Raw genomic sequence first — 144,179 nt, forward strand, 5'->3', positions numbered from 1 at the left:
AGCGCAGCTGATACTCCGGTTCGGGTCTTTTGCTGTGCAGTGGTTATAGGCTCTGTGCACGGCAGGGGATCCGGTGCTGGTTTTTGTGCTCACAGTCTGTGAGGTCTGAGTGGGGCGTGGACAGCACCTGCTTTATAAGGCCTCTTTTCAGGGTAAGCAGATGGTGCTGAATCTTTGTTGGTTAGTCAGTTCATGAAAGTTAGCCAGTACTGTGTAGCTTTGTATTTGTTTGTTGCTTACTGCAAATAGGCCTGGGAATTTGGTATTACACTCTGCCAATCCAGACCTAGCAGTAAGACTGGAGTCAGTCGTTTAGCTTGCTGGGGTTCTGTTACTACTCTGTGAACTTAGCAAGTTTGCGGCTGTATCCTAAGACTTGCCTGTCTAATCCTGTCTCACTGTGCTAGGTGTCAGGGGTCAATTTAGTGGCAGTAAGCTAAAACCTGTGCACTGCAAGTGAGAATTAGGATTGTGGAGATTCTCCTTGTGTCTATCATTCCATCTCTGACCAAGGAGTTTACTGCCACACCCGTTGGTAACCCTTTAGGGTTTTGCTGTTGCCCTTAGCAACAGCATTTTGGGTTCTCTACGTATTAAAACACAACATCTTGCTTTTTCCATCTTAGCAGTTCTAATACAAGGGAGATACCCAGTTCCTTAGCCTCTGGGCTTCTCTGTTCACTTTGTGTGTATTTTGTTACCCTATCACCTTCTGTGTACGTTATGTCATATTCCCCAGTTTGTCTGTGAGTCCATCTGTTTTGCATAACAGTTCAAACACCAGTACATTCCTGCAGACACTGGAGTGCATAACAGTTCTGACACCAGTACTTTCCTGCTGGCACTGGTGTGCATAACATATTCAGCAGCCTAATACTCCTGTTGAAATTTTGTGGGAATATGGAGCATACCCCTCAAAATACGTTGCAACAGGTGGTCGATCAGGTGCAGGTCCTGACTTGACAATTTAATGATTTGTCCATTAAAATGCACACCTCCCAGGCTGCTGGCGGAGCTCCCGCAGCAGCAGCACCTGCAGGGGTTAAGGAGCCGAAAATAAATCTCCCGGATCGTTTTTCTGGAGATCGCTCGCAGTTCTTTTGTTTCAAGGAGAGCTGCAAGCTATACTTCCGGCTTAGGCCTCAGTCTTCTGGGTCGGAGATTCAGCGGGTGGGCATAGTGATTTCCTTGCTACAAGGAGACCCACAGGTCTGGGCATATGGGTTGCAGCCTGACTGTCTGTCGCTTAAAAGTGTTGATGCTTTTTTTACGGCACTGGGCATGTTGTATGATGACCCTGACAAGACGGCCTCAGCCGAGGCTCAGATTTCGATCCTTAAGCAAGGGCGAAGGCCAGTTGAGGTTTACTGTACGGAGTTTCGGAGGTTGGCCCATGATACCCAGTGGAATGACCCAGCCCTGAGACACCAGTACCGAAGAGGTCTTTCTAACCAGATAAAGGACCAACTGGTACAATATCCCTTGCCTGATAGCTTGGATCAGCTCATGCAGTTATCCATCCGGGTGGATAGACGGCTGAGAGAGCGTAGGCTTGAAAGGGAGACTGAGATTTCCTTCCTTCCCAAGGGAACCTAAGACTCTGAGGAATTTTCTGAGGAGCCTATGCAGATTGGGGCTACCCGCCTCTCTTCGCGTGAGAAGACGCGGAGGAGACAGCAGGGGTTGTGTTTGTACTGTGGGAATAAAGGTCATGTGGTAGTATCATGCCCAGAAAAGCCGGAAAACTTCAGGGCCTGAGGGTGATGGGAAATATCCTGTCAGGCCAGAAGTCAGAATTTCCCAAGAAGACTTTTATCATTCCGGTGACCTTGAAGATCCTCGGTCAAACTGTCAAGACTGAGGCCTTTGTGGACAGTGGGGCCGACGGGGTTTTTATGGACCGCCAATTCTCCTGAAACACTCTGTTCCCTTAGTACCCTTGGCATCGGAAATTGAGATTTGTGGGTTAAACGGGGAACCATTATCCCAAGGTAAAATTACCTCTTGCACTAGCCAGATTTCTTTGTTTATTGGAGCCACACACTCTGAAAAATTGTCCTTTTATGTGACTGTCTGTACTTTTGCCCCATTGGTGTTGGGGTTACCCTGGTTAAGGGCCCACAATCCTCAATTTGACTGGGTCTCTGGGGAGATTCTTAGTTGGGGTACTGATTGTTTCAGGAGTTGCTTGAGCCTTCCAGTCAGGCTCTCGCAGCTAAGTTTGCCAGGATTGCCAGGGTGTTATGCAGATTTTGCGGACGTGTTCTCCAAAAAAGTTGCAGAGGTACTACCTCCCCATCGCCCCTATGACTGTGCCATTGATTTGTTGCCAAATGCTAAGCTTCCCAAGAGCAGGTTGTACTCCCTGTCACGTCCTGAGACTCAGGCTATGGCAGAGTACATTCAGGAGAACTTGGCTAAGGGATTTATCAGACCTTCACAGTCTCCAGTTGGGTCGGGGTTCTTCTTCGTGGGTAAAAAGGACGGTTCGTTGCGACCCTGCATCGACTTCAGGGAATTGAACCGTATCACGATTAAAAACTCATACCCACTACCTCTCATTTCGGTCTTGTTTGACCAGCTTCGTACTGCCACCATTTTTTCTAAGATTGACCTACGCGGTGCGTACAATCTAATCCGAATAAGAGAGGGGGATGAATGGAAGACTGCCTTTAATACCCACTCAGGGCATTATGAATATTTGGTGATGCCTTTTGGGCTCTATAATGCCCCGGCAGTCTTCCAGGATTTCATGAATGATGTGCTCAGGGAATATTTGGATAGATTTTTAGTTGTATACTTAGATGACATCCTAATCTTCTCCCATTCCCTGGAGGAACATCGGAAGCATGTACGCTTAGTCCTCCAGAAACTCAGAGACCATCGGCTTGGGGCGAAGCTGGAGAAGTGCGAATTTGAAGTTCAGCAAATCGCATTTCTAGGATATATTATCTCCCCAGAAGGTTTCCAAATGGAGGGTTCCAAGGTACAGGCAGTCCTGGATTGGGTGCAGCCCACTAGTTTGAAGGCGCTTCAGCGTTTCCTTGGCTTTGCGAATTTTTATAGACGATTTATCGCTGGATTTTCGTCTATAGTGGCGCCCTTGGTGGCACTCACTAAGAAAGGGGCGGATGTTGCTCACTGGTCTTGTGAGGCTAAAGCGGCTTTTGCCCGTCTCAAAAGGGCATTTGTTTCGGCCAAGGTGCTGCGACACCCAGATCCAGAGCGTCCTTTTGTGGTGGAGGTGGATGCCTCTGAGATGGGTATTGGGGCAGTGCTTTCTCAGATGGGAGTGTCTGATAATCGCCTTCATCCCTGTGCTTACTTTTCCCGTAAATTTTCGCCTGCCGAGATGAATTATGACGTGGGTAACCGGGAATTGTTGGCTATTAAGGATGCACTCGAGGAGTGGAGACACTGGCTTGAGGGGGCTAAGTTTGTGGTCTCAATTCTCACTGACCATAAGAATCTGGCATATTTAGAGTCAGCGAAGCGTCTCAATGCCAGGCAGGCACGATGGGCTTTGTTTTTTGCTCGCTTTAATTTTTTGATAACATATCGCCCTGGGTCAAAAAACATCAAGGCTGATGCGCTCTCGCGGAGTTTTGCTCCAATCCAGGAGACCACCGAGGAGCCGTTGCCCATTGTTTCCCCATCATGTATTAAAGTGGGCATTACCCAGGACCTCTTATCATTAGTCCTTAGAGCACAGGAGCAGGCTCCTCCAGACCTTCCGGTAGGTCTTTTGTTTGTGCCTCCTAGGTTAAGACAGCGAGTGTTCCTGGAATTCCATGCCAAGAAGTCGGCAGGTCACCCGGGTATTGCCAGAACTTGGGAGTTGCTATCTAGGGCGGTGTGGTGGCCCTCGGTGGCTAAGGATGTGGATCAGTGGGTTCGGGCATGTGACATCTGTGCCCGAAATAAGACTCCTAGAGGGGTTCCTGTTGGCCCATTACATCCACTCTCTATCCCATCTAAGCCATGGACCCACATTTCAATGGATTTTGTGGTGGACTTGCCCAAATCCTCGGGGATGACAGCCATCTGGGTTGTCGTTGACAGGTTTTCGAAGATGGCGCACTTCGTTCCACTGGTTGGGCTGCCATCAGCCAGGCGCCTGTCTGAATTATTTATGCTGCATGTTGTGCGTCTCCACGGGTTGCCACTTGATGTGGTCTCTGACCGCGGATCCCAGTTTGTGGCCAAATTCTGGAGGGCATTTTGTTCCGATCTCCAGATTTCTGTCAGCTTGTCGTCAGGCTAATGGGCAGACTGAAAGGGTGAACCAGTCCTTGGAGCAGTTCCTCAGGTGTTATGTCTCCAAGTGTCAGACTGACTGGGTTGCTCATCTGTCAATGGCGGAGTTTGCCTATAACAACGCGGCTCACTCTGCTACAGGGATCTCTCCCTTCCTTTGTGTGTATGGGCATCATCCTAAGGCCAATTCTTTTGACCCCCTGGACTCCACGCCTGGTGGTTCCTCTGTGGTTTCGGTCCTTAGAGGTATTTGGCGGAAAGTGAAGAAAGCCCTTGTGTCTGTGTCATTAGTGACCAAAAGGGTTTTTGATAAGCGGAAAAGACCCTGCAGTTTCAAATTAGGAGACTTCGTCTGGTTGTCTACCAAGAATTTGAAGTTGAGACAGCCATCTCATAAGTTAGGGCCCCGGTTCATCGGCCCTTATAAGATCACCAGGGTTATCAATCCGGTGGCATTTCAGTTAGATCTGCCCCGTTCTTTGGGTATCAATAAAATATTTCATTGTTCCCTTTTAAAACGGGCGATTAGTAATCCTTCTTCCAGTGGAAGACCTTCCCCTCTTCTGATACGTGGCCAGAGGGAGTTTGTTGTTGAAAGGATTCTTGACTCCAAGGTGGTTCAGGGTCGGCTGTCATTTTTGGTGCACTGGAAGGGGTATGGCCCGGAGGAGCGGTCGTGGGTGCGCAGTTGTGATCTTCATGCCCCCAGACTGATACGCTCTTTCTTCTCGCAGTTCCCCGATAAACCCGGTGGTAGGGGTTCTTTGACCCCTCGTCAGAGGGGGGGTACTGTTAGGGTCTCCTACCCTGTGCTGCCACGTCATCATGGCAACCGGGAGACAAGTGCTAGTGGAGTAACCTGAGCGCAGCTGATACTCCGGTTCGGGTCTTTTGCTGTGCAGTGGTTATAGGCTCTGTGCACGGCAGGGGATCCGGTGCTGGTTTTTGTGCTCACAGTCTGTGAGGTCTGAGTGGGGCGTGGACAGCACCTGCTTTATAAGGCCTCTTTTCAGGGTAAGCAGATGCTGCTGAATCTTTGTTGGTTAGTCAGTTCATGAAAGTTAGCCAGTACTGTGTAGCTTTGTATTTGTTTGCTGCTTACTGCAAATAGGCCTGGGAATTTGGTATTACACTCTGCCAATCCAGACCTAGCAGTAAGACTGGAGTCAGTCGTTTAGCTTGCTGGGGTTCTGTTACTACTCTGTGAACTTAGCAAGTTTGCGGCTGTATTCTAAGACTTGCCTGTCTAATCCTGTCTCACTGTGCTAGGTGTCAGGGGTCAGTTTAGTGGCAGTAAGCTAAAACCTGTGCACTGCAAGTGAGAATTAGGATTGTGGAGATTCTCCTTGTGTCTATCATTCCATCTCTGACCAAGGAGTTTACTGCCACACCCGTTGGTAACCCTTTAGGGTTTTGCTGTTGCCCTTAGCAACAGCATTTCGGGTTCTCTACGTATTAAAACACAACATCTTGCTTTTTCCATCTTAGCAGTTCTAATACAAGGGAGATACCCAGTTCCTTAGCCTCTGGGCTTCTCTGTTCACTTTGTGTGTATTTTGTTACCCTATCACCTTCTGTGTACGTTGTGTCATATTCCCCAGTTTGTCTGTGAGTCCATCTGTTTTGCATAACAGTTCAAACACCAGTACATTCCTGCAGACACTGGAGTGCATAACAGTTCTGACACCAGTACTTTCCTGCTGGCACTGGTGTGCATAACAGTAGGGTAGGGTCTCCACACTTTTCCTGGATTCTGCGTTGGCAGACCACCGTCACAGCCACAGTCCTCGACAAGCTGAGACAGACATGGAAGAAATTCCTGCAGCCATGGAACCCAGGTCTTTCATGGTTTCTACCAGAAATCCTTCTGAATCCTGAATGTTAAGGAAAAACAATTCAACATCAGATTTATCCATAGTATCCAAACCTTCAAGTAACGTGTCTGACCACTTTACTATAGCTTTGGCAATCCAAGCACTGGCAATAGTGGGACATAGTATAGCCCCTGAAGCCGTGTACATGGATTTGAGCATATTATCAATTTTACAATCAGCCAGCTATTTTATGTCAGGTCCGGGTGTTTTTGTGAATCCGTTAACCTGGAACCAACCACAGGTGTAGGTGCTGGGGTATGAAGAAAACAGGGAGGACGAAGGATGTTCCGTTTCATATATTTATTAAAGTAACAATTCAGTAAGGGTTAAATAACTAGTTGTTAATCATCATTATACTGAAGTATTGCAGGAATGGCAGAAATAATATGCAAGAGAAAACTCAGAAATAAATGAAAGAAATGTTCATGGAAACATATGCAAAAACAAGCTGAAGAATAAATGTTGAATTGTCCAAATATAAACAAGCTTTGATGCTGAGCTGCAGATTGAGTTTAACTGGTTAATGCAGACATGGAGAATCAACTGTAAGAATTTGCAATGGAGCTTTAAGAGTTAACTGAGAGACTGTGATGAATTATCCTTGTAATGACAACATAGAAAATAAAAGTACTGAATTGGGTTACTTGCGGGTTCCGGAGATCACTGTGAAACTGTAGTAGATGGCAAGGTGATGAATGGGTTAAATGCAGAGTTGAACAAACGAACAGCTGAGGGAATTGGAATCCTCCAGACTTTGTATGAAAGGCAGACAGACAAGGTAACCTCATGCAGGATACTGGGAATCCAAGTATTTCCAATAGGTGTGCAATTGACTGATAGCACAATGGAGAGCCGGTGAATCTTTGGCAGTGAAGGCTGCAAACGGACCTCTGGGAACGGAGGCGATATCTGGACCACGGGAATCACACAGGAATGCACGGAGAGAGTTCAGAGCTAGAGCACAGCTTTGATACAACAAAGCACTGGCCCAGAGTGACATAATCCCAGCCTACTTAAAGGCAGCACAAGCACGGGATTGGCTTACACCTGCTCACAGGTGTTTTCACAAGTGCTCAGTATTAGCTATTTGGTCTCCAACATGGCCACCTCCTATACAGCAGACACACCGCAGTGCCTTAGGCCATTTGGTCCCCGCACTCACAGTTCCCAGACTCTGCATTACCTGTGCCATTGATCACGCCGTGTCCCCACACGGGCGCACAGCACCGCGAGCAACCGCACTGGCAACGGATGAACCCCAGAACCCGCAAAGGTGAGAGACCGGTTCGTGACAGTACCCCCTCTTCTACGGGTGGTCTCCGAACACCTTTGAACCTTGTCAGGATTTTTGGAGAAGTATTTCTGTACCAGTCTTGGAGCATGAACATCTTCAGAGAAAACCCAGGATCTCTCCTCCGGACCGTAACCCTTCCAGTCGACCAGAAACTGTAAACGTCCATATCGGGAACGTGAGTCCACAATCTCTTTAACTTCAAATTCCTCATTCTGCAAAGAGTGAACTTTAGGAGATTTGGACTGGGTAGTACGGAACTTATTGAGAATCAAAGGCTTCAGTAAAGATGTATGAAAGGCGTTAGGAATTCTCAAAGACGGTGGCAGCTTGACTTTGTATGACACAGGATTGAGTACCTTTACAATGGGAAATGGACCAATAAACCTGGGAGCAAATTTCTTAGAAGGAACTTTGAACTTGAGATTGCGCGTAGAAATCCAAACTTGGTCTCCCACTTTGTAATTCGGTACAGCTTTACGTTTTCTATCTGCAAAAGATTTATAACGAGCGGAAGTTTTGACCAAGGACTTACGTACACAACTCCAGATGCTAGATAGACGTTGAAGCTCTTGATCTGCCGCTGGGACCTCTAGGGCTGGCAATGGATGAAACTCTGGCACACGAGGATGAAAGCCGAAGTTAATATAAAAGGGCGTAGATTCTGAAGATGAATGGAAGAGATTATTATGAGCAAATTCTGCCAATGGAAGGTAGTCAACCCAGTCATCCTGTGAGGACGATATATATAGCCGGAGAAATGTTTCAAGGTCTTGGTTGACTCTCTCAGTTTGTCCATCTGTCTGAGGATGATATGCAGAAGAAAAGTTCAACTTGACATTTAAAGATGAACAAAGCGACCTCCAAAACTTGGCCACAAACTGTGTTCCCCGATCAGAGATAATTTCTCGAGGAAGGCCATGCAACTTGAAGATTTCAGAGATGAACAATCTGGCTAGTAAAGGGGCTGATGGTAACCCAGTTAATGAAATGAAATGTGCCATTTTCGAAAATCGATCCACTATCACCCAAATGGTATTTCGCCCTTTTGATGGAGGTAGATCGGTCACGAAATCCATTGAGATATGAGTCCATGGTTGTTTGGGTATGGATAGTGGATGTAGTAGACCTGGTGGAGAACTTCTTGGACTCTTATGTTGGGTACATTTAGGACATGCTGCTATAAACTCTTGGACATCGGCTTTGAGACGTGGCCACCAATAAGACTGTTGAATAAATTTGAGAGTCTTTAGAACCCCAGGATGACCCATGAAGGAAGAGGCGTGAGCCCAGGTAAGCAGCCGTTTTCGAAGACTTGTGGCGACAAAGGTCTTGCCAAGCGGAGGAACTGGAGAGGTTCGAGTCATTAAAAAGGACGTAGGATTCACAATGGCTTGATTCGTGGTAGCATCATTTAATTCAGAAGAAGCAAAGGACCGGGAAAGGGCATCTGCCTTTTTGTTCTGAGACCCTGGACGATAGGTGAGTTTGAAATCAAATCGTGAGAAGAAAAGCGCCCATCGAGCTTGTCGTGGATTCAGACACTGAGCTGACTGCAGATACAGAAGATTCTTATGATCAGTATAAACTGTAATGCGATGTTGAGCTCCTTCTAGAAGGTATCTCCACTCCTCAAATGCCAACTTGATGGCAAGTAACTCTTGCTCACCGATTGCATAATTACGTTCTGCCGGGAGGAACTTACGGGAGAAATATCCACAGGGATGGACCTTTTTATCTTCAAAGACTTGTGACAACACAGCTCCTACTGCTTCTGTAGATGCATCCACCTCTAGTAGAAAGGGACGACTCAAATCAGGCTGTCGAAGAATGGGGGCTGACACAAAGGCTTGCTTTAAATCAGAGAAGGCTTTGATTGCTTCAGAAGACCAGTTCGTAGGATTTGCTCCCTTGCGAGTTAGGGCTGTGATGGGAGCAGCTAATGTAGAATAATTCTTGATGAATCTCCTATAGAAATTCGCAAAGCCGAGAAATCGCTGAATCCCCTTGAGAGTTGAAGGAGTGGACCAATCTCGGATAGCTTGTACCTTACCTGGATCCATACATAGCTCTGATCCAGAAATGATGTAACCAAGGAACGGTATGGAAGATACTTCAAAAGTGCACTTCTCTAACTTACAATAAAGTTGATTTTTCCGCAGACGTGTCAGTACCTCTTTAACTTGGTGACGGTGAGACTTTAGATCCTTAGAGAATATTAGGATATCATCCAGGTACACTACTAGACACTTGTAGAGAAGATCACGAAAAAGTTCATTCACATAGCTTTGAAAAACTGCAGGTGCGTTACAAAGGCCAAAGGGCATTACGAGGTATTCGTAATGCCCATCCCGGGTATTAAAAGCGGTCTTCCACTCGTCCCCTGCACGGATGCGGATTAAATTGTAGGCCCCTCGGAGATCCAGTTTTGTAAACACAGTAGCTCCCTTTACCCGGTCAAATAATTCTGGAATTAAGGGTAATGGATACTTGTTTTTCACAGTGATCTCATTGAGTCCACGGTAATCTATGCATGGTCGTAACCCACCGTCCTTCTTCTTAACGAAAAAGAATCCGGCTCCTGCAGGTGAAGAAGATGGTCTGATAAATCCTTTGGTTAGATTTTCTTGTATATAATCAGACATAGCTTGCGTCTCTGGGATGGATAGCGGATAAATTCGTCCCCTAGGAGGTGTTTTACCCGGAACCAGGACAATTGGGCAGTCCCATTCGCGATGAGGAGGTAGAGAGTCTGCTGCTTGTTTACTGAAAACATCCGCAAAGGATTGATACACCGGAGGTAGGTCGGGAAGGCTGATTGACCGGAGAGGTACAATTGAGGCTAAACAGTCCTTGGTACAAGATTTACCCCATGAGAGGACTTCCATGGTTTGCCAATTAAGTTGAGGGTTATGTTTCTGCAGCCAAGGTAAACCAAGTATCACATCTTGAGAGGCTTTGGGAATCACGTAGAAGGAGAGGTATTCGGAATGGAGCACACCAACTTTCATCTTGAGACATACGGTTCGATGAGTAATTATACCATCTGGAATTCGACTTCCATCCACTGCTGTAACGGCAACTGCTGCTTCCAGAGGCATGGTTTGAACTTTAGACCGCATGACAAAGGCTGAGGAGATGAAGTTCTCGGCTGCCCCAGAATCTAGGAGAGCTGAAACTTTCACTGTAGAACTTGGAACTTCTAATTGAATAGACAAGGTCGGCTCTTTCCCAGAACGTGATTCTAGAGTAACTCCTAGCTTAACCTCTCTTGAATAAGCTAGGAGCGAGAGTTTCCCGGTCGGAGTTTGCAGAATTTAACTAAATGTTCAGAGGACCCACAGTACATGCAGAGGTTACCCTGTCGACGACGAAGTCGTTCCTCTTCTGTGAGGCGAGAGCGCCCAATCTGCATAGGTTCGTCTGTCGTTACCGGAGACTGTGACGAAGAATCTTGTCGAGGCCTAGGATGATAACGTGGACTGGATCGCTCTGCCCTGGATTTCTCTAAACATCGCTCCCTGTAGCGTAGGTCAAGTTTGTTACAGAGAGAAATCAATTCATCCAGTTTAGTCGGCACATCCCGGATAGTTAAATCGTCCTTGATTCTCTCAGAAAGTCCATTCCAAAACGCGGCGATCAGGGCCTCCTCATTCCAGTTTAACTCTGAAGACAACGTGCGAAACTGAACAATATATTGATTGACAGGACGTAAACCTTGACGTAGACGGAGAATCTCCAAAGAAGCTGAGGTGGTCCTGCCGGGTTCGTCAAAGATTCTCCGGAAAGAAGATACAAACTCTTTGTAATTAGAGAGGATAGGATCACCTCTCTCCCATAATGGTGATGCCCACTCCAGAGCCTGACCGGAGAGGAGGGCAATAATATATGCGACTTTAGAACGAGCTGATGGGAAACTGGCGGACATCAGTTCGAACTGGATCTCGCATTGATTCAGAAATCCCCTGCAAAGTTTTGGAGTTCCGTCAAACTTACTTGGAGAGGGTAACTGCAAGCGGGACGTAGGCAGCATCACAGGAGAAGCTGTAGTGGTAACTGGGACAACCGGAGTTGGAAGAATCTGGACTTGAGACGTTTTAATTGCTGTATGAAGAGTCTCTAAACGGTCTGCCATAGTTTGCATAAACTGCACTATTTGTGTCTGTATAGACTCCTGGTTTTCCAGACGGGAAAGGATATTTGACGTAGCACCGCCTCCTGCGAATTGGTCACTTGACGGATCCATGTGGCCAGTGCTTACTGTCAGGTCCGGGTGTTTTTGTGAATCCGTTAACCTGGAACCAACCACAGGTGTAGGTGCTGGGGTATGAAGAAAACAGGGAGGACGAAGGATGTTCCGTTTCATATATTTATTAAAGTAACAATTCAGTAAGGGTTAAATAACTAGTTGTTAATCATCATTATACTGAAGTATTGCAGGAATGGCAGAAATAATATGCAAGAGAAAACTCAGAAATAAATGAAAGAAATGTTCATGGAAACATATGCAAAAACAAGCTGAAGAATAAATGTTGAATTGTCCAAATATAAACAAGCTTTGATGCTGAGCTGCAGATTGAGTTTAACTGGTTAATGCAGACATGGAGAATCAACTGTAAGAATTTGCAATGGAGCTTTAAGAGTTAACTGAGAGACTGTGATGAATTATCCTTGTAATGACAACATAGAAAATAAAAGTACTGAATTGGGTTACTTGCGGGTTCCGGAGATCACTGTGAAACTGTAGTAGATGGCAAGGTGATGAATGGGTTAAATGCAGAGTTGAACAAACGAACAGCTGAGGGAATTGGAATCCTCCAGACTTTGTATGAAAGGCAGACAGACAAGGTAACCTCATGCAGGATACTGGGAATCCAAGTATTTCCAATAGGTGTGCAATTGACTGATAGCACAATGGAGAGCCGGTGAATCTTTGGCAGTGAAGGCTGCAAACGGACCTCTGGGAACGGAGGCGATATCTGGACCACGGGAATCACACAGGAATGCACGGAGAGAGTTCAGAGCTAGAGCACAGCTTTGATACAACAAAGCACTGGCCCAGAGTGACATAATCCCAGCCTACTTAAAGGCAGCACAAGCACGGGATTGGCTTACACCTGCTCACAGGTGTTTTCACAAGTGCTCAGTATTAGCTATTTGGTCTCCAACATGGCCACCTCCTATACAGCAGACACACCGCAGTGCCTTAGGCCATTTGGTCCCCGCACTCACAGTTCCCAGACTCTGCATTACCTGTGCCATTGATCACGCCGTGTCCCCACACGGGCGCACAGCACCGCGAGCAACCGCACTGGCAACGGATGAACCCCAGAACCCGCAAAGGTGAGAGACCGGTTCGTGACATTTTAAGGCGGAGGATCCTGGAACAGGTAAAAACTACCTTTTTTGAGAGTCAGGATAGACGTATCAACAATGGGCGAGTTTTCCAAATTTTTCCTATCCTCCACAGAGAAAGGAGGAGATGCCACATGGACCCTTTTAGGGATCTGGATTTTTTTTCTCAGAGTTTTCCCAAGCTTTTCCAAAAATAGCATTTAATTCTTTTGACGCAGGGAAGGTTAGCGAGGCTTTCGTATTTTCAGTGAAGTAAGCCTCCTCAACCTGCTCAGGTATTGATCAGCAATATTCAACATATCCCTGATAACCTCTATCATCAACTGCACCCCTTTAGCAAGGGATGCTGACCCATGCAACATCACCGTCCTCAGTGTCAGAATTGGTATCCGTGTCATCTTGCATAATCTGTGTAAGAGCACGTTTTTGGGAATATACAATGGGGGGCTCTGAGGTAACAGACCTGGGCCAGGCTGCCATAGAGCTCTGTAAAGCCTGAGTTGTAGACTCATTCTGTGCAACCCTATTAGAAATCTGAGAAACCATAGATTTGATAGAGGATAACCACTCAGGCTCCCTTGCTGGAATCTGTGCTAAAAGAGTGCAATCCTGAATACATGGAATGAGATAATCCTGAGAGGAAATATCCTCTGCAGCATATGACACAGACTCCCTGGACATAGCTTAATGGAGACCACAGACACTCCACACATACACAGGGGAGGGCAGACAGAGTTTAACCCCCAAGAATGGCAAGAGAGACACAGAGATTGGAGCCAACCCACACACAACGCTTTTTAGGTAAATGGAGACCACTACTGGTGCTTACTGGGCACCTTAACACGTTACACAGTCTGTATACAGATGCCCCCACCTTCTACAACCCACTGGTACCGTGAGAGATAGCTGGAGTTGTTCTGGAGGGACTTGCTCTTCACTGACAGCATTGTGCAGACAGGAAAAAGGCGATGAACGTTGCTGGGTCCGGTCTGAGAAGCTCCGCCCCCAAAATGGTGCTGTCTTCCCGCTCTTCAGAAGGTTATACTGGCCTGAGGAATTATGCTGGCAGCGATCCAGGGGCTGGAATGTCAGTGTAGGGTGTAGGTGCTGGCTCAGGGCACCCCTCACAGCGCCGCACTATGTTCTGCTGATCCCTGGAGCGCTGTTAATACTGCGCTCCATACCCTGTTGCCATCTTCACACCGCCCACCCCCCCCTCCGCTTGCTAGGAGGGTCGGTGACTCACTCGCCACCAATCTTCTGGCTCTGTAAGGGGTTGGCAACATGCTGCTGGGGTGAGCGATGCTGTGGCAGGGAAGATCGATACCCTCAGGAGCCCAGTGTCCTGTTAGCAGAGATAGTGGCTCAGACACTGCAGGGCAGACACTACCCCCCCCCCCCCCTTAGTCTATGAAGCAGGGAGGCTGTTGCCAGCAGCCTCCCTGTAAAATAATAAACTCTAAAATAATTTTTTTCTAAAGAAGCTCTGTAGAGCTCCCATAGCTGTGACCAGCTCCTCCAGGCACATTTTATAAAATGGGTCTGGTAGGAGGGGCATAGAGGGATGAGTCAGCCAACACTCTCAAACTCTTAAAGTGCCAATGGCTCCTAGTGGACCCGTCTATACCCCATGGTACTAATGTGGACCCCAGCATCCTCTAGGACGTAAGATAAATTATCTTATTGGGAAAGTTTAGCCCATTTACATTTGAAAGAGACAGCATTATTCTAAAGCGGCTATCAGCCATTTTGTATAATGGCAGCCATTCTAGAAGTATTTCAAGCTATTTTTTATAGGTTTGTAAGTAATGCTGACATTTATATGATATATGGATGAGACCCTTAGGCCTAGCAACCTGTATAAGAAATATGCCCTCCAACATAATGCTAATGGTCAAGGATCAGCTCAGATGCATATATGGGTTATTAGTTCTACCTACCCCTTTAAGAGTTTATTAAGTTCATTTCTATACTTGCATAAACAAAACTTATTGATAAAAGAAATATGGTAAGAAGCAGTAGCTTGTTAAAAAAATTATAACCTTTAAGGTCAAACAACTCCCTATATGTATATGGTAGCACATTAGCCTAATAAGCCTAAAAGAATTCACACCTGCAGATTAAAGGAGTTTTTTGGCAAGATTCCCAAATTTTGGCAAGATGCCCAGAAAAATTACCTTAAACCGTTTTAAAGGAATTTCAACAGTTTTAAATATAAAATCATCTTTATAACTGTTGTAAGCTTTTTATTTAATAACTAAAAGCACGTATAATGCTATCAAATAAGTTTCAACCCAATAAGTAGTTATGTGATTCTATGTCTCATAATTTGGTATTGATTAGAATGATTCATTGGAATAATAAATGAACATAGCCAGCTAGTATATGTAATTTCCTTAAATTAAGTACATAGATATTTCTGTGAGAAACTATTTTGTTAAGAGCAATATGATTTCTCCAGCTGTTTAGTCACAAGGCAATTTAGTTAACTCCCAGGCTAAGATAAAACTTTAATTGCATGATGAGAACATTAAAGTAGTATGTTTTGGAATGTCCAGGTGACAATGGAAAGAAGGCTTTCAAGATTAATGTCCAGATGGCGATAAGAAGGCCTTCTCATTAAATTAATGAGTAAACAGTGATAAGAATATATTCAGGAATGCTATAATTGGTTTCATTAAATAATTGTTTGTCTTTGCACACAGTGTACTTAGATTGGCTAACACACTGCCATACCTTTATTCCTTTGTTCATTTGTGTATAAATAAAGGCTCCTAGAGCAACGAGTCAGATCAGAAATGACCTGCTGAGCTTCTACATATCTCCTGTGTGTTGTCTCATTATTTATGGTCTCCAGCTGGCTGCTAAGTACAGAGCCATTGACTGACATATAAGGGTATTTAACGGACAACCGAAGGATATTGATATTCAGAGTCTATCTCCAACAGTTACATGGGGGCTTGTGACCTGGGTTCACTAATGCTCCTGCCAGCAGATGACGACACGGCTGATGCTCTTATACAACCACTGACAAAAACCCAGGTGAGTAATCTAAAGATTGATTTTTAACTTGATTGCTCTCTCAGTATACATTTACAAAAAAATGTTTTTCTCTTTCTCAATGGACATGTCAGTATTGTAAATGTTCATTATTATTATGGTATAATCTTAAGCCTGAACCAGAATATTGTGAAGTTAAGGGGATATTGCCACAAAGTGATTTCAGTTTTGTAGGGAACCACTGTCTAGATTGTCGTGCACACATTATAAGACATATAGTATATTGTAATTTAGACTTAAGGGTAAGATGGACTCAATAAAAATGGAGTTCGGGTATCATTGCCCTAAGTGCATGCTGGAATCAATAGAGAGGGGGCTCAGGTATGATTGCCCCAGGTGTACGGGACACATAATTTTTCAAACTCCAGGGGACTATATTCCAAGAATAGCAGGGGGGGGGGGGGGTATTCCAAGAATACCAGAGGCAACAGAATACATGATACGGGGATGAATCTATGTAGGATGAGGTACAGATTCCCAGAGTAATATAACAATAATCATAGGGACACACCTCAGCAGTCCAGAAGAAGCAGTCTATTATACAGGGCTCACTTGGGTAGCATTGGTGATTGATTTTCCACCATCACAAGGAGGAACAGGCAATGCCACAACACCAGTCATGGATTTGAGAAACTCTTTGGCCACAAGGGTAGAGGGGTTTATTCAGAGCCGCCTCCTGGACTATATATGGTTACAGCCCTTAAAGATGTCACATGGTGAACTGATCCTTCATGAGTTGGGTGCACATGTAGGAAAACTAGGGAGAGGCCTCCCCTGGGGATTTTCAGTGATAGGGAGGGGCAAAAGGCACATAATGATATTGGTGCGATTTTTAAAAGGGCAAACTTTCCAGAGGAAGGGACACTGGATCCTGACCAATGGAGAAGGCTTGAAGGAAATAACAAACACTGAATTAATAAAAAGGGTTTTTCTGACACTAAAAATTTGGCAAACTGTCTCAGGAAATTAAGGTTCAATACATTACCTGTATATATAGAAATAATAATGCCACAGGTCTTGGCAACATAATGCTCCTAGAAAAAAAACAGACTTTGCACATGCATTGATTTATTAGAGAGAAATGTCTAACCCTCTGTTATAATTTTTATATTACATGCACACTGCTGCAGGTTACAGGGAAACAGCAATGTGTACATGTAGTGGAAACTGCAGTTTTGCTGCCCCCTCATTTATAAGCTGAAAGGTTTTAATGTGGCTCAGGAAAGAGTTAAAGAAAAAGTATGTATAAATAATGCTTCTGCGTGAAAGAGCATACTGTAATATGTACACACATACAGATGTAAAATGTTTATGACTGTAAATTATATTAATGGGTAGTCACGCATACTTATGTAGATTTATATATTCCTATAAGTCATTTTAAATATAAGCAATGTGTATTCTAGTTTTGGTTTTAAAAAAAAAGTTCTCAGCTGTTAGGTATTTGGAGACAGTAGTATAGTGACTCATTACTACTGTACTTTGATCTTATTTGAAATACCTAAAGTTTCTGAAATACAGTTTTAATGAAGGGGAAAATGAATCCGATATTACAACCCCAGACATATTGATCAGGAACATTACACACCATGGTTTCAGTCTGATATGTTAAGAATTGTAAATTAAATTCCAGATATAAAGGAAAAATCCTGCTGTATATATATATATATATATATATATATATATGCAGAAAAAAGAACGGCACTGGAGACAGTGTACTATGTATTGGGCCTGAGGAAGGGGCAGATGCCCTGAAATGGCTGTTGCCTTTTGAATACAAGTTTCTTCTGCATATTGCTGTCTCCAGTGCCGTTCTTTTTTCTGGATCTATGTGAATTTCTTGTCCTGGCACGGAGCAAGTTGTGGACAGAGCTGAGGAGTGCCGACTGCTTTGCATGGCCACTAGCTTTCTCATGCACCCCTGTGTGGACTTTATTATCCTGAACCTGTCTCAGCTGTTCTTTAGCAATCATCTTTGAGCCAGTGCAATAGGTGACTAGTGTGCCTTTAAAAGCCATAAAGTCTGTGGCAGGTACACATTACATCTAGCAGGCAGATGATGCAGCAGTGTGGTAGTCAGGTTTTAAGACTCTGTGATAGTGTAGGACCTGCATGAAGGTGGGGTACCTTGAAAATCGGTATGCAGGCTTCCGTGCATTAGCCAATCCACCAACTAAACCCCCATCATTTATTTATTGAATTGTTGAGGATAAGTGAGTTTACTTTGGTGAGTGCTGGGTTCTCTGTTTGTATTTATTAGAGCAATGTGGTCATGGGCTACATGCACCCCGCCCTGTGAGTGGTAAGTACAGCTGTGTACCCCGCTTCTGTGGTGGAGAGTGCAGTGTTACATGCACCCCACCCTGTGAGTGGTAAGTGCATAGCTGTGCCCCGCTTCTGGTGTGGTGAGTGCTGTGGTTTTTCCTCTGTGTATATATATATATTTATTTTTTTATTTTCTTAAGCAAATGTCACAAGTATGTGGTATATACAGACCTTGCTGGATAGATTTAGAGCAAATTATTAGAACAGCAGTAGGCTCTGGAAAATATTCCCTTATGGAACAAATGGCTGCCCGAGATGCAGCTGGCGGTAGAGAAAGAAAATTGCAGACAGGCCAGCAGCAGACAAAAGATATACTAGAGCAAGTGGATCAAATCTCTTAGCAAGAGTACAGTGGAGATATTTCCAAATACAGGAAACCGCACCCGCAACACCAGATATTGTACAGAAAACAGACAATGTACGCCAGTACTAAGATAAACTTGTGGTTAGACAAGAGGATGAAGGATATCCAGTATGCGACACTGCAGGAGCCAGAATGTTAGAGACAAAGTTTTTTTACATGGTTTAAAGAATGAATTAAGATCTCAGCTTTTCCAGATACAGGTGCTGGAAGGAATAGAGGATGTGGAAAAGGAAAAGAATGACAAACGCATGTCTAAAACTCCTGCAGTGACTGTTCACTTGATACAGGGTACCCCAAAGGTATGGACCACAAGACCCAGGAGTGGATAAAAAGGAAAGCCACACCAAACAAGGAAACAAATGGATGCACAAGGTAATGACATGACTGGCAAATGTTTTTGGTGTAAGCTCCCAGGACATCAGAATCACTTTATTGCCAAGTATATCAGTGCACAATACACAAGGAATTTGTTTCCGATAGCCACCGCTCTCAGACAGTATACATACATAACAAGACCAAAACACACATGGGGAATAGCCGCCTGATAGGTACTTAGTTACATGTGCCAGGTTGAATTGTAGATCAAATGGGCTCTGCGCCCATCGAATTTATTAGGGTAGTTGGTTGGGGGAAAAAACTGTTCCTGACTGTGTCTGCCGCGGTACTCACTAGTTGTGAGCCATACCGCCTCCCTGATGGCAGCCTTCTGAACATGTTGTGAGCAGGGTGGGAGTGATCACCGATGATCCTTTCTACCCGCTTAGTAACCTTTGCCCGATATATATCCTCAATCGCCGTGAGATTTGTCGCTATGATTTTTTCCACTGCCCCCACTATTCGCTGTAGTCTGTTCCTGTCATGAGTTGAGGCTGAGCCAAACCACACTATTATCGAGGTGCAGATAATGGATTGGATAATAGCTGAGTAGAAGAGCACCAGGAGTTCCTGTAACAGTTTGAACTTCCTAAGTTGGTGTAAGAAGTACAGCCTCTGCTGGGCTTTCCCCACAATGCCATCGATCTTGGCCTTCCACTTCAGATCCCTAGCAATTGTGGAGCCTAAAAATCTAAAGGATTTGACTACCGCTACTGCGCTGCCCGCAACTGTTAGTGGGGGGAGTGTAGAGGGATGCTTCCTGAAGTCTATGATCATCTCAACCATCTTTGATCCATCATCAGAAGAAGGATTGCAGAAAATATCTTAGATTCACACAGAGACAACAGCAAACTTGTGACCAGCCAAATGTAAACCAACATGCACAAGATGACAGAGCATGAAGTTGCACAACCCGTGTGTCAGCGACAGTATCTGTGTATCCTGCGGCAACTGACATTTCAATAAAAGGTACCATTACAGTTACTTTACCCACAGGACAAGGACTTGATTGTTTAATAGACACAGGGGCATAAAGAACTGTTTTTGTGCACAACCAGATTCCTCCACATTTACTTACAAATCAGGCCATCAAAGCAACTGTTTTGAGAGGTCAAGCCCTACCCCTGCAAGAAAGTAAGATGATGCCCTTACTCATCAATAATGAAGCCACACCTGTACCAACGGCATTCCTGACCTCACCCACCTGTCCAGTCAACCTTTTGGGAGCGGACATCCTAGTCCTAATGCAAGCAACAATCCAGTACACCCCAAAAGGCATTAAGCATACCAGCAACATTCCAGCAAAGATACAACCTGAAATAGAAGCTGCTATACCAGTCTACCTCTCACAGGAAAAGAAAGATGAAGAGGAACAGCAACTCTCAGCATGGACATCATCAGTCCCTGATAGATTATGGTCCAAGGAAAAATGGATGTGGGCCTTCTTAAAGTACAGCCAGTACAACTGCAACTGAAAAAAGGAACAGTACCCCCTTACTACACATAAGGGTAAACAATACTGCTGGACACGACTGCCCTGTGGGGAAGGGGCACATCACCAAGTGATTTCACTGAAACCCCTGTCTACAATATTACAAGCATGGAGACCCCTCTATACAGTAAACATACAGCTGATACAGTATGTAGATGACCTGCTGATTGCCACCACCACTGAAAAAGGTGCCAAGAAGAGACAGTGTCCTTATTGAAGAGTCTGGAAGAACAAGACTGCAGAGCCTCAAAGGAGAAATTGCAGCTAGCAAAGCAAAAGGTAATCTTCCTAGGATACTCAAGGTACCCGATATCTAACAGAAGAGAGAAAGAAATTCATAAAGCAAGCTAAGATGCCAACTAGTGTCAAGCAAGTCAGATGATCATTCCTGGGCCTAGTGGGATACTACAGAGAATGGATACCTCTAGCACCTGTCTACATGCAAGCATTGTATGACAACACAGAAAGGAAGGGAGGGTCCACATCCTACATAGCAACAGATGAATGAAGCAATTGAACAATTGGAAGCAGCAGTTGCCTCATCTCTAGCCCTAGGACTACTTGACTGCAGATTATCTTTTACCTTGTATTGTCATGAAAAAGTAGGCCATGCACTGGGAGTCCTTAAATTAATGAACTAAAGCAAAGGCCAGTGGCCTACCACTCAAGCAAGCTTGACAACATTATTCAAGGAGCACCTACCTGCATCAGAGCAGTGGCAGCAGCAGTCCTAGAAGAGAACAAGAGCACAGGCATAGTGCTGAATCATGAGCTTATCATCCAGGTACTGCATGCAGGTACAGAGAAGCTTCAACAAGCAAGAACCAAACACCTGTCAACAGCGAGGCTGACCAAGTATGAAGTAGTACTGCTAAATGCAACAAATGTAATCATCAAAAGATGTACTACCCTCACCCCAGCAACCCTTTTACCAGCATTAATAAAGGTGTTGAATCTCAAGATTCAAAAAGGAGGGAGAAACAGATTATCTTCCCTATTGATGGATCAGCAAGAAGATGATGATGAGGGCCATGAAGGTGCTCCAGAAAAGGAAGATACAGACAGATCATCATGGACGCAGGACCAGAGGGCCAGTCCAGAGCAAGATGATAGTTCTACTAATCAAAATTTTTATTTTTCCCAGGTTTGTCTTTAATGGAACAAGAAACTCAACCTTTGCCACATGTTACAGATACAGCCCTACTCAATGCTCACCATGAGCTATATGTGGATGGTTCAAGATACTATGAGGATGGGATTCCTTATACAGGATATGCAGTAACTACTGTGGATTCAGGATCCTTACCATCCCAGCACAAGGTTATGGGCAAATATGGAAAAGCATAGACTTCAAGACAGTAAGTGGCAAAGATATACAACATGCATCACTGATGAGACACCGGTTCAGAGCTCTGTAAGGGCCACTAAAGTTGCAGTGATGATGATCCAGGCACACGCAATAAACGAAACTCCTGAAACAAGACGTAACAATCTGGCAAGATGCTGAAGCCAAGAGGGCAGCAAAATGCCCCCAGCAGAAAGGGCTAGCCTATACAGTAAAGTAACCATTCCAGCGCCAGACCAAAATGCCTGATTATGCTACACTGATTGAACTTCAGAACAAAGCAGGAGAGAATGAGAGAGTAGCCTGTGGATAAAGAAAGCAACCAAACAACCAGTGAATGTAGCAATCTACACTACACAGGCAGAAGAAACAAAGCCTCAAATGCCTGATCTACAGGATTTGAAGAAATTTCAGGAACAAGCAGGTCCTGAAGAAAAAGCAGCATGGAGGACACAGAAAAGAAAAAGAAATTGGCTTATCGAAATTAAAAGATAAGTTATACTTATGTGTTAAGTCAGCCATGGACTCACACACCTGGGAAAGGATCAAATGGGAAATTTAGTTAATGAAAGATGGATAGCTCCAGAATTTTATCCAGATGCAACCAAGTTTGTACTAGTCTGCTGGATATGTGGAAATGTCCAATCCAGGACAGAAGGCCAAGACAAGCCTTGGAGCAATCCCCAACAGTTGTTTTCCATTTTGAAGACTGCAAATTGACTATAAAAAGCTTCCAAAGATGCATTGGTAGACACAGACATTTTCAGTTATTGACCAATGGCGAAAGCTACAGCAAAATCAGTAGCTAGAGAATTAAGTTCAGAAGTTATTTGCAGATATGGAGTACCCTAAGTTACTGTATCAGATTAGTGAGTGTGTCACAGAAACCAGAAAGGGATGCTAAAGTGTTTATTTTTAGAACTGGTTAATAGTAGAACCATACTCAGTAAAACCACAGGTTATTCACCTTATGAAATCTTGTTTAATAGCATACCTACGATAGGATGTTATTATCCACAAGAGTTACAGCATAAATATGGTAATTTGACTGCATATGTTAAAAAAAGTCTTACTGAAGAAACGGACACCTCTGTATTCTCTAGTTTTTGCCTCTCTCCCAGAATCAGGAGCAGATCTGAATCCCCTCAGGCTTTTACCAGGAGATTGTATCTGAAAGGACACGTGAAAAAGTCACTTAAGCCCAGATTTGATGGTCCATATCAAGTGTTGCTGAACACTCTCACTTCTGTGAAAATTGAGAGGTAGAGAATTGGGTCCCACTGCAAACTTGCCCAAGTTAAGTTTGAACAATGAAATACACAAACATGCAGAGACAAATTGGGCCTAAACCAGACAGGCCACTATGGGGCATTATATTTTGAACTTCAGTATTTATTGCATGACATTATATACCCAGACAGATAGAATGTGTTGTACATTTATCACTAATGAAACAGATGATGCACAAGAAGTGGTTCAATGGCATGTCCAAGAAATAGAAAACTAAAAACATGCATATGCTAACAAAAACAATATCCCTGACATTCTAGAGGGCGACTGGGGATGGTTATCATGGCTAAATCCTACTAAGTGGTTTAGTGGAATCAAAGGATGGATTTTTGTAATTTTTATGTTTTTGTTAAAAATTGGTGGCTTAGCAATTATAATATATCCATGTTTTAAGATACTGCTTTGCTGTTTTTCAGTTTGCAAGAAACAAGTAAAGAAAGGTTTTGATACTTCCAAGTTTAAGGACTTACAGAAAAGTCTGTCAAGAAAGAGCCGTGAACAGTCTACTTTGATAGATATGAGTGAATGGTCATCAACCCACCGTCAGACAGAGTGAAAGTACCATCTTGCAGGGATATAGCCTTTAGAACCATCATAGCTAGACTGTCTGCTTAGTCTCATTAGGCAGAGAAATTGTAATGCCAGATATACTGTAATGTCAGAATATTATTAAAAGAAGAGACTGATGGAGACAGCATTATGCTAAAGCAGCTATCAGCCATTTTGTATAATGGCAGCCATTCTAGATGTATTTCAAGCTCATTTTTATAGGTTTATAAGTAATGCTGACATTTATATGATATATGCATGAGACCCTTAGGCCTAGCACCTATATAAGAAATATGCACTCCAACATATTGCCAATGGTCAAGGATCAGCTCAGATGCATACATGGGTTATTAATCCTACCTACCCCTTTAAGAGATTATTAAATTCATTTTTGTACTTGCATAAACAAAACTTATTGATAAGAGAAATATGGTAAGAAGCTGTAGCTTGTTAAAAAAATTATAAACTTTAAGGTCAAACAACTCCCTATATGTATATGGTAGCTCATTAGGCTAATAAGCCTAAAAGAATTCACAAGTTTTTTGGCAAGATTACCAGATATTGGCAAGACGCACAGAAAAATGAAATTAAACCGTTTTAAAGGAATTTGAAAAGTTTTAAATATAAAATCCTCTTTATAACTGTTGTAAGCTTTGTATTTAGTAACTAAAAGCACGTATAATGCTATCAAATAAGTTCAACCCAATAAGTAGTTATGTGATTCTGTCTAATAATTTGATTAGCATGATTTATTGCAATAATCAATGAACATAGCCAGCTAGTATATGTAAATTCCTTACATTAATTACATAGATATTTCTGTGAGAAACTATTTTGTTAAGAGCAATATGATTTCTCCAGCTGCAGTCATAAGGACATTTAGTTAACTCCCAGGCTAAGATAAAACTTTAATTGCATGACGAGAACATTAAAGGAGTATGTTTTGGAATGTACAGGTGACAATGGAGAGAAGGCTTTTAAGATTAATGTCCAGATGGCGATAAGAAGAAGGCCTTCTCATTAAATTAATGAGCGAACAGTGATAAGAATATATTCAGGAATGCTATAATTGGTTTAATTAAAAAATTGTTTATCTTTGCACACGGTGTACTTTGGTTGGCAAACACACTGCCATACCTTTATTCTTTTGTTCATTTGTGTATAAATAAAGGCTCCTAGAGCAACGAGTCAGATCAGAAATGACCTGCTGAGCTTCTACATATCTCCTGTGTGTTGTCTCATTATTTCTGGTCTCCAGCCGGCTGCTAAGTACAGAACCATTGACTGATGTTCAAGGGTATTGAACAGACAACCGAAGGACATTGATATACGGAATCTATTTCGAACAAATTGAAAGTGAAGACTCTAATGGGTTTATTTATGAAGATTAGTTGAGGATCATATGGAGAAGAGCGCTGAGAGACCAGGGGAAGGTGGGCGGCACATGGATACTAAAAATGACCAAATTGCAGTAGAATTGGAGGAGAACTGGAAGATTGCCAATGTGAGAGTGGAATAAGGGTGAAAAGAGCCATAACAGTAAAATTATGGCAAGGGAGAGGTATTGCCAAGGCTTTGATGCCTCATTGAATGACCAAAGCCACAAGGATCCCTGAGGAGAAAACCTAGCGCGAGGTCATGGGAGTGGCATGACACACCAGGGAATGTGTAAAAACCATACTAACAAGTAGGGATGATGAGTAAGTGGAGAGAGAGGAAAATCAAAAAGAAAATGAGGTAAGGAGGGAGCAGGAACAGCTGCTCTGAGAGGGGGAGGGGAAGCAAATGTACCAGATAAGGGCATAGGGCCTAGAATAAATAATACTGTAATAATAAAGAAAATATCTTCTGATCCCATAACCAAGAGCAAATAATATAGCATAACGAGATTTAGATTTAAAAAACAGTCACACATCATGGCAACAGTATAAGAAATAAATAATTGAGGCCAAAAAAAGGGTAAACTATTAACAATATGTTCGAAGGTCCTTGCACTCAGCATGTCCATTATCTTCAACTTCAATAGCCTATAACACAAACAAGAAGGGGAGGAGGCAATTATATAAATGAGAATACAACTACAGAGACTCCCACAGACAAGAGTGCAATTCTGGTGTTGAATGGTCTTCATCTGAAGGAGAAGGCCAATGTCCAATCAGATGGAATTATGTCTAAAACCACATGGGATCCATAATACAGACATGTTGCATCAGAGAAATTATTCAAAATCCAATATAGTGTTGTAAGTGGTACATAAGTACATAGGGCCAGTGTAGTTGCAGGACAGTTTAAACTTGGGACCACATATGAAAAGGAGGACCTGATTAGTAAATCTGAGGCAGGAGGTTGGAGTGAGTCTCAGAGGAGAACAGTCTCAAGATCGTAAGTATCACAGGATTCACAGGTTTCAGATCAGTCTTGGGACCCTTGGTACCAATTGAAGCAGAAGTGTAAGTGAAACTAAGAGACTTAATTAGTAGTCAGCTTATGGAGCAGTAATGAACTATAGCTGATACGTCTGTGGTAATCCCAACAACAAAGAGTGGCAATCTGGACTGATATCTGCAAAAGAATAACTGAAATACCAGCCAAGAGAGTCTGGAACTGAACGAACAGAAATTAAACCCCAGCCCCTGACATAGGAGCTAAAAGGGAACTCAGACAACACAACTGGAGAAACTCAGATGTGCATTGTACTAAACCTGCAGCCTAGAAACTCAGCTCAGAACCCATGTCAGGTATGAAGGCACTCGCGGTGAACAACCACAAGGGTCATATCACCCTGGAACTCACACCCTGATTCACAGGCCTGGAAGTGGAATCAGAATCCAAAACTCAGAAACTGAAAGCAGAGATTTGGGACCCTGGATAGACCCAGCCAGGTCAACCTGGAACCAGACTTGACACTCAGGAACAGCCCCAATGTAGTAAATCAACAGGAGAAACCAAACAGTATCGACATATGGATATAAGCCAGAGGGAAAGAGTGAGACTCCAGATATGCACTCACTGCTTGGGGACTTTCTGGAACAACTACAGCAAATGGAAATTGTGGGTGTAAGCCAGGATAGTAGCAGACTGCTGAGGACTCCAAACCTAGGATTACTTGTAGATAACAGGAGTCCACTCAGCAGGATACAGATGACAGATGCAAACTGTAGATGGTCAGATACAGAAGCACAATAGCAAAAATAGGAACAGTACAAGAATGGCTGAAACCTGGGGACCAGGAACTATTTCAAGAAGAACTTGCTGAGAATGTGCTGGTCTCCTGAAGGGATTTAAATAGGCATCAGTTGAAGTCCATAGGCTGTCATGATCATGTGAGCACTGCAGACAGAAAAATTCAAAGTGGGAGCACCCATGCAGCCAGCATTTTTTTACACATGTGCTGAGGATAACTGGGTTTATGCTGAGACACTAGGTATGTGTGAAGAACAATGATGTGGCAGCATCGAGTGTGGTAAGTGAGGCTAAGACCCCAATTCATGAAAGTAAGGATGTTCATTCCTTGTTCTAGACTTTTCTAAGATGGGAGAAGGACAATGAAAAGTGTGATCCCCAGCAATATAACATTTTTCTGTTACATAAATCATTTGTCACAGGAAGCAGATTCTTCTTGTAACCCCCAAGGGGTGCAAGCAGAAATCTGACAAAAAGTGCTGGCATGAGGCGGATTCCCAACAGAACAGCATTGTGCCAAGCAGTTATGTCAGAGAATGACCGTTCTACCAACAAAACACAGTTTAATACAGGAGAATGGGCATTCACCGACTTAACTTCATGCTGAATTGAATAGCTGTTCAATTTGCTTTCAATTGAATTGACCCCCTTGTGTGCAGCTTGAAATCAGGCCCCTATTTTCTTCAGTTTCACCAAATCATTATATACTGTACGTCAGCTCAACTGTACCATATGCCAAACATTTTTTAATGCTGAAATAATTATTTTGAAATGTCCGCTTCCAAATATTTTAGTCTGAGTCACTTTTGAAATAATGGACCTTGTGCTATATTTGCTTCCCGGTAGGTTGGACATGAACAATGAAAACACTCACCAGAACGCATAATGGGGCTAATTCCAAGTTGATCGCAGCAGAAAGTTTGTTAGCAGTTGGGCAAAACCATGTGCACTGCAGGGGAGGCAGATTTAACATGTGCAGAGAGTTATAGGCCCTACACACTGGCCGATTTTTTGAAAGATATGAACGATCTCGTTCATAAATGAACGAGAACTCATTCATATCTTTCAGTGTGGAGGCTACAGCAATGAACGATGCGCGGCCCCGCGCTCGTTCATCGCTGGTCCCCCGTCGGCTGTGCATGCAGGCCAATATGGACGATCTCGTCCATTTTTGCCTGCACTTCAATGGAGCCGCTTGACGGGAGGAGTAAAGAAACTTCACTCCCCACGTCACTGCCCCCACGCCGCCGGGTTGCTCGTTGGCCGTATCCGTCGTCGGGCATCTTCGGCGGCGGATCGGCTAGTGTGTAGGGCCCCTTAGATTTGGGTGTGGTGTGTTCAAACTGAAATCTAATTTGCAGTGTAAAAATAAAGCAGCCAGTATTTACCCTGCATAGAAACAAAATAACCCACCCAAATCTAACTCTTTCTGCACATGTTATATCTGCCTCCCCTGCAGTGCACATGGTTTTGCCCAACTGCTAACAAAATTCCTGCTGCGATCAACTTGGAATTACCCCCCATGTGCTTTACACTAAGGGATTAATTTATCAACAAGTGATAAAACTCGTTATGTATGATAAATGGTGGTCCTACCAATCAGCATTTTTAAAACACATGACTGATAGGAGCTGAACACATCACAGCTGGGAGCTGATTGGCTGGAGCGCTACTTATCATTCACAACAAGTTTTAACACTCAATAAATGGGCCCCATCATTTTTTCTTTAAAGCGGTGATCATTCATGGGTCTTATATGGGTGTCTGGTCTCTCTCTTCATTAGGGTTGGAGACATTGGCTCCACAAGAAGGGACAGAGCTGCCACTTACCAACACACATCAGATTTCAGAATATCACACATAGGGGGTTATTCAGGTTGCTAAGCGATGTGACCGCAAAAACCCCATTCCTGTTGCCAATGCGAACACGCAGGTCCCATCCTGCACGTGCATCACAAGCCAATGCGATCAGATTGGAAATGAATGTCTGACAGCAGGGGCATTCGCAGGGTGGGCGGGGGGCGGCAACAGAGCATTGCAGGGGAGGTGCAGGGAACATGGGGGCGGGGACATTTTTTGGGCGTTTGCATGACGTCACACACAGCCATTCCGATAAGAAAAATGATGGCTGGCTGCCTGCATATGCAGCCTAGCTTCGGTTGCAGGGGGTCGTTCACAGGTGCTGCAACCGCAATTAAATTGGGCAAGGTACCATCTCAGTGATGCTCCGCCCCAAGAGAGGGGTGGCGGGAAAGATTAACTTAACCACCTCCTTAGAACCACTCTGAACCCCATATATATATATATATATATATACAGTATATATATATATATATATATATATATATGCATTGTACATCTTACTACATATATATATATATATATATATATCTCCTATATAATAGCCCTGTGATTCTGTGCCTGGCCCTCTAACGCTGGGCGTGGCTAGGAGCTCTCATTGGGTTAGTGGCAGGTCTATCACACCCAGTCCACACCTGATTGGGTGAGAAATGCCCTCCCACACAGGTTACATCCAATGGGAGGCTCTGCCCTTTGCCTGCTGTGTTTTCACAGAGCAGGATTAGCAATGGGACTGATGGAGCTGCAGCTCCAGGCCCACACCCCAAAATAGTCCCCACTGCATCTGCAGCATCACACCCTCCAACAATTTACACATAAACACTGATACACATGTGAAAAGGGGGCGTAGCCACAGGTACAGCGCCGTGGCCACGCCCCTTTTCCTATACTTTCAATGGAAGCTTGGAGAGTCAAAAAACGGTAAAGACCATAAAAAAAGGGACTGTACCTGCCAGAAAGGTGCAGCTGGAGGGTGTGTCACTGCATCTGCAGCAAGCCTCTGCGCTGTAGATAGGGAACACATCCTTTTACTGCAGCGTCCTATGGGGGTCAATCCAAGTTGATTGCTAGCTGCATTCGTTTGCTGTGCAGCGATCAGGCAAAAACTCTGCACTTCTGCGCATGCAGCGCAATGCGCACGTGCGGCATACTATTACAACGAACAATGTAGTTTTACACAGGGTCTAGCGATACTTTTCAGTCGCACAGGCAGCCGCAGAGTGATTGACAGGAAGAGGGCGTTTCTGGGTGAAAACTGACCTTTTTCAGGGAGTGTTCGGAAAAACACAGGCGTGGCTGGGCGAATGCAGGGCGTGTTCATGACGTCAAATCAGGAACCGAATGATCTGAAGTGATCGCAAGCAACGAGTAGGTCTGAAGCTACTCTGAAACTGCACAAAATATTTTTGGACCCGCTCTCCGATCCCTTCGTTTGCACTTCTGCTAAGCTAAAATACACTCCCAGTGGGGGCGGCATACCGTTTGCACGTCTGCTAAAAACTGCTAGCGAACGATCAATTCGGAATGACCACCAATGTATTGCTGCCAGTCCACCTGCCCCCTCCGGCAGCAACAATCCCCACTCCCTAGCCGCCCCGCAGGTGGAACAAAAGCTGCTGCGGCCACCGGCATAGATGTGTATGAAAGCGGCGCAGCGGAAGACTTTCATAGGCCTCCCTGCACCGCCTCCGTTGCGTGTGATGTCACAGAAGTGCCTCCCCGCCACAGCCGTGCCCAGATCCCCAGAGGCCCTGACTCCACAACACAGCACCTGGGCTGTAGCGGATAGAGGGGGTGATATCGCGGAGGGTAATGTCTGGACGCTGAATCAATGTAAAAGGTGACAGTGCAGCACAGTACAGTGGGTGTGCAGTCAGGGCCGTTGCTAGAGTGTTCTGCGCCCCCCTGCAAACTATAAATTTTCACCCTCGTATACTTTACAAACGCACAGAGCACATAATGACCCCTGTAGTAGAGACACTTACACATGTAACCCCCCTGAACCAGTACCGCTTACACACGTCACGCCCCCCCCTGTATCAGTGCTGCTTACACACGTAACGCCCCCTGTACCAGTGCCGCTTACATACATAACGCCCCCTGTACCAGTGCCGCTTACATACATAACGCCCCCTGTACCAGTGCCGCTTACATACATAACGCCCCCTGTACCAGTGACGCTTACATACATAACGCCCCCTGTACCAGTGACGCTTACACACGTAATGCCCCCTGTACCAGTGACGCTTACACACGTAATGCCCCCTGTACCAGTACCGCTTACACACGTAATGGCCCCTGTACCAGTACCGCTTACACACGTAATGGCCCCTGTACCAGTACCGCTTACACACGTAATGGCCCCTGTACCAGTACCGCTTACACACATAACGCCCCCTGTACCAGTGACGCTTACACACATTATGCAGTCACACATACACACACACACACACACACACATATATATACAAACACACACACACTGCACAGCACTCTCACCTTTTATATTGATTCAGGCAGTCAGTCAGTTCTGCCAGCCAGTCTATTGTTATCACCAGTGTCCCAACGCGCCGCATTACAGGGAAGTAGACGCACTACATAAACTACAGCTCCCAGCAGCCCTTAGCGCCAAAGCATTCCACCCCTTAGGGCTGCTGGGAGCTGTAGTTTATTGAGTGCATCTTCTTCCCTGTAATGCGGCGCATTGGGACACCGGCGCAAACAATAGTGACTGGCTGCTGTGCGAGTCTCCGGGAGAGCCACTGCCAAAGGGAGGACAGCAGCTTAGCTGCTGACAGGAGAAGCATTACCCGCCGCCCCCCCACTCACAGTACCTCCAAACCCCATCCGCGACACCCTCACACTCCCCCTCCAGCACCCGCGATAGCTCCGGACCCCCTCCCCCACCCGCAGCGACCCCGCACCCGTACCTCCCGCCGCATCCACCCCTCCCCCACCTGGTGCAACCCAGCAACTGCTCCTCCCCCACCCAAAGTGGCTTTGGACCACCACCCGCAGCACCCACGCACTCTACCCCACCTGTGGCTCCACCACAACCGCCCCTCTCGTGGCACCCCAGGATCCCATCCGCCTCTTCCCCGCACCCCTACTTCCCCAACCAAAGCACCTACTAGGTGATTCACCAGGCCCTGTGTGCGCTGTTCACGCCGTTGCAAGGGACTACGACCCCTTAACAATTGAACGCCCTTGTCCGTGCAATATTTAACCACTCACACAATTATGATTGGATGTAATACTCCATATAATAAAAATATTCCACGCCACAAGGGTGTGCAAGGGTTAAGGGGGCGTAGCCCCTTACGACGGTGTGAAGAGCGCCCATAGGGCGCGATGAATCACCTAGTAATATATATATATATATATATATATATATATATGACAAGAGACCCAGCAAGGTCTGCTTTCTCTGGCTTACGTGGAGATTTAAAAGCTCTCCTGAAGAGGACCACACCAGTTATATACACACATCCCAGTGCAGGGAATCCAATGGATAATGTACTGGGAGAGGATTTTGAAAATGTGAAATCAAATGTTGAAATCCCATAGATAGTGAGCCTGATCCTTTGTTGTATGCTATGCCACTGCTGCAGTGCAACCACGCAATTTATTTGTGATTACGCTCACAGTGAGTATTCAATCGCAAGTGACTGACAGGAAGTGGCCATTTCGTGGGAGGTAATGGGGAGTAGTGGAAAAAACAACATCTTCAGCGTGTCAGTGCTTGTAGATTATAAAATCTACAGTAATTAATTTAACAGTCAACAGGTATAAGGTCAACATAGTCAAAAGGTTAAAGGTAGACAGTATATAATGCTGACCGGTACAAAGATGGACACAAAAATGTTGACTATTTTTTTGGGGGGGTTCTTTTTTTGTTTAACCATATGTGACCAACATTAGTAGAAACATTTCACTCGCCATGCTATGGGCTTACTACAGGTAATCATTTGTGACATGGATTGTGAATTAAGTAAAAGTAGAAAAAAAAACTGAAAACCCACCAAAAAAGGTTAACTATTGTCATGTTGACCCTTTGAACCCAGCAACCAGAGGCCTGTTGACCTATTAAGTGTTGACCTATCATCCCGATACCATCTTAGCCTCGGCCATTCTGAGTGACCACAGACCCATTGCTTTCTGAGTAGGGGGAGAATTGGGCAGATGACCGCTCTGGGAAGCGAATGGTTTGATAAGAAACATACATAATATGGGACTTTAGTCTCTACTGATTCCCTGATTTAATAACTGATAAAATAACTCACAATACATGACCGTTATCTTGTCAGGAAATTGCACCCAGCTACAGTCAGGTCCATAAATATTGGGACATAAAGACAATTCTTATATTTTGGCCTCTATACACCACCACAATGGATTTGAAATGAAACAAACAAGATGTGCTATAACTGCAGACTTTCTGTTTTAATTTGAGGGTATTTACATCCAAATCAGGAGAACGGTGAAGGAATTACAACCTGTACCTATACCTGTTACATGCCGCACTCTGCTCACCTGTGACTGGGAAGTTTACTGTAAGGGGAACCTCAAGATTCCAACACTCAATTTTGCACTCACCTTCCTCAGGCTACTGCTTCAATCATAAATCTCCTGCCCTGCTTTATGTCAAATCTTCCAGATTATTTAGATTATACCAGGGGTGACACTAAGGAGTTTGATTGCAAAAATAGTGATTTGCTGTAGCTGCTGAGGAGTCACTGCTGACAACTCTCATTATCCTCCCTTGTGGGAATCCCTGACAGGAGAGACAGCAGCACATGATCACACACAGCATGGTCCTCTTATCTGTACTGGTGTGTACTCATCCATAGTGTGCTGCTGCTGCTGCTGTTAGGGTAAGAATTGTTAGTAATCTTTCTGTAGTTAAACACATTTCTTTAATTAGAGTATCTGGTGTCAGTAATGATTCTGTTAATGCTGTAATGGTATGGAAAACAGCACATCCAATAAATATAGGTAGTGCCTACAAGATGCAGACAATACAAGGTTCACAGTAAAATAACATTTAATACACCAAAATCATAATTTAGGGATAAATTCACACATGGTTAACTTGCATTTGGAACTTAGCACAATATTCATGATAAATACAATATGCAATGAGTGAGAAGAAAAGAAATACCACAGTGAATATATATTTCAAACAAGAAACCCCGTATTGCAGACAACAATGTTAGTTTCAATATTTGCAAAACTTCCCAGAAGATATTGCTACTAATGTTATATAGAAATATCTCACAGCAACAAGCATTTAAGCAAAGACACGCCCTTTTATGCAGAGTATGACACGCCCCCTCGGTGGTACGGAGCAATTTGAGCTGCACATCCTACTGTAATATTCCTGATTCTAGTTTTCAAAAGTGGGCGAGTATGGATATACAGTACATACAGCAAAACACATATAAAAGGAGAAAGTCCAAATAAACCTACAGTTGTATAATCTGCCCCAAGGGACATTTGCATGGGAGAATGGACAGTTTATCAATTACACTGATTTCCAAAAACTTCAGAAAATTTGCTATTTAATACAGAGTAAACATTTTCCTCGGATTGGGAGAGCAGTGTATGCTAATATGGGGGAGCAAATCAGTGCAATCAGTGTGCGTCTTTTACCCTTTCTGGGTGGCTCCTCACATGCCAGTTTCAGCAGTAGTAATTTCAGCCTCTGCCTGGTTCATTCACTTAATGCAATGCGATTGCAGGACCTGTTCTGCACATGCCCAGAAGGGTACTGCACATGTGCCGGTTCCCCATCAGGAAACTGCACAGAGGATCGTGATTACACTCCTTACTGAATAACCACCTACACTGGCTAAGCTGTGCGGCAGGGGGATTGTTTTACTCCAAGTTATTCCTCATGAGGACAGGAGACAAAGAAAGACAGCAGCAAAGCAGGGAATACGAAGTATCATTCCTTCTACAGAGCAATCCCTGATTGGCAGGAAGACCCTGTGTTTATATTTCACAACAGCTATAAAATGGCATAAATAATCTATTTGCTGAGTAGTAATAATTAGAGATGAGCGGATTCGGTTTTACTCGGATTTACTCGGTTCTCAAAACGACATCTGATTGGCTATCCAAAACACGTGACATCCGTGAGCCAATAAGATGTCGTTTTGAAAACAAAGTAAATCAGAGTAAAACCGAATCCGCTCATCTCTAGTATTAATGATGATTCTTTGAGGTTTTTAATATTGTTTGCCAGATAGTTACAGACAGATTACATGATCACCTAAGTATCTCTCCTGGGTCTATCTTCTAAAATGTAGAAGAGGAATGTAAGAAATTATTATTATTGATGAAATCATTTTATTCAATGAGTGTTATGAGGACAACTGCTAGTAACATGTATGATTATTACAGAGATGGGGCCGGATGTAATGGCTGGTGAGACAGCTGGAGCTCCAAGACTCCGGCCCAACTCGTATGTTTTTTTCAAAGCAGAACATTTTTTACAAGGCAAAACCAATCTCAGAGCTCCAGCCGTCCTGCAAGCCATTACATCCGGCCAATTATTTCTACGTGGTCCTTCACTTTACATGCAGGACAGATCTGTCTGAGTTACATCACTGAGTACTATGGACCTGATTCAAAGCCAGATCTGCGTCCATCTCCTCACATGCTGGGGGCCGCCCAGCACAGGGCAAGGCTACCCGGTAGTTGTGATTGCGGATGCATGAAACTAAGGGTGGCCCCTGGCAGCGCAGCCTGAGTGCGCTGTCAGGCGGTCGGCCAACATTTTTTAAATTGGAGCAGCTGCATGTGACATCATGCAGCTGCACCGAAAACGGACACAGCATGCCTCCTGTTGGGGCCACCGCCAATACTGCGTTGCCACCCCAAAAACGGGAGCTGCTGTCAATCAACTTGCGGCCACATCCTTCCTGGATGCAGCCAAGAGAAGGGTCACACATGTGCACTGCGGCCAGTTCGTGTGCGCAGACCACCCAAATGCAACCACTGCATAGAGATGGACAGCTGCGTACGGGTCTGAATGACCCCCTCTGTAAAGGTTAGTTTGATGTATATTATTACTGTCATACCAGTTTCTTTTATTGTGAAGGAACTTTACTATTAGCCTGGTACCCAATGTGCACAACTTAGGACTTATTAATTACATGATGTGGAAAGCAAGCATGTGCTGTAACCCATAGCAACCAGATATAAGCTATTAGATGTCTAGTGCCAGCAAACAAACAACTGTTATAATTTGGTTGCTATGGGATACAGATGAGCAGTGTTTTATTTGCATCATTTTACTAAATAGTAATATAAAAGGTATTAGAGAAAGAAAACGGGGTGCCACGCCCTGCACCTAACTATAGCAGAGGACCCCAAATATACAGAGAGGCCTTGACGTGGCTTTGGGGCTTATTCATACATTTGTGCAAATATATGTAACCGAGATCTCTGAATTCTAATATTGTGTGGGATTTATATCTAGTTACTGCTATCATTCAGAGTGCTGGGGGAAAAAAATGCTTTTTTTCTTGCTTAGAAATACCCCTCACTTTCAAGCACCTGAATGATATCACTAAGCTAATTGAGCTTCTGCCACTATATGTGTAAAGTGTTATAATTTGGTTGCTATGGGATACAGACAACCAGTGTTTTACTTGCACCATTTTACTGAATAGTAATAGTAGTAATATAAAAGGTATTAGAGAAATAATACGGAGGTATAAGAGACCAGAGGAAAGACCTGTAGCGGGTATACTGTAGTTACTACAGTTTTTTTGAAAACCACAGATTTTCACTCCATTTGTGTGCTGGATTTAAATGGCTATAGAAAAACAAGCCTGAATTTACATGTATTATTACTGCCCTTTATCATCCAGCGATCATAGACAGTAAGAATCAGTGGCTTTGAAAAACTGATATTTAGTAAATATAACCCATATGGTGAAACAGAGCAGCATACATTGTTCCTGTAGAAATACCCAGTGCTCATAGCCCTGCTGGTCAGAGAAGGAATCCCAGTACTGAGAGGAGCTGCTGGAACTATGGGCCTAATTCAGACCTGATCGCTAGCAGGTGATTTTTGTATTGCTGCAATCAGATAGTCACCACCTATAGGGGAAGTGTATTTTAGCTGTGCAAGTGTGCAAATGTATGTGTAGCAGAACTGTACAAGCAGATTTTGTGCAGTGTCTGCTCCGCCCAGGCCTTACTCAGCTGCTGCGATCACTTCAGCCTGTTCAGGACCGGAACTTATGCCAGGAACCCTCCCTTCAAATGTTTGGGCATGCATGCATTTTTCCAGACACTCCCTGAAACGGTCAGTTGCCACCCACAAACTGCAGTGCGGTGCATACGCATGCCCAGTTTAGATTTTAACACCCGTTGGGTGAAAATGCACAGCAGCGATCAGGTCTGTATTACCCCTCATGTACTAGTCCCAGCACCTGCATGAGCAGAACAGCTGTATATTACAGAGCTCAGTAATGGCAGTCCCACGGTCATTGGCTATTGTTATACTGCAGCTCTAGTTCCTAACACAGAGACCTTTTCCAAGGGGAAAAGTACCTCCAGGTCCACTTGTCTGACCTCTCCTGTCTTTATCAAGAGTAATTTATATAAAACACTCATCACATTCAGAAAATAAATATTGGCTCCATTGCATTCATACAGTTGTGATAAGTTACATTACTTATGATACACAAGCTGCATTCAGGCCCTCAGAGTGACTCCGCATGTGATTACTGAGTGCTCTCTTACTAGTTAAACACTTGCTGCATTCAGAACATGTAAATGGTTTCTCTCCTGTGTGACTCCTCTGATGTATAACAAGATATGACTTATCGGAGAAACACTTGCTGCATTCAGAACATGTAAATGGTTTCTCTCCTGTGTGACTCCTCTGATGTTTAACAAGATTCGACTTCAGGGAAAAACACTTTCTACATTCAGTACATTCAAATGGTTTCTCTCCTGTGTGACTCCTCTGATGTATAACAAGATACGACTTATGGGAAAAACACTTGCTACATTCAGAACATGTAAATGGTTTCTCTCCTGTGTGACTCCTCTGATGTATAACAAAATACGACTTCTGGGAAAAACACTTCCTACATTCAGAACATTCAAATGGTTTCTTTCCTGTGTGAACTCTCTGATGCATAACAAGCTCTGACTTCTGGGAAAAACACTTCCTACATTCACAACATGTAAATGCTTTTTCTCCTGTGTGACTCCTCTGATGTATAACAAGATATGACTTCTGGGAAAAACACTTGCTACATTCAGAACATGCAAATGGTTTTTCTCCTGTGTGACTCCTCTGATGTATAACAAGATATGACTTCTGGGAAAAACACTTGCTACATTCAGAACATGTAAATGGTTTCTCTCCTGTGTGACTCCTCTGATGTATAACAAGATGTGATTTATAGGAAAAACACTTGCTACATTCAGAACATTCAAATGGTTTCTCTCCTGTGTGAACTCTCTGATGACTAACAAGATGCGACTTCCGGGAAAAACACTTGCTACATTCAGAACATGGAAATGGTTTCTCTCCTCTGTGATTCCTCTGATGTATGAGAAGAAGTGACTTCTGGGAAAAACACTTGCTACATTCAGAACATTCAAATGGTTTCTCTCCTGTGTGAACTCTCTGATGACTAACAAGATGTGACTTCCGGGAAAAACACTTGCTACATTCAGAACATGTAAATGGTTTTTCTCCTATGTGACTACTCTGATGCATAACAAGATGTGACTTCTGGGAAAAACACTTGCTGCACTCAGTACATTTAAATGCTTTTTCTCCTGTGTGACTCCTCTGATGTCTATTAAGATGTGACTTCTGGTAAAAACACTTGCTACATTCAGAACATGTAAATGTTTTTTCTCCTGTGTGACTCCTCTGATGTAGAATAAGAAGTGACTTATGGGAAAAACACTTGCTACATTCAGAACATGTAAATGGTTTTTCTCCTGTGTGACTCCTCTGATGTATAATAAGAAGTGACTTCCGGGAAAAACACTTGCTACATTCAGAACATGTAAATGGTTTTTCTCCTGTGTGACTCCCCTGATGTAGAATAAGAAGTGACTTATGGGAAAAACACTTGCTACATTCAGAACATGTAAATGGTTTTTCTCCTGTGTGACTCCTCTGATGTATAATAAGAAGTGACTTATGGGAAAAATACTTGTTGCACTCAGAACATGTAAATGGTTTCTCTCCTCTGTGACTCCTCTGATGTGTAATAAGAAGTGACTTCTGGTAAAAACATTTTCTACATTCAGAACATTCAAATGGTTTCTCTCCGGTGTGACTCCTCTGATGTATAACAAGACGTGACTTCCGGGAAAAACACTTGCTACATTCAGAACATGGAAATGGTTTCTCTCCTTTGTGATTCCTCTGATGTATAACAAGAGATGACTTATGGGAAAAACACTTGCTACATTCAGAACATTCAAATGGTTTCTCTCCTGTGTGAACTCTCTGATGCATAACAAGATATGACTTCTGGGAAAAACACTTGCTACATTCAGAACATGTAAATGGTTTTTCTCCTGTGTGACTCCTCTGATGTAACATAAGAAGTGACTTCCGGGAAAAACACTTGCTGCACTCAGAACATTTAAATGGTTTTTCTCCTGTGTGACTCCTTTGATGTCTATTAAGAAGTGACTTCCGGGAAAAACACTTGCTACATTCAGAACATTCAAATGGTTTCTCTCCTGTGTGACTCCTCTGATGTATAACAAGATGTGACATCCGGGAAAAACACTTACTACATTCAGAACATGTAAATGTTTTTTTTTCTGTGTGACTCCTCTGATGTATAAGAAGAAGTGACTTATGGGAAAAACACTTGCTACATTCAGAACATGTAAATGGTTTTTCTCCTGTGTGACTACTCTGATGTATAATAAGAAGTGACTTCCGAGAAAAACACTTGCTGCATTCAGAACATGTAAATGGTTTCTCTCCTGTGTGAATCCTCTGATGTATGAGAAGATGTGATTTACATGAAAAGCTTTTGTCACACTCAGAACACAGATGTGGTCTCTCTCCTGTGAGACTCATCATGTATTAGATATATACTTCTATCCAGAAAATGAAAATTGTTTTTTTTGAACCCTCCAGAGGCTTAAGAAGAAATTATATCTTTAGTTGGCTAGATCAGGAAACAAGGAGCCTTTCCACGTAGTCTCTTTCCGCAGCCTTTTCTTCTATTCTTAGTGGGACTCCAGCTCCTTAAGTTACCTCTAAAAAATAAATAAAAAAATAGTTATTTAATAGCCTGAAGATCACCCTTGTAAATCAGTTGCAGTGTTATATTGTATAAGGAACATGATGTATCGTTATGTATGTTGCCTAATTGCTGGGCTCCCATTTCCAGTCAGATGTGCAGTACAGAGACCACTTTCCTCCTGCCACAGATACAATATATATTATTTATTTTTTATTATTATCAGTTTCTTATATAGTGCAGTAAATTCTGTTGCGCTTTACAATTAGAAATAAGAATGATATAACAAAACTGGGTAATAAACAGACATAGAGGTAGGAAGGCCCTGCTTGCAAGCTTACAATCTATAGGGGTATAGGCATGGATACACAAGGATGGGTGCTGTCTATTGCATAGTTGTCCACCAGATTGCAAAGGTTCTTGGTGAGCTGTATGATATGGTCACACTGTTGAACCAGGGTCGGGAGGAAGGGCAAGTGAAGACATGTGTGGACTGTGCAGAGTGGATGCAATTTGACAGGAAAGTTTATGAAAGATGAGGGCGGTTCTAAAATTTGATACTGAAGAGGTAAGTTTTCAGTGAACGCTTGAAGGTTTGGATACTAGAGGAGAGTCTTACTGCGCATGGTAGGGCATTCCACAAAGTGGATGCAAACCCAAAGAAAGTCCTGCAATCGTGAGTGGGAGCAAGTAATGAATGTGGATGAGTGACGCAGATCTTGTGAAGAGCAAAGAGGTTGGGTTGGGAGATATTGTGAAATAAGAGAAGAGATGTACATTGGTGTAGTTTGGTTAGTGGCTTTGTATGCGAGTAAAAGTATTCTATATTGAATACGGTAGAATACAGGTAACCAATGGAGGGACTGACAGACTAGATCTGCAGATGATGAACATCTAGCAAGGAAGATTAGCCTTGCAGCTGCATTTAGAATGGATTTTAGTGGTGACTGTCTCATTTTGGGAAGACCAGTTAGGAGACTATTGCAATAATCAATGCGGGAGATGATGAGAGCATGGATTAGAGAGTTTTAGCAGTGTCTTGTGTAAGGTATGGTCGTATCTTGGATATGTTTTTTTAGATGCATGTAACATAATTTTGAGAAAGATTGAATGTGGGGAACAAAGGACAGATCGAAGTCAAGGAGGACACCTAGGCAGTGAGCTTGTGGGGTAGGGTTGATTGTTGAGTTTTCAACAGTGATAGAGATATCAGGTTGGTACCTACTATTGGCCAGTGGAAATATAATTAACTCTGTTTTTGAAATATTAAGTTTGAGGTGGTGAGATGTCATCCAAGATAAAATGGCAGAAATACATTCAGTGACACGGCCCAATACAGATAGAGACAAATCAGGGGAGGATAGGTAGATTTGAGTATCATCTGCATACAAAATGATACTGAAATCCAAAAGAGTTGATTAGTTTACTAAGAGTTGAGGTATAGATTGAGAAAAGCAGATTACCTAAGACTGAGCATTACGGTACTCCAACTGAAAGAGGTAGTGAAGGGGAGGTAGATTCAGAGAAGCAAACACTGAAGGAGCGATTAGATAGGTAGGATAGGAACAAAGAAAGGGCTGTGTCTTTAAGACCTAGGGATTGTAGTGTTTGTATGAGAAGAGAGTGGTCAACAGTGTCAAAGGTAGCAGATAGATCTAGAACAGGGCTGGCCAAACCAGTTCTCGAGATCTACCAACAGTTCATGTGTTCCAGTCCTCCTGGAGATCTATAGAATTGTCAGTTAGGAATGAATGCAGCACATCTTAATTAGTAATGACTACACCTGAGCACCAGCTAGGTGGTCTGGAAAATGTGAACTGTTAGTAGATCTTGAGGACTGGTTTGGCCAGCCCTGATCTAGAAGAATAAGAAGTGAGTAATGGCCTTTAGACTTTGTAGTGACCAAATCATTAACCACTTTAGTCAGTGCTGTGGAGTCAGTGGAGTGTTGGGAATAGAAGCCTGACTGAAGTGGGTCCAATAAGTTGTGTGAGTTAAGAAAGTGTGTGATTCGAGTGTAGGCAAGTCTCTCAAGTAGCTTAGAGAGACAAGGGAGCTGAGACATAAGGCGGTAGTTTGAGAGTGAGTTAGGGTCAGAATTTTGTTTTTTCAAAATGGGAGTAATCACTGTATGCTTGAACAGCGAAGTAAAAATATATAAAAATAAATCAAATTATAATAAAAATGGTGTCATCAAATTGGAATGAAATGACAGTTAGGCAGTATCCAGTTAGCTGCAGTATACCAATAACTTATCACAAATGCAATAATTTGGTATGCTATTAGCGTCGATAAGTTACTATTTTTTTTTTTTAAACAGTTTTCTTTATTCACACCAAGAGAGACTGAAAGATCAACAATACATGGCACAGAAACAAAAAAACAGTGGCATAATAAAATGTACATAACAGTCTTCAAGGTGTCCATTTTTCAATTATTTTATGAATAGTTAAACATTTAAGCAAAATTTTCTCCTCATATAAGGAGCGCATAGGTGGGGAAAATGGGAACATCAACAGGTAGCGGGAGGGGGGAGAGGGGGAACAGAGAGAGAGAAAAGAAAGAGAAAAAAGAGAAGAGATTGTACAACAAGTCCGTTCTATGCACCTGTGGGGGTACAACAGCTGGATTATCCACTATAGTTATAAACACTACTTATGGGATAGGCATACCTGTATAATATGTAGTAATGCAGGGGTAATCAGGTACTAAGAATGCATGGCGGCGTCCGGAGGAAGGGTCCAAGCGTGTCCCACTCGAGGGTCGATGAGACACGGTCAGAGGCCAGGTTTGAATCTTATATTGAGAGGGGCCGTACGGTTAACCATGGACCCCAAACTAATTCAAATTTGTGGGGACAGTCATGCAGGTAATAGGTGATTTTTTCCATGTTGGCTACGAACCATATATGATTGTTCAGGGCAGGGATTGTGGGCGGGGCGGCGGTTTTCCAGTTTTTGGCTATCAAGGATTTAGCCGCTACTAATATATGGGAAAATAATTTATTTAATAATGGGTCAAGGTCCGGATGCGGGCGGGCCAGTAGAAACATCCATGGGTCTAGTGTAAGCTTAATCCCTGCTAACGAGTTCAATATGTCGAGCACTCTCTTCCAGTAGTTAACGATACGTGGGCATGTCCACCATATATGGAGGAGAGTACCCCTCAGGCCGCATCCCCTCCAGCATACCGGGGTGGCAGAAGGGAACATCCGCGATAGTTTGTCTGGGGTATAATACCACCGGTAATACAATTTATAGGATGTCTCCTTGAGTCGGGTAGATAATGAACTTTTAGCAATGCCCTCCCGTACTTCCTCCCAACAGGTTTCATCAGGAGGGGGGGGCCCAAGTCCCTCTCCCACTCCCGCTCATGACGGGTCTGCGGCCCAGAGGTGGTCCCAACCAACAGGGTATATATTTGCGAAATTAAGCCTCTGCTTATGGGTTTTGCAAGACATAGAGTCTCAAAGGGTGTAAGGTCCCTCTGGGCGTCGGCCTGTGGCAGGGATAGGAGGAAGTGTCGGAGTTGGAAATATTCAAAGAAGGGAGGGGACATTGAGGGGAATTTGGATTTGATATCATCTAATGACATCCATTGGCCTTGTATGGATAAGTCGTGGACCACAAGGATCTGGGCATTAAACCAGGATGTAAACTTACGAGGGGGGATCCCGGCGGGAAAGTCTGGGTTGTCCCATAGGGGTGTAAGAGGGGAGAGTGGGGAAGATAAGCAGTATTTCGTAATAGATTTGTGCCAGGTAGATAGGTGGAACTTAAGGGAAGGAGAGATGTCCCTAAGAGCCAGCCGGTGTGGTTTGCCCAGGCCCCACAGCGAAGCCAGTGAACACATCCCTATAGAAATTGCGGCAAGATCAACCCAGGCGATACAGCCACGGGGTGCAAATGAGGCCACTATTTGGCTGAGATGACTAGCCATGTAGTAGAGTTTGATATCGGGGAAACCTCGGCCTCCCTCAGAGCGAGGAAGTCGAAGTATATTAAAGGCAATCCGTGGAGGTTTGTCGTTCCAGACAAACTTCACAAATGAGGCCTGGGCATCCCTGAGGACCCTCTCCGGGACCCTCACAGGCAGGGTCTGAAAAAGATATAGAAGTTGTGGCATAACTGTCATTTTGAGGGCAATTATCCTACCCAGCCAGGATATGATGTGGGTCCTCCATCTTGTCAAATCTGATTTGATCTTGCTCAGTATTTGTGGAAAATTTTCAGAGTATAGGGAGTTATAGTGGGAGGTAATATAGACTCCTAGGTATTTGATCTTATTAGTCTGCCAACGCAAGTCAAAAGAGGACTGTAGGGAGCGCCTGAGGTCTTCAGGGACGTGGAGCAGCATGGCCTCCGATTTAGAATAGTTTATTTTATATCCCGAGAGGGAACCATATTCCTCTATGATCTTGTATAGGGCGGGTAGGGAAGATTGCGGTTGGGTTAGAGATAGTAGAACGTCGTCGGCAAAGAGGGAGATCTTGGACTCCTGTGCGCCCATCTGCACTCCCCGAACACTGCCGGATTTCCTTATCATGGCTGCTAATGGTTCGATGACCATGGCAAACACCAGGGGGGAGAGAGGGCATCCCTGTCTAGTTCCATTAGTCAAAGGGAAGGAGGGGGACAATATCCCATTAGTAAGGACTTTTGCTATCGGAGAGGAATAGAGTGCTGAGACCCCTGTGAGAAATTCCTCCGATATCCCGTACGCCTGAAGCGTCTGCAAAAGGAACGGCCAAGAGATACGATCGAACGCCTTCTCAGCGTCTAAGGAAAGGATAATAGATGGGGTTTGCCTGTTATTCAATAGGTGGATAATGTCGATCGCTTTCCTAGTGTTGTCTCTTGCTTGGCGTCCTGGGATAAATCCCACCTGATCATAGTGTATCAGTTCAGATAACACACCGTTGAGGCGGGTGGCCAAGATCTTTGCATATATTTTAATATCCAGATTCAATAAGGATATGGGGCGATAGTTAGCGCAATTTCTTGGGTCTCTGCCCTCTTTATGTATAACTATTACTCTGGCCTCCAGCATGGTACTTGGAAATGGGGCGCCGTGTAGGACTGCGTTAAATAGTACCCGCAGATGGGGGACCAACAGGGGGGCAAATTTTTTGTAATATGAGGCCGAAAAGCCATCAGGGCCTGGGGCCTTAGAGGATTTAAGGCTTCTCAGGACGGCCGTTATTTCCTCCTCCGTGATGTCTCTGTTCAGAGCTACCGAGTCAGTGACCGATAGTTGGGGGAGGTCTGCTCGGCGGAGAAATTCTGAGATTAATGCATCAGGAGGGTTGGGGTTTGGTGCCTTGGGGTTTAAGTTATATAGCTTGGTGTAATAATCTCGAAATTCCCTGTTTATACCCCCTGGGTCATATGTGAGTTCACCAGATTCGGAATTTACCGCTAAGATATTGTTACGGGATCTTTGTGCTTTAAGGCGAGATGCCAGGATTTTGTCGGCTTTGTCGCCTTTCTCGTAAAAGGTCTGGTTAAGCCTCTGAAGAGTCTTCGCCGTGCGTTCCGACAGAGAGAGTGACATTGCGTTCCTAGCCTCTAGTAGGGGCTCTAGATTAGACAGGGTAGGGGAAAGTTTATGCTGACGCTCAAGGGCCTGGAGTTTCGTAGAGAGGGAGAGGAAACTAATGTTCTGGGATTTTTTAAACCTAGCCGTCTGGCTTATCAGATGGCCTCGGAGGACAGCTTTGTGTGCTTCCCACAGAGTAGTAGAGGAAATCTCTGGGGAGTCGTTGAGAAGGAAGTATTCGGCCAGGCAGTCTTTAATTTGATTGGTGACTTCTTGGTTGTGTAAGATGGAGTCATTCAGACGCCAGGAAACGGGGGGAGGTCGTGGGGTGATGGAATGGAGTTCGGCAGTGATCGGGCAATGGTCAGACCATATCATAGGAAGAATGCCGGCAGATTTCATTTTTGAGGATATATCCCGGCTGAGTAGGATCATGTCAATTCTAGAGTAGGTTTTGTGTACCGAGGAATAAAAGGTGTAGTCTCTGGTCAGTGGTTCAGATACCCTAAATGAATCGAATAGCAAGTGGGTTTTCAAAAGGTTTAGCAAAGCAAGGGACGCCAAAGTCGGGCGGGGATGGTGAGGGGACCGAGGACGGGGAGGGTTTGACCTATCCAGGGAGGCATCTAGTACCTCATTAAAATCTCCAGCCATGATGACTTCTCCTCGTCCGAGGCTAGTCAGCTGTGCACTTATTCTCCCGAAGAATGTAGCTTGGTTTTGGTTTGGGGCGTAAATGTTAATTAGGGTACATAGGCTATCGTTTAGCTTCCCCACTAGGATAAGCCATCTACCTGCTTTATCTGCATGACTGTCCAGCAATTCAAACGTGAGGTGAGCAGCTATCAGAATGGAAACCCCTCTCTTCTTATGTGTGGCATCGCATGCATGAAACGCAAGGGGATAAGCTTTGGATTTTAAGTCGGGGTGTAGGGACTTCTTAAAATGCGTTTCCTGTAGGAAGACTAAATCTCCCTTGGCCTGTTTAAGGGAGAGGAATAGTTTAGTGCGTTTGTAGGGGCTATTCAAACCTTTAACGTTGTGCGAGTAGATTTTAAGAGCCATGACCGACCGGATCTCGAATCGCTTCATCGCCTCCCTCCAGACACCGCAGCTCTACAAAAAACCTGGAGAAAAACAATATAAGTGTATGCAGTATCTGATTGGTATTTATGTATAGACGGACAGAAGAAAAGAAAAAACACAGATACCAAGATAGTGGTAGAAACAGGGGGGACAAAACATGGGAGAGACAGGGAAAAAGGGGGGGTTGGAGACCAGAAAAGACAGCATCTGGCCATACGTGCCGGTCAGGGGGAAACCATAGGGGGTCACCAGGTGACAACGACCGGGCAAGGGTATAAGACCCAATTGTGGGGACGCGGCCTGGCCGAGTCAGACACATCAAAAGTGGCGGGCACTCAGCTCAGTGCCCCGAGTCTGGGAATCTATAGTTGGAGAGATATATACGTAGATAACTGCTCCCCAACTCCCCCGTCCCCTCAGTTAACCTACGATATGTCAGCGGCCAACCTAGGTTAACGCACCTAGATGGCGGTGTATTGGATGCGGGGGGGTGGGACGCTGTTGGGGCGGATGTAGGGGAACGCCATAGCTGGGAGACATAGACATACAAATAAGCAATATAGAACAGAGAAATAAAATAACAATTAGGCCGGGCTGTCCTCAAGGGACGCGACCAACAGAGGCTGCTTTCCGTGTTGATTGAACACGTGTCCAGTCGCGGTTCAGAGAGCGTCTCGGAGTGTCGGGCGATTCTGCGGGGGGAGCCACATTCATCCGCTGCGGAGATTCGGGCATAGGCAGAGACGGGGTAACACCTAGGTTGCGAAGGAGGTCTTTAGCTTCAGCCAGGTCCCTAGCCGAGTGTAGGCGGTTATGGTGCCACACAAGTATGCGGAAGGGGAATCCCCATCTATATCGAATGCCCTTATCCCGCAGAGCCATAGTGATAGGACGGAATTCCTTTCTTTTAATTAGTGTACTGGGAGCAATGTCCTGAAATATTTGTAGGGAATGTCCTAGAAAATCCAGCTTGGGAAGCTTTCTAGTCTCCCGCAGCAAGTCCTCCTTAGCCGAATAGTAGTGGCAGCGTAGGATAACATCTCTGGGTTGTGCTTGGTCTTGAGAGCGGGGGCGAAGGGCTCTATGGGCCCTATCCAGCAGAAATTGATCTTCCGGCGTTGAGGGCGAGAGATGGATAAACAATTTCTTGAGGAAGCCGGGGAGGGATGTCATATCAACTTCCTCAGGGATCCCCCTGATGCGAAGATTATTCCGGCGCGCCCGATTATCCTGGTCCTCCTGGTGTTCCAGGATTAGGCGCATTTCTTGTTTCAGGGTATGGACCTCATCCTCCACCCCCTGCTGAAAGGCGACCACTTCGTCCATTTTGGACTCCAAGTGGTCTGTCCTGTCCCCCAGGTCTGAGATGTCGGCTTTAAGAGAGGTAATAGCGGTGTGGACCTCCGCCTGTACCGCTTGTACAGATCTCCTTGTCTCCTTGATTTCGCAGAAAAGCAGGTGGAGATCTTTTCGTGTCAGAGGAGAATGGTCGGAGTCCTCAGAGTCTGAGACGTCGAGTTGTGTTGTGGTCTCTTGATCTGATGGTTTGGTGTTTGAGTATGCGTATTTCTTCAGGCTCGGGGTGGCCGCTGCCGCTTGTTGCTTTTTGTTGCCTTTAGACATGTTGAGCGTACGCGTATATATGCTGGGTTAAAGTGAATCACTGCATCAGTGTGTTTGAGAACGTCCCGGTGGCGGAGACGGAGCAGCCCCTGTTTTATGACATAGGAGATCCCGAGACTAAGGGCATATTCCGACGGGTCACATTATGAGAGATAAAGTACTCATCTTGCAGATGGGATCAGATATAAGGGTTGCCAGTAGGTGGAGCTCCAGGCTCATATATCATAGGTGAAACAGAGCAAAGTAAATGGTGAACAATACTTGTAGTGAAATACTCTGCGCTGGTTAAGAAATAGGGCCAGAGGGTCCCCCCTGGACTTATTTATTTGTATACCCGGGTGAGCTGGGCTGCTCTAGTGGGCCTGTGATGGTGGGCAGTGATCTAATGCCGGGCGATGTGCTCCGGGTTCATCGGGCATCTCCTTCCAATTCTGCAGGTCAGGGATGTTAATTTGAGGCACACTACAGGGATCCGCCGGGGGGGGGGCTCCTGCCTGCGGTCCAGCCGACTCACAGGGTCCCCTATTCTCACCTCCGGCCGCCGAGGGCCGCACCCGTGTCCGAGCTCCCCAATCCAAGATGGCCGCCAGCTGTGAGACTGCCTCCCGCAGGCCCTCGTAAGGGGCACCGCCGGGTAGCGAGGTTTATAGTGCAGACGGCTCCGGCTTAAATAGAGAGAGCCGCCGCCGCCGTCTGTTGCAAGCTGGAAAGGCCCACTGCCCGTCTCCGGCGGATCGCGACGGTCGCCCCGGCAACCACAGGGCTCCGTGCAGGCAGCCGCCCGCACCCGGTCTCACTCCCCGCCGGGCGCTGACGGGGCACTGTACTCACGGATGCTGCTGGTGATGCTGCAGTGCTGATAGCTGGGACTCGCCACTTCCCGGCGGGTCTCTCAGCCCTCGTCCACCGCGGGCCGGGTCTCCTCCAAAATTTAGCCCCCTGCTTGTGTTTGGCACCTAGGCCCCAACCCGCAAGGAGGCAGGAGGCCTCCTCCGGCTCCGGGACTCGACGTGTCGGATGCAGGGGGGGTTATTTAAGGCGGCAGGGGTTGTGTGTGCCAGAATATGGGCCAAATAGAGGGCAATTTGGGTCTTTTACAGCTCTGGTGCCAGGAGCTATGCTCAGGCACGTCTTTCCAGCTCGGCTACCAGGCCACGCCCCCGTCGATAAGTTACTATTGATAAATCTCCATAGGGTTTATCGTGGATTTCTCTTCACCATCTTTGAGCTGGTGGTAAGTAGTGCAAAATCCATATTAAAAATGTTGGGATTTGCTTCTGAACTCCTGGGACATCACTCTGAATGACTAATTAGGCACTTAGAAGTTTTTTATTATTTTTATTAGCCAATCATGACATGTCATTTTTGGGGTAAAAAAAATGCTAAGTTATGGAAATTGGGGTACAAGGTATGGGACAGGTATATTGGGGTGCTTAATGAGTAGGACAAGTGTTTTTAGGCTTGCAGGTGGGGGTAATCAGTCTGTTTACACTTTTTTGTTAAAGTACCATAAAATGACCCAAATATATACTTGTACCCATTTTTATGTAACCCAAATTTAATGAGAGCACTTATTTTGCTGAAAAAAAAATTGCTTTATATAATTTTCCACATTTTTTTTAAAATACTTTATTGAGATGATCACAGCACAGTACATTGACCATACAGTACCAGGATCACAAAATCAAATAACATTGTAATTAATTAAATGTCTCAAAATACACATTTGAATGAGTGATCCATTTTTGGAGAATTGAACAGTGAGGAAATTGCCCTCAAATATAACGGTATAGTAAAACCAGAAGGAGAAACAAAGAAAAGGAAAGAAAAGATGAGAAAGAGGGAAATAGCAAGGGGAGGATTGGGATGGAAGCCAGCCCGGGAAATTAATGGAAGCAACCCTCATGGCCCCCACGAGAAAAACACACACATTGGCGAAAACAGAAAACAATAAAATAACTTGGCCCCAAAAAGGGAAAAAAATAGGAATTTAATACCTACCGGTAATCCCTTTTCTCGCAGTCCGTAGTGGCTACTGGAAACTGTAATTTAGTACTGTGGGGTATAGATTGGGTCCACTGGAACCTGGCACTTTAAAAAACCTTTAGGTTGTATGTGTTTGCTGGCTCCTCCCCTCTATGCCCCTCCTACCAGACTCAGTCTAGGAAATCTGTGCCTGAGGAGACATACCACGAGAGAAGAAACGGACAACAGCAGTGAGGCAACAAGTCAACACACAACCAGATTCAACAAAGGAGCGCTAACCCGGGACAGAGGAAAGCCACATCCATAACAACAAGGATAGCAAAGCAAACCCAACATGTCAAAAGGGACCGCAACGGTGGACCAACAAAAACACTTATATTCAGTAAGCAGGAATCGAAGCACAGAGGCGGGCGCCCAGTATCCACTACAGACTACGAGAAAAGGAATTACCGGTAGGTATTAAATTCCTATTTTCTCTAACATCCTAGTGTATACTGGGAACTGCACTTTAGTACCGTGGGGAAGTCCCAAAGCTCCCAAAATGGGTGGGAGAGTGCTGAGAGCCCTGCAAAACCGCCTGACTAAACTGAAGGTCATCCTTGGCCAAGGTATCGAATTTAACAAAAATGTTCGAACCAGACCAAGTAGCACCTTGGCACAACTGTAAGGCCAAGACCCAGCCACCCAGGAAAAACCCACCGACCTCGTTGAGTGGGCCTGAATCGACGTCAGCAAAGGCAGAGCCACCGAAGTATAGCCCTGTTAATTAGTCAACCTGAGCAAGCAAGCAATAGATTGCTTTGAAGCCAGGCAACCAATCTTGGTGGCATCATAAAGAACAAACAGCGAGTCAGATTTCCTGTGACGAGCAATCCTTTTTACATAAATCTACAGAGCCCTCACCACATCCAAGGACTCTGGGACAACACAAGAGTCAGCCAATACCGGGACCACAATTGGCTGATTAACGTGAAAAGCTGACACCACTTTAGGCAGAAACTGAGGCCGGGTCATGAGTTCAGCCCTGTCTTCATGAAAAATCAAATATGGACTGTTGCAGGATAAGGCCCCCAATTTAGAGACACGTCTCGCAGACACCAAAGCCAGCAACATGACAGTCTTCCAAGTGATACATTTTAATTCCACCCTTTGCAAGGGTTCAAACCAATCAGATTGCAGAAAGGACAAAATCACATTGAGATCCCATGGAGCCGTGGAAGGGATGAACGGCGGTCTCATACAAAGAACTTCTTTCAGGAAAGGCTGTACCTCTGTCAACACTGCAAGTTGTTTCTGGAAGAATATCGAGAGCGCAAAAATCTGCACTTTGAGGGAGCCCAATTGAAGGCCCATATCCACACCTGCTTGCAGGAAAAGCAGAAAACGCCCAATTCGTAATTCCATGGGAGAAACTTTTCTACCTTCACACCAAGAAACATTTCTTCCAGATACAGTGGTAGTGTTTCGACGTAACCACTTTTCGGGCCTGTAGCATAGTAGAGATAACTTTAGAGGGAAGGCCTTTTCGGCTAGAATATCCCTCTCAACTTCCAAGCCGTCAAACGTAGCCACTGTAAGTCTGAATAGACAAACGGTCCTAGCTGAAGAAGATCTTTTTGAAGCGGTAGCGGCCAAGGTTCCTCCAAAGACATGGTCAGGAGGTCTGTGTACCAGGCCCTTCAAGGCCAATCTGGGGCAATTAGAATTGCCTGAACGCTTTCCCTTTTGAGCCTTTTTAGAACCCTTGGAATGAGTGGGATTGGAGGAAACCGTTAAACAAACTGGTAATTCCATGGAGTCGTCAGCACGTCCACTGCTACAGCCTGCAGATACCTTGTTCTGGAACAGTAACGGTGTAGCTTTTTGTTTAGGCGCGCAGCCATCAGGTCTATCTGCGGACACTCCCACTGGTGAACCAATTGTTGAAACACCTGAGGATAAAGGCCCCACCAGATGGAGGTCAGGCCTGCTGAGGAAGTCTGCCTCCCAGTTGTCCACTCCTGGAATGAATATGGCTGAGATGGCTCTTGCGTTGGCTTCCGCCCAGAGGAGTATTTTTGACACTTCTTGCATTGCTGCTCTGCTTTTTGTTCTCCCTTGTCGGTTTATGTTCACCACTGCCATGGTGTTGTCCGACTGAACTTGGATAGCTTAATCCCTGAGGAGATAGGAGGCTTGAAGAAGGGCATTGTAAATTGCCCGGAGTTACAGGACGTTTATCGGCAGCATCGATTCCTGACTCGACCACAGTCACTGGAACTGGGCCCCTTGAGCCATAGCCCCCCAACCCCGGAGGCTGGCATCCGTTGTCAGTAGAATCCACGACTGGGTACTGAAACGCCGGCATTCTACCAGGTGAGGAACTTGTAGCCACAACAACAGAGAAATCCGCACTTTCGGAGATAAGGTCACAGGGCCTCATTCAGATCTGGTCGCTCGCTAGCTAGCTATTTTTTGCAGTGCTGCGAATGGATAGACGCTGCCTATAGGGGAGGGTATTTTAGCTTTGCAAGTGTGCAAACACGTGTGCAGCCGCCCTGTACAAAAACAGTTTGTGCAGTTTCTGAGTAGGTCTGGACTTACTCAGCGCTTGCGATCACTTCAGACCATTCAGTTCTGGATTTGACGTCACAAACACGCCCTGCGTTCTTCCAGCCACGCCTGCGTTTTTCCAAACACTCCCAGAAAACGGTCAGTTGACACCCAGAAATGCCTCCTTCCTGTCAATCTCCTTGCGAACGCCCAAGCGAATGGAATCACCGCTAGAACCTGTGCAAAACATCGATTCTGTTTGTACCCATATGGCGCGCCTGTGCATTGCGGAGCATACACATGCGCAGTAGTAACCTGTTCGCAGCGCTGCGAAAAACAGCAGCGAGTCTGATGCATGTACAGGTGAGACCCTGACCATTTGTCCAGCAATTCCAGCTGAAAAGGCCGGGCATGAAGCCTGCCATATTGGACCGCTTCATATGCGGCCACCATCTTGCCCAGCAAGCGTATGAAAGGTGTATTGAGACCTTGTGGGGTCAGAGTACTGAGCGCACCATAGCTTGAAGAGCCAAGGCCTTGTCCATAGGGAGGAACACCTTCAGAGTCGCTGTATCCAGAATCATTCCCAGGAACTGCAGACGTTGGATGGAATTTCACTGATCTAGGGTGTCTCATTCTCGGGAGCCAGAGAAGGGAAGAAAGTGTGGAAAGACCCAACCCATAAGCCTCAATGTTAACCCAGACCTTATTAGCACCATGAGTACACCCTTGTAAATTCTACACCAGCTGTGCTGCTAAATAGTATCTTTTAGTCGGGAATACCCAGACCTCCATCCTTAGATTGATGCTGAAATAATTTCAGCCTTGCCCTAGGGTGTTTGCCAGCCCAAACAAAATGAGAAGTCTTAAGTTGTAGAAATTTGAATACATAAGTGGGTATATATGTTGGTAAAGTTTGAAAGACATATAGGAGCCGGGGAAGTATGTTCATTTTCACCAAATTCACCCTGTCGATCCATGAAATATATAGACTAGACCATGATTGAAAATCAGATTTCATTTAGTGTAAAATACAGGGAAAGTTGGCCTGAAAAAGCTGATGATGGCTACGTTTTAGGAAGATGCCAAGGTACGTAATCTTTTGTTTATGCCAGTAAAATGGAAAATGATGCGTCTAAAGTAAAAATCAAGTACTTCCATCTTGCTGGCATTCATTTCGTAGCCTGAGTAGGTGGAATAGAGATCAATTTCAGAAAGGTGAGGTTGCATGTCCTGTCCAGGATTAGTGAGAATGATTAGGACATCGTCCGCATACAATGCTATTTATGCTCTGCAGTTCCGGTTTTCACACATGAAGTCGCCGTATTGCAGTGAATCTTTGCCGCCAGAGGTTAAATACTAAAGCAAAAATAAGGGGCGAGAGTGGGGAGCCTTGTCTGGTACCATTAGTAATTCTGTAGCTTAACGAAGTAAGTTGATTAACGGAGACCCTTGCCATAGAAGATCGGTATAATGCTGAGATACCCTCAAAACTTACACCAGAAAAAAAACAAAACATTTTTTGGAGCTTTTAGAAAGGAGAAGGACCACAAAATCCAGTCAAACGCCTTCTCTGCATCAAGTGCCATTATGAGCGTGGGCAATTTCTGTTTGTGGATAGAATGAATTAAATCAATGGTTCTTCTAGTATTGCCAGGCACTTGACATCCTGGAATGGTCCAGATGAATCAAGTAAGGAAGAAGGGGGGCCAAACGAGAGGCCAAGATCTAAGCATACAATTTTATGTCAAAATTTAGTAAAGAAATTGGCCTGTATTTTTGGCATAATGTAGGGTCTTTATCAGGCTTCGGAATTACCACATTTACAGCCTGGGTGGTGGCCGGAGCAAACAATACCCCTTCCAAGAGGTTAGTAAAATAGGGAAGTTATGTGCAGTGCTAATTCTGTAGAATAATAAGAATTTACTCACCGGTAATTCTATTTCTCGTAGTCCGTAGTGGATGCTGTGGACTCCGTAAGGACCATGGGGAATAGACGGGCTCCGCAGGAGACTGGGCACTCTAAAGAAAGATTCAGTAATATCTGGTGTGCACTGGCTCCTCCCTCTATGCCCCTCGTCCAGACCTCAGTTAAAGAAACTGTGCCCGGAAGAGCTGACATTACAAGGAAAGGATTTTGGAATCCAGGGTAAGACTCATACCAGCCACACCAATCACCCCGTACAACTTGTGATAACCTTACCCAGTTAACAGTATGAACAACTACAACTGAGCATCACTCAACCGATGCCACATAAAACATAACCCTTTGTTAAGCAATAACTATATACACGTATTGCAGAAGGTCTGCACTTGGGACGGGCGCCCAGCATCCACTACAGACTATGAGAAATAGAATTACCGGTGAGTAAATTATTATTTTCTCTAACGTCCTAGTGGATGCTGGGGACTCCGTAAGGACCATGGGGATTATACCAAAGCTCCCAAACGGGCGGGAGAGTGCGGATGACTCTGCAGCACCGAATGGGCAAACACAAGGTCCTCCTCAGCCAGGGTATCAAACTTGTAGAATTTTGCAAATGTGTTTGAACCCGACCAAGTAGCACCTCGGCAAAACTGTAATGCCGAGACCCCTCGGGCAGCCGACCAAGAAGAGCCCACTTTCCTCGTGGAATGGGCTTTCACTGATTTCGGCTGCGGCAATCCCGCCGCAGAATGAGCCTGCTGAATCGTGTTACAGATCCAGCGAGCAATAGTTTGCTTTGAAGTAGGAGCACCCAGCTTGTTGGATGCATACAGGATAAACAGCGAGTCAGTCTTCCTGACTCCAGCCGTTCTGGTTACATAAATCTTCAAAGCCCGGACTACGTCCAGCAACTTGGAGTCATCCAAGTCACGAGTAGCCGCAGGCACCACAATAGGTTGGTTCAAATGAAAAGATGACACCACCTTTGGCAGAAACTGCGGACGAGTCCGCAATTCTGCCCTGTCCATATGGAAAACCAGATAGGGGCTTTTACATGACAAAGCCGCCAATTCTGATACACGCCTAGCTGAAGCTAAAGCCAACAGCATGACCACTTTCCACGTGAGATACTTTAGTTCCACGGTTTTAAGTGGCTCAAACCAGTGGGATTTCAGGAAATCCAACACCACGTTAAGATCCCAAGGTGCCACTGGTGGCACAAAAGGGGGCTGAATATGCAGCACTCCTTTAACAAACGTCTAAACCTTAGGCAGTGAAGCCAGTTCCTTTTGAAAGAAAATGGATAGGGACGAAATCTGGACCTTTATGGATCCTAATTTTAGGCCCATAGTCACTCCTGACTGTAGGAAGTGCAGGAATCGACCCAGTTGGAATTCCTCTGTAGGGGCCTTCCTGGCCTCACACCAAGCAACATATTTTCGGCATATACGGTGATAATGTTTTGCTGTCACATCTTTCCTAGCCTTTATCAGCGTAGGAATAACTTCATCCGGAATACCCTTTTCCGCTAGGATCCGGCGTTCAACCGCCATGCCATCAAACGCAGCCGCCCTACACCCTACAGTGACTGGAGAGTGTGGGTGTGCTGCGGGAGCAATGGCGCACAGCTGCAGTGCTGTGCACTATCTTTAGTGAAGACAGGAGTCTTCTGCCGCCGATTTCGATGTCTTCTTGCTTCTGCTGCTTCTGTACTTCTGGCTCTGCGAGGGGGACGGCGGTGCGGCTCCGGGAACGGACGATCAAGGTTAGGTTCCTGTGTTCAATCCCTCTGGAGCTAATGGTGTCCAGTAGCCTAAGAAGCGCAACCTAGCCACAAATAGTAGGTTTGCTTCTCTCCCCTCAGTCCCTCGTTGCAGAGAGTCTGTTGCCAGCAGAAGCTCTCTGAAAATAAAAAACCTGACAAAAATAAGAATTTACTCACCGGTAATTCTATTTCTCGTAGTCCGTAGTGGATGCTTGGGACTCCGTAGGGACCATGGGGAATAGACGGGCTCCGCAGGAGACTGGGCACTCTTGAAGAAAGATTAGGTACTATCTGGTGTGCACTGGCTCCTCCTTCTTTGCCCCTCCTCCAGACCTTAGTTAGGGAAACTGTGCCCGGAAGAGCTGACACTACAAGGAAAGGATTTGGAATCCAGGGTAAGACTCATAACAGCCACACCAATCACACCGTACCCAGTTAACAGTATGAACAATAACTGAGCCTCATTCAACGGATGGCTCATAACAAGAACCCTTTAGTTAAGCAATAATTATATACACGTATTGCAGAAGAAGTTCGCACTTGGGACGGGCACCCAGCATCCACTACGGACTACGAGAAATAGAATTACCGGTGAGTAAATTCTTATTTTCTCTGACGTCCTAGTGGATGCTGGGGACTCCGTAAGGACCATGGGGATTATACCAAAGCTCCCAAATGGGCGGGAGAGTGTGGATGACTCTGCAGCACCGAATGAGCAAACTCAAGGTCCTCCTCAGCCAGGGTATCAAACTTGTAGAACTTAGCAAATGTGTTTGAACCTGACCAGGTAGCTGCTCGGCAAAGCTGTAAAGCCGCGACCCCTCGGGCAGCCGCCCAAGACGAGCCCACCTTCCTCGTGGAATGGGCTTTCACTGATTTTGGATGCGGCAATACAGCCGCAGAATGAGCCTGCTGAATCGTGTTACAGATCCAGCGAGCAATAGTTTGCTTTGAAGCAGCGGCACCCAGCTTGTTAGGTGCATACAGGATAAACAGCGAGTCAGTCCTCCTGACTCTAGCCGTTCTGGTTACATAAATCCTCAAAGCCCGGACTACGTCCAGCAACTTGGATTCCTCCAAGTCACGAGTAGCCGCAGGCACCACAATAGGTTGGTTCAAATGAAACGATACCACCTTAGGGAGAAATTGGGGACGAGTCCGCAATTCTGCCCTGTCCATATGGAAGATCAGATAGGGGCTTTTACATGACAAAGCCGCCAATTCTGACACCCGCCTAGCCGATGCTAAGGCCAACAGCATGACCACTTTCCACGTGAGGTATTTTAGCTCCACGGTCTTAAGTGGCTCAAACCAGTGGGATTTCAGGAAATCCAACACAACGTTAAGATCCCAAAGTGCCACTGGTGGCACAAAAGGAGGCTGAATATGCTGCGCTCCCTTTACAAATGTCCGCGCTAGGATCCGGCGTTCAACAGCCATGCCGTCAAACGCAGTCGCGGTAAGTCTTGGAACAGACAGGGCCCCTGTTGCAACAGGTCCTGTCTGAGAGGCAGAGGCCATGGATCCTCTGTGATCATTTCTTGTAGCTCTGGGTACCAAGTCCGTCTTGGCCGATCCGGAACGATGAGAATTGTTCTCACTCCTCTTCTTATTATTCTCAGCACCATGGGTATGAGAGGAAGAGGAGGAAACACATAGACCGACTGGAACACACACGGTGTTACCAGTGCGTCCACAGCTATCGCCTGAGGGTCCCTTGACCTGGCGCAATATCTTTTTAGCTTTTTGTTTAAGCGGGATGCCATGTCCACCTGTGGCCGTTCCCACCGATTTGCAATCTGCTCGAAGACTTCTTGATGAAGTCCTCACTCTCCCGGTCGTGCCTGCTGAGGAAGTCTGCTTCCCAGTTGTCCACTCCCGGAATGAACACTGCTGACAGTGTTTGCACGTGATTCTCCGCCCAACGAAGAATCCTTGTGGCTTCCGCCATTGCCACCCTGCTTCTTGTGCCACCCTGGCAGTTTACATGGGCGACTGCCGTGATGTTGTCTGACTGAATCAGTACTGGTTGGTCTCGAAACAGGGGCTCCGCTTGACTCAGGGAGTTGTATATGGCCCTTAATTTCAGTATGTTTATGTGCAGACAAGTCTCCTGACTTGACTACAGGCCTTGGAAGTTTCTTCCCTGAGTGACTGCACCCCATCCGCGGAGGCTTGCATCCGTGGTCACCAGGACCCAGTCCTGTATGCCGAACCTGCGGCCCTGGAGAAGATGAGCACTCTGCAGCCACCACAGAAGAGACACCCTGGTCCTTGGGGATAGGGTGATCAGCCGATGCATCTGAAGATGCGATCCGGACTACTTGTCCAACAGATCCCACTGAAAGATCCTGGCATGGAACCTGCCGAAAGGAATGGCTTCGTAAGACGCTACCATCTTTCCCAGAATTCGCGTGCAGTGATGCACCGACACCTGTTTTGGTTTCAGGAGGTCCCTGACCAGAATCACCAACTCCTGAGCCTTCTCCTCCGGGAGAAACACCTTCTGTTCTGTGTCCAGAATCATACCCAGGAAGGGCAGACGCGTCGTAGGAATCAGCTGCGACTTTGGAATATTCAGAATCCAGCCGTGCCGTAGCAACACTTCCTGAGAGTGTGCTACGCTGATCAACAACTGCTCCCTGGATCTCGCCTTTATGAGGAGATCGTCCAAGTACGGGATAACTGTAACTCCTTGCTTCTGAAGGAGTACCATCATTTCGGCCATTACCTTGGTAAATACTCTCGGTGCCGTGGACAGACCAAACGGCAACGTCTGGAATTGATAATGACAGTCCTGTACCACAAACCTGAGGTACTCCTGGTGAGGTGGATAAATGGGGACATGCAAGTACGCATCCTTGATGTCCAGAGATACCATAAAATCCCCCTCTTCCGGGCTGGCAATGACCGCTCTGAGCGATTCCATTTTGAACTTGTAGTTTTTCATGTAGATGTTCAAGGATTTTAAATTTAGAATGGGTCTTACCGAACCGTCCGGTTTTCGGTACCAAACACAGTGTGGAATAGTAAACCCTTTCCCTGCTGAAGGGGGGGTACCATTATTATCACTTGCTGGAGGTACAGCTTGTGAATTGCCGCCAGGACTACCTCCCTCTCCGTGGGAGAAGCTGGCAAGGCAGATTTTAGGTAACTGTGAGGGGGGGGTCACTTCGAACTCCAGATTGTATCCCTGCGATACAATCTGTATAGCCCAAGGATCCACCTGTGAGCGAACCCACTGATTGCTGAAGTTTCGGAGATGCGCCCCCACCGCTCCTGGCTCCGCCTGTGGAGCCCCAGCGTCATGCGGTGGACTTAACGGAAGCCGGGGAGGACTTTTGTTCTTGGGAACTAGCTGCATGGTGCAGCTTCTTTCCTCTACCCCTGCCTCTGGCAAGAAAGGATGCACCCCTGACTTTCTTGCTCTTTTGAGAACGAAAGGACTGCATTTGGTAATACGGTGCTTTCTTAGGCTGTGAGGAAACCTGTGGCAAGAAAGTCGACTTTCCAGCTGTCGCTGTGGAAACAAGGTCCGATAGACCTTCCCCAAACAACTCCTCACCCTTATAAGGCAAAACCTTCATGTGTTTTTTAGAGTCGGCATCCCCTGTCCATTACAGAGTCCATAAGACCCTCCTGGCAGAAATGGACATTGCATTTATTCTAGAGGCCAGCAGGCAAATGTCCTCCTGGGCATCCCACATATACAAGACGACATCTTTAATATGGCCAAGGGTCAGCAATACGGTATCCCTGTCCAGGGTATCTAACTCCTTTGACAGAGTATCTGTCCATGCTGCTACAGCACTGCACATCCATGCTGAAGCAATAGCTGGTCTCAGTAGAGTACCAGAGTGTGTATACACTGACTTCAAGATATCTTCCTGCTTTCTATCCGCAGGCTCCTTTAGAGTGGCCGTATCCTTAGACGGCAAGGCCACCCTCTTAGATAAGCACGTCAGCGCCTTGTCAACCCTAGGGGAGGATTTCCAGTGTAACCTATCCGTTGGCGGGAAAGGGTACGCCATTAGTATTCTCTTGGGAATCACCACTTTCTTATCAGGGGATGACCACGCTTCTTCACAGAACTCATTTAATTCATGTGATGGGGGAAAAGTCACTGGCTGCTTTTTCTCCCCAAACATATTTACCCTCTTGTCAGGGACAGGGTCAACCTCTGAAATGTGTAATACATTTTTCATTGCAATAATCATGTATCGGATGGCCTTGGTCATTTTAGGCTGTAATTGTGCCTCGTCATCGTCGACACTGGAGTCGGACTCCGTGTCGGCATCAGTGTCAACCAACTGAGATAGTGGGCGTTTTTGAGACCCTGACGGCCTCTGAGGCGCCTGGGCAGGCCCGGGTTGAGGGCCCGGCTGTCCCCCGGCTGCAACATCATCAAACCTTTTGTGAGTTTACATTGTCATTTAAGACCTTCCACATATCAATCCAATCCGGTGTCGACACAGACGGCGGCGACACCACATTTATCTGCCCTTGCTCCGCCTCCACGTAACCCTCTTTATCAAACATGTCGACACAGCCGTACCGACACAGCACACACACAGGGAATGCTCTGACTGTGGACAGGACCCCACAAGGTCTTTGGGGAGACAGAGAAAGAGTATGCCAGCACACACCACAGCGCTATATAACCCAGGGATACACACTACACAAGTGATTTCCCAATAGCTGCTTAATATACACCTTTAGTGCCTAAATTTATGTGCCCCCCCTCTCTTTTTACCCTTCTAGTGCCAGGAGACTGCAGGGGAGAGAGCCTGGGGAGCGTCCTTTCAGCGGAGCTGTGAAGAATTACGGCGCTGGTGTGCTGAGGAAGAAGGCCCCGCCCCCCCAGCGGCGGGCTTCTGTCCCGCTGTCTGTGACTGAAAAATGGCGGGGAGTTTACACATATACAGTACCTGACTGTATTATGTGTATATTTATGCCAAAGGTACTCTAATTGCTGCCCAGGGCGCTTCCCCCCAGCACCCTGCACCCTACAGTGACTGGAGTGTGTGGTGTGCAGTAGGAGCAATGGCGCACAGCTGCGGTGCTGTGCGCTACCTTCAATGAAGACAGGAGTCTTCAGCCGCCGATCTCACCTTCTTCCAGCTTCTGATCTTCTGGCTCTGCGAGGGGGACGGCGGCGCGGCTCCGGGAACGGACGATCGAGGACAGCTGCCTGTGTTCGAACCCTCTGGAGCTAATGGTGTCCAGTAAGCTTGTTAAATACCCACTGTAGGAAAGATTTACAAAACACCTATGAAAGGCAGCCTAGCAAGATAGACTCAGATACAATTGGCTGTATGACCGCAGGGTCAATAATAAACCATAGTAAAGGATATATGTCTTCAGCGGTACAGCTAATATACTTTCACAGGATAATCTATGTATAATGAGTCAAGCTGCCATCCCACTCAATGGACCAAAATACTGCAATATTGTGAGATAGAAATAGTATAAGAGCAGTCAAATATAGTGACTATGTGACTCCTACAATAAAAATAAATAAAATAAAATAAAGGATAATGGGTAAACTGAATGTATCCTCTTTGTATGTCCTCAGTCCTGAGGAGAGAGCACCGAGAGTAATAGTCATGTACTGCCGATGCAGCATTCCATTGATAGGAAAGTTAAGTATGTAGCAATGGCACTGGACAATTCCTCATATAATGTCCCAGAATAGGAGGGAAAGACAGCAAAAGGAAGGACAATTACAGCAGGAGAATAATGCAAGAAGGAGGTGAAAGGGGCATTTGGGGAGACCACAGTAAATGGGGAGAGATGACAGCAGAGAATAAGTAGAGGGGGAGAGGATTGTCAGAGTGGGTAGCGAGACAGACAAAAGGGAGGATCAGCATGATGGATGAGTACTTATCAAGGAGTGAGCAGTGTCACAGGAGGGTAATCAAGGTATCCCGCAGCTTCATGCAGAACAGGGCAGAGCCAGTGTTGAGTAATAATATTTAGGGCAAAGGTTCCTAAGCTTGTGAAGCTACGTGTCACTGATTTCAGCCTTTGCAGTCCATGTAGTATAGGAGATAAGGCTCCACCATGCAACTCGAGAGACAGCAACTCCACAGCCGGTGGGACACAGCAAGGGGCCCCCATCTAGGTCCGTGATGCTCCACGTGTGCTCAGAGACCAGGCAGGGGGGTCAATCACTTCAGCGATCCACACCACAGCGTGTTCAGAGGAGTATCCTCCAGTCCGTCCACCAGGTTCTCTGCAGCCAGCTTAGATCATGCATGCACCACCGTCGCCTACATAGCCAACCACGACTTAAGATGTCCGGGATCCTTCCCGATAACAGCACAGGGCTCGTGGTGGCACATACACACTTCACCACCAGCTCCCATGCTACACTCCCTGCAGGCGGTTTGCAGAGGAGACAGCGTGGCTCTATCCAGAGCATCCCCATGTTCAGCAGCATGTCCCCGCAGGTCAGTTACAGGGAGAGGGGGTAAGCCAGAGAAACCGCTTCAGGGGTATCACGCCGAGTGTCATTCGGCGTTTATGCAGGCCAGCCTTGGTGATAGCCGGTATCCGGGGCTCCTTCCACAATAATACCCTCTTCCGATTCCCCACACTCAGGCGTGGTTGTAGAGGGGTTTAGCAGCCTCAAAGTCCCCGTTGCAGAGGTAGATAGAGGCAGATTCACAGGCAGAGTGGAGGAGCAGTTCTAAAAAGCGGCCATGCTGGATGGCCTGCCCACCGGAAGTCATAAAAAATCTATATAATGATATTCTGACCTCCTGTAAAAAGCATAGATAGGTGATATATGCTACAAATCTGACCATACCTCCCGTCAGCTGATGCACCAGGATGCTGCCACTTTCTCTGCACAAGTCATGGAAATGGGGATAATGTGACACACTACAATCATTCTGAGCAGCGTGTAGAGGAAACAGCAGCATTCCAGGATCTGTAACCTGAGCAACCAGTATATATAAGAGCACATAGATGTCTATGTAAGAGACACGGGTAGGTTTGGTGCTTGTGTTCACGACATATCAAGAAAATCAGAATTTTCTGATGTACTTTCCAGAAAATCTGTTTCTATTTGTTCAACTGGGGGACATGGCTTACACTGGGCATAGATTTGGGCACTTGGAGAAATCAATTACTTAAACCTAATTGATGCTCTCTCCCCTATATACCCCTCCTACATCAAGTAGGACACCAGTTGTTTCACTAACAAAGCCCTAATGGAGACATCACATTCAAACTATAAAAACAGAAACCAGAAACAAGACAACAGTATATTATAAGGGAGGGAAGGCAGATTACCCAGATGGACTATGAGAAACAGTTGTAACAGTTATTACACAAAAGCCCTACATCCAATCAGAGGGGCAGCTGCTTACACAAATATACTGATTTCTCTACCTCCATTCAGGGGGCAACTGCATACACTAGGATTTCCTGCAGCGAGCCTATAAAGTGTGGGAATGCTTTGGAATTACCATGAGCAACACTCAACACCCAAAACGGGCATCACAAGACACAAAAGGTATTGAGAATCTGTAAAATTTCATAAACGTGTGCAGGGAAGACCAGCTCGCTGCCTTGCTAAACAGTCTGATCAATATAGATTGCTAAGGCTTATATCACATGCAGGAGATGAAATGGGCTCGCAGAACTAGAAGAACTGTTATGCTGAGAAGCCAGCAGGATAAGTTCCTAATTTAAATGAAACATAGAAACTAAATTAACTGGTGAGTCCAAAATTAAGTCTTAAAGGGAGACAAGGGGAACATAACATGGTTGCATATGAACAAACCCCTGGATAAAGGTCTGGAACTCTAAGATGGAGGCCAGATTCCAGTGAAAGGGGATAAAATGGGCTGTGGTTTGACACTTAATGGATGACTGAGCCCCTCATCAAAGCCATTCTGATCTGGGGCTGGGAGACTCCGCTGTAGTCACACTAGATAATGTATGTCTTCCAAACTGAGCGATAGATCCCAGCCTTTTTAGGCTTACAAGCTCTAAGCATAGTCTAAAATGATTGAACAAAAAAGACTACTTAATGATCACGGCCTCAAGTGTCATCCTATCAAACCAGGGTAAGGAAATGTCCCCAGTAGGTGTATTCATAGAGGAAAATGCACAGGTGGTTCTATTAACAAAGTCTTAAGAACCACCTAAAAATAAATCATAGAAATTACAATTTTTAATTCCTTAAAATAGTCGTTTGCAGATATAACCACTGAACCCGCTCATGTCATTCATTCCACAATGAACTTGCAGATTGCTTTGCATTCGCCCTTTTTTTTTTTTTTTTTTCTAACAACCCAGCTCAATGGGGTTTAAGTCTGAAGATTGTGTTGTCTTTCACCTGATTTAAACCCTACAACTGCAATGTTCTTTTCCATGAGTTAGTTCTGAAATAACCTGGAGGCATATATTGGGGCATTATCTTGCTGTAGGATGAACCCATGACCAACTAGTTGTAGACCAGAGGGTATTACATTGAGTTGCAAAATGCGGTGATAGTCCTTATGGTTCAGGATACCAGTCACTCTGTGCAAGTCACCATCTAAGGATCCAGATCACAATGTGTTTTCCAGTCTCTAAAAGACATTTAGGAGAATCCTCGCTGCTAGGCTAGCTGATCTCTTTAATGCATTTAGGGATACTGCTTATTTTGGGTAGGCCACCATACACATAAAAGGTAAGAGTCTGACTTTACGCAGTAGTTACATATCAATCCCTACCCTTAATGTTGACCTCAAGATATGTGCAAAGGAGTTTTCCACCAGATTACCTGTTTGACTCAACTTATTCCCCTTGATAAAATGGGTTTTGTCCCTGGAGTGATAGGCCTGATTCATCAGATTAATTTAAGTTCCCTTCTCTAATATAGCCTGAGATGCTGTAAATGTATGGTCACATTCATAGATTTATGTCCTGGGATCCTTTGCTCTTTCTGGGGAATATCCGACTTATATCTCTGCTCTCTATCACAATTCCTTAGTGTTTGTCCAAGTTAAAGGCTCCTTGTCCGAACCCTCTCTAATTGCAAATGTCACGATTGCCCTCTTTCCCCTCTAATGTTTGCCCTTATTATGGAACCCTTGGCTGCCTATTTGTGTTAGAACACCATGAATATCAGGGTTCTAGCACCCGGGAACATAAAATTACCCTTTATGCCAATGAGGTTTTAATTAGAGATGAGCGCCGGAAATTTTTCGGGTTTTGTGTTTTGGTTTTGGGTTCGGTTCCGCGGCCGTGTTTTGGGTTCGACCGCGTTTTGGCAAAACCTCACCGAATTTTTTTTGTCGGATTCGGGTGTGTTTTGGATTCGGGTGTTTTTTTAAAAAAACCCTAAAAAACAGCTTAAATCATAGAATTTGGGGGTAATTTTGATCCCAAAGTATTATTAACCTCAAAAAACATAATTTACACTCATTTTCAGCCTATTCTGAACACATCACACCTCACAATATTATTTTTAGTCCTAAAATTTGCACCGAGGTCGCTGTGTGAGTAAGATAAGCGACCCTAGTGGCCGACACAAACACCGGGCCCATCTAGGAGTGGCACTGCAGTGTCACGCAGGATGGCCCTTCCAAAAAACCCTCCCCAAACAGCACATGACGCAAAGAAAAAAAGAGGCGCAATGAGGTAGCTGTGTGAGTAAGATTAGCGACCCTAGTGGCCGACACAAACACCGGGCCCATCTAGGAGTGGCACTGCAGTGTCACGCAGGATGTCCCTTCCAAAAAACCCTCCCCAATCAGCACATGATGCAAAGAAAAAGAAAAGAAAAAAGAGGTGCAAGATGGAATTATCCTTGGGCCCTCCCACCCACCCTTATGTTGTATAAACAAAACAGGACATGCACACTTTAACCAACCCATCATTTCAGTGACAGGGTCTGCCACACGACTGTGACTGATATGACGGGTTGGTTTGGACCCCCCCCAAAAAAGAAGCAATTAATCTCTCCTTGCACAAACTGGCTCTACAGAGGCAAGATGTCCACCTCATCTTCACCCTCCGATATATCACCGTGTACATCCCCCTCCTCACAGATTATCAATTCGTCCCCACTGGAATCCACCATCTCAGCTCCCTGTGTACTTTGTGGAGGCAATTGCTGCTGGTCAATGTCTCCGCGGAGGAATTGATTATAATTCATTTTAATGAACATCATCTTCTCCACATTTTCTGGATGTAACCTCGTACGCAGATTGCTGACAAGGTGAGCGGCGGCACTAAACACTCTTTCGGAGTACACACTTGTGGGAGGGCAACTTAGGTAGAATAAAGCCAGTTTGTGCAAGGGCCTCCAAATTGCCTCTTTTTCCTGCCAGTATAAGTACGGACTGTGTGACGTGCCTACTTGGATGCGGTCACTCATATAATCCTCCACCATTCTATCAATGTTGAGAGAATCATATGCAGTGACAGTAGACGACATGTCCGTAATCGTTGTCAGGTCCTTCAGTCCGGACCAGATGTCAGCATCAGCAGTCGCTCCAGACTGCCCTGCATCACCGCCAGCGGGTGGGCTCGGAATTCTGAGCCTTTTCCTCGCACCCCCAGTTGCGGGAGAATGTGAAGGAGGAGATGTTGACAGGTCGCGTTCCGCTTGACTTGACAATTTTGTCACCAGCAGGTCTTTCAACCCCAGCAGACCTGTGTCTGCCGGAAAGAGAGATCCAAGGTAGGCTTTAAATCTAGGATCGAGCACGGTGGCCAAAATGTAGTGCTCTGATTTCAACAGATTGACCACCCGTGAATCCTTGTTAAGCGAATTAAGGGCTGCATCCACAAGTCCCACATGCCTAGCGGAATCGCTCCGTGTTAGCTCCTTCTTCAATGCCTCCAGCTTCTTCTGCAAAAGCCTGATGAGGGGAATGACCTGACTCAGGCTGGCAGTGTCTGAACTGACTTCACGTGTGGCAAGTTCAAAGGGCATCAGAACCTTGCACAACGTTGAAATCATTCTCCACTGCACTTGAGACAGGTGCATTCCATCTCCTATATCGTGCTCAATTGTATAGGCTTGAATGGCCTTTTGCTGCTCCTCCAACCTCTGAAGCATATAGAGGGTTGAATTCCACCTCGTTACCACTTCTTGCTTCAGATGATGGCAGGGCAGGTTCAGTAGTTTTTGGTGGTGCTCCAGTCTTCTGTACGTGGTGCCTGTACGCCGAAAGTGTCCCGCAATTTTTCTGGCCACCGACAGCATCTCTTGCACGCCCCTGTCGTTTTTTAAAAAATTCTGCACCACCAAATTCAAGGTATGTGCAAAACATGGGACGTGCTGGAATTTGCCCATATTTAATGCACACACAATATTGCTGGCGTTGTCCGATGCCACAAATCCACAGGAGAGTCCAATTGGGGTAAGCCATTCCGCGATGATCTTCCTCAGTTGCCGTAAGAGGTTTTCAGCTGTGTGCGTATTCTGGAAAGCGGTGATACAAAGCGTAGCCTGCCTAGGAAAGAGTTGGCGTTTGCGAGATGCTGCTACTGGTGCCGCCGCTGCTGTTCTTGCGGCGGGAGTCCATACATCTACCCAGTGGGCTGTCACAGTCATATAGTCCTGACCCTGCCCTGCTCCACTTGTCCACATGTCCGTGGTTAAGTGGACATTGGGTACAACTGCATTTTTTAGGACACTGGTGAGTCTTTTTCTGACGTCCGTGTACATTCTCGGTATCGCCTGCCTAGAGAAGTGGAACCTAGATGGTATTTGGTAACGGGGGCACACTGCCTCAATAAATTGTCTAGTTCCCTGTGAACTAACGGCGGATACCGGACGCACGTCTAACACCAACATAGTTGTCAAGGACTCAGTTATCCGCTTTGCAGTAGGATGACTGCTGTGATATTTCATCTTCCTCGCAAAGGACTGTTGAACAGTCAATTGCTTACTGGAAGTAGTACAAGTGGGCTTACGACTTCCCCTCTGGGATGACCATCGACTCCCAGCGGCAACAACAGCAGCGCCAGCAGCAGTAGGCGTTACACGCAAGGATGCATCGGAGGAATCCCAGGCAGGAGAGGACTCGTCAGACTTGCCAGTGACATGGCCTGCAGGACTATTGGCATTCCTGGGGAAGGAGGAAATTGACACTGAGGGAGTTGGTGGGGTGGTTTGCGTGAGCTTGGTTACAAGAGGAAGGGATTTACTGGTCAGTGGACTGCTTCCGCTGTCACCCAAAGTTTTTGAACTTGTCACTGACTTATTATGAATGCGCTGCAGGTGACGTATAAGGGAGGATGTTCCGAGGTGGTTAACGTCCTTACCCCTACTTATTACAGCTTGACAAAGGGAACACACGGCTTGACACCTGTTGTCCGCATTTCTGGTGAAATACCTCCACACCGAAGAGCTGATTTTTTTGGTATTTTCACCTGGCATGTCAACGGCCATATTCCTCCCACGGACAACAGGTGTCTCCCCGGGTGCCTGACTTAAACAAACCACCTCACCATCAGAATCCTCCTGGTCAATTTCCTCCCCAGCGCCAGCAACACCCATATCCTCCTCATCCTGGTGTACTTCAACACTGACATCTTCAATCTGACTATCAGGAACTGGACTGCGGGTGCTCCTTCCAGCACTTGCAGGGGGCATGCAAATAGTGGAAGGCGCATGCTCTTCACGTCCAGTGTTGGGAAGGTCAGGCATCGCAAACGACACAATTGGACTCTCCTTGTGGATTTGGGATTTCAAAGAACGCACAGTTCTTTGCGGTGCTTTTGCCAGCTTGAGTCTTTTCAGTTTTCTAGCGAGAGGCTGAGTGCTTCCATCCTCATGTGAAGCTGAACCACTAGCCATGAACATAGGCCAGGGCCTCAGCCGTTCCTTGCCACTCCGTGTGGTAAATGGCATATTGGCAAGTTTACGCTTCTCCTCCGACAATTTTATTTTAGGTTTTGGAGTCCTTTTTTTTCTGATATTTGGTGTTTTGGATTTGACATGCTCTGTACTATGACATTGGGCATCGGCCTTGGCAGACGACGTTGCTGGCATTTCATCGTCTCGGCCATGACTAGTGGCAGCAGCTTCAGCACGAGGTGGAAGTGGATCTTGATCTTTCCCTAATTTTGGAACCTCAACTTTTTTGTTCTCCATATTTTATAGGCAGAACTAAAAGGCACCTCAGGTAAACAATGGAGATGGATGGATTGGATACTAGTATACAATTATGGACGGACTGCCACGGTTAGGTGGTATAAAAAAACCACGGTTAGGTGGTATATATTATAATAATAATACAATTATGGATGGACGGACTGCCTGCCGACTGCCGACACAGAGGTAGCCACAGCCGTGAACTACCGCACTGTACACTGGTTGATAAAGAGATAGTAGTATACTCGTAACAACTAGTATGACACTATGACGACGGTATAAAGAATGAAAAAAAAACCACGGTTAGGTGGTATATATTATAATAATAATACAATTATGGATGGACGGACTGCCTGCCGACTGCCGACACAGAGGTAGCCACAGCCGTGAACTACCGCACTGTACACTGGTTGATAAAGAGATAGTAGTATACTCGTAACAACTAGTATGACACTATGACGACGGTATAAAGAATGAAAAAAAAAACCACGGTTAGGTGGTATATATTATAATAATAATACAATTATGGATGGACGGACTGCCTGCCGACTGCCGACACAGAGGTAGCCACAGCCGTGAACTACCGCACTGTACACTGGTTGATAAAGAGATAGTAGTATACTCGTAACAACTAGTATGACACTATGACGACGGTATAAAGAATGAAAAAAAAACCACGGTTAGGTGGTATATATTATAATAATAATACAATTATGGATGGACGGACTGCCTGCCGACTGCCGACACAGAGGTAGCCACAGCCGTGAACTACCGCACTGTACACTGGTTGATAAAGAGATAGTAGTATACTCGTAACAACTAGTATGACACTATGACGACGGTATAAAGAATGAAAAAAAAACCACGGTTAGGTGGTATATATTATAATAATAATACAATTATGGATGGACGGACTGCCTGCCGACTGCCGACACAGAGGTAGCCACAGCCGTGAACTACCGCACTGTACACTGGTTGATAAAGAGATAGTAGTATACTCGTAACAACTAGTATGACACTATGACGACGGTATAAAGAATGAAAAAAAAACCACGGTTAGGTGGTATATATTATAATAATAATACAATTATGGATGGACGGACTGCCTGCCGACTGCCGACACAGAGGTAGCCACAGCCGTGAACTACCGCACTGTACACTGGTTGATAAAGAGATAGTAGTATACTCGTAACAACTAGTATGACACTATGACGACGGTATAAAGAATGAAAAAAAAACCACGGTTAGGTGGTATATATTATAATAATAATACAATTATGGATGGACGGACTGCCTGCCGACTGCCGACACAGAGGTAGCCACAGCCGTGAACTACCGCACTGTACACTGGTTGATAAAGAGATAGTAGTATACTCGTAACAACTAGTATGACACTATGACGACGGTATAAAGAATGCAAAAAAAACCACAGTTAGGTGGTATATATTATAATAATAATACAATTATGGATGGACGGACTGCCTGCCGACTGCCGACACAGAGGTAGCCACAGCCGTGAACTACCGCACTGTACACTGGTTGATAAAGAGATAGTAGTATACTCGTAACAATTAGGATGACACTATGACGGTATAAAGAATGAAAAAAAAACCACGGTTAGGTGGTAGGTATATAATAATAAATAATACAATTCTGGTCGGACGGACTGCCTGCCGTGTGCCGACACAGAGGTAGCCACAGCCGTGAACTACCGCACTGTACACTGGTTGATAAAGAGATAGTAGTATACTCGTAACAATTAGGATGACACTATGACGGTATAAAGAATGAAAAAAAAACCACGGTTAGGTGGTAGGTATATAATAATAAATAATACAATTCTGGTCGGACGGACTGCCTGCCGTGTGCCGACACAGAGGTAGCCACAGCCGTGAACTACCGCACTGTACACTGGTTGATAAAGAGATAGTAGTATACTCGTAACAATTAGGATGACACTATGACGGTATAAAGAATGAAAAAAAAACCACGGTTAGGTGGTAGGTATATAATAATAAATAATACAATTCTGGTCGGACGGACTGCCTGCCGTGTGCCGACACAGAGGTAGCCACAGCCGTGAACTACCGCACTGTACACTGGTTGATAAAGAGATAGTAGTATACTCGTAACAATTAGGATGACACTATGACGGTATAAAGAATGAAAAAAAAACCACGGTTAGGTGGTAGGTATATAATAATAAATAATACAATTCTGGTCGGACGGACTGCCTGCCGTGTGCCGACACAGAGGTAGCCACAGCCGTGAACTACCGCACTGTACACTGGTTGATAAAGAGATAGTAGTATACTCGTAACAATTAGGATGACACTATGACGGTATAAAGAATGAAAAAAAAAACCACGGTTAGGTGGTAGGTATATAATAATAAATAATACAATTCTGGTCGGACGGACTGCCTGCCGTGTGCCGACACAGAGGTAGCCACAGCCGTGAACTACCGCACTGTACTGTGTCTGCTGCTAATATAGACTGGTTGATATTTAAAGAGATATTAGTAGTATACAACAATACTATACTGGTGGTCAGGCACTGGTCACCACTCCTGCAGCAAAAGTGTGCACTGTTAATTAATATAATTGTACTCCTGGCTCCTGCTAACAACCTGCAGTGCTCCCCAGTCTCCCCCACAATTAATTATAAGCTTTTAATTTATACATTGATGACTGTGCAGCACACTGGGCTGAGCTGAGTGCACACAGACTGAGTCACACTGTGTGACTGACTGTGCTGTGTATCGTTTTTTTTTTCAGGCAGAGAACGGATATAGCAGAGAGAAGTGAACGGATATATTATATTAAATAAAAGTTAACTAGCAACTGCACTGGTCACTGACTGTGGTAAACTAACTCTGTCTGCGACTCTGCACAATCTCTCTCTATCTAATCTATCTATCTCTATTCTAATGGAGAGGACGCCAGACACGTCCTCTCCCTATCAATCTCAATGCACGAGTGAAAATGGCGGCGACGCGCGGCTCCTTATATAGAATCCGAGTCTCGCGATAGAATCCGAGCCTCGCGAGAATCCGACAGCGTCATGATGAAGTTCGGGCGCGCTCGGGTTAACCGAGCAAGGCGGGAAGATCCGAGTCGCTCGGACCCGTGGAAAAAAAAGTGAAGTTCGTGCGGGTTCGGATTCAAAGAAACCGAACCCGCTCATCTCTAGTTTTAATGTCTCTCTCTAATCCCCTGACATCTCTCCTGAAATATATTTAATGAACTTCATATAATTGGCCGCTGCTATAACTTTGAAATCAACCCTGATAAAACCAATGTTTTACATTTCTTTCTCTCTCTGTTTACAAATAAATTTCTTGCCCTTCGTTTCCAATTTACCTGGCAGTCCTCACAATTTCACTATTTAGGCATTTTGGTTAATAAACACTGTTCTACTCTTTCTAAAGCTAAATACATCCCATTCCATCCTGAAATAAACCATTTATTTCATGTACTTTTGGCATAGTGGCCATTAAAATAAACCTTCTCCCCATTTTGCTTTAACTTATATCAGATGAACCTTTGCCTCCCTGCAGTATCTGGATAGCTCTTTTATATGGGCTGGTAAGAGACTACGGCTTAGGATGTCTGTACTTCAGCATCCCACCCTTGGTGGGGCTTAGGAGCCCACTATCATCCTATTAACCTTTCTCTGATGATTTGTCAGAGATGTACAGATGTAGCTAAGCTCATTAGTGCTGCTGCTGCCCCATACAGGAGTCCTAGTCACGCCACGAAAATAGCATAGGTTGGCGAAGTAAGGCATGATAAGGAACAAGAGGATCCACTGCATGCAATACACAGTTTCACCACTGGGTGGCAATTGTTCCACTAATGAAAATTACAGTACAGTGCTGGAGAGCAGCAGATGGATATGGCACTACAAAATACTGAACACTGTAGCAAGCCCTGACAAGCGGGCCAGTGCACATTAAATGTAGTAGTTCTGTTTGAATACATAATTACTGCAGGTTGGAGTATGAAATCACCAGAATAGCAGGCACCCAGTGATAACATGCCATACAACTGAAAGTTCCCCTGGTGTGCTGTATAAAATGATACCTACATTAAGTAGAAATTTGAACACAGAAAAAGATTTGCTCAGTGTCTCCAATGCACACAAAGAACAGCGCTGTTCAGAGTTCTACACAGCTCTCTAAAAGAAAAAAAATCATTACTATCAGTGATTGAGTTGGGACACACAGCATTATGTCAATCACCTATACCCAAGGCTCTCTTGGCATAGTGGTATCACTGGTGGTTTCCATGCCCGTGAGTTTTGGTCCGATTCCCACAAAGGACACACTTGTATTGTATATCTGTGTAGAAATTAGCATCCACAGTTTTTTCTAATTTTTCTAAAAGAGCCTCAGACATGCGCACATATATACAGTCAAAATTAGAAAAAAAAACTGGATGTGCTACTTTTTACACAAATATACAAGTGTGACTTTTCACATTATGAGAGTCTTATCTTTAGGAGACTGAGTTTACTGTACTTCTTCCTGGGCCTTCCTATTGCTTTATTAGGCAGCCTCCCCCAACCCCACCCATGTGAGACTTGTAATTTCATGGACTGGGTGTATTGCTTAGCAAATGACAAACAAAACACGTCCGGTGCACTACTAGATGTAAATGAATGGCTCCTGCTGGCTTTGGTTGGGGGAAGGGAACCAATATATGTAAGGCATATTAGTATTGTGCATGCACTGAGAAATGCCTGGTGTGACTGAGCTGTCAATTGCCTGGCAGCTCTGCTAACGTCAGGCATCTTTTTGTTGTCATAAATGCATCTTATACTCATAATTATATGAATAGGATGCACAAGCAGCTTCTGCTGATTAAAATGATATGCAACATGCCTATATTATTTGTGTGAGTCCAGCTGTATCTGCATACAAACTTCTACGTTACAGTGATTTCCAGGAAAACAATATAACAATTTCCTTAGCAGATACATCTGCAGTCTCACACAGAATATAGGGATGCCGCATATCATTTGAATCAGCAGAAGCTGCTTGTGCATCCTATTTTCATAGCAATGTGTATAAGATGCATTTACAGCAAGAAAGACACCTGACGTTAGCAGAGCTGCCCGGCAACTGACGGCTCACTCATGCCAGGCTTCTCTCGATCTCTAGGTGCATGCACAGTGCCAATATACCTTACAAATGAATGTGCCTTCTCTTATTTCTGGGTTCCCTTCCCCAACCAAAGCCAGCATGAGCCATTCATTTACATACACTCGGTGGCGCAAGTTCGTCCCAGTCGGCCGGAGGCATGATAAATGTTGGTGTCCCCCTACACATACCATATGTAACTATCCGGCACTCAGGGTGAACAGTAGAAGCGTGCTCAGGTACCTTTCCCAATAGTAATATAGATACACATATAAAGTGGACGCACTCCAAGTCGGTCATTACAATGAAACAGACACCAGCATGCCTTTATAGTACACCTACAGTGCTCCCTCATCCGCCTGCGGGTCTCGATGGAGATGCTTTGGCGCAGCGGTGTGTCGATATATATATATATATATATATATATATATATATATATATAAATAAAACAAACACACACGCCTCTAACATACACATGCCTCTTTTACTTAAACACACACATGCCTCTCACTTACACACACGCCTCTCACACACACACACACACACACACACACACATTCAGAAACAGACACCCCTCCATATATTTGTAAGGTAGCGTGTACCCAGACCATGGGGGTAATTCCAAGTTGATCGCAGCAGGACATTTTTTAGCAGTTGGGCAAAACCATGTGCACTGCAGGGGGGGGCAGATATAACATTTGCAGAGAGTGGTAGATTTGGGTGGGTTATTTTGTTTCTGTGCAGGGTAAATACTGGCTGCTTTATTTTTACACTGCAAATTAGATTGCAGAATGAACACACCCAACCCAAATCTATCTCTCTCTGCACATGTTATGTTGTTCGCTCGCAAGCCGATTTTAGCAGCATTGCACACGCTAAGCCGCCGCCTACTGGGAGTGAATCTTAGCTTATCAAAATTGCAAACGATGTATTCGCAATATTGCGATTACAAACTTCTTAGCAGTTTCAGAGTAGCTTCAGACTTACTCAGCATCTGCGATCAGTTCAGTGCTTGTCGTTCCTGGTTTGACGTCCCAAACACACCCAGCGTTCGCCCAGACACTCCTCCGTTTCTCCAGCCACTCCCGCGTTTTTCCCAGAAACGGTAGCGTTTTTTCCCACACGCCCTTAAAACGGCCTGTTTCCGCCCAGTAACACCCATTTCCTGTCAATCACACTACGATCGCCGGAGCGAAGAAAAAGCCGTGAGTAAAAATACTATCTTCATTGTAAAATTACTTGGCGCAGTCGCAGTGCGGACATTACGCATGCGCACTAAGCGGAAATTCACTGCGATGCAAAGAAATTTACCGAGCGAATGACTCGGAATGAGGGCCCTGGTTTTGCCCAACTGCTAAAAAACTTCCTGCTGCCATCAACTTGGAATTACCCCCAAGTGTAGAAAATGTTATCTTAATACACTTTTAAAAAAATGGGTATGAAAATATTCAATGCACACTGTCTAGTCTAGTCCAATATTACACTTTGCAAATCAAATTAAGTTAAATTAAATAAAGTACATTGTGTTACTAGCTCTAGACTTTATTTTTTGTACAAATTGACAACGATATTTATTGGCTACCAGTCATCGTTAAATCCATATTGGCAACCAGGTGTGGTAAAATAAAATTAGAAAATAAAAAAGGTCAAATGAAACATGGTTTCAATTTTTACCATAAAAATCGGTATTATTGTCTAAAGGAAAAAAAAAAATAAGATTTTAAACCTACCGGTAAATCTTTTTCTCGTAGTCCGTAGAGGATGCTGGGGACTCCGTAAGGACCATGGGGATAGACGGGCTCCGCAGGAGACATGGGCACTTTAAGAAAGACTTTAGATCTGGTGTGCACTGGCTCCTCCCTCTATGCCCCCCCCTCCAGACCTCAGTTAGAGAAACTGTGCCCAGAGGAGACGGACAGCACGAGGAAAGGATTTTTGTTAATCCAAGGGCAAGATTCATACCAGCCACACCATCCACACCGTATAACTTGTAATAACTATCTAGTTAACAGTATGAAACAACAACATAGTATTGGTCCACCACCGATGAACGATGAACTATAACATAACCCTTATGAAAGCAAAAAAGTCTTGCAGAAGTAGTCCGCACTTAGGACGGGCGCCCTGCATCCTCTACGGATTACGAGAAAAAGATTTACCGGTAGGTTTAAAATCTTATTTTCTCCAACGTCCTAGAGGATGCTGGGGACTCCGTAAGGACCATGGGGATTATACCAAAGCTCCCAAATGGGCGGGAGAGTGCGGATGACTCTGCAAAACAGATTGAGCAAACATGAGGTCCTCCTCAGCCAGGGTATCAATTTATAGTGTAATGATCTTCTCATATACAAAAGGAGAGTAGGGTTGTATCTGCACACCTTTAATTATATGATACAAAATTTGGAACATAAAGTTCCAAAAATGACCCCAGTTTAATATATAGGTATTTACCTTTAATGATGGGGGTGCTATCAACTACAGCTAAAGTGAATACATATAGGGAGAGAGAAAAAGGCTGTATTGTCGATGCACAAAGAGGGGAATGACCTGGTTGTCACATCCGTCAGAAATTTTTCTTAAAATATAACTTTTATTGGTGTTTATTTAAAAAAAGTGTGACAATAACTAACACACAAACATATGAGTATGGACGAAACATAGAGGTTAAAATCAAGACATATACAACATATACTCAGTGCAAATGAAAATAAAGAATGTGATTAAAGATTAAAAAGTGTGTCCGCGTATTTGTTCCTATGTCCTAATATCTATCGTTGCTCTTAATCGTACACCAGTCTGATAATTTTTATCAACATCTAGTCTAAATATATATATATGTGACTGGTTATTAATATATATAGTGTCAAAGTTATCTCCCTCTTATATTTGCGTTTATAACTATTGATCTAATAACACTAATATATATATTATTTTGTACAGATATCTACATTGTGCCAATCATGAATTGAAGGCAGGAAAATCAATATGTTTCCTCTGATCTCAATAGTTTTCTATGATGTCAAATATGTAGATCTTGTTCAATCACATTCATTCTCATATCGGATTATGCTTATCTGTTATAATTCACCAGTAATACGTAGTGTGTATAAAGCATGCAGATATTATTCCTCTGCCTGAGAGTTAGCACTCAGTATGCTAGTTGGTGCTTATGTGCTTGTTGTACTTATGGGCAATGCTTAATAGCTTGTAGTTCAGAGGTATACTTATAGCTTTAATAAGATTCCGATACAGTTCCCTGTATTCACATGAGGCATCTATGTTTTAGAATCATGTTGTGTTCACTTGTTGGAGGTGGATAATTGCCTCACTATTAAACTTATAGGCAATACTTGATAGAATACAGTACAGGGGTGCACTTATAGCTTTAATAGGACTTCATCACTGTCTATATACTAGGTATTCATCAATTATATAGGATACTAATACTTCAATTGAGGATGACACTTTTAATAGTAAGGGAATAAATACATCTAAATCGAGGAGGGGAATGTTTTCATTTTATACATACATCCCTCTTTAAATATATAAGTTGCAAGATATTAGTGTATTATACTTTGCACATTGCTAAATACCTTGCTGCTCCTAGAGATATAGGCATACCCCTTTAATTGTGTCAGTTTTTCTTAAGTGGCACAGCCTGTCAGCTGCTACTCATATATTCCTATATCTGTTGCACTGGTTAGTGCTGAATTACTCAGTCACTTGATACTGGTTAGTTTGTATCTTATATGTCTCTAAATGGCTGCCAGGCAGCCTAAGTGATTAACTATGAAACAATGTTGCATTCCTGTCTGTTTGTTATTTTTCAACCTTCAATATCACTGCTGATTTGCTATTTGAGTACACAACATATATCTACTACATTCAGGCAGTCATTATCTATCTATTATACTGCAGCAGAACACTAGTTGTTTGATCTGGTGCTGTCTGAGCCAAGCTATAGCTTGATCTCCTATCTATCTATTAGCTATAACATGAATGCTGATGAAATTGACTGGTCACATTAAACTGGACTGGCTAAACATTTAATTGATATTAGAGCGAGGACATAGACAAAAAGCGGACACACGCTGCCCACACGCGTGTTCCGCCGTTACTCTGACAGCTTCGTCAGGGCTGAACCAGAATGCCTCTCCTGGCATATTATTTAAGCTGTCTTCAGTGTCCAATCAGTGTGGTTTCACATATCACATGTGGTAATTGACCAATCGCTATGCTGCATTTGCGGTCACATGACCCGTGCAGCCAATCACGGAATGCCTCGGTTTCCATGGTAACGGCTCGTAGCCGCATCGCATTCCCGAGTACTACTAATTATCAGTGCCCCTTCCTCAGTATGATTCTAATCATACTGTAGTCCTTGATGTGCTGTATTTAAGTTTAGGGATCTATCCTTCGATCTTTATACTGTCATTACTCCCAATGGATAGCAGGCAGTGAAATTGTTCGTGTATACATTATACATATGTGATCCCGCTCACGTTGTTATTATTCCTATTCAGGTTCGGCGCCAATATCCCCCTGCACTCTGTATATATAATACTGTAATCTCTGGCTATATGAAAGATTCTTTATAAACTGTCTCACACAGTCATCCAGTTTGTAGTAATCACCATTACCTAGGTTTAATAAACCCTATAGATTTAGATTTTATAAGACTGTGGCTCGTGCAATAATAATCATATATGTGAGTAATAATAAATATTATACCGTTAGAAAAATAATAAAAACATATATGCAAATTAAGAGAAAAAAAAAAAAAAATGTATATAGGAAAAATATTTATTATGGTGAGGAGACTATGGAGGAATGTTGGTGAAGTTATCAGTGGCCGGTAAGTATCTATGAAGATTTATTTAAAGATTGTCACGAATTATTATCAGATATGTAGCATTAACCCTTTGTTGAATTTAATAAATCGATTTATACATCAGGATTCATAAATTTGAAATTTCATACTAAATATATTATAACTCATATGTGGGTATTTGGAACTCTTACTGTATGAGATGATTCCCGTACATCACATTAGTATACATATTATAGACACAGTGTTTGATAAAGATGAATACTGGTCAGATATATAATCACTATTGCACATGGGCAAAAATGATACTTAATTCTACATATATTGGACCGCAAGGGCCAGATCACTACCCCGATTGTACAGCGTATGATCAATTGGGAATCTAATATGGAATCACAATAAAAGGTAGGTACATGTTTGTTGAATTATTATAAACCCAACGGGTGATAGAAGAATGAAATTGGCGTGGAAAAAGAGTGTTATGTGAACCCCTGGGATAAAGTGATGGGGATATTGGGAAGTGTAACGTGTGTTAAGACCCCCATAGTAGAAAATCATAAATGAGGAGGGAGAGGGGGAAAGAAAGTGCGACACTTGTGTAATTGTGAATAAATAATCCTACAGATGCTAGTGAAAATGTGGGGGAAGGGGGGAGGGGGGGGAAGGAGCAAGGGAAAACTTTTTTTTTTTTTTTTTTTTTTTTCCCCTAAATATATTATTTAATTATTGTTGATTTTATAAATATCTCTTTGTCTGACTATAAACTGCCAGAGAGTGGATAAAATCAACATCCCCTCAGTGTCTAATGTGACCTGTGTCAGAAAATTTAGGGAATACATCCGTGTTCCAAATATTCCAGTAATAATGATGTCGTGAGTCACTTGTGAATGAAATGTGTGACTGGAATTTAATATAAAGTGATTGACAATTATAATAAAGCTAATGCTTATGTATATCTATAAATATGAACCGGCTTGAAGATGCCCTTGATATCCAGTTCGTCTAGTTACGGACCACATATGGTAAAAATTACCTAGAGCAGGGAGTACTCAAGATGAAAAATAAATTCGACTTTGGAATCATATATGTGATATTCGTTATATGTATATATGTGATCTCAAACCACCCAAATAGGTTTTATAATGACTCTCAAAGAGATTTATACCAAAAAAGGTATATAGCTGTTAGATTCATTGAGTCCATTGGGATATAGACTGTCCAGAAGAAAAATCATTTTGGTCTCAAAGCGTAGTAATTCTTGGTCTAAATCGCCACCGCGTATCCCCAATTGAATATGTTTCAGACCAAAGGCCTTGAGGCCCTTTGGGTCACTATTGTGGTAATTGAGGAAGTGTCGCGCTACAGGTTGTAGGGTTTTGAAGTTGGAGATGTCTTTCTTGGCATTACGTATGCTTCCAATATGCTCAAGAATTCTGACCTTCAAGGGTCTGATGGTTTTCCCTACGTATTTTTTGTGGCAAGGACATTCTAGTTGGTAAACAGTTCCCACAGTTGTACATGTGATCTTGGGGGAGATTGGCCATTTTTTGCCAAACTTATCAAAAAAGTGTTCCGTGGGGACCATGTGCGCGCAGGCTTTACAATTACCACAGGGTGATGAACCCATCGATTTAGACTTCTTGTCAAAGGGTTTGGTCAGATGACTATGCACGAGTTGATCTTTTATGCTCTTGGATCTTCTCCAACTCGCTTGGGGTTTTACGGGTAAGACTAGAGATAGGTCTCTATCTGTCTGAAGCCGATACTTCAGACAGATAGAGACCTATCTCTAGTCTTACCCGTAAAACCCCAAGCGAGTTGGAGAAGATCCAAGAGCATAAAAGATCAACTCGTGCATAGTCATCTGACCAAACCCTTTGACAAGAAGTCTAAATCGATGGGTTCATCACCCTGTGGTAATTGTAAAGCCTGCGCGCACATGGTCCCCACGGAACACTTTTTTGATAAGTTTGGCAAAAAATGGCCAATCTCCCCCAAGATCACATGTACAACTGTGGGAACTGTTTACCAACTAGAATGTCCTTGCCACAAAAAATACGTAGGGAAAACCATCAGACCCTTGAAGGTCAGAATTCTTGAGCATATTGGAAGCATACGTAATGCCAAGAAAGACATCTCCAACTTCAAAACCCTACAACCTGTAGCGCGACACTTCCTCAATTACCACAATAGTGACCCAAAGGGCCTCAAGGCCTTTGGTCTGAAACATATTCAATTGGGGATACGCGGTGGCGATTTAGACCAAGAATTACTACGCTTTGAGACCAAAATGATTTTTCTTCTGGACAGTCTATATCCCAATGGACTCAATGAATCTAACAGCTATATACCTTTTTTGGTATAAATCTCTTTGAGAGTCATTATAAAACCTATTTGGGTGGTTTGAGATCACATATATACATATAACGAATATCACATATATGATTCCAAAGTCGAATTTATTTTTCATCTTGAGTACTCCCTGCTCTAGGTAATTTTTACCATATGTGGTCCGTAACTAGACGAACTGGATATCAAGGGCATCTTCAAGCCGGTTCATATTTATAGATATACATAAGCATTAGCTTTATTATAATTGTCAATCACTTTATATTAAATTCCAGTCACACATTTCATTCACAAGTGACTCACGACATCATTATTACTGGAATATTTGGAACACGGATGTATTCCCTAAATTTTCTGACACAGGTCACATTAGACACTGAGGGGATGTTGATTTTATCCACTCTCTGGCAGTTTATAGTCAGACAAAGAGATATTTATAAAATCAACAATAATTAAATAATATATTTAGGGGGGAAAAAAAAAAAAAAAAAAAAAAAAAAATGTTTTCCCTTGCTCCTTCCCCCCCCCTCCCCCCTTCCCCCACATTTTCACTAGCATCTGTAGGATTATTTATTCACAATTACACAAGTGTCGCACTTTCTTTCCCCCTCTCCCTCCTCATTTATGATTTTCTACTATGGGGGTCTTAACACACGTTACACTTCCCAATATCCCCATCACTTTATCCCAGGGGTTCACATAACACTCTTTTTCCACGCCAATTTCATTCTTCTATCACCCGTTGGGTTTATAATAATTCAACAAACATGTACCTACCTTTTATTGTGATTCCATATTAGATTCCCAATTGATCATACGCTGTACAATCGGGGTAGTGATCTGGCCCTTGCGGTCCAATATATGTAGAATTAAGTATCATTTTTGCCCATGTGCAATAGTGATTATATATCTGACCAGTATTCATCTTTATCAAACACTGTGTCTATAATATGTATACTAATGTGATGTACGGGAATCATCTCATACAGTAAGAGTTCCAAATACCCACATATGAGTTATAATATATTTAGTATGAAATTTCAAATTTATGAATCCTGATGTATAAATCGATTTATTAAATTCAACAAAGGGTTAATGCTACATATCTGATAATAATTCGTGACAATCTTTAAATAAATCTTCATAGATACTTACCGGCCACTGATAACTTCACCAACATTCCTCCATAGTCTCCTCACCATAATAAATATTTTTCCTATATACATTTTTTTTTTTTTTTCTCTTAATTTGCATATATGTTTTTATTATTTTTCTAACGGTATAATATTTATTATTACTCACATATATGATTATTATTGCACGAGCCACAGTCTTATAAAATCTAAATCTATAGGGTTTATTAAACCTAGGTAATGGTGATTACTACAAACTGGATGACTGTGTGAGACAGTTTATAAAGAATCTTTCATATAGCCAGAGATTACAGTATTATATATACAGAGTGCAGGGGGATATTGGCGCCGAACCTGAATAGGAATAATAACAACGTGAGCGGGATCACATATGTATAATGTATACACGAACAATTTCACTGCCTGCTATCCATTGGGAGTAATGACAGTATAAAGATCGAAGGATAGATCCCTAAACTTAAATACAGCACATCAAGGACTACAGTATGATTAGAATCATACTGAGGAAGGGGCACTGATAATTAGTAGTACTCGGGAATGCGATGCGGCTACGAGCCGTTACCATGGAAACCGAGGCATTCCGTGATTGGCTGCACGGGTCATGTGACCGCAAATGCAGCATAGCGATTGGTCAATTACCACATGTGATATGTGAAACCACACTGATTGGACACTGAAGACAGCTTAAATAATATGCCAGGAGAGGCATTCTGGTTCAGCCCTGACGAAGCTGTCAGAGTAACGGCGGAACACGCGTGTGGGCAGCGTGTGTCCGCTTTTTGTCTATGTCCTCGCTCTAATATCAATTAAATGTTTAGCCAGTCCAGTTTAATGTGACCAGTCAATTTCATCAGCATTCATGTTATAGCTAATAGATAGATAGGAGATCAAGCTATAGCTTGGCTCAGACAGCACCAGATCAAACAACTAGTGTTCTGCTGCAGTATAATAGATAGATAATGACTGCCTGAATGTAGTAGATATATGTTGTGTACTCAAATAGCAAATCAGCAGTGATATTGAAGGTTGAAAAATAACAAACAGACAGGAATGCAACATTGTTTCATAGTTAATCACTTAGGCTGCCTGGCAGCCATTTAGAGACATATAAGATACAAACTAACCAGTATCAAGTGACTGAGTAATTCAGCACTAACCAGTGCAACAGATATAGGAATATATGAGTAGCAGCTGACAGGCTGTGCCACTTAAGAAAAACTGACACAATTAAAGGGGTATGCCTATATCTCTAGGAGCAGCAAGGTATTTAGCAATGTGCAAAGTATAATACACTAATATCTTGCAACTTATATATTTAAAGAGGGATGTATGTATAAAATGAAAACATTCCCCTCCTCGATTTAGATGTATTTATTCCCTTACTATTAAAAGTGTCATCCTCAATTGAAGTATTAGTATCCTATATAATTGATGAATACCTAGTATATAGACAGTGATGAAGTCCTATTAAAGCTATAAGTGCACCCCTGTACTGTATTCTATCAAGTATTGCCTATAAGTTTAATAGTGAGGCAATTATCCACCTCCAACAAGTGAACACAACATGATTCTAAAACATAGATGCCTCATGTGAATACAGGGAACTGTATCGGAATCTTATTAAAGCTATAAGTATACCTCTGAACTACAAGCTATTAAGCATTGCCCATAAGTACAACAAGCACATAAGCACCAACTAGCATACTGAGTGCTAACTCTCAGGCAGAGGAATAATATCTGCATGCTTTATACACACTACGTATTACTGGTGAATTATAACAGATAAGCATAATCCGATATGAGAATGAATGTGATTGAACAAGATCTACATATTTGACATCATAGAAAACTATTGAGATCAGAGGAAACATATTGATTTTCCTGCCTTCAATTCATGATTGGCACAATGTAGATATCTGTACAAAATAATATATATATTAGTGTTATTAGATCAATAGTTATAAACGCAAATATAAGAGGGAGATAACTTTGACACTATATATATTAATAACCAGTCACATATATATATATTTAGACTAGATGTTGATAAAAATTATCAGACTGGTGTACGATTAAGAGCAACGATAGATATTAGGACATAGGAACAAATACGCGGACACACTTTTTAATCTTTAATCACATTCTTTATTTTCATTTGCACTGAGTATATGTTGTATATGTCTTGATTTTAACCTCTATGTTTCGTCCATACTCATATGTTTGTGTGTTAGTTATTGTCACACTTTTTTTAAATAAACACCAATAAAAGTTATATTTTAAGAAAAATTTCTGACGGATGTGACAACCAGGTCATTCCCCTCTTTGTGCATCGACAATACAGCCTTTTTCTCTCTCCCTATATGCATATACAAAAGGATCAATATATGAGTATATATGTACATACTATTATACATAATTGTCTATTACTGGTCATAGGTATATATATAATTATATATATATATATATATATAGAAAGAGACTAGTATATATATTCTAATAACTTATATGACTTGAACTGAATGGAATATCCCTGGTGATATAGGGGAAGAGTGAGAGGTAATACTACAGCAGGACACTGTTGGTGAGGTAACCTTTGGATCTGACAATGGATTGAAATAGGGAGGGTACCTGATTGGAGGATGTAGTGCCTGGAATACACCTGGGAACATGTCTATACATGTGCCTCACGAGACCTCGGCGGGAAGAACACCTTCACGCGACCCTGATGGCAGCTGTATAAATAGAAGAGCCAGACACCAGAAATTGCATTGGACCGGGTGCGCAGCCATGGGAGCGGTTTCCCCTCTTCTGCGCTGCTGATTAGAGCTATGATGATCAGCGGGCGTGAGAGGAGAGGGATCCGTAACTACTGGTGGTAGTGCACTGAGGAGCGCTATCCCCCCTGCACTTGCCGGCGCGTCAAGAGAGTGGAGACCGGGAGGCGGAGACTTCCGGAAGCGGACAGCATCACTGTAAGGAGGAGCGGCACCAAGAGTGACAGCAAGGGGGAGCGCTGAGACAACCCAGATGGCAGCGACAGCTCGATAGGCGGAGCGGCACAAAGAGTGACAGGCTGGGGGAGTGCTGAAGCACCAAGGGAGGAGGAAACACCTCCAGAGGCAGAGTCTCATCTAGCGGCAGCATCCAGACAAAGCGCCGGCCAGTACTAAGAGACTTCTTCTGTCAGGTCAGAACATTGCCTATAAGTACCACCAGCCGTGCTAAGAGCCTGCCTATCGGGGAGCCTCATAGAAAGAAAAACTAAAGCTTCACTGCCCACCAATGAGAGGGACAGAGGGGAGTGGCTACACTTCAAATCTTCCTGCTATTGACAGGAGTCAATAGCGAAAACGTCTCAGGTCTGTGTAACCCTGCACTTAACATTGTACCCACATGCCACAGGGAGATTTATTAATAGAGGCATATGTATAGCCCATATAACAATACAGTATATTCTACCAGCAAGGAAAGTGTAGAATTATTATTTCCATTTGGAATAGTATTGACTTTGTCAGAGACTGAGCACCTAATATAAATCGCAGGAGGCTTACAGTTTACAGCACAGGCAGCATCCAGGTTGATTGTTCATGGGAGACAATTAACTAGTATTTATCTTATTTCCAGAAGAGGAATATAATATTACATTCATATAGACTGTTACCTCCTTATATTATCAAATTAATCCCTGGATGATTGAAAGACTGTATTAAGGCAGTACAGGAACAAAGCATATAGTGACATCTGGAGGATATTGCTGGTATAATCTCAGTCCAAACACACATATTACCAGATTGCTTAGTCTCAGTGGATACAAAGTAATAATCTTACTACTCTGGGAAACTACTTGGATACAAGCAACTATAAATATTTCATAACAACTAAGATTGTTTCAGTTTACTACCAGGATTTGGAGTACTTTTCATGAGACCTAAATTGAGTTCATTGTTTACCAATATACCGGAAAATAATTACATACATACATTATATATATATATATATGGAGAAAAGCTGGCGGCACTCACAGGACTTAATACAGCAGTAATATTACGGCAAACAAGCCTTGAATAGATCAACGTTTCAGTTTTAATCAAAAAACTTTCGTCAGGATACAGCAATGTACATAAACACATACCTTTATAGACAAACCACAGTGCTGACTCATGGTCCCGGAGCCGCGGCCGAGGTGAGTGACGTCACTTCCGCTGCGACCAGTGTGAAGACTACAACACCGTCAGCCGTTGCTAGGAGACCCAAACAAACAAAATTGTGAGGCTAAACACCATGTGACACACCTCTACCAATTAGTGACCAACAATAAGATAAAAAATATCGGAGAGAGACTGCCAATGAGCTATACGCTTTAAATATAGGAGAAACAATTGCTGGTAAGCATATATTAAATATATAATGAAATTCCGGACCAAACTAAGGTAACAACCTAGTCTGCGTGCGTTTAAGCTTCAAAGGTGTCTGACAGAGGTCATCAAGACAAACAGCCTGAAATTACCACATATGCAAGGTGTCCACAGGTATAAGCTGCGCCGCATAAGAAAATAATTAACTGAGAATACAATAAAGTGTACTAAAGTCTCTGCACGACCTGTATCTATTTGTTATACTACACAAATCAAATGGTTACATGAAACAATTCCAAGAAATATATTCGTTGAGGCCCGCTGGTGAAACTGTATTCAATTTATGGATCCAGCGCGTCTCCAAACGAAGGAGTTGCTTTCCCCTATCTCCCCCTCTAATGTTCATGGGGACATGATCAATAATTTTATATTTAAGAGAGGACAGATTATGCTGATGTGATTTAAAATGTCTCGCAACTGGCTGGTCTTGGTTACCACCCTCCAGTGCCTGTCTAATGGCCATTCTGTGTGTGGCCATCCTCTCTTTAAACGTACATGTAGTTTTTCCTATGTAAAAAAGTCCGCAGGGACATCGGATGTAGTAGATGACATATCTGGTGCTGCATGTCAGAATGTGTTTGATGGGAATACGGACTCCCGAATGTGGATGGTAGAAGTCTTTGCCGGTTTCCATATAACTGCATGTTATGCAGCCAGTGCATCTATAACATCCTGGTTTACGACTTAGGAAATGAGACTGTCCAATATTTTTGGTAGAAATATCATTTCTCACAAGAAGATCTTTCAGATTCTTATTCCTGGTAAAACTTGGTAAAATTTTGGTCTTATTGGCAAACTGTAGGTCTGGATCAAGCGCTACTACTGGCCAAAGTTCTTTTGCAGTTTTGATGATGGTAGTACTGCGAGGATGATACTCTTGCACAAAAACATGCTTCTTAACAAGAGCATTTTTAGCCACCGTCGGGTGTTAATAACTGAGACCTAGGGATGGCTAATGCTTTCTGTTTTGCCAATTGCAAATCTGTATATTTATATCCACGTTGTAGAAACTGTAGAATCATAGCATCAATGTCTGCTATGGCATTCTCTTGTACATCTGAAATTCTACAGACTCTTAGGAATTGTGAAAATGGCAGACCTCTGATACAAGCAGGGGGATGTTGGCTCTGTGCGTGTAAATATGTATTACGATCTGTGGGCTTTTTGTACAGGCATGTATGAATTTTACCCTGTTCTAATGAGATGTTCACATCTAGGTAGTGGACCTGTGTGTCACTGATATCCCAGGTAAATTTGATGGTAGGGTCCAGAGTGTTAATATGGGACAAATGTAGATCTAACTGATGTTTGGTGCCTGTCCAAATAAGCAACAAATCATCTATGTAACGTGTGATCCATAGAAGATCACCAGAGACTTCACTGTTGAAGAAAATCAATTCTTGTTCAATTTTGAACATATAGATGTTCGCCAGCGACGGAGAGACGCAAGATCCCATCGCGCAACCCCGCCGCTGGCGAAACCATCTGTTGTCAAATAGAAAATAATTTCGTTTTAATGTCAGATTCAACAATGTCAAGAAAAAGGTCAGATCGGGTCCAGTATACATGGGATTATCAGTGAGAAAAAGTTTAACTGCCTGTATGCCCGCATCTTGCGGAATGTTGGTATATAGAGAAACAACATCTAGCGTACATAGTATGCTGTTGTCAGGAACTGGTGAAAGGAGAGCGAGCTTGTTAATCAGAGTGGTGGAGTCTTTAAGAAACATGTCATGTGATTGAATGAGTGGTTGAAGGTATGAATCTAAATACTGAGAGATTTTGTAATATATGGAGTCTCGGGCCACCCTGTGTAGGATCACCCTGTAGGGCCTCATACACATTCTCATCCTGCAATTGTGAATAAATCTCTCTCTTATAATCAATAAGATTTTGTACCACTATCCCCCCTCCCTTGTCTGCCGGGCGAATGACCAAATTTCGGTCATTCCTCAGGTCATGTATAGCCTGTCGTTCCTCCTGAGATAAGTTGTTACGTGAGGGTAACTTCTGTTTAATGTGTGCTGAAACAGCACGATCTAAGGTTCTTGAAAAGCTTTTAATAGATAGATTATTCGACGGAGGGTCGAATCTAGATTTACTTTTAATACATGCGGGTATAGGGGTATTTGCAGACAGTGCAGTGGGAGGTGATTTTTCAAAATGTTCTTTAATTCGTAATGAACGGGCAAATTTATAAGAGTCAATTTTCCATTGGATATCGTTAAAAGGTGCTGAGGGCACAAACGATAACCCTTTACTGAGTACCGACATTTCTGCAGAGTTAAGGACACGGTTGGATAAGTTAAAGACAGCTGTTACTTGCGTCCTTTTGGCTTCTTTGGCCCGGTCCCTCTGCCCTTGCCCGCCGCGCCTCGTGCGGGTCCGGTATTGTCTTCGCGCTGCGCGCGGGTGCGAACTCCTAAAGGGGGTTTCCCAGATTTTGAAGAGATATGGTCATCAATTTCACTCTGAGAGGTGTACTCAGCACTAGAGGAGTCCGTGTCTAGCGGTCTAAATCTCCTATGTGGCTGTCGAAGGCGGCTGCGAGTATTGCCACCTGGATTTTGTGCCCATAGGTAAAGCTGCTAGTTCCGAAACTCTCCTATCCGAAGCTAAGGCTGTATAAAATGATGCATTGGAGACACTGAGCAAATCTTTTTCTGTGTTCAAATTTCTACTTAATGTAGGGATCAATGTAATGATCTTCTCATATACAAAAGGATCAATATATGAGTGTATATATGTACATACTATTATACATAATTGTCTATTACTGGTCATAGGTATATATATAATTATATATATATAGAAAGAGACTAGTATATATATTCTAATAACTTATATGACTTGAACTGAATGGAATATCCCTGGTGATATAGGGGAAGAGTGAGAGGTAATACTACAGCAGGACACTGTTGGTGAGGTAACCTTTGGATCTGACAATGGATTGAAATAGGGAGGGTACCTGATTGGAGGATGTAGTGCCTGGAATACACCTGGGAACATGTCTATACATGTGCCTCACGAGACCTCGGCGGGAAGAACACCTTCACGCGACCCTGATGGCAGCTGTATAAATAGAAGAGCCAGACACCTGAAATTGCATTGGACCGGGTGCGCAGCCATGGGAGCGGTTTCCCCTCTTCTGCGCTGCTGATTAGAGCTATGATGATCAGCGGGCGTGAGAGGAGAGGGATCCGTAACTACTGGTGGTAGTGCACTGAGGAGCGCTATCCCCCCTGCACTTGCCGGCGCGTCAAGAGAGCGGAGACCGGGAGGCGGAGACTTCCGGAAGCGGACAGCATCACTGTAAGGAGGAGCGGCACCAAGAGTGACAGCAAGGGGGAGCGCTGAGACAACCCAGATGGCAGCGACAGCTCGATAGGCGGAGCGGCACAAAGAGTGACAGGCTGGGGGAGTGCTGAAGCACCAAGGGAGGAGGAAACACCTCCAGAGGCAGAGTCTCATCTAGCGGCAGCATCCAGACAAAGCGCCGGCCAGTACTAAGAGACTTCTTCTGTCAGGTCAGAACATTGCCTATAAGTACCACCAGCCGTGCTAAGAGCCTGCCTATCGGGGAGCCTCATAGAAAGAAAAACTAAAGCTTCACTGCCCACCAATGAGAGGGACAGAGGGGAGTGGCTACACTTCAAATCTTCCTGCTATTGACAGGAGTCAATAGCGAAAACGTCTCAGGTCTGTGTAACCCTGCACTTAACATTGTACCCACATGCCACAGGGAGATTTATTAATAGAGGCATATGTATAGCCCATATAACAATACAGTATATTCTACCAGCAAGGAAAGTGTAGAATTATTATTTCCATTTGGAATAGTATTGACTTTGTCAGAGACTGAGCACCTAATATAAATCGCAGGAGGCTTACAGTTTACAGCACAGGCAGCATCCAGGTTGATTGTTCATGGGAGACAATTAACTAGTATTTATCTTATTTCCAGAAGAGGAATATAATATTACATTCATATAGACTGTTACCTCCTTATATTATCAAATTAATCCCTGGATGATTGAAAGACTGTATTAAGGCAGTACAGGAACAAAGCATATAGTGACATCTGGAGGATATTGCTGGTATAATCTCAGTCCAAACACACATATTACCAGATTGCTTAGTCTCAGTGGATACAAAGTAATAATCTTACTACTCTGGGAAACTACTTGGATACAAGTAACTATAAATATTTCATAACAACTAAGATTGTTTCAGTTTACTACCAGGATTTGGAGTACTTTTCATGAGACCTAAATTGAGTTCATTGTTTACCAATATACCGGAAAATAATTACATACATACATTATATATATATATATATATGGAGAAAAGCTGGCGGCACTCACAGGACTTAATACAGCAGTAATATTACGGCAAACAAGCCTTGAATAGATCAACGTTTCAGTTTTAATCAAAAAACTTTCGTCAGGATACAGCAATGTACATAAACACATACCTTTATAGACAAACCACAGTGCTGACTCATGGTCCCGGAGCCGCGGCCGAGGTGAGTGACGTCACTTCCGCTGCGACCAGTGTGAAGACTACAACACCGTCAGCCGTTGCTAGGAGACCCAAACAAACAAAATTGTGAGGCTAAACACCATGTGACACACCTCTACCAATTAGTGACCAACAATAAGATAAAAAATATCGGAGAGAGACTGCCAATGAGCTATACGCTTTAAATATAGGAGAAACAATTGCTGGTAAGCATATATTAAATATATAATGAAATTCCGGACCAAACTAAGGTAACAACCTAGTCTGCGTGCGTTTAAGCTTCAAAGGTGTCTGACAGAGGTCATCAAGACAAACAGCCTGAAATTACCACATATGCAAGGTGTCCACAGGTATAAGCTGCGCCGCATAAGAAAATAATTAACTGAGAATACAATAAAGTGTACTAAAGTCTCTGCACGACCTGTATCTATTTGTTATACTACACAAATCAAATGGTTACATGAAACAATTCCAAGAAATATATTCGTTGAGGCCCACTGGTGAAACTGTATTCAATTTATGGATCCAGCGCGTCTCCAAACGAAGGAGTTGCTTTCCCCTATCTCCCCCTCTAATGTTCATGGGGACATGATCAATAATTTTATATTTAAGAGAGGACAGATTATGCTGATGTGATTTAAAATGTCTTGCAACTGGCTGGTCTTGGTTACCACCCTCCAGTGCCTGTCTAATGGCCATTCTGTGTGTGGCCATCCTCTCTTTAAACGTACATGTAGTTTTTCCTATGTAAAAAAGTCCGCAGGGACATCGGATGTAGTAGATGACATATCTGGTGCTGCATGTCAGAATGTGTTTGATGGGAATACGGACTCCCGAATGTGGATGGTAGAAGTCTTTGCCGGTTTCCATATAACTGCATGTTATGCAGCCAGTGCATCTATAACATCCTGGTTTACGACTTAGGAAATGAGACTGTCCAATATTTTTGGTAGAAATATCATTTCTCACAAGAAGATCTTTCAGATTCTTATTCCTGGTAAAACTTGGTAAAATTTTGGTCTTATTGGCAAACTGTAGGTCTGGATCAAGCGCTACTACTGGCCAAAGTTCTTTTGCAGTTTTGATGATGGTAGTACTGCGAGGATGATACTCTTGCACAAAAACATGCTTCTTAACAAGAGCATTTTTAGCCACCGTCGGTGTTAATAACTGAGACCTAGGGATGGCTAATGCTTTCTGTTTTGCCAATTGCAAATCTGTATATTTATATCCACGTTGTAGAAACTGTAGAATCATAGCATCAATGTCTGCTATGGCATTCTCTTGTACATCTGAAATTCTACAGACTCTTAGGAATTGTGAAAATGGCAGACCTCTGATACAAGCAGGGGGATGTTGGCTCTGTGCGTGTAAATATGTATTACGATCTGTGGGCTTTTTGTACAGGCATGTATGAATTTTACCCTGTTCTAATGAGATGTTCACATCTAGGTAGTGGACCTGTGTGTCACTGATATCCCAGGTAAATTTGATGGTAGGGTCCAGAGTGTTAATATGGGACAAATGTAGATCTAACTGATGTTTGGTGCCTGTCCAAATAAGCAACAAATCATCTATGTAACGTGTGATCCATAGAAGATCACCAGAGACTTCACTGTTGAAGAAAATCAATTCTTGTTCAATTTTGAACATATAGATGTTTGCCAGCGACGGAGAGACGCAATATCCCATCGCGCAACCCCGCCGCTGGCGAAACCATCTGTTGTCAAATAGAAAATAATTTCGTTTTAATGTCAGATTCAACAATGTCAAGAAAAAGGTCAGATCGGGTCCAGTATACATGGGATTATCAGTGAGAAAAAGTTTAACTGCCTGTATGCCCGCATCTTGCGGAATGTTGGTATATAGAGAAACAACATCTAGCGTACATAGTATGCTGTTGTCAGGAACTGGTGAAAGGAGAGCGAGCTTGTTAATCAGAGTGGTGGAGTCTTTAAGAAACATGTCATGTGATTGAATGAGTGGTTGAAGGTATGAATCTAAATACTGAGAGATTTTGTAATATATGTAGTCTCGGGCCGCAATAATGGGCCGACCTGGGGGACAGGTGGAGTTTTTGTGCAACTTAGGAATGGTATATAGTACAGGTGCAACTGGGAAATCTTGAAGTAAATTGCGACTTATTTGTGCTGTAATAATGCCATTATCAACTGCTTGTTTCATGATGGACTCTAACTCCTCTTTTCTTGGAATTGTTTCATGTAACCATTTGATTTGTGTAGTATAACAAATAGATACAGGTCGTGCAGAGACTTTAGTACACTTTATTGTATTCTCAGTTAATTATTTTCTTATGCGGCGCAGCTTATACCTGTGGACACCTTGCATATGTGGTAATTTCAGGCTGTTTGTCTTGATGACCTCTGTCAGACACCTTTGAAGCTTAAACGCACGCAGACTAGGTTGTTACCTTAGTTTGGTCCGGAATTTCATTATATATTTAATATATGCTTACCAGCAATTGTTTCTCCTATATTTAAAGCGTATAGCTCATTGGCAGTCTCTCTCCGATATTTTTTATCTTATTGTTGGTCACTAATTGGTAGAGGTGTGTCACATGGTGTTTAGCCTCACAATTTTGTTTGTTTGGGTCTCCTAGCAACGGCTGACGGTGTTGTAGTCTTCACACTGGTCGCAGCGGAAGTGACGTCACTCACCTCGGCCGCGGCTCCGGGACCATGAGTCAGCACTGTGGTTTGTCTATAAAGGTATGTGTTTATGTACATTGCTGTATCCTGACGAAAGTTTTTTGATTAAAACTGAAACGTTGATCTATTCAAGGCTTGTTTGCCGTAATATTACTGCTGTATTAAGTCCTGTGAGTGCCGCCAGCTTATCTCCATTTACATATTCCACTTTTAGTGGTAAGGAGGGCACCCAGGCACCTACTTACCTGTTTGACGGAGTGCCAGCCATTACAGAGACTTTGCATGTGTTCCTGTATTGTGGATCGGATTGGACCGGTGCTCATCTACAGGAACTCGGCGAGGCACCCACTTCGTTTTTCTTGCTACAGTCAAGGCTCCGTTCTACAGACTGTTTAGTCTGACAGAATTGACATTTTATTCACGTTGGTGTTATGTCACAGGAGGAGACCACCCCCCAAGTGAGCGGATTCAGGAATATTTCTTTACCACACGGGGAGACCCTCAGCTTCTCAGACGCAGAAGCCAATTCCATTTATTTCAAAGAAAATTTACACACATCAGGAGGAGATCTATCATCAGAACAGATATACCATGAATTACTTCGCCTAAAGAAGAAAGAGGTCGATTATTTTATGCATGGCGTCACACTCTCGGATTATCACCGCATGAAACAAATTCCGAGAGGTTTTCGGGTTAAAAACATTCCCACCATTGGGAAAAATAACCCTGAATTTTGCAGGAGGTGGGTGGCTGTACTGAATAAGTGCAGCTACGATCTCATCTTATTGGTGATTGAAGAATCATCCAGAGAATTAAATTCCATCAAATCTAAAATCACTACCTTTGAATCCCTGCACAAAGATAGCCTCATTCGTGACGTGGACACCGATTGGCTATCAAAACTCAGCGAACAAGTGGACACGTATAAACGTAATTTGGTGAAATATAAAAGGGAAAAACTTACTAAAGTGCAACGCGACTATCAGGAATGTAACGTGTACCTATGGGCACAAAATCCAGGTGGCAATACTCGCAGCCGCCTTCGACAGCCACATAGGAGATTTAGACCGCTAGACACGGACTCCTCTAGTGCTGAGTACACCTCTCAGAGTGAAATTGATGACCATATCTCTTCAAAATCTGGGAAACCCCCTTTAGGAGTTCGCACCCGCGCGCAGCGCGAAGACAATACCGGACCCGCACGAGGCGCGGCGGGCAAGGGCAGAGGGACCGGGCCAAAGAAGCCAAAAGGACGCAAGTAACAGCTGTCTTTAACTTATCCAACCGTGTCCTTAACTCTGCAGAAATGTCGGTACTCAGTAAAGGGTTATCGTTTGTGCCCTCAGCACCTTTTAACGATATCCAATGGAAAATTGACTCTTATAAATTTGCCCGTTCATTACGAATTAAAGAACATTTTGAAAAATCACCTCCCACTGCACTGTCTGCAAATACCCCTATACCCGCATGTATTAAAAGTAAATCTAGATTCGACCCTCCGTCGAATAATCTATCTATTAAAAGCTTTTCAAGAACCTTAGATCGTGCTGTTTCAGCACACATTAAACAGAAGTTACCCTCACGTAACAACTTATCTCAGGAGGAACGACAGGCTATACATGACCTGAGGAATGACCGAAATTTGGTCATTCGCCCGGCAGACAAGGGAGGGGGGATAGTGGTACAAAATCTTATTGATTATAAGAGAGAGATTTATTCACAATTGCAGGATGAGAATGTGTATGAGGCCCTACAGGGTGATCCTACACAGGGTGGCCCGAGACTCCATATATTACAAAATCTCTCAGTATTTAGATTCATACCTTCAACCACTCATTCAATCACATGACATGTTTCTTAAAGACTCCACCACTCTGATTAACAAGCTCGCTCTCCTTTCACCAGTTCCTGACAACAGCATACTATGTACGCTAGATGTTGTTTCTCTATATACCAACATTCCGCAAGATGCGGGCATACAGGCAGTTAAACTTTTTCTCACTGATAATCCCATGTATACTGGACCCGATCTGACCTTTTTCTTGACATTGTTGAATCTGACATTAAAACGAAATTATTTTCTATTTGACAACAGATGGTTTCGCCAGCGGCGGGGTTGCGCGATGGGATCTTGCGTCTCTCCGTCGCTGGCGAACATCTATATGTTCAAAATTGAACAAGAATTGATTTTCTTCAACAGTGAAGTCTCTGGTGATCTTCTATGGATCACACGTTACATAGATGATTTGTTGCTTATTTGGACAGGCACCAAACATCAGTTAGATCTACATTTGTCCCATATTAACACTCTGGACCCTACCATCAAATTTACCTGGGATATCAGTGACACACAGGTCCACTACCTAGATGTGAACATCTCATTAGAACAGGGTAAAATTCATACATGCCTGTACAAAAAGCCCACAGATCGTAATACATATTTACACGCACAGAGCCAACATCCCCCTGCTTGTATCAGAGGTCTGCCATTTTCACAATTCCTAAGAGTCTGTAGAATTTCAGATGTACAAGAGAATGCCATAGCAGACATTGATGCTATGATTCTACAGTTTCTACAACGTGGATATAAATATACAGATTTGCAATTGGCAAAACAGAAAGCATTAGCCATCCCTAGGTCTCAGTTATTAACACCCGACGGTGGCTAAAAATGCTCTTGTTAAGAAGCATGTTTTTGTGCAAGAGTATCATCCTCACAGTACTACCATCATCAAAACTGCAAAAGAACTTTGGCCAGTAGTAGCGCTTGATCCAGACCTACAGTTTGCCAATAAGACCAAAATTTTACCAAGTTTTACCAGGAATAAGAATCTGAAAGATCTTCTTGTGAGAAATGATATTTCTACCAAAAATACTGGACAGTCTCATTTCCTAAGTCGTAAACCAGGATGTTATAGATGCACTGGCTGCATAACATGCAGTTATATGGAAACCGGCAAAGACTTCTACCATCCACATTCGGGAGTCCGTATTCCCATCAAACACATTCTGACATGCAGCACCAGATATGTCATCTACTACATCCGATGTCCCTGCGGACTTTTTTACATAGGAAAAACTACATGTACGTTTAAAGAGAGGATGGCCACACACAGAATGGCCATTAGACAGGCACTGGAGGGTGGTAACCAAGACCAGCCAGTTGCGAGACATTTTAAATCACATCAGCATAATCTGTCCTCTCTTAAATATAAAATTATTGATCATGTCCCCATGAACATTAGAGGGGGAGATAGGGGAAAGCAACTCCTTCGTTTGGAGACGCGCTGGATCCATAAATTGAATACAGTTTCACCAGCGGGCCTCAACGAATATATTTCTTGGAATTGTTTCATGTAACCATTTGATTTGTGTAGTATAACAAATAGATACAGGTCGTGCAGAGACTTTAGTACACTTTATTGTATTCTCAGTTAATTATTTTCTTATGCGGCGCAGCTTATACCTGTGGACACCTTGCATATGTGGTAATTTCAGGCTGTTTGTCTTGATGACCTCTGTCAGACACCTTTGGAGCTTAAACGCACGCAGACTAGGTTGTTACCTTAGTTTGGTCCGGAATTTCATTATATATTTAATATATGCTTACCAGCAATTGTTTCTCCTATATTTAAAGCGTATAGCTCATTGGCAGTCTCTCTCCGATATTTTTTATCTTATTGTTGGTCACTAATTGGTAGAGGTGTGTCACATGGTGTTTAGCCTCACAATTTTGTTTGTTTGGGTCTCCTAGCAACGGCTGACGGTGTTGTAGTCTTCACACTGGTCGCAGCGGAAGTGACGTCACTCACCTCGGCCGCGGCTCCGGGACCATGAGTCAGCACTGTGGTTTGTCTATAAAGGTATGTGTTTATGTACATTGCTGTATCCTGACGAAAGTTTTTTGATTAAAACTGAAACGTTGATCTATTCAAGGCTTGTTTGCCGTAATATTACTGCTGTATTAAGTCCTGTGAGTGCCGCCAGCTTTTCTCCATTTACATATTCCACTTTTAGTGGTAAGGAGGGCACCCAGGCACCTACTTACCTGTTTGACGGAGTGCCAGCCATTACAGAGACTTATATATATATATACACATACATACATACATACATACATACATACATACATACACACACACACATACATACACACACACACACACACACACACGCATATATATATATATATATATATATTTATTTACATCCTATATTATCAGCCGGCTTCTTCAAAGGTGTAATACAAGACACATATATATAAAGAGATATTTTAATCAACTAAAAGACTTAAATGGCCAATTATATTTAATATGTTGTATTGAGTTATATTATTATATGTAATATTGTAATGTGTAAATTTCAGAGTTTAAAAGGATGTAGCATTACTCATAAGCAATGAAGTATTGTAGTCTGAAAGCACATACAAGTAAAGTGTATGAAACAAAGTAGTTAGATATTGATGTTAGTATAGAGAGGCTATATTTAATAAGTATATCCTGGTATATAAATAAAAAATATATAGGTTGAGTATCCCATATCCAAATATTCCGAAATACGGAATATTCCGAAATACGGACTTTTTTGAGTGAAAGTGAGATAGTGAAAACTTTGTTTTTTGATGGCTCAATGTACACAAACTATGTTTAATACACAAAGTTATTAAAAATATTGTATTAAATGACTTTCAGGCTGTGTGTATAAGGTGTATATGAAACATAAATGAATTGTGTGACTGTAGACACACTTTGTTTGATGCACAAAATTATAAAAAATATTGGCTAAAATTACCTTCAGGCTGTGTGTATAAGGTATATATGATACATAAATGTATTCTGTGCTTAGATTTAGGTCCCATTGCCATGATATCTCATTATGGTATGCAATTATTCCAAACTACGGAAAAATCCCATATCCAAAATACCTCCGGTCCCAAGCATTTTGGATAAGGGATACTCAACCTGTATATCTATTAGCAAAGTATATGTTTCTTGAATACAGTATTTTATCTTGAATACTTTAATCTATGATAAAATGCAGTAAAGTTTATTACCTACAAGAATGTCGGCTTATTGAGAGTGAACTTACCTGGATATTACGAGGATAGTCGTGGATCCCGATAAAGAAGGTAATAGACTTCAGCACCTGTAAAATAATAAATAACACATATAAGGTTTCCCAAACTGATCCTATACCCTAGGTTAATACCTACCAAAAGTTTGGGTGGAGGCACTTAAAATAAAGTAACAGAAAGGGTTACATATTGGAGGCACTGAGCTGAGATACGAATAAATAGATAAAAATGGAGATCAGTGGAGAAGATATCTATAGCTGGTGTAGAAGTAAGGGAGTAGATGTACAGAAAAGTGTGAGTATTCTGGGAAATTTTGTTGATGTGATAGAAGACGATATTATTAATGAAATAAAAAAAATGTATGGAATGAAACAACCGCATATTGTAGATAAGTGGAAAGATGTTAATGATGAGCTATGTGCCATTTTAATAAGTAATGACAATCAGCTAGATGCGTCAGTAATCCCAGCTAACATCTTAATAGAAAGGATACCTGGTAGGAGATTGCAAGTGAGGTGGCCAGTGGACAAATATGTAGATGAAGGAGAGAAAGCCAAAATGAAAGTACATAGTAAAGTTGAGAGTACTAGCGCAGGATGTTTCCATAATACTAGTAATACATCCGAAGAAACATCCATGGGTGAAGTAAAAATAGATCCACAAGTTGAGAATGTAATGGATAAAGTTGTTAGCCATTTCGAAAGATGGCATTACGAAGGGGGATATAGAAGACTAAGGATATTTTCTGGGGTAATTCCCGTTCCAACTGGGGAAGAGAGCTATGATGTATGGAGGGAGGCGGCAGTGCAACATTCCGAGGAGTGGAGGTGTCCAGAGCATATTAAAAAACAGAAAATTGTGGAGAGCTTAAGAGGACCAGCGATGGGGATCATTCATGCTACTAGGAGAAGTAATTCCCAGGCTACATTTAAAGACTATTTTGAGGCTCTGGACTATTCTTTTGGTACATTAGAAGATGTGGGAGATCTGCTGTCTCGATTAAATCAGACTTACCAAGAACCTACCGAAACCCTCACCAGTTATATATACCGCTTAGACAAAATTATTTACAAATTGTTAGATAAAGGAGGGATTAATCCCCCAGAAATTGATACAATGCGACTAAAGTATATATTGAGAGGAGCTATGACCACCAATCCTGTAGCTCAAAGATTAAGGTGTAATCTGTCCAGGGACCCTCCTCCTACTTTAGGAGAATTGATAAGAGAAGTTAAATTGGAAGAAGTGCAAATTGAAAACCGAGAAAAAAATATCAAACGAGTCAAAGTTATTGTTCCTACTTTGCAAAGGTGTTTGACCCCGACCAAGTAGCTGCTCGGCACAACTGTACTGCCGAGAGCCCTCGGGCAGCCGCCCAAGAAGAGCCCACCTTCCTAGTGGAATGGGCCTTAACAGATTTTGGTAACGTCAATCCTGCCGTAGAATGCGCCTGCTGAATCGTGTTACAGATCCAGCGAGCAACAGTCTGCTTAGATGCAGGAGCACCAAGCTTGTTGGCAGCATAAAGGATAAACAGAGCCTCTGTTTTCCTAACACGAGCCGTAAATTTTCAAAGCCCTGACCACATCAAGTGACTCGGAATCCTCCAAGTCACGCGTAGCCACAGGCACGACAATAGGTTGGTTTAAATGAAAGGATGAGACCACCTTTGGTAGGAATTGAGGACAAGTCCGCAATTCCGCCCTATCCATATGAAAAACCAGATAAGGGCTTTTATGTGATAAAGCTGCTAGTTCCGAAACTCTCCTATCCGAAGCTAAGGCCAACAACATGACCACCTTCCAAGTGAGATATTTTAACTCCACCATTTTGAGTGGTTCAAACCAATGTGACTTAAGGAAACTTAACACCACGTTAAGGTCCCAAGGCGCCACTGTAGGTACAAAAGGAGGCTGAATATGCAGTACTGTCACAATCCTGACTGTAGGTTTTATATTTGGTGACTTACCCCTGCCATCTGTCCTGGATCCTGTGTCTTTTCACTCACGGAGTTAAACAGCTTGTCAGCACTATGAGTTTTCCTGAGTTCTCTGCCTGAGAGGAAATAGTTAATTAGCTCCACCTGTGGTTATCTCCTGTGTGAGGCTGAATTAAGTAATCTGAACTTTAGGTCTAAAAGCCCGCATCCTGTGTTTTGCAGAAGTTCAGGCTTCAGTGTTCTCTCGGCCTGCTAGGCCTCATTCTACATTGGCTAGAGTAGTCACATGACAGTGACGCTTCACCTGACCCAGAGTTGTTCAATCCTCTGCCAGCCTGAGACTCTCTGCATCACCTAATCCTGCTCACCAATCACCAAGGACCAGGAAGTATAAATCAGGAGGCTGAGTTAGAAACTGGGCCAGTTCCTTGTGTCACACACAGCTATGTGTGAGCATTCAAGCTGAGCTCCCTAAAGTGTGATCTCCAGAGCTCCCGTGCCTCAGCACCTCCGTGCTTCCAGCACCTCCGTGCCTCAGTACCTCCGTGCTTCCAGCACCTCCGTGTCTCTACGCACACCAGTGCCTCCACGCACACCAGTGCCTCCACGCACACCAGTGCCTCCACGCACACCAGTGTCCCCACGCACCTCAGTGTCCCCAAGCACCTCAGTGTCCCCAAGCACCTCAGTGTCCCCAAGCACCTCAGTGTCCCCAAGCACCTCAGTGTCCCCAAGCACCCCGTGCCCTTTAGCACAGTTGTACCTGGTATTCTTCACTGATTCATCAGTGCCTTTCCAGTTCTGTCTTTCAGGAGACCTTCAGCGTCCACACGTGCCTCCTGTCTGCCGACCTAATCCTGCATGAGGAGAACCTAGATTCGGCCATCTCTGCTGCGGTTCCTCTTCCCAGTCACCGAAAGAATCCCTGAGTCCACAACACTCCCAAACCAGGTCAGTGGTAGTATTCATATAATCCTCCAGTCGCCCGCACAGACTTCACTAGCACCGGGTTCACAAAACCTCAGTCATGACAGTAGGAACTGGCCACATGGACCCATCCGACAGTGTTTGTCTGACGCAGGACCTTCTAAGCAATATCGCAGGATGCTTGGAAGGCCTGGAGTCGACTCAGCATCAATTGGCACAGTGTCTGCAGCGGAGTTCTTTCTCCAGAGATTCTCTGACCTTCTGCACTAGGACTCCTGACCAACTGCAGATTTTCTACCAGATGTTATTACAGTTACAAGAACTTTTGTCTAGTATTCTTTCTGCGATGCCTGAGCTCTTCAGGAATACTACCAACGTTGTTGATCCTGTTTTGTCCCAACCAGTTAATAGAGTCTCTTCCTCTGTGCAAGGAAAAGTTGTTCATCAGAGCTATCCACGGCCCAAGCTCTCTGAAGCTGAACGTCAGCGGCGTAGGGAGCTACACCTCTGTCTTTACTGTGGAAATTCCGGTCATTTTGTTTAAGACTGCATTCTTCGTAAGCCAGGGAATGGGTGACAAATCTCAGTATCATAGTGCTCATGTCTACAAGTCATCCACAGTAGCCGATCCTGCTACTGCTGACGGGGGTATCAAGAAGGCTACTCTGAAAGAGACTCAAATTTATGACTGGGGTCCGGTGATTAAAAGCCCTTATTCCAAGTTGGGTGTCCAGAGAAGAATATTCAAGCCATTTAGAGTCACAGAGGAGTCCGAGTGTCCAGCCCCAGGAGGGGCGTCTTCAGAGACTCCAGCCCCAGGAGGGGCGTCTTCAGAGTGTCCAGCCCCAGGGAGGGGTTCAGAGCGTCCAGCCCCAGGGAGGGGTTCACAGAATGCTGCCCAGCCAGAGAGTCGACAGAGTGCTGCCCAGCCAGAGAGTCTACACAGTGCTGCCCAGCCAGAGAGTCTACACAGTGCTGCCCAGCCAGAGAGTCTACACAGTGCTGCCCAGCCAGAGAGTCTACACAGTGCTGCCCAGCCAGAGAGTCTACACAGTGCTGCCCAGCCAGAGAGTCTACACAGTGCTGCCCAGCCAGAGAGTCTACACAGTGCTGCCCAGCCAGAGAGTCTACACAGTGCTGCCCAGCCAGAGAGTCTACACAGTGCTGCCCAGCCAGAGAGTCTACACAGTGCTGCCCAGCCAGAGAGTCTACACAGTGCTGCCCAGCCAGAGAGTCTACACAGTGCTGCCCAGCCAGAGAGTCTACAGAGTGCTGCCCAGCCAGAGAGTCTACAGAGTGCTGCCCAGCCAGAGATTCTACAGAGTGCTGCCCAGCCAGAGAGTCTACAGAGTGCTGCCCAGCCAGAGAGTCTACAGAGTGCTGCCCAGCCAGAGATTCTACAGAGTGCTGCCCAGCCAGAGAGTCTACAGAGTGCTGCCCAGCCAGAGAGTCTACAGAGTGCTGCCCAGCCAGAGAGTCTACAGAGTGCTGCCCAGCCCCGTGAAGTGGGTGCTCTTGCCTCAGCCCAGCCCCTGTGAAGTGGGGGCTCTTGCCTCAGCCCAGCCCCGTGAAGGGGGGGCTCTTGCCTCAGCCCAGCCCCGTGAAGGGGGGGCTCTTGCCTCAGCCCAGCCCCGTGAAGGGGGGGCTCTTGCCTCAGCCCAGCCCCGTGAAGGGGGAGCTCTTGCCTCAGCCCAGCCCCGTGAAGGGGGGGCTCTTGCCTCAGCCCAGCCCCGTGAAGGGGGGGCTCTTGCCTCAGCCCAGCCCCGTGAAGAGGGGGCTCAGCCCGTCCCGGTTCCAGTCGGTCCAGCAATATTTCAAGCTCCACCTGGTCAGTCCGTCCCGGTTCCAGCCGGTCCAGGAATACTCCAGGCCCTGCCTGGTCAGTCCGTCCTGGTTCCAGCCGGTCCAGCAATACTCCAGGCCCTGCCTGGTCAGTCCGTCCCGGTTCCAGCCGGTCCAGCAATACTCCAGGCCCTGCCTGGTCAGTCCGTCCCGGTTCCAGCAATACTCCAGGCTCCGCCTGTTCAGTCCGTCCCGGTTCCAGCCGGTCCAGCAATACTCCAGGCCCAGCCTGGTCAGTCCGTCACGGTTCCAGCCGGTCCAGCAATACTCCAGGCTCCGCCTGTTCAGTCCGTCCCGGTTCCAGCCGGTCCAGCAATACTCCAGGACCAGCCTGGTCAGTCTCCTTTGGCTCCAGCCAATTCAAGTATCCTCGGATCCAATCCAGTCCTACTCGTCCAGCCAAAGCATTCTTCAGTTTCAGCCTCTAAGCTTTCGTCTGATGGTTTTCCACCTATTTACTTTGATGGAGATTTATTGCAATATGCCGCTTTGGTTGAACAATTTCTCTCTCGGATGGAGTCTGATCCTTTAGGTGCAGTAACTCCTTCCAACGTTACTCGATATTTGTTCCTGGCATTCAGAGGAAGAGCTTTGGAGTGGGCCAACATGCTTTTTGAGAGTAATGATCCTGTGTTCCATGACTTACAGACTTTTAGTAATGCTGTGGTTAAAGAATTTGGTCCTAAACCTTTGGAATCTGACTCGGTAAAAAATCATGCTCTAAAGGGAATGCAGAAGGAAGTTTGTGCTGCCCTCCCAGGGATAATCTAAGAATCTCCTTCGGTAAGAATCCGACCATTAAAATTGCTCATGTTGGAGTCTCTCCTAGCCCAGAGAATTTAAAACTCCAGTGCACCTCCTTTTCATCTGCAAACTGTGTATCTAAGGGAGATTCATATCTTCCATTAGACTTGGACTCAGACTCTGAATTTGATCCAGTTTATGATACTACTCCTTTCTTGGGAGGTCCCATGTTTTCTAAGAAAGGTTTTTCTTTACAGGAGATTCTGCTGTCCTTGGTCAAAACCAAATGTTCCCGTAAGAAGAAGAGGCATCAACGAAGGTCCTAAATTCTTCTGTTTGAATTTCTCAAGTTCCTCTAAAATTTAAGATGGGTGTCCGGAGTCCACCCTTGAAGAGGGGGATACTGTCACAATCCTGACTGTAGGTTTTATATTTGGTGACTTACCCCTGCCATCTGTCCTGGATCCTGTGTCTTTTCACTCACGGAGTTAAACAGCTTGTCAGCACTATGAGTTTTCCTGAGTTCTCTGCCTGAGAGGTAATAGTTAATTAGCTCCACCTGTGGTGATCTCCTGTGTGAGGCTGAATTCAGTAATCTGAACTTTAGGTCTAAAAGCCAGCATCCTGTGTTTTGCAGAAGTTCAGGCTTCAGTGTTCTCTCGGTCTGCTAGGCCTCATTCTACATCACAGCCTTGGCTAGAGTAGTCACATGACAGTGACTCTTCACCTGACCCAGAGTTGTTCAATCTTCTGCCAGCCTGAGACTCTCTGCATCACCTAATCCTGCTCACCAATCACCAAGGACCAGGAAGTATAAATCAGGAGGCTGAGTTAGAAACTGGGCCAGTTCCTTGTGTCACACACAGCTATGTGTGAGCATTCAAGCTGATCTCCAGAGCTCCCGTGCCTCAGCACCTCCGTGCTTCCAGCACCCTCCGTGCTTCCAGCACCCTCCGTGCATCAGTACCTCCATGCTTCCAGCACCTCCGTGCCTCAGTACCTTCGTGCTTCCAGCACCTCCGTGCCTCAGCACCCCAGTGTCTCCACGCACCCGTGTCTCTACGCACCCCAGTGTCTCTACGCACCCCAGTGCCTCCAAGCACCCCAGTGCCTCCAAGCACCTCAGTGTCCCCAAGCATCTCAGTGTCTCCAAGCACCTCAGTGTCCCCAAGCACCTCAGCGTCCCCAAGCACCTCAGCGTCCCCAAGCACCTCAGCGTCCCCAAGCACCTCAGTGTCCCCAAGCACCCCGTGCCCTTTAGCACAGTTGTACCTGGTATTCTTCACTGATTCATCCGTGCCTTTCCAGTTCTGTCTTTCAGGAGACCTTCAGCGTCCACACGTGCCTCCTGTCTGCCGACCTAATCCTGCATGAGGAGAACCTAGATTCGGCCATCTCTGCTGTGGTTCCTCTTCCCAGTCACCGGAAGAAACCCCAAGTCCACAACACTCCCAAACCAGGTCAGTGGTAGTATTCATATAATCCTCCAGTCGCCCGCACAGACTTCACTAACACCGGGTTCACAAAACCTCAGTCATGACAAGTACTCCCTTCACAAACGTCTGTACTTCAGGAAGGGAAGCCAATTCTTTTTGAAAGAAAATGGATAAGGCCGAAATCTGAATCTTTATAGATCCTAATTTTAGGCCAAAATTCACTGCAGTTTGTAGGAAGTGAAGGAGACGGCCCAGATGGAATTCTTCCGTAGGAGCATTCCTGGCCTCACACCAAGAAACATACTTTCGCCATATTCAGTGATAATGGTGGTCATTCCGAGTTGTTCGCTCGCAAGCTGCTTTTAGCAGCTTTGCACACGCTAAGCCGCCGCCTACTGGGAGTGAATCTTAGCTTCTTAAAATTGCGAACGAAAGATTCGCAATATTGCGATTACACACTTCTTAGCAGTTTCAGAGTAGCTCCAGACTTACTCGGCATCTGCGATCAGTTGAGTGCTTGTCGTTCTTGGTTTGACGTCACAAACACACCCAGCGTTCGCCCAGACACTCCTCCGTTTCTCCAGCCACTCCCGCGTTTTTCCCAGAAACTGTAACGTTTTTTCACACACACCCATAAAACGGCCTGTTTCCGCCCAGAAACACCCACTTCCTGTCAATCACACTACGATCGCCTGAACGAAGAAAAAGCCATGAGTAAAATTCCTAACTTCATAGCAAATTTACTTGGCGCAGTCGCAGTGCGAACATTGCGCATGCGCACTAAGCGGAAAATCGCTCCGATGTAATGAAATTTACCGAGCAAACAACTCGGAATGACCACCAATGTTTTGATGTCATGTCCTTCCTAGCCTTTATTAGCGTAGGAATGACCTCATCCGGAATACCTTTTTCCGCTAGGATCTGGCTTTCAACTGCCATGCCGTCAAACGCAGCCGCGGTAAGTCTTGGAACAGACAGGGCCCCTGTTGTAGCAAATCCTGTCTTAGATGAAGAGGCCACGGATCTTCCGTGAGTAGGGCCCTACACACTTAAAGATTATCTGTCCAATCTTTCTGGTTGGAACAAAAATCTGGTAATGTATGGGAGCAAATGACAATTGACCATTTGCTCTCAAATACTGGAAAACAGACAAAAATGGTCTTTTAGACAAATTAGTTAAGTTTCTTTCATTAAACCAATTTATCGGAACAACAGTTTTTGTCTATTTTCTGGATTTTGTGAGCAAATGGTTGATTGTCATTTGCTCTCAGACGTTACCAGATTTTCTATCCAATCAGCCAGATTGGACAGATAATCTTTAAGTGTGTAGGGCCTATAACGCCTGCAGATCCGGATGCCAGGTCCTTCGTGGCCAATCTGGAACAATAAGGATTGATCTCACTCCTCTTTGTCTTATTATTCTCAACACCTTGGGAATGAGAGGAAGAGGAGGAAATACATAGACCGACCGATACACCCACGGTGTCCCCAGGGGGTCCACATCTACCGCCTGAGGATCTCTTGACCTGGCGCAATACCTTTTTAGCTTTTTGTTGAGACGCCATCATGTCTATTTGTTGCAGTCCCATCCGACATGCGATCTGCGTGAAAACTTCCTGGTGAAGTCCCCACTCTCCCGGGTGCAGATCGTGTCTGCTGAGGAAGTCTGCTTCCTAATTGTCCACTCCGGAATGAACACTGCTGACAGTGCGCTGACATGATTTTCCGCCCAGCGAAGAATCCTGGTGGCTTCTGCCATTGCCACTCTGCTCCTTGTGCCTCCCTGGCGGTTTACACGAGCCACTGCGGTGACATTGTCTGACTGAATCAGAACTGGTTTGCCGCAAAGTAATACCTCCGTTCGACATAGGGCGTTGAATATGGCCCTCAACTGCAAGACGTTGATGTGGAGACAAGTCTCTAGACTTGACCAAAGACCTTGGAATTTTCTTCCCTGTGTGACTGCTCCCCAACCTCGGAGGCTGGCATCCGCGGTCACCAGGATCCAGTCCTGAATGCCGAACCTGCGGCCCTCTAGGAGGTGAGCACTTTGCAGCCACCACAGGAGAGATATCCTGGCTCTGGGAGACAGGGTGATCCGCCGATGCATAAGATTATGTGACCCGGACCACTTTTCCAGCAGGTCCCATTGGAAAGCTCTCGCATGGAACCTGCCGAAGGGAATGGCTTCGTATGATGCCACTATCTTCCCCAGGACTCGAGTGCAGTGATGCACAGACACCCGTTTTGGCTTCATAGTAACATAGTATCTGAGGTTGAAAAAAGACAATTGTCCATAGAGTTCAACCTATTTGTGGTCTCCTATGCATGATGATTTGACTAAAATTTCTGACTGATGCTGCTGTCAGCCGTTGCATTTTATCCCTATTTATAGTAACTATAATGCATGACTATGCACCAATGGATATCCTTATCCATTAGGAATTTATCTAACCCATTCTTAAAGGTGTTGACAGATTCCGCCATTACAACTCCCTCGGGCAAGGAATTCCAAACACGTATTGTCCTTACCGTGAAAAAGCCTTTACGCCGTATTGTGCGGAATCTCCTCTCCTCTAACCTGAGCGAGTGTCCACGAGTCCTCTGTGTTGATCTAACCAAAAACAGGTCCTGCGGAGGCTCTGTGTATTGTCCCCTTATATATTTGTAGATGTTGATCATATCCCCTCTTAGTCTCTGCTTTTCCAATGTAAACATGCCTAGTCTTTCAAGCCTTTCCTTGTATTCCATCGTCTCCATGCCCTTAAGTAGTTTGGTCGCCCTCCTCTGTACCTTTTCTAGCTCCTGGATATCCTTTTTGTAGTACGGTGCCCAGAATTGTACACAGTATTCAAGGTGTGGCCTCACTAGTGATTTATATAACTGGAGTATAATACTCTCGTCCCTAGCATCAATACCCCATTTTATGCATGCTAATATCTTATTAGCCTTCTTTGTTGCAGTCCTATTTTGGGGACTACTGCTTAGCTTGCTATCTATGAGGACACCTAAGTCCTTTTCCAGTACAGAATCCCCTAATTTTACCCCATTTAGTAGGAAGGTGTAATTTTTGTTCTTGTTACCACAGTGCATTACCTTACACTTGTCTGTATTGAAGCACATTCTCCATTTGGCTGCCCATGCTTCTAATTTAACTAAGTCGTTCTGAAGAGACTCGGCATCCTCCTCTGTATTTATAACTTTACACAATTTGGTATCATCTGCAAAAATTGACACCATGCTCTCTAGGCCTACTGTTAGGTTGTTAATGAAAATATTGAACAATAGAGGTCCTAATACTGAGCCTTGCGGCACACTACTTAGCACTTCAGTCCAAGTTGAAAAAGATCCATTAACCACAACGCGCTGCTCCCTATTATCTAACCAGTTTTTGACCCAAGTGCATATTGTGCTTCCTATCCCTGACTCTTGTAGCTTGTAGATAAGTCTCATGTGTGGTACAGTATCGAACGCTTTGGCAAAGTCTAAAAAGATTACCTTAACAGGTTCCTGACCAGAGTCATGAGTTCCTGAGCTTTTTCCGTCGGAAGAAAAACCCCTTTTCTGGTCTGTGTCCAGAATCAAGCCCAAGAAGCTCAGACGCGTCGTAGGAACCAGCTGCGACTTCGGGATATTGCGAATCCAGCACCTTCAATGACAGTGACACGCTGTCCAGTAACTTCTATCTAGATCTCGCCTTTATGGAGGAGATCGTCCAAGTATGGGATAATTGTAACACCTCGCTTGCGCAGGAGCACCATCATTTCCGTCAATAACTTGGTGAAAATCCTCGGGGCCGTGGAAAGCCCAAACGGCAAAGTCTGAAATTGGTATGAACAATCCTGTACAGCAAATCTCAGGAACGCCTGATGAGGTGGCAATATTGGAACATGAAGGTACGCATCCTTTATGTCTAGGGAAACCATAAAATCCCCCCCTTCCAGGCTGGCGATGACCGCTCTGAGCGATTCTATCTTGAACTTGAACCTTTTCAAGTATAGGTTCAGGTATTTTAAATTTAAAATGGGTCTGACTGAACCATCCGATTTCGGGACCACAAACAGAGTTGAGTAATATCCCCTCCCTTGTTGCGGTAGGGGAACTTTGACTACCACTTGTTGAAGATACAATTTTTGAATTGCATTTAAACACTAACTCTCTCTCCGAGGGAGAAGCTGGCAGAGCCAATTTGAAAAACCGGCGAGGGGGGACCTTCTCGAATTCCAGCTTGTATCCCTGAGAAACAATTTCTATTGCCCAGGGATCCACCTGTGAATGAACCCAGATGTGGCTGAAAAGTCGAAGACGTGCCCCCACTACAGCTGACTCCCTCAGGTGAGCCCCAGCGTCATGCGGTGGACTTTGCAGAGACCGGGGAGGACTTCTGTTCCTGGGAACTAGCTGAGTGCAGCTTTTTTCCTCTGCCCTTACCTCTGGCAAGGAAGGACGACCCACGTACTTTCTTGCTTTTATTTGAACGAAAGGACTGCATTTGATAATGAGGCGCTTTCTTAGGTTGTGAGGGAACATAAGGCAAAAAAATTTGATTTACCTGCCGTAGCGATGAGGTCCGAGAGGCCTTCTCCAAATAACTCCTCACCCTTGTAAGGCAAAAACTCCATATGCCTCTTGGAGTCGGCATCACCCGTCCACTGTCGGGTCCATAAGACTCGCCTAGCAGAAACAGACATAGCGTTTATTCTAGAACTTAGTAAACAAATGTCTCTTTGAGCATCCCTCATATACAACACAGCATCTTGTATATGCCCTAGGGTCATTAAGATAATATCCTTCTCGAAGGTCTCAATCCCCGCTGATAAGGAATCTGTCCATGCTGCAACAGCACTACAAACCCAGGCCGACGCCATTGCCGGTCTAAGTAATGTACCAGAATGTGCATAAATGGACTTCACGGTAACCTCCTGCTTGCGATCAGCAGAATCCTTGAGAGTAGCCGTATCTTGGGATGGCAACGCTATCTTTTTTGATAAGCGTGTCAATGCCTTGTCCACCTTAGGAGAGGATTCCCATCGTATTCTATCCTTTTGCGGGAAAGGATACGCCATAAGAATCCTTTTGGGAACCTGCAGTCTCTTGTCTGGGGTTTCCCAAGCCTTTTCGCATAATTCGTTCAGCTCATGTGAGGATGGAAAGGTGACCTCAGGCTTTTTACCTTTATACATGTATACCCTTGTGTCAGGGACAGGGGGTTCCTCTGTGATATGCAAAACCTCTTTTATTGCAATAATCATATATCGAATACCCTTGGCCACCCTTGGCTGTAATTTTGCATCATCGTAGTCGACACTTGAGTCTGAATCCATGTCGGTATCTGTGCCAACTATTTGGGATAGTGTGCGCTTCTGAGACCCCGAAGGTCCCGGAGACATTGGGACAGGTATGGTTTGACTTCCTGACTGTTCCTAGCCTCAGCATTGTCTAATCTTTTGTGCAATAAATTCACATTTGCACTTAAGACATTCCACATATCGATCCAGTCAGGTGTCGGCGCTGCCGACGGGGACCTTACATTCATACACTCCCCGTCCTCCTTAGGTGAGCCTTTAACCTCATACATGTCGACACACGCATACCGACACACCCCACACACACAGGGAAGCCCTTTTCTGAAGACAGGTTCCCCACCAGGCCCTTTGGAGAGACAGAGAGAGAGTATGCCAGCACACACCCCAGCGCTATGTGACCCAGGAAAAAACACAATGTTTACCCAGTAACGCTGTTATAACTTTACATTTGCCAATTATGTGCCCTCCCCCCTCTTGAAAAACCCACTGCCACCGTCAGTAAGCAGGGGAGAGTCCGGGGAGCTTCCTCTCAGCGCTGTGCTGTGGAGAAAATGGCGCTGGTAAGTGCTGAGGGAGAAGCCACGCCCCCTCGGCGGTGGGCTTCTGTCCCGCTCAAAATACTTGTACAGCGGGGGCTCTTTATATACATGTACAGTACCCAGCTGTACATGTATATAAGTACTTTTGCCATTAGAGAGATTTATATTGCTGCCCCCTGCGCCCTGCACCCTTACAGTGACCGGAGTATGTGAGGTGTATGGAAGAAATGGCGCACAGCTGCAGTGCTGTGCTTTACCTCAGTGAAGATCATGAAGTCTTCTGCCGCCTCTGAAGTCTTCTTTTCTTCTCATACTCACCCGGCTTCTATCTTCCGGCTCTGCGAGGAGGACAGTGGCGCGGCTCTGGGACGGACGGCGAGGATGAAACCTGCGTACCAATCCCTCTGGAGCTAATGGTGTCCAGTAGCCTAAGAAACAGGACCTTGAAACTCAGAGAAGTAGGGCTGTTCTCTCTCCTCAGTCCCTCGATGCAGGGAGCCTGTTGCCAGCAGGCTCCCTGAAAATAAAAAAACCTAACTAAAATACTTTCTTTTACAGGAAGCTCAGGAGAGCTCCCTGCAGTGCACCCATCTCCTCTGGGCACAGTATCAAACTGAGGTCTGGAGGAGGGGCATAGAGGGAGGAGCCAGTGCACACCCATACCTAAAGTTTTTCTTAAAGTGCCCATGTCTCCTGCGGAGCCCGTCTATCCCCATGGTCCTTACGGAGTCCCCAGCATCCTCTAGGACGTTAGAGAAAAGTATCTACAAATGTTTAACAATAAGAAATAATTGTCACGTGAATGTATCTGCACTGATCGTACAGCTGAACTTGAGGCTTAATTTAGACCCTGTCACATGCACGTACGTCAATAAGCACATGTACAAGGTCCTAAACTGCGCTCTCTTCAGAACGCAGTTTAAGACCTGGAGGAGGGCGGGAACGGGGCGTCAACGCACACGCAGCGGCCCAAACCATGGTGGGTAGCTGTCTGCCTTTGCAGGCTGCATAGGCAGAGGGCTACTCAAACCATGCAAAAGCATCGCCGCCGCCGTGGGATGCTTTCGCGTGTGCGGGGAAGGGGGGTGGCAGGACCCGACATGCGGGGTGAACTTGCCCTGTGCTTGGCGTCCTTCCACATGTCAGAGATCAGGTCTGAATTACCCCCTTGATTACCTATTGATCCAATGGAATGAGCAACTGTATTGGTCATCAATAGCAAAAAAAAACTAATTGCAGCCAATAATTACTAATAAAAATGGATGCTGCCAATGTAATTGCTATTAAATTCCCCATGAAGGCATGTATGCAATAGTGATCCTTTTTACCATGCCCCCTGCCCTCCCTCTCTGTGTCCTCTTACCTTCCTGGATGGGACCTTTCCCGCTTCACTTGTAGACAGTGTTCAGCAAGGCACAGTCCACCTGTCTCCATGCTATCCAATCAGATCGTCCTCCATCACCAGACAATCCTCATCTCCCAGCACACTGTCTGAAGCAGATGAAGGGAGAAGTAACCCCTGCAGTGCCAGGTCCTGCAGCCTTATGTTTACCTACTGTGTGTGTGCATGCAGAGCATGCAGGGGATCTGATGTGTTATACATAAATCAGGTGCACAGACACAATCCCTAGGAATGCCGACTCCCACCACATACAGTATTAGTTCCTGTGCTACCACCTTGGGCCCTGGCTACAGGAATGGCAGTAAACAAACAGTTAACAGCAGGAGCTGCAGGAGGGGGAGATGAATATGCAGTGGGCTGCACACAACCCGGATTGACTGTGGCCCTGCAGATCAGATGTCCCGAGATAGTGAGTTACCCGATACTGGTGAGCGAGCAGCTTCACCTCTGATGACCCTGGCAGCTCTGTCCGGCCACAACGGCCCCTACACAGCAAATGGCAATGGGAACAGGTGTGCATCGTTTCCACTAGCCTGGAGCAGATAATAGCTTCTGTGTTGTGTTCCAGCTGCTGAGAACTGAGGTCAGGAGCCCGGCAGCAGCCGACTCCACTGCCTCCCACAGTTCCTCCACTGCACACAGTACAAAAGATTAAGCCACTTAATAATTCAGGCGCAAATCATTTTTCAATATTTTATACCATTATAATATGTTATTATACAGCAGGGACTCTGTCCTAGGTTATACACATGATATGCTAGGGACTATATACCAATAACATCTCTCTCTATATATACTGTATATGTATAATGTGCAATGTTATTATACAGCAGGGACTCTGTCCTAGGTTATACACATGATATGCTAGGGACTATATACCAATAACATCTCTCTCTATATATACTGTATATGTATAATGGACTCTGTCCTAGGTTATATACATGATACACTAGGGACTATATACCAATAACATCTCTCTCTATATATACTGTATATGTATAATGTGCAGTGTTATTATACAGCAGGTACGCTGTCCTAGGTTATATACATGATACACTAGGGACTATATACCAATAACATCTATCTCTATATATACTGTATATGTATAATGTGCAGTGTTATTATACAGCAGGTACGCTGTCCTAGGTTATATACATGATACACTAGGGACTATATACCAATAGCATCTCTCTCTATATATACTGTATATGTATAATGTGCAGTGTTATTATACAGCAGGGATACTGTCCTAGGTTATATACATGATACACTAGGGACTATATACCAATAACATCTCTCTCTATATATACTGTATATGTATAATGTGCAGTGTTATTATACAGCAGGGATACTGTCCTAGGTTATATACATGATACACTAGGGACTATATACCAATAACATCTATCTCTATATATACTGTATATGTATAATGTGCAGTGTTATTATACAGCAGGTACGCTGTCCTAGGTTATATACATGATACACTAGGGACTATATACCAATAACATCTATCTCTATATATACTGTATATGTATAATGTGCAGTGTTATTATACAGCAGGGACTCTGTCCTAGGTTATATACATGATACGCTAGGGACTATATACCACTAACATCTATCTCTATATATACTGTATATGTATAATGTGCAGTGTTATTATACAGCAGGGATACTGTCCTAGGTTATACACATGATACGCTAGGGACTATATACCAATAACATCTATCTCTATATATACTGTATATGTATAATGTGCAGTGTTATTATACAGCACAAAGATTAAGCCACTTAATAATTCAGGCGCAAATCATTTTTCAATATTTTATACCATTATAATATGTTATTATACAGCAGGGACTCTGACCTAGGTTATACACATGATACACTAGGGACTATATACCAATAACATCTCTCTCTATATATACTGTATATGTATAATGTGCAGTGTTATTATACAGCAGGGACACTGTCCTAGGTTATATACATGATACACTAGGGACTATATACCAATAACATCTCTCTCTATATATACTGTATATGTATAATGTGCAGTGTTATTATACAGCAGGGATACTGTCCTAGGTTATATACATGATACACTAGGGACTATATACCAATAACATCTATCTCTATATATACTGTATATGTATAATGTGCAGTGTTATTATACATCAGGTACGCTGTCCACTTAATAATTCAGGCGCAAATCATTTTTCAATATTTTATACCATTATAATATGTTATTATACAGCAGGGACTCTGTCCTAGGTTATACACATGATATGCTAGGGACTATATACCAATAACATCTCTCTATATATATACTGTATATGTATAATGTGCAGTGTTATTATACAGCAGGGACGCTGTCCTAGGTTATACACATGATACACTAGGGACTATATACCAATAACATCTCTCTCTATATATACTGTATATGTATAATGTGCAGTGTTATTATACAGCAGGGACACTGTCCTAGGTTATATACATGATACACTAGGGACTATATACCAATAACATCTCTCTCTATATATACTGTATATGTATAATGTGCAGTGTTATTATACAGCAGGGATACTGTCCTAGGTTATATACATGATACACTAGGGACTATATACCACTAACATCTATCTCTATATATACTGTATATGTATAATGTGCAGTGTTATTATACAGCAGGGACTCTGTCCTAGGTTATATACATGATACGCTAGGGACTATATACCACTAACATCTATCTCTATATATACTGTATATGTATAATGTGCAGTGTTATTATACAGCAGGGATACTGTCCTAGGTTATACACATGATACGCTAGGGACTATATACCAATAACATCTATCTCTATATATACTGTATATGTATAATGTGCAGTGTTATTATACAGCAGGGACACTGTCCTAGGTTATACACATGATACACTAGGGACTATATACCAATAACATCTCTCTCTATATATACTGTATATGTATAATGTGCAGTGTTATTATACAGCAGGGACTCTGTCCTAGGTTATATACATGATACGCTAGGGACTATATACCACTAACATCTATCTCTATATATACTGTATATGTATAATGTGCAGTGTTATTATACAGCAGGGATACTGTCCTAGGTTATACACATGATACGCTAGGGACTATATACCAATAACATCTATCTCTATATATACTGTATATGTATAATGTGCAGTGTTATTATACAGCAGGGACTCTGCCCTAGGTTATACACATGATACACTAGGGACTATATACCAATAACATCTCTCTCTATATATACTGTATATGTATAATGTGCAGTGTTATTATACAGCAGGGACTCTGTCCTAGGTTATATACATGATACGCTGGGGACTATATACCAATAACATCTATCTCTATATATACTGTATATGTATAATGTGCAGTGTTATTATACAGCAGGGACTCTGTCCTAGGTTATATACATGATACGCTGGGGACTATATACCAATAACATCTATCTCTATATATACTGTATATGTATACTGTGCAGTGTTATTATACATCAGGGATACTGTCCTAGGTTATACACATGATAGGATACAGATATAGCTTTCTCTCCCTACATACACCTATACTACAGATGTAACCTCATCTGTACCTTGATGCATTCACACATGCACACGCATTGCTGCATAGTGTGACCGCGTCGCTGTGATACTGATTACAGCAGGTGTTAGCGCCATAGGGTAACATGGTAACCTAATTCCAGTCATGACTCTGAGCACCGTTCATGTGCGTACTGCTAAGAAAACATTAGTAATCACAGAACTCTTAGCAGTACGCACATGAACGGTGCTCAGAGTCATGGCTGAAATTAGGTAGGGCGCTCTATGATCTGTCTGTTATACAGTTTATATGTATGTGGGATATGTTTTTATTACTACAATGTTTGTATGGGGTGTGGGGGTGTTGCGCTGATCAATTGGTGGGTGGGTCTATGTAGGGTATATAAGGGTAATCTTTTCAGTCTGTAATCATCTTGACAAAGGTCTACATACAGACCGAAACGTTGATCTTATATTTGCACTGATGATCTGAATAAAAAATCCTTTGCTGCTTTAAAGACTGGTGAGTGCTACTGCTTTCTTTTGGATTTGTGTTAGAATGGGATTTTCTTCTCATCTATCTGGATGCTACCCCAGCAAGTTAACATGCAACACGTGAGTGTGGACACTTCCTTTGTATATAATATACACAATATATATGCCAGTATATGATGCTACCTGTATAAATATAATGAGCGCAGTGTATTACACAGCAGAGTCATCCCCAATCCGCCGCTCACCCACCTTCCATCCAAGGACCTTATTCAGTAAGGATTGCAAAATTATCAAATCACAATCCGGCTTATTATGGAGCGGCTGCACATGAGCAGTGTTTGCATTGCGCACGTGCGAGTAATAATAGCGACAGTAAATGCGTACACATCGTGATCACAATGCAGACGCTGTTTGACTGACAGGAAGCCGGCGTTTCTGGGTGGAAACCTTCCATTTTCTGGGTGTGTGTGAGAAAACGTAGGCGTCCCAGGAGTTTTTAAGGAGGGCCTCTGATGTCAGCGATGACCACTTCCAGCCTCTTGTGTCACAAGAATTGTAGCCGACCTTACCTGGCGCAGATAGGAAAAATCTTCCATGTTCCGGTAATTGCGCATGGTTCTGCGATCAGCTGCATATTGCGATGCATTCACAGTTTCTGCAATGGACGTTTTTTCTCAATTTCTGGCCGGCAACTATTTGATCGCAGAAACTGCTTTTTATCAGAAATAGCAATCCTTACTGCATAAGGGGCCTAATTCAGACCTGACTGCAACAGCAAAATATTTCTGTAATAGGCAAAACCATGTGCAGTACAGGTGGGGCAGATGTAACATGTGCAGAGAGAGTTAGATTTGAGTGGGGTGTGTTCAAACTGAAATCTAAATTGCAGTGTAAAAATAAATCAGCCAGTATTTCCCCTGCACAGAAATGATGTAACCCACCCAAATCTAACTCTCTCTGCACATGTTACATCTGCCCCACGTGCAGTGCACATGGTTTTGCCCATTAGAGAAAGATTTTGCTTTTGCTATCAGGTCTGAATTAAGCCCTAGGTCGCCACATGTCACACATACCATATGGTGCCCACAGACGTCTCTCATACACCAGGCACATCGCTCACCTCACTGCCGGTCACCGTCACCTCCTCTCCCGCCGCCTCCACCGAAATGTGTTGTGTCCAATGTTGCTAACTTTAAAATAAAAACAAGCATTTGATGTGTGAAAAACAAGCCCAGCACCAGCGTCCTCACTCCTGCTCCTCTCTCCACACACACAGGAAACTTCTCCTCCCCCCTCCTTCCCCTAATCCATGTCCTCCACTCTGAGCTCACACACAGAGCCTCTTTCTCACTCCCTGATTGTATTAACTCCTTCAGCTCCTGAAGTGGTGACAGCCCCATAGTAAAGCAGGACAATGCAATGTATTACAAGACTAGGAGGCTGCAGGTAGCTTCTTATTCGTCTCCAGCTTCTTATTCAGAAAATATTATATTAAAATAAATAAAATAAGGATAGATCACTAAGTTAACATTGCATAAACTTAAATTAGCGTCTCTTACACCAATTTATATTACATTTTGCATTAAACAAAAATGATTTGGGCATGAAAATGGTGGTAAGGCGGGCACAGACACCAGATTTCATCCTTTTGAATAAGAAGCTGTAGTTCTGCAAGGGTTAAACAGCGTTGCTCAAAATATTTGACACTTGAAACCCACACAGGGTGGCAACTGACATATCACCCACTTGCAATTTACCTTGACCAACAAGCATTTGGCATGAATTATGGGTGGCAAAGTGGGCACACACACCATATTTTACCATTTTGAATAAGTAGCTGTAGTTTTGCAAGGGTTACCTAATCTTGGGCCACACATTTGGAGCTTGCAATACAGGCTCTATGCACAAAGCTTGCCTTAAGTTCTGCCAAGTAGTCTCTGCGGGCCTAGGGGGTAATCAGTGCCGTAACTAGACATTTTAGCGCTGTGTGCAAGAAATGGCATCGGCGCCCCCCCCCTCAACGGATACCGGTGGCAGTGCGCGCCGCAGGCGCGCGCAAAAAATATAGGGGCGTGGCTTCATGGGAAAGGGGTGTGGCCACAAAATAATACCAATTCATATAATGGTGCACAGTAGTCTCCATTATTCAAATTACGCCGCACAGTAGCACCACTACACCAGGCAGAGCCCCTTTTACACCTTATGGCAGACAGCGTCCTCTATTTACACATTACGGCAGACAGCGTCCTTCTTTTTTACATATTATGGCAGACAGCGTCCCCGTTTTTTACACATTACGGCAGACAGCGTCCCCATTTTTACACATTACGGCAGACAGAGCCCCCTTTATACACATTGCGGCAGACAGCGTCCCCTTTTTACACATTACGGCAGGCAGCGTCCTCTTTTTACACATTACGGCAGACAGCGTCCCCATTTTTACACATTACGGCAGACAGCGTCCTCTTTTTACACATTACGGCAGACAGCGTCCCCATTTTTACACATTACGGCAGACAGCGCCCCCCTTTTTTACACATTACGGCAGACAGCGTCCCCATTTTTACACATTACGGCAGACAGAGCCCCCTATTTATGGCTCTGCCCTCACCTCCTCTTTGTCAGGCAGATATCACTAACCCTATCAGATATCTTTAACCCGATCAGATAACCCTAATGGCATCCTCCTCCAGGCTGTCCCCTGGTACCTTCAAAGGCTGCGGCTCCGGGCGGCGGGAGACAGTCGGCAGTGCGGGTGAATGCCGTGCTCTGTGTCCGTGCAGAGCGGGCGGCTCCGGGCAGCGGGAGACAGGTGGCAGTGCGGGTGAATGCCGCGCTCTGTGTCCGTGCAGAGCGGGCGGCTCCGGGCTGCGGGAGACAGGCGGCAGTGCGGGTGAATGCCGCGCTCTGTGTCCGTGCAGAGCGGGCGGCTCCAGGCGGCGGGAGACAGGCAGCAGTGCGGGTAAATGCCGCGCTCTGCGTACATGCAGAGCGGGCGGCTCCGGGCGGTGGAAGACAGGCAGCAGTGTGGGGGAATGCCGCGCTCAGAGTCCCTGCAGAGGCGGAGGCTCTGACGCGCGGCGGGAGACAGGCGGCAGCGCTGGACTCTATAGTGAGAACAGTGGCTGCGGCCGTGTATGGGTGGGGGTGTGCTGCCGATGGTGCGCCTTCAGCGCATGTGCGCTGTGGGCAAGGCACCATCGGCACACACCTAGTTACGGCCCTGGGGGTAATACAGACTGTATCGCTGCAGCTACTTATTCAAAATGGTAAAATATGGTGTGTGCTCACTTTGCCAGCGTATTTCATACCCAAAACAGCATTGGGCCAGGCAAAATACAAGTGAGTCATATGCATAGTTACCTACCCTCCCTCATTCTGCAGGAGACTCCCTGAAATAGTAGCAATCTCCCTCACTCCCTGAATAGTCCCTCAATCTCCCTGAAAAAAAGAGAAATCAGAGATACATACATTCAAATGGAATCATCAGTGCTATTTGCCTATATTGTTTATAAGGCACAATGATCCCTATGGCTACATGCATATTAAAGGTTTCTTGTGGCCACTTACAGTATATGGAACCTCTTGTAAAACACAATACACAAAAAAAAGACTGCAAAAAATTAGTCTTTTCTTCAACAAGTAGATCTTACTAATTTTGGGGCTCATTTACACTTGGATGTAAGTTATTTTCATGACACGCCTCTCAGATGTAGCGGTACACGTCCGCGCTGATAGGTGTTACCTTCACAATCTCCCTGAAATGCTTTTTCAAAAGTAGGCAAGTATGGTCATAAGCAAGTGACTACCCTATGTTGAATTCAGGTGTCAAATTTGTGGTTTAAGACTAGCATACCCTCCAACATTTAACACATAAAAATCTACAAATTAGTCAAGGGGGTGTGGCCACATGCAAAGGGGGCGTGGTCATGCCCATTTTCCTATACTTTCAATGGAAGTTGGGAGAGCCAAAAATCGGTACAGACTAAAAAAAAAGATACTGTATCTGCCAAAAAGGTAAAGCTGGAGGGTATGGACTAGTTAAACCTTGCAAAACTTAATTTTCTGAATAAGAAGCTGTAGCTCCAATAAGAAGTGAATAAGAAGCTGACGTGCATTGTCCTGCTTTACTATGGGGCTGTAACCACTTCAGGAGCTGAAGGACTTAATGCAATCAGGAAGTGAGAGAAAGGCTCTGTGTGAGCTCATAGTGGAGGACATGGATTAGGTCAGTGGTTTCCAAACTTTTTTGAATCACGGCGCCCTAGAATATCAGAATTTTTTTCACGGCATCCCTAGGCCAAAAATTTATTATTGAGAAATTTAGAAAGAAATATTAAATTAAGTAGATCGTGTTTATATGTCATCCTTAGGGCATACTTACCGACTTCTGGGCTGCTCTCTCCGGGAGAGAGCAGCCCGTCGGCTCAACAGGGGGGGCTGGCAGTCATGTGACACACAAGGGGGGCGGGCCGGAGGAGGAACGGGGGCGGGCCGGAGGCGGAACGGGGCGGGCCGGAGGCGGAACGGGGCGTGACTTCCGATTCGCGTCATTTAAGCCACCCCCCCCCCCCCCCCCCCCCCGCCGTGCAATGCCGCGATTACCGGCATTATACAGCAGGGGGCGTGGTTACGATGACGCGATTCAACAAGAATCGCGTCATCGCCTGCCCGGACCGCCCACTTTACTCGTTAAGTGGGCGGCGGGCAGGGGTGACCACCGAAAGTCGGGAGACTTGCCTGCGCTTCCGGGGGGCCGGGAGGGTCACCCGTTTTTCGGGAGCCTCCCGGCCATTCCGGGAGGGTAGGCAAGTATGCCTTAGGGTCAGTTGTGTGGTGAGGGACAGGATTCGCTTCTGTTTGGCCACATGGTTTGTTACTGGCAGCCACCAGCACTGGTTTTGCCTATTATATTGACCATGAATAATTTGAATTGGTCCTGGACCACCAACCCAGGGCACCCCTGCAAGTGTCCCGAGGCACCCCAGAGAGCCACGGCACACAGTTTGGGAACCTCTGGATTAGGGGAAGGAGGGTGGAGGAGAAGCTTCCTGTGTGTGTGGAGAGAGGAGCAGGAGTGAGGACGCTGGTGCTGGCCTTGTTTTTCACTCATCAGTTGCTTGTTTTTATTTAGAGTTGGCAACATTGGACACAACACATTTCAGTGGAGGCGGCGGGAGAGGAGGTGACGGTGACCGGCAGTGAGGTGAGCGATGTTCCTGGTGTGTGAGAGACGTCTGTGGGCACCATATATGGTATGTGTGACCAACTCCCCACACGTGGGACCTAGGCCCTAATTCAGACCTGATGCAAAAGCAAAATCTTTCTCTAATGGGCAAAACCATGTGCACTGCAGGTGGGGGAGATGTAACATGTGCAGAGAGAGTTAGATTTGGGTGGGTTATACTGTTTCTGTGCAGGGTAAATACTGGCTGATTTATTTTTACACTGCAATTAAGATTTCAATTTGAACACACCCCACCTAAATCTAACTCTCTCTGCACATGTTACATCTGCCCCACCTGCAGTGCACTATGATTTTGCCCATTAGAGAGAGATTTTGATGTTGCAGTCAGGTCTGAATTAGGCCCCTTATGCAGTAAGGATTGCAATTTCTGATAAAAAGCCGTTTCTGCGATCAAATAGTTGCCGCCCAGAAATTGAGAAAAAACGCCCATTGCAGAAACTGTGACTGCATCGCAATATGCAGCTGATCGCAGAACCATGCGCAATTACCGGAACATGGAAGATTTTTCCAATCTGCGCCAGGTAAGGTCGGCTACAATTCTTGTGACACAAGAGGCTGGAAGTGGTCATCGCTGACGTCAGAGGCCCTCCTTAAAAACTCCTGGGACGCCTGCGTTTTCTCACACACACCCAGAAAATGGCAGGTTTCCACCCAGAAACGCCGGCTTCCTGACAGTCAAATAGCGTCTGCATTGTGATCACGGTGTATACGCATTTACTGTCGCTATTATTACTCGCACATGCGCAATGCAAACTCTGCTCATGTGCAGCCGTTCCATAATAAGCCAGATTGCGATTCACTAATTTTGTAATCCATATTGAATAAGGTCCTTGGATGGAAGGTGGGTGAGCGGCGGATGGGGGATGGGGATGACCCTGCTGTGTAATACACAGCGCTCATTATATTTATACAGGTAGCATCATATACTGGCATATATATTGTGTATATTATATATACAGATGTAGCTATGCTCATCATTGTGTATCGTGGCAGTGATGTTGTGACAAGTGTGCCCACTGCGTACGCATGCACACACCATGTTACCCTATGGGGCTAACACCCGCTGCAATCAGTATCACAGCGGCGCGGTCACACTATGCAGCAATGCGTGCTCATGTGGGAATACATCACGGTATAGATGAGCGTGGCTACATCTGTAGTATAGGTGTATATAGGGAGAGAAAGCTATATCTGTATCCTATCATGTGTATAACCTAGGGCAGAGTCCCTGCTGTATAATAACACTGCACATTATACATATACAGTATATATAGAGATAGGTGTTATTGGTATATAGTCCCTAGTGTATCATGTGTATAACCTAGGACAGTGTCCCTGCTGTATAATAACACTGCACATTATACATATACAGTATATATAGAGATAGATGTTATTGGTATATAGTCCCTTGTGTATCATGTGTATAACCTAGTACATAGTCCCTGCTGTATAATAACACTGCACATTATACATATACAGTATATATAGAGATAGATGTTATTGGTATATAGTCCCTTGTGTATCATGTGTATAACCTAGGACATAGTCCCTGCTGTATAATAACACTGCACATTATACATATACAGTATATAAAGAGAGAGATGTTATTGGTATATAGTACCCAGCGTATCATGTGTATAACCTAGGACAGCGTCCCTGCTGTATAATAACACCGCACATTATACATATACAGTATATATATAGAGATAGATGTTAGTGGTATATAGTCCCTAGTGTATCATGTGTATAACCTAGGACAGAGTCCCTGCTGTATAATAACACTGCACATTATACATATACAGTATATATAGAGAGAGATGTTATTGGTATATAGTCCCTAGCGTATCATGTATATAACCTAGGGCAGAGTCCCTGCTGTATAATAACACTGCACATTATACATATACAGTATATATAGAGATAGATGTTAGTGGTATATAGTCCCTAGTGTATCATGTGTATAACCTAGGACAGAGTCCCTGCTGTATAATAACACTGCACATTATACATATACAGTATATATAGAGAGAGATGTTATTGGTATATAGTCCCTAGTGTATCATGTGTATAACCTAGGACAGAGTCCCTGCTGTATAATAACACTGCACATTATACATATACAGTATATATAGAGATAGAGGTTATTGGTATATAGTCCCTAGTGTATCATGTGTATAGCCTAGGACAGCGTCCCTGCTGTATAATAACACTGCACATTATACATATACAGTATATATAGAGATAGATGTTATTGATATATAGTCCCTAGCGTATCATGTGTATAACCTAGGACAGCGTCCCTGCTGTATAATAACACTGCACATTATACATATACAGTATATATAGAGATAGATGTTATTGGTATATAGTCCCTAGTGTATCATGTGTATAACCTAGGACAGAGTCCCTGCTGTATAATAACACTGCACATTATACTTATACAGTATATATATAGATGTTATTGGTATATAGTCCCTAGTGTATCATGTGTATAACCTAGGACAGAGTCCCTGCTGTATAATAACACTGCACATTATACATATACAGTATATATAGAGAGAGATGTTATTGGTATATAGTCCCTAGTGTATCATGTATATAACCTAGGACAGAGTCCCTGCTGTATAATAACACTACACATTATACATATACAGTATATATAGAGATAGATGTTATTGGTATATAGTCCCTAGTGTATCATGTATACAACCTAGGACAGAGTCCCTGCTGTATAATAACATTGCACATTATACATATACAGTATATATAGAGATAGATGTTATTGGTATATAGTCCCTAGTGTATCATGTGTATAACCTAGGACAGTTTCCCTGCTGTATAATAACACTGCACATTATACATATACAGTATATATAGAGATATGTTATTGGTATATAGTCCCTAGCGTATCATGTATATACAGTAACCTAAGGCAGAGTCCCTTTTGCATAATAACACTGCACGTGATACATATACAGTATATATACAGATTTTATTGGTATTAGTCCCTAGCATATCATGTGTATAACATAGAGTAGTGTCCATTTTGTATAATAACACTGCACACATTTTACATATACTGTATATATAGAGATTATTATTATTATCCTTTATTTATATGGCGTCACACAGGTTCCACGGCGCCCAATTACAGAGCACATATGCACTCTGATCAAAACAGGAAAACCGTGACTTACAATTGAAGACCATATAGGACAAGTACAGGGTAACTAAGCATAACTACATCCCTAGATGACACTGAGATAAGTATCAAGGTGGCCGAGAACTGCAGGATTTGGGCAGTTGAGGATTATTAAAGAAAGAAAAGGATAATCACTATTTGTGAGAGTTTATATTCCAAAGGAGAGGGGAGTTAGAAGTAGTGCTTTTGGTGAGAAAGATGAGCCGGGTTGCAGCATTGAGGATAGATTGGAGTGGAGAGAGGTAAATGTCAGGGAGGCCAGTGAGGAGGAGATTACAGTAATCCAGTCTGGAAATAATCAGTGAGTGGATAATGGTCTTGGTGGCATCCTGGGTGAGAAAAGTTCTGATCCTGAAAATGTTTTTGAGATGAAAATGACAGGTTTGTGAGAGGTGCTGAATGTGTGGTTTGAAGGAGAGGGAGGAGTCAAGGATTACACCAAGACAGCGTACTTGGGGGCTAGGGGAGATAGTCATGCCATCAATGTATAATGAGATTGTGGGAGATGAGGTTGTGCGGGAGGGTGGGAAGATAAGCTCAGACTTGGACATGTTGACTTTAAGAAAGCGCTGGGACATCCAGGAGGAGATAGCAAAGAGACAGTAGCAGGTAAGAGTGAGGAGAGCCGGGGAGAGATCAGAGGACGAAAGGTAGATTTGAGTGTCATCAGCATAGAGGTGGTATTGGAAGTTAAAAGAACTAATGAGTTCACCTAAAGAGGATGTATAGAGAGAGAAAATGAGAGGACCAAGAACAGAACCATAGGGGGCACCAACAGTTAGTGGAAGTGAAGGGGAGGTAGCATCATGAGAGTTGACAGAGAAGGAACGATCAGAGAGGTAGGAGGACAGTGTTAGGGTCTCCTGCCCTGTGCTGCCACGTCGTCATGGCAACCGGGAGACGAGTGCTAGCGGAGTAACCTGAGCGCAGCTGATACTCCGGTTCGGGTCTTTTGCTGTGCAGTGGTTACAAGCAGGGGATCCGGTGCTGGTTTTTGTGCTCACAGTCTGTGAGGTCTGAGTGGGGCGTGGACAGCACCTGCTTTATAAGGCCTCTTCTCAGATTAAGCAGATGCTGCTGAATCTTTGTTGGTTAGTCAGTTCCTGAAAATTAGCCAGTACTGTGTAGCTTTGTATTTGTTATTGCTTACTGCAAATAGGCCTGGGGATTTGGTACTACACTCTGCCAATCCAGACCTAGCAGTAAGACTGGAGTCAGTCGTTTAGCCTGCTGAGGTGACTTTTGCTATTCTGTGAACCCAGCAGGTTTGTGGCTGTACTTTCAGACCTGCATGCTTAATCCTCTCTCACTGTGCAGGGCGTCCATGTGTCAGTTTAGTCAGTAAACTGAGCCTGGGCCCTGCAAGGGAGAATTAGGATTGTGGAGACTCTCCTTGTGTCTACTATTCCATCTCTGACCAAGGAGTTTGCTGCCACACCCGTTGGTAACCCTTTGGGGTTTTGCTGTTGCCCTTAGCAACAGCATTTCGGGTTCTCTACGTATTAAAACACAACATCTTGCTTTTTCCACCTGAGCATTTGTAATACTAGGGAGACACCCAGTTTCTTAGCCTCTGGGCTTCTCTGTTCACTTTGTGTTGGTTTTGTTACCCTATCACTTTCTGTGTACGTGATGTCATATTTCCCAGTCTGTCTGTTAGTTCATTTGTTTTGCATCCCTCTCTGTTCAGACACCAGTACATTCCTGCAGGCACTGGTGTGCATAACATATTCAGCAGCCCAATACTCCTGTTGAAATTTTGTGGGAATATGGAGCATACCCCTCAAAATACGTTGCAACAGGTGGTCGATCAGGTGCAGGTCCTGACTCGTCAATTTAGTGATTTGTCCATTAAAATGCACACCTCCCAGGCCGCTGGCGGAGCTCCCGCAGCAGCAGCACCTTCAGGGGTTAAGGAGCCGAAAGTAAATCTTCCGGATCGTTTTTCTGGAGATCGCTCGCAGTTCTTTTGTTTCAAGGAGAGCTGCAAGCTATATTTCCTGCTTAGGCCTCAGTCTTCTGGGTCAGAGATTCAGCGGGTGGGCATAGTGATTTCCTTGCTACAAGGAGACCCACAGGTCTGGGCATATGGGTTGCAGCCTGACTGTCCGTCGCTTAAAAGTGTTGATGCTTTTTTTACGGCACTGGGCATGTTGTATGATGACCCTGACAAGACGGCCTCAGCCGAGGCTCAGATTTCGATCCTTAAGCAAGGGCGAAGGCCAGTTGAGGTTTACTGTACGGAGTTTCGGAGGTTGGCCCATGATACCCAGTGGAATGACCCAGCCCTGAGACACCAGTACCGAAGAGGTCTTTCTAACCAGATAAAAGACCAACTGGTACAATATCCCTTGCCTGATAGCTTGGATCAGCTCATGCAGTTATCCATCCGGGTGGATAGACGGCTGAGAGAGCGTAGGCTTGAAAGGGAGACCGAGGTTTCCTTCTTTCCCAAGGGAACCTCAGACTCTGAGGAATTTTCCGAGGAGCCTATGCAGATTGGGGCTACCCGCCTCTCCTCGCGTGAGAAGACGCGGAGGAGACAGCAGGGGTTGTGTTTGTACTGTGGGAATAAGGGTCATGTGGTAGTATCATGCCCAGAAAAGCCGGAAAACTTCAGGGCCTGAGGGTGATGGGAAATATCCTGTCAGGCCAGAAGTCAGAATTTCCCAAGAAGACTTTTATCATTCCGGTGACCTTGAAGATCCTCGGTCAAACTGTCATGACTGAGGCCTTTGTGGACAGTGGGGCCGACGGGGTTTTTATGGACCGCCAATTCGCCCTGAAACACTCTGTTTCCTTAGTACCCTTGGCGTCGGAAATTGAAATTTGTGGGTTAAACGGGGAACCATTATCCCAGGGTAAAATTACCTCTTGCACTAGCCAGATTTCTTTGTTTATTGGAGCCACACACTCTGAAAAATTGTCCTTTTATGTGACTGTCTGTACTTTTGCCCCATTGGTGTTGGGGTTACCCTGGTTAAGGGCCCACAATCCTCAATTTGACTGGGTCTCTGGGGAGATTCTTAGTTGGGGTACTGATTGTTTCAGGAGTTGCTTGAGCCTTCCAGTCAGGCTCTCGCAGCTAAGTTTGCCAGGATTGCCAGGCTGTTATGCAGATTTTGCGGACGTGTTCTCCCAAAAAGTTGCAGAGGTACTACCTCCCCATCGCCCTTATGACTGTGCCATTAATTTGTTGCCGAATGCTAAGCTTCCCAAGAGCAGGTTGTACTCCCTGTCACGTCCTGAGACTCAGGCTATGGCAGAGTACATTCAGGAGAACTTGGCTAAAGGATTTATCAGACCTTCACAGTCTCCAGTTGGGTCGGGGTTCTTCTTCGTGGGTAAAAAGGACGGTTCATTGCGACCCTGCATCGACTTCAGGGAATTGAACCGTATCACGATTAAAAACTCATACCCACTGCCTCTCATTTCGGTCTTGTTTGACCAGCTTCGTACTGCCACCATCTTTTCTAAGATTGACCTACGCGGTGCGTACAATCTAATCCGAATAAGAGAGGGGGATGAATGGAAGACTGCCTTTAATACCCACTCAGGGCATTATGAATATTTGGTGATGCCTTTTGGGCTCTGTAATGCCCCGGCAGTCTTCCAGGATTTCATGAACGATGTGCTCAGGGAATATTTGGATAGATTCTTAGTCGTATACTTAGATGACATCCTAATCTTCTCCCATTCCCTGGAGGAACATCGGAAGCATGTACGCTTAGTCCTCCAGAAACTCAGAGACCACCGGCTTGGGGCGAAGCTGGAGAAGTGCGAATTTGAAGTTCAGCAAATCGCATTTCTAGGATATATTATCTCCCCAGAAGGTTTCCAAATGGAGGGTTCCAAGGTACAGGCAGTCCTGGATTGGGTGCAGCCCACTAGTTTGAAGGCGCTTCAGCGTTTCCTGGGCTTTGCAAATTTTTATAGACGATTTATCGCTGGATTTTCGTCTATAGTGGCGCCCTTGGTGGCACTCACTAAGAAAGGGGCGGATGTTGCTCACTGGTCTCGTGAGGCCAAATTGGCTTTTGCCCGTCTCAAAAGGGCATTTGTCTCGGCCAAAGTGCTGCGACACCCAGATCCAGAGCGTCCTTTTGTGGTGGAGGTGGATGCCTCTGAGATGGGTATTGGGGCAGTGCTCTCTCAGATGGGAGTGTCTGATAATCGCCTTCATCCCTGTGCTTACTTTTCCCGTAAATTTTCGCCTGCAGAGATGAATTATGACGTGGGTAACCGGGAATTGTTGGCTATTAAGGATGCACTCGAGGAGTGGAGACACTGGCTTGAGGGGGCTAAGTTTGTGGTCTCAATTCTCACCGACCATAAGAATTTGGCATATTTAGAGTCAGCGAAGCGTCTCAATGCCAGGCAGGCACGATGGGCTTTGTTTTTTGCTCGCTTTAATTTTTTGATAACATATCGCCCTGGGTCAAAAAACATCAAGGCTGATGCGCTCTCGCGGAGTTTTGCTCCAATCCAAGAGACCACCGAGGAGCCGTTGCCCATTGTGTCCCCATCATGTATTAAAGTGGGCATTACCCAGGACCTCTTGTCATTAGTCCTTAGAGCACAGGAGCAGGCTCCTCCAGACCTTCCGGTAGGTCTTTTGTTTGTGCCTCCTAGGTTAAGACAGCGAGTGTTCTTGGAATTCCATGCCAAGAAGTCGGCAGGTCACCCGGGTATTGCCAGAACTCGGGAGTTGCTTTCTAGGGCGGTGTGGTGGCCCTCGGTGGCTAAGGATGTGGATCAGTGGGTTCGGGCATGTGACATCTGTGCCCGAAATAAGACTCCTAGAGGGGTTCCTGTTGGCCCATTACATCCACTCTCTATTCCATCTAAGCCATGGACCCACATTTCAATGGATTTTGTGGTGGACTTGCCCAAATCCTCGGGGATGACAGCCATCTGGGTTGTCGTTGACAGGTTTTCGAAGATGGCGCACTTTGTTCCACTGGTTGGGCTGCCATCGGCCAGACGCCTGTCTGAATTATTTATGCTGCATGTTGTGCGTCTCCACGGGTTGCCACTTGATGTGGTCTCTGACCGCGGATCCCAGTTTGTGGCCAAATTCTGGAGGGCATTTTGTTCCGATCTCCAGATTTCTGTCAGCTTGTCGTCAGGCTACCATCCGCAGTCTAATGGGCAGACTGAAAGGGTGAACCAGTCCTTGGAGCAGTTCCTCAGGTGTTATGTCTCCAAGTGTCAGACTGACTGGGTTGCTCATCTGTCCATGGCGGAGTTTGCCTATAACAATGCGGCTCACTCTGCTACAGGGATATCTCCCTTCCTTTGTGTGTATGGGCATCATCCTAAGGCCAATTCTTTTGACCCCCTGGACTCCACGCCTGGTGGTTCCTCTGTCGTTTCGGTCCTTAGAGGTATTTGGAGGAAAGTGAAGAAAGCCCTTGTGTCTGTGTCATTAGTGACCAAAAGGGTTTTTGATAAGCGGAAAAGACCCTGCAGCTTCAAATTAGGAGACTTCGTCTGGTTGTCTACCAAGAATTTGAAGTTGAGACAGCCATCTCATAAGTTAGGCCCCCGGTTCATCGGCCCTTATAAGATCACCAGGGTTATCAATCCAGTGGCATTTCAGTTAGATCTGCCCCGTTCTTTGGGTATCAATAAAACATTTCATTGTTCCCTTTTAAAACGGGCGATTAGTAATCCTTCTTCCAGAGGAAGACCTTCCCCTCTTCTGATACGTGGCCAGAGGGAGTTTGTTGTTGAAAGGATTCTTGACTCCAAGATGGTTCGGGGTCGGCTGTCATTTTTGGTGCACTGGAAGGGGTATGGCCCAGAGGAGCGGTCGTGGGTGCGCAGTTGTGATCTTCATGCCCCCAGACTGATACGCTCTTTCTTCTCGCAGTTCCCCGATAAACCCGGTGGTAGGGGTTCTTTGACCCCTCGTCAGAGGGGGGGTACTGTTAGGGTCTCCTGCCCTGTGCTGCCACGTCGTCATGGCAACCGGGAGACGAGTGCTAGCGGAGTAACCTGAGCGCAGCTGATACTCCGGTTCGGGTCTTTTGCTGTGCAGTGGTTACAAGCAGGGGATCCGGTGCTGGTTTTTGTGCTCACAGTCTGTGAGGTCTGAGTGGGGCGTGGACAGCACCTGCTTTATAAGGCCTCTTCTCAGATTAAGCAGATGCTGCTGAATCTTTGTTGGTTAGTCAGTTCCTGAAAATTAGCCAGTACTGTGTAGCTTTGTATTTGTTATTGCTTACTGCAAATAGGCCTGGGGATTTGGTACTACACTCTGCCAATCCAGACCTAGCAGTAAGACTGGAGTCAGTCGTTTAGCCTGCTGAGGTGACTTTTGCTATTCTGTGAACCCAGCAGGTTTGTGGCTGTACTTTCAGACCTGCATGCTTAATCCTCTCTCACTGTGCAGGGCGTCCATGTGTCAGTTTAGTCAGTAAGCTGAGCCTGGGCCCTGCAAGGGAGAATTAGGATTGTGGAGACTCTCCTTGTGTCTACTATTCCATCTCTGACCAAGGAGTTTGCTGCCACACCCGTTGGTAACCCTTTGGGGTTTTGCTGTTGCCCTTAGCAACAGCATTTCGGGTTCTCTACGTATTAAAACACAACATCTTGCTTTTTCCATCTGAGCATTTGTAATACTAGGGAGACACCCAGTTTCTTAGCCTCTGGGCTTCTCTGTTCACTTTGTGTTGGTTTTGTTACCCTATCACTTTCTGTGTACGTGATGTCATATTTCCCAGTCTGTCTGTTAGTTCATTTGTTTTGCATCCCTCTCTGTTCAGACACCAGTACATTCCTGCAGGCACTGGTGTGCATAACAGACAGCCAGGAGAGGGCAGTATCAAGCAGACCAAGAGAGTGAAGGATTTGCAGAAGGAGAGGGTGGTCCACTTGTCAAAAGCAGCAAAGAGGTCAAGAAGATTAAGCAGAGAGTAGTGGCCCTTAGATTTGGCTGCATGGAGTTCATTGCAGACCTTTGTGGGGGCAGTTTCAGTGGAGTGGAAAGAAAGGAAACCAGACTGGAATGGGTCAAGCGGTGAGTGGGAGGAAAGAAAGGCAGTGAGGTGGTTATAGACAATATGCTCACCGAGTTTGGAGGCAAAAGGGAAGAGAGAGAGAGGTCGATAGTTGGAGAGGGTGTTTGGATGGGATCCGGTCTGAAGATTGACAGTATCTAGGTCGACAATGTTTAGGTCGACCACCATAGGTCGACAGTCACTAGGACGACATGGATGGAAGGTCGACAGGTCTAAAGGTCGACATGAGTTTTTCACATTTTTTTTTCTTATTTTGAATTTTTTCATACTTAACGATCCACGTGGACTATGATTGGAACGGTTATCTGTGCCGAGCGAAGCGGTAGCGGAGTGAAGGCACCATGCGAGTAGACGTGGTGCACTAATTTGGGATCCCGGTCACTCTACGAAGAAAACGACCCAAAAAAATTAATATCCTCATGTCGACCTTTAGACCTAGCACATGTCGACCTAGAAAGCCTGTCGACCTTCCATCCATGTCGACCTAGTGACTGTCGACCTATAGTGGTCGACCTAAACATTGTCGACCTAGATACTGTCGATTTGATGAACCAAACCCGTTTGGATCAAGGGTAGGATTTTTAAGAATAGGGGAGACAAGAGCATGCTTGAAGACATATGGGACAGTGTCTGATGGGAGGGAGAGAATGAGAAGGTGGGCAAGATGGGAACAGGCAGAAGGAAAGAGGTAGCAGAGGAGTTGGGAGGGGATAGGGTCAAGTGGGGAGGTGTTGGGGGAAGGAACAGATGAGTGCCATGACTTCCTCACCAGATACATGGGAGAAAGATGTCATAGTTGGTGAGAGGGAAGGGGATGGGTGATGGTTGGTTGCTGGTCTGATGTGATGTCCTGACGTATGGAGTAAATCTCGGATGTAAAATTAGTGGCAAAGTCAAGAGCAGACAATGAGGAAGGGAGAGGAGGTGGTAGTGGGCAGAGGAGGGAGTTCACAGTGGCAAAGAGGCGCCGGGGGTTGGAAGACTGGTTAGAGATGAGAATTTTGAAGTATGATTGTTTAGTGAGGGAAAGGGCAGCACTGAAGAGTGAGACCATAAATTAAAAATGGAGGAAGTCTGCCTTAGAGCGTGATTTCCTCCACTGTTGCTCGACAGTACATGAGCATTTTTGAAGATACCTATTGCATTTGGTGTGCCAGGGTTGAGGTGTTGATCTGCGACGGTTAATATTGGTTGGTGGAGCAACAGAGTCAAGGGCAGAAGAGATGCATTGTATAGGGATGTGACTTGTTCAGGGCATGTGTGAAAGAGAATAGGAGAGAGAAGTGAGTTGAACATGGAGGATAGGGATGAGGTGTCAATAGCCTCAATGTTTCGCTTAGTGATGGTAGACTTAGAACGGAGAGATGGGAAAGTGGAGATAGATAAATTGAAAGAGCAGGTGGTGGTCAGAGAGGGGAAATGGGGAATTGGATAAATCAGAAATATCGCAGCGGTGAGTGAAAACCAGATCCAGTGAGCTCCCGTTCACATGAGAAGGTGAAGTGGTCCACTGGGAAAAGACCAAGTGAAGATGTGAGATTAAGGAGTTTAGAGGCAAGTGATTTTGTGGCGTTATCGATAGGCATGTTGAAATCACCTAGGATAATGGAGGGAATATCAGAAGAGATGAAGTGAGGTAGCCAGGATGCAAAGTTATTGAGGAATTTAGAGAAAATGCCAGCTGGATGGTAAATGACAGCAACTCGAAGATTAGTAGGTTTGTAGAGGCCTATCGCATTGACCTCAAATGTAGAAAATGTAAGGGATGGTTCTGGAGGTAAAAGTTGGTATGTGTAGGCTGAGGGTAAAAGGTCTCCAACACCACCACCACCACGGTGACTCCAGGGTCGGGTGTCTTGAGAATGTGAGGCCCCCAGCAGAGAGATCAGCATGAGAAGTGGTGTCATAACGAGTAATCCAGGTTTCTGTAATGGCCAGGAGGTGCAGGGAGTTGGAAATAAAAATGTCATGAGTGGGGTCCAATATGTTGCAAACAGATCTGGCTTTCCAGAGGGCACATGATAGGGGGTCGGAGTTTGTGGGAGAGATGTGAATGAGATTATCAGGGTTGGAAGGAAGGGATAAGGAGGGTGTAAATATGGTACTGGGTCCTTGGCTGGGAAGGGAGACTGCAGGAATGAGGCATGGAGGGAATGTAGAATGATTGTGGTGGAGGAGAGGTGAGGTGACAGGCAGAGGAGGTAGTGAGCAGGGTTGAATGGTGGTGTAGAGAGCCTGTGAAGGGGCAGAAGTAGATTGCAATGGGGAAACAGAAGAGGAGGGGAAGGGAGGATGGGAGACAGAGGAGAGGATGAGATGTAGGAGACTGGGAGAGAAGAATAGAGGTGGTACCAGGGGACAGAATAAAAGAATTGGAAGACATGAATTAATGGAGGATTTTGCAAGCCTGGCCATAGTGTGTATGGGGTAAATAGTGGTAGTAAAATGAGAAAGTGGCTGAATGAGAGTGCAGTGGAATTGCAGAAATAAAGATGATTTGCAAGTATTTAAAGTGTGGTTAATGTCTACAGGTTAACAGTAAGGCTGATGTGAGATGGGAAATTACACAATGTTAGCAAACAGCAAGTCAATGTACCTTCATTAACTATGTTTCTTGGTGCAAAATTTGTTTTCCAGGTATTTGCAGGGCCCAAGTAAAAATTGCATTACAGGTGTTTCTTTTTCTTTTTTTGTAGGTCACTGCTTCCCATGCACGAGTTCAGGATTTTGCCTGTGCTGCACCCCTTCAGTGGAACGCGCTCCCCCGCCCCATTAGACTCTCCCCGACCTTGCAAAGCTTCAAACGGGCACTGAAAACCCACCTATTTATCAATTCGTACCCCTCCAATGCATAACCTAGTCCTTAGGCTGCTTCTCCATCCCCCTGACCCATGCCTTGAACATCTCTGCTTTGCTTGCATACCACCATCAGACTTCCTCCTGCTTTCTTGCACCTCATGTCATCTGTTTGTCGCCCCTCCCCTCTAGATTGTTAGCTCTTCAGAGCAGGGCCCTCTTTCCTCTTGTTGTCTAAGACCTCTTCTCCACACAGATCACTCAGCGACCATCTTTACCTGCTTTTTCTCCAACTGTTAAAGGCTCCTTTCTATCTATGGCCGCCAGCCCCAAGGAGTACAATGATTACTCCCTTGCTACTTACATCTAAGCAGTATTATGTTTTGAGAATTGTGGTGCTTTTTGATACCTGCACTCCATTTTTGTTATTTATTTACTGTTATGCTAAGTTTTGTCTACCTGTACTGTCCTTTGCAAGGCACTGCGAGACACTTGTGGCGCCCTATAAATAAAATGTAATAATAATAGGAAGTGATTGTATAGTTTCCTGAGTCAGTGAGGATTGGAGAATATTAGAAGTGAACATACATTTGTAGTTGGGATGCAGTCCACGTAGTGTTCGCTTTTGAAGGATTTTTTGCATCTGTTTATTCATTTCAGTTTTTGTCCAGGATAAGTCACAGAAACAGTCATACTTCGATAACTTTCATCCCAATGCATTCAGCCAAGGCGTAGTCAGCCAGACTACACATTAATATTAAGACCAACAAACATGTGGGGGTCATTCCGAGTTGTTCGCTCGCAAGCCGATTTTAGCAGATTTGCTCACGCTAAGCCGCCGCCTACTGGGAGTGAATCTTAGCATCTTAAAATTGCGAACGACGTATTCGCAATATTGCGATTACACACCTCGTAGCAGTTTCTGAGTAGCTTCAGACTTACTCGGCACCTGCGATCAGTTCAGTGCTTGTCGTTCCTGGTTTGACGTCACAAACACACCCAGCGTTCGCTCAGACACTCCCCCGTTTCTCCAGCCACTCCCGCGTTTTTCCCAGAAACGGTAGCGTTTTTTCCCACACGCCCATAAAACGTCCAGTTTCCGCCCAGAAACACCCATTTCCTGTCAATCACACTACGATCGCCTGAGCGAAGAAAAAGCCGTGAGTAAAAATCCTAACTTCTTAGCAAATTTACTTGGCGCAGTCGCAGTGCGGACATTGCGCATGCGCACTAAGCGGAAAATTGCTGCGATGCGATGAAATTTACTGAGCGAACAACTCGGAATAACCCCCATGTGTTTGTAAGCACATTGATTGATTGGACCCACACCTAGCCCATCACCCATTTGAAGCAATAAAACTTGAACAAATGTGCATGGGAATGAGACCATCATAGATTCCCCAAATAAATTATAATACAACCATCTTAAAATGAGTTTTATGGTAAGAACTTACCTTTGTTAAAACTCTTTCTGCGAGTTACACTGGGCAACACAAGGAATGGACAATGGGTGTAGAGTAGGATCTTGATCCGAGGCACCAACAGGCTCAAAGCTTTGCCTGTTCCCAGAATGCATAGTGCCGCCTCCTAATTCACCCCGCCTCCCTGCACAGGATCACAGTTTTTAGTTAACCAGTCCAATGCAATAGCAGGAAAAGAGACGACAACGGTTAGCAGCCACAACACCGCATTCTCATGACAGGAGACGTGTCAGCGGCTAATGCCATACTAACACAAAGAAGCTAAGTGCGTCAGTGTGGGCGCCTTGTGGAGCCCAGTGTACCTCACAGAAAGTTTTAACAAAGGTAAGTGTCATGATCCGTGCCATATATCCTTTCTGCCTCTAGGTGTCACACTCTGCCTCCTGGTCTGTCTAGCAGTTCCCACTCTGTGACCTGGCAGCATTGATTATCTAGTTATGTGCAACTGTGGTTTGCACCTGGGAAGCTGATTTTTATCCTCTGTTCACAAGCACTCCTGTGCCAGTTCATCAAGTCAATCTTTGAGGCTGCAATATCTCAGCTCATTGTTAATGGACTACTGAGCAGCTGACCGGCATTCTTCCAGTACTCAGGTAACCTGTATTCCCTCAGCTTGTTGTTAAAGAACTGAGTAGCTGGCCTGCATTCTCCCAGTACTCAGGTAATCTGTATTTTCTCAGCCTATGGTTAAAGAACTGAGTAGCTGGCCTGCATTCTCCCAGTACTCAGGTAACCTGTATTCCCTCAGCTTGTTGTTAAAGAACTGAGTAGCTGGCCTGCATTCTCCCAGTACTCAGGTAACCTGTATTCTCTCAGCCTATGGTTAAAGAACTGAGTAGCTGGTCTGCATTCTCCCAGTACTCAGGTAATCTGTATTCTCTCAGCCTATGGTTAAAGAACTGAGTAGCTGGCCTGCATTCTCCCAGTACTCAGGTAACCTGTATTCTCTCAGCCTATGGTTAGAACTGAGTAGCTGGTCTGCATTCTCCCAGTACTCAGGTAATCTGTATTCTCTCAGCCTATGGTTAAAGAACTGAGTAGCTGGCCTGCATTCTCCCAGTACTCAGGTAATCTGTATTCTCTCAGCCTATGGTTAAAGAACTGAGTAGCTGGCCTGCATTCTCCCAGTACTCAGGTAACCTGTATTCTCTCAGCCCATTGTTAAGGAACTGAGTAACTGACCTGCATTCTCCCAGTACTCAGGTAACCTGTATTTCCTCAGCTTGTTGCTATCCTGTGATCCAGCTACCACAGTGCAATCCTGGCATCCCGTGTATTCACAGTCTCCTGGTATCCTATGTCCCCACAGTTTTCCCTTTCTATTTGAGTTCTCTAGTTACTCCTGGTTTATATTTATTGTTTACAGTTGTACAGTGCTTAATAAACTTGCTATTATACCATGAACATCAGTCCCTGCTAACATGTTCTCACAATGGGAGATCCAAACGGATTCTGACAGTAAGTTTTTACCATAAAACTCGTTTTCTGCTGCGGGGTACACTGGGCCCCACAAGGAATGGACAATGGGGATGTCCTAAAGCAGTTCCTTATGGGAGGGGATGCACTGTAGCGGGCACAAGAATCCGGCGTCCAAAGGAAGCAACCTGGGAAGCGGCAGTATCGAAGGCATAGAACCTTATGAACGTGTTCACAGAGGACCACGTAGCCGCATTGCACAATTGTTCAAGGGTCGGACCACGTTGGGCCGCCCAAGAAGGTCCAACAGACTGAGTAGAATGGGCCTTAATGTGATCAGGAGCAGAGAGAACAGCCTTCACATAAGCATGTGCAATCACCATTCTAATCCATCTGGCTAGAGTTTGCTTGTGAGCAGGCCAGCCCCGTTTGTGAAACTCAAACACAACAAAAAGAGAATCAGATTTCCTAATAGGAGCAGTTCTCTTCACATAGATACGGAGAGCCCATACCACATCCAAAGACCGCTCTTTGGGAGACAGATCAGGAGAAACAAGTGCCGGAACTACAATCTCCTGATTAAGGTGGAACGAAGAAACCACCTTAGGTAGATAGCCGGGACGAGTCCTAAGAACCGCCCGGTCACGGTGAAATATCAGATATGGGGAACTACAGGACAATGCACCTAAATCCGACACTCTTCTAGCCGAAGCAATAGCCAGCAGAAACACCACCTTAAGGGAAAGCCACTTAAGGCCAGCTGAACCAAGAGGTTCAAACAGAGACTCTTGTAACGCCTCCAAAATTTGCAAGGAAGATGAAATATCACAGCAGTCATCCTGCTGCAAAGCGGATAACTCAGGTCTTGTCAGCCTGGGTGGTGAGAAACGTGTGTCCGGTATCCACCGTTAATTCACAGGCAACTAGAGACTTGATTAAGGTACTGTGTCCCCAGTACCAAATACCATCTAGGTTCCATTTCTCTAGGCAGGCGAGACCGAAAATGTACACAGACGTCAGAAAAAGAGTCACCAGTGTCCTAAAAAATGCAGTCGTACCCAATGTCCACTTAACCACGGACATGTGGACAAGTGGAGCAGGGCAGACTCAGGACTATATGACTGTGACAGCCCACTGGGTAGATGTATTGCATCATGTGCTGTTTGGGGAAAAATTTTTTGAAGTGCCATCCTGTCTGACACTGCAGTGCCACTCCTAGATGGGCCTGGTCAGACGTGTGTGTTGTGAGCTCCTTAGTTCCACTCGAGTGTCGGATTAGACCCAAGATCCCTGGAGCCCTTCCCAGCTGGGATGGAGCCTCCCAGGGGTAAGGAGAAGCAGTTTCCCCCGGTTATGGAGCCTGACCCGGGGGAACCTATACTGTGCTGGGGATTCAAGTCCAATGTCCCAGTCTGCTGTAAAATCATCCTGCATGCAGTCTGCTATGGGGGTCACTGTGGAAAGCCCCAGCAGTGTGTCTAAAGCCTGTGGTTTAACTACAATAACTGACCTATCTACAACAGCTGGTTTATCTACACCAGTGTCCCCTGATCCTGCAAAGACTGCTCCTAGTTTGCCTATTAGTGGATCCCCTGCTGCATCTGTTAATGGCGGAGCATGGAATCTTATGTGGAGCCGCTGCAGAGTCCCGGGGCTGTGCTCCCTCTTCAGCGGGTGCTGTCGGCGGAGTCCGGTGGTCAGGAGAGCCGGTGAAGACCTTAATAGGCAGCCCTGAGCTCCCCCCTGCAAGCGCTGTGAATGGCGTCGGGACCAAGCGTCTGGAAGTGAAGCCGCTGGAAGGAGAGTGTTCTGCTGCTGGAGCCCCTGCTGACGCGACGGTGAAGAGGTTAGTAAGTCCGGCCGTCGGCGGGTTCCCTGCGGGTGATCGCAGCTCTACTGATGCTCAGGGAGCGGAGGGCTGTATGGGGCTGGTTGTGCCTTCTGAGACTGGCGGTGCTCCGGCTGCGGGTGCGGGCGGCGCTGTAGTATCGGCTCCTGTGACTGGTCACCACATGAAGGAGCCTGCAGTGAAGAGTGAAGTGTCTGCTGGGTCCCTACCTGATCTGGGGGCAAAAGGTCGCTCTGTAGATGCAGGGGCTGGTATAGTGGCCTCTGGGTCTGCGGCACCAGTGTGCACTGCTGCCAGCCTTAATGTAAAAAATCAAAAGGAGGTGGAGGAGGCTTTGGGTGGTGACAATCAGGGAAAAAAGACCCCTGCTAGTAATGTTCCATCCATGCCAACAGGTGTTACTAAAGTGGTTCCCCCCATGTTAAGTTCGGCTGCCAATAAATCAGTGACAATGATTAAGGAAGGTGACGTTCAAGTGGCGCCTATTTCTACATCTGCTGTGCTTAAAAAAAATCCTGTGTGCCCAACTGGTGATGAGACATTTATGATTAAGGAAAAAGTGACTGGGGGCACGGTTGCTGTGAAAATTGAGGGGTGTCTAGTGAAGATGACCCCCTGTACAGTGAATTTAAGTCCCCCCGTTTCCGTGCCATCTGGATCTGCTTTGTTGGTGTGTGAGGGAAAGTCAGTGGCTGCTACCGATGCTACCGTGGCTCCGGTGACCAGGTCCAGAGCTGTTAAACCTGTGGTAGCCCCTGCAAAGTTTATTGTGGGTAGCTCAGGGATCGGTGATGTCAAGAAACCAGCCACTGTGGCCTCTGTGTCAAAACCAAAGAAGCCGGGGCTGAAGTGTGATGCCTTGGTGGAGTCAGGTTCGTTGCTCGATGTGGTATCCTCTGACACCAAACAAACGCAAGCACAACTCTCATCCGCTGCAATTGGGGGTAATCTCCCTGCGACAATTAAGTTGGAGTGTAGGGCGGCTGGTGCCCGGAGTGCATCCTCTGACCTGCCTATGGAGGTCCAGGACAAAGTGACAGAGCAGTCTGTGAGACGGGTTTGTCGTCTGGCGACTCCCAATCTTCTTGTGGGACTGGCATAGCAATTATCGATGAGGGTAGTAAGGAGATGGAGATGCAGGACCTTGCTAGCACTTATAAATCGAGTATTGACATTGCTGAGTTGAAAATGTTAGTTGTTAAGAAGGGGATTTTGATTGCGGAGAAGAAGAGGAGGAACACTTGTCCAAAATGGGAAAGGGAGAGGATGGAGGGGGACATATGCAGGTTGGAGCTTGAATGTATATGTTTGGAGGCCAGGATGCCAGCACTTCAGAAAGAGCTGGAGGAAGAGGAGAAAATTGAGTGTGAGCCAAGTGGATCGACCGTGCCTGAGGAAGAGGATCCAAGGTGTGATGGTGGTGCTTCTGCAGGTTAAGATGCTGTGGATTCTGCGATGGATCAGGGCCTGGAGTGTAATGTTGCTATGGTGGAGGAGGCTTCTCCTCTTTCGATTGTAGAACAGCGGTTGGATGGTGGTCTGGGAGGTGTCGCTGTTCAGGCTGGTGTTGCTTGCTCGGGGTCGACCTCCCAAGATCTGGCCTCGTCCGCTGGGAAGCAGGTTGCGTCCATGGTGGGTCCGGCGCGTGCCGGTAAGATGGCTGAGGCAAGTCTCCCCAATCTGCCTACGGGTGGTGGCGTTAGCAAGCCAAGCGTGCTGGCAGGGGTGAGTGGTGCCAAAGACGCCACTGGCACTTATGTTGATGGTGTCACTTGCTCTAAGGCTAGGGCTAAAACAAAACATGTTGCAGAGACTGGTGTTAAGAGTGTGTCAGTGGGTCCAGTGTCATCGTGTGGACTTGCCCAACGTCTTCCGGCATTAAGGAAAGAAGATTTATCTGCGGAGGAGCGGGCTATCGTTGATGGTGTATATGGTAGCTTGGGCGTACCTGTGAGATCCTTGCCAGCTATATCCATTATTAGAACCTCTTTGGCCAATAAAAATGCTAGTTCTGTATCTGTTGGGCAGGGTGCGGGGCGGGGTAATGTTGTGGGCTCTGTTGGGCAGGCCTCGCCTCAGGTAGTTCCTAAGCCGGGCTTGTCCTCTTATGCAGGTGCTCTCTCAAGTGGCAATAGGATTGTTGCTCCAAAGGTGTTTTTGGCTTCTGATCATGCTGGTAAGCGTCGCAACGTGGTTTCACTCAAGTGGATAGGGGTTGAGGAACCCCCTTCTAAAGGGGATTTCCTGGAAATGGTGTTCTCATTGGGTTTCCATGCCCCTGATCTTTTTGCTTGCATCCACCCTGTAAAGACCCCTGACTACGACCTTAGTTTCATATCTTACCAAGGGGTACAGGTGTTCTGGGAACAGTGGGAGCTAAAGAAGGAGTGTGAGCCGTATTGTCGCTATAAAGCGGCGGCTGTTACTCGCCAGGATAAAGTCCGTGCAACTGTATTGGTCAGGAATGAATCTCTCCCTGCTGCAGATATTGGCTATTGGTTAAGTCAATATTGCGACATCTTGTCTCCTCTGGTGAAGATTGATTTCACGAAAGGTGTGTGGGGTGGAGCCTGGTCGGCTGTGATCAGGCTTAGGCATAATGGTCAGGTGCCTTGCCATGTTCCCTCTGCTGCTTTCATCGGGAGAGAAAAAATCCAATATTTTTATCCTGGTCAACCTAGACAGTGTCACCGCTGTGGAGACTTTCGTCACCTAAGCAGTGACTGTACTGTCCTGAAATGTGCCCTCTGTGGTAAAACTGGGCACATGGCGAGGGATTGCGGCAATGTTACCTGCAACCTTTGTGGGTGCGAAGGCCATCCTTATAGTAGGTGCCGCAAGGCCTCCCATAACCTTGAGGTTATGGGGGAAGAGCTAGAGAGGGAAATGGGTCGTCATTTTGAGTAGGAGCTACAGGAGGTAGTAGAAAAGCAAGTGGTGAGGGCGGTGGTAGAGGAGAACAGTGTGGTGAGGAAGGTGTCTGCTGAGGTGGATAAAGATGGCTTTCAGGTGGTTGAATCTAAGTCAAGGAAAAGGTTGGCCAAAAGAAGGGATTCAGACCCTGGTATTTTTTGTGTTAATAGATTTCAGTTTAACTCTGAGGAAGAGTCTAAGGTGGAGGACGGTGATATCGTCTTTTCTGAAGGGCAGCTTGTCCAGGTCCCAAAGGATAAACCCAAGAAACAAAGAAGGAGGTCCTCTGTTAAGAGTTCCTTTGGGGAAGTAGCATCTGTGGTGGAGAGGAAGGGGTGTAGGAGGAGTGAAAGGAGGAGAAGAAGTAATGAGGTTGATAGTTCTGGTCATGTGTCTTCAAAAGTTAGATCGGTGGTAACCAGAGGCAGAACTCTGGGAGGCAATGGAGTCAT

The 144,179-nt window shown here is 44.8% G+C and overlaps 2 protein-coding genes across 2 annotated transcripts; one reads left to right on the top strand and one right to left on the bottom strand.

Moving 5' to 3' along the window:
- Positions 1-33,646: 33,646 nt before the first annotated feature.
- Positions 33,647-119,053, bottom strand: LOC134936109 (zinc finger protein 260-like). Its single transcript, XM_063931021.1, has 3 exons — positions 118,918-119,053; positions 99,605-99,661; positions 33,647-39,888 (listed from the first exon to the last, which is right to left on the bottom strand). Exon 3 carries the CDS (start codon positions 39,707-39,709, stop codon positions 37,313-37,315), a length of 2,397 nt encoding a protein of 798 aa, XP_063787091.1. The 5' UTR covers positions 39,710-39,888; positions 99,605-99,661; positions 118,918-119,053; the 3' UTR covers positions 33,647-37,312.
- Positions 99,819-100,922, top strand: LOC134934241 (paraneoplastic antigen Ma2-like). The gene has a single exon (XM_063929720.1). The coding sequence runs from the start codon at positions 99,819-99,821 to the stop codon at positions 100,920-100,922; it is 1,104 nt and encodes a 367-aa protein (XP_063785790.1).
- Positions 119,054-144,179: the final 25,126 nt, after the last annotated feature.

Source organism: Pseudophryne corroboree, chromosome 6 (assembly GCF_028390025.1).
Source record: "Pseudophryne corroboree isolate aPseCor3 chromosome 6, aPseCor3.hap2, whole genome shotgun sequence".
NCBI lineage: Eukaryota > Metazoa > Chordata > Amphibia > Anura > Myobatrachidae > Pseudophryne > Pseudophryne corroboree.

Bases quoted from the DNA above. Each gene is read 5' to 3' on its own strand.
- LOC134934241 (XM_063929720.1), top strand. From the start codon at position 99,819: ATGGAGATCAGTGGAGAAGATATCTATAGCTGGTGTAGAAGTAAGGGA.
- LOC134936109 (XM_063931021.1), bottom strand. From the start codon at position 39,709: ATGATGAGTCTCACAGGAGAGAGACCACATCTGTGTTCTGAGTGTGAC.